The 144,179-nt window shown below is 47.2% G+C and overlaps 1 protein-coding gene and 1 long non-coding RNA gene across 2 annotated transcripts; one reads left to right on the top strand and one right to left on the bottom strand.

Moving 5' to 3' along the window:
* The first annotated feature begins 13,773 nt into the window (after positions 1–13,773).
* LOC144141250 (LIM/homeobox protein Lhx9-like) lies at positions 13,774–89,729 on the top strand. The gene is made up of 5 exons (XM_077672819.1): positions 13,774–14,104; positions 66,367–66,680; positions 83,674–84,068; positions 84,593–84,804; positions 85,232–89,729. Exons 2-5 carry the CDS (start codon positions 66,454–66,456, stop codon positions 85,442–85,444), a joined length of 1,047 nt encoding a protein of 348 aa, XP_077528945.1. The 5' UTR covers positions 13,774–14,104; positions 66,367–66,453; the 3' UTR covers positions 85,445–89,729.
* Positions 89,730–105,730: 16,001 nt separating this feature from the next.
* LOC144167917 (uncharacterized) lies at positions 105,731–108,582 on the bottom strand. The gene is made up of 4 exons (XR_013322147.1): positions 108,406–108,582; positions 107,283–107,364; positions 106,724–106,810; positions 105,731–106,136 (listed from the first exon to the last, which is right to left on the bottom strand). It is a non-coding gene; the product is annotated as an uncharacterized LOC144167917 (long non-coding RNA).
* Between the last annotated feature and the right edge of the window lie 35,597 nt (positions 108,583–144,179).

Consider the following 144,179-nt stretch of genomic DNA (forward strand, 5'->3'; position numbering starts at 1 on the left):
TGCACAGTATGAACCAACTTGGCCAGCATTTTGCACTCTTGAATTTATACCCTTCAAGACTATGACCCCTCAGGTCTAGAAAAAGTCTAGTTGGCGATATTTCTATGTCTTAAATTTTTGCTTTTCCGAAATATTTCTGAATAAAAAGACTCTTCATCATCATCATAACTGATGGAAGCTGACCCCCCTCTCAGAAAAAACCTGGATCCGCCCCTGGGCGTAACAACAGCGTTCGGCAGGACGTTCCACTCTTCAGTGCCGGTCTTAGTGGTGGGCGACCAGGCCGGTCGGACAGGGCGCCGGCGAAAGGGGGGCGCCGACCTGCACTGCCCCCTCCCCTCTCCCTCCCAGTTCTCTTTCCCGGCTCCGTCTTCCATCAAAAGAAGAGACTTCGGTAATGCAGTTTGAAGAGCGGTTGAAAACGTGTATGCCCAAATAATCCCAAATTATCAAGCCTGTACCAAGAAACATGGACCCACAATTTCACAGCCAAAACGAGGGTGCGAAGGCGGAATTGCCTTTCCGACAAACCACCGGAGGAGGCTTCGGGAGGCCGTGTTCCGGCAACTAAATCAAGTGTAACTTTTGCCTTCCGACATTATGCTGAAGCCAGAACAAAACTTATGCTGAAAGGGCGAAGCTTGTTGCAAAATTATCAGCCAGAAAAGTAAGCTATACTTCAGGGGGAAAAAAAAGTGTCGCACGAAACTGCATTGACCTTATTTTTGAGTAAAGAACGTTTTTTTTTAATTGTTACTGTGTTCATGGCTATGCAAAAACTTTCGTACAATGGACTAGCTACCACGGAAAGAGAGGTTGCATTTCCGGTGTCTGACATTAGTTTAAAACCCCGGTTTGGTTTTATTTCAATAGACATAAAGACTGTAAACCTTTATTTATCGAGCACAGGCTCATGTTATGGGCTTCACCACGTGGAAGGCATGCATTTCTGGGATTCTTTGACTGTGACTGACATCTCCTGCCTCCCGCGTTGAAAACAAACTTAAGAAAAACTTTATTACGGCAACCCGTGGCTACGGCTGTCTTCCCTTGGGCACATTTATAAGCAGGGCTGTTCGTTACAGAAAAGAAAGACAGAAATGCTGAAATTACTGATGCGTGTTGAAAGTATTAAACAGAAACAGAAGTGACTGAAGAATGTCCTTTAAAGTACAAGAGAAATCCCGGTTTTCGTATTAGTTTAACAAACCTGACCTATCGTTGCAAACTTCGCACAGTCTACAACGTTGCAAGAGGAGGTTGTGCTCGTATTTACCGCAATCAGCCAGGGACTGCAATCAGCCACTAGACTTTTGCCCCCATGCGTGAGGAAAAGTGATGTGCCAAACGTTCTTAACCACAGACCACAGCCGAGACACTTCTATACAGCACCTAATAAGCTCATGATTATAAAAATAATATAGGGGCATTTTCTATGTAAAGGTCAAAAGATGCCCCTACTCCACTGTTATCAACTTAAAAGTTGAAACTTTGTCCTTCTGCCAATATGTTACCTGAGGTGTCTACCTGGAGCTAGCACACTCGCTGTTTTAGTTCTTTAGTACTAAGACCCCCACTTCGGCATTTTGCCGATGTTTCCTTGTCTGTCTTGTTCTCTGAACAGCACGCTTAACCAATGAAGAGGCGCGCGTACGTGATACCGTGGAAAAATCCGTAATTTTAGGGGCGTATTCTACGTTTCTACGTTTCTACGTTTCTACGATCTACGATCTACGATTCTACGTATTATCAGCTGCATTAAAACGACTGTTTTTTCTTCGTAGGAGTCTAGGGTCCCCGCCACATGAAACAAAACTTCTCGCCTACAAAACCCTCGTCAGACCCGTCTTAGAATATGCAAAAGTCACGTGGTTTCCCTCTACAAACAATTTCATAAATGCCCTAGAACGAATATAACGAAAAGCGATAAGATTTGTCTATAACAACTACAGAATAACAGACTCACCCAGAGAACTTAAAAAAAAAGCATGTCTCTTAACAATAAAAAATCGCTCTAAACTTGCACGTCAAAAATTGCTGTATCAATTAGTTCACAAACCGTTGAACATAGACAGTTCAATATGTCGTACACTTAAATGAGGCCAACACGACAAAAGCATTCACAGACACTGAATCAATATCAGTGCCGGACTGACTGTCTCAAATATTCCGTTTTTCCACTAGCAATTAGAGAGTGGAATAGTTAGACCATGAGTATAACAAACAGTCAATCATCGGAAACCTTTTCATCCCTGCTCGAATGTTATTCATTGTCTTTGGAATGACGAACTGAGTTCTTTGTCCACTGTTTGAAGTGCTCACTATTCTTCTTTCAGTACTAATTGGTATTGATGTCCTATGGTATTGATGTAGTTATAATTGGTATGGTACTGGTGTAGTCATAAAATGTATTGCTGTCAGTTTTGTCTCACGCGTTAATGTAATACTTCAGTTGTGACGTGGGTACAGTTGTATAAATCTTGTCATTTCACAATGTATGTGCCCTTCCTGCAATAATCCCTTATTGGGATTGGCAGTATGTGTATATTGGCAGTAACTGAATAAATAAAAACAAAAAAGGGACACTTTATCGGTCCCTTCAGTACGGAGATCTTATTCCTGCTCCTCCTATTTGAGAGTAGCTATAACACTATTTGTTTCGCCCATCGTATTCGTGCCTCGAACACTGATTGATTGCTTATAAAGGCTTGAAATCTGACAGCCGACAGGGGGTTTAAAATCAGACGGACAAAATTAGACAACATAGGGCTAGCGCTTAGCTAGTGCCCGCTATAGCTTCTTGATGAGTAACTGTAGTTGTCTGGAATTTTGTTAATACAACTAACCTTTTTTTTTACTGTCAAGCATCCTTTAGTTCGTGCATTTTTAGCAGAATTATCTGCTTGAAATGTACATGGTCCGTGAACTGAACGGACCTTAAGCGGCGTCATGCATGAGAACCTAATCTTTGTTCGCGCATTGATTCGCGGTCCCCGTTGCAGGCTTCTGCCACTGAAATACATAGCTCGCGTGAATAAACTGTGAAACACCGTTTTGTTTAGCCTCCTAAAAAACGGAAAGAATCACTCGTAAAAAAGGTAATGAGAAAAAAATCTACCATCCCTTTCCAAAGAAAGTTGAAAGAAGCGCGAAAGCGACGATTTTTTTGCGCACTATGTAAACGCATCTACGAATGATCTAAATGTATACGATACGTGATTTATGAGATAAAGGTACATTATAGCACTTTTTATTCACGATGAATGCACATATTGTCTTACCCTGAACCATTCCTTTTTCAAGATTTTCCACTGACCTCTTTACACCATAGAAGCCAGGCTTCACGCACGTACAGTAGTGTTAGCGGGTAATTGTCATGTAATTTGTTTCGGGATACTTTCGATAACACAAGAGTTAGAGCCGTTTTCTGTACTCTTACTCCCTCCGTCCGCAGAAAGGCATGCATCACTGCAGGACAGGCAATGTGGAGAAGCCAGCTTACAAAACCCAAGCTTACACCGGTATTTTAAAAGTAGGCTTCACCTTTATACACGAGTGCATTGCTAGAGAGACTACTTTATAAGCAATTTAAGCCGCCTGGTATCAAAGTATGAAGGCCCTACGACCTTTTCTTATTTTTTCATGAGAGCTTTTCGGTCGAACAACAGGTCTATGGGGAAATGAATTAGTTTTTTTTACAGTACGCCATCGGTCCCACTAAGAAAGTTTTCGCTTTAAAAAAAATTCAATGTCCTTCCGCTCTGTGAAGGACTGCACAAAATAAAACAGGTTTTTTTTTTTTTTCAATTTGCGCTTATGCGTACTTCCAAGTTAATTACGAGAATTAAACTTGCACGGACTGGAGTTTTATTCCAGCTGACAAACAAGGCCCGCCCATTTCTCTCCCGAAGAAGCCTCTGTATTTACAGAAGACAGGAATACACAGTATCTACAACTTAACTGTAAAGTATGGAATTTTGTAATTGGAGAATAATGGCAGAGGCCTTTGTCCTGCAGTGGGCGCAGATAGGCTGGTGATGATGATGATGATTATGGAATTTTGCAAGGTAAATAAAATTTCGCGTAATGATAGAGCCCTCTTAGCGGCTAATTGTCTTTTAATTGATTTCGGGATAGTTTAAATGAAACAGGAGGTCTAGCCGTTTTCTGTAGTCATACTCCCTCAGTAGGCGGACATGCTGCACAGTGCAACAAACCTTAATGTGGGAAAGCCAGCTTACAATTACAGGCCAATTAAAGTCGTCTTCACCTCTTTAAGCAAAACTGCACTGCTGGGAAGGCATTATTTCATGTGCAATGAAAGCAGTGTTAAATCAAAATATGAAAGAGTTTGGGCGTTTTTCTGGTATAGTGTATGATTTTTTCCTTACACTGAAGGTGTGGCGCAGTTTTGCGATTCCAGTAATTTGAGTGGGAGCCTCAAAATGGCCGTACGCTCACGTGGTATACTTATTTACGTCGCTCTGTAGTCGGAGACGGTCTGCTGGGTTCTAGCCACAGGCAGTTTCGCTTTAAAAATGAGTTTGACGGGGAAAGGGGAGCGGGGGAGGGGGGAGCTGGCAGCAGTTCGCACAGGGCACCGAATGCGGTTAGGCCGGCCCTTCCACTCTGCATTAATATTTGGAAGGAAATACGCTCGGAATGCGGGTGGGTGGGACAACTATACAATTTTTAGCTGATATCCTTTCGTTTGGGTATATATGTGCTGGACTGAAGGTATACTGATGTCGATCCGCTGCTACCTCCTCACATACAACCTGCTTTTGGAACAAACACCCAAAAGAGGTGTGCCGGAGTTTGAGAGTGTCCCATGAGACAGAGCGTTTTAAACTTTTAACGCCAATATCACAACTGTGTGCGTTGTAACAAAGTGCACAGCGTGATTTTTTAATTGCCTCTAATTTATTCGTAAACATTTTTTTTTGTTTGAGATAGAAATCAAGGCGGCACACTAAAAAAATTAGCGTACGCGCGCAGCACGCTCGTTTCCAGGAGGCTTGGAGTGTTCTCCCCTCACAAGAATACACCTCATCCCAATGGGACACCCCAAAAGTAGTAGCTCTCGCAGGTTTTTTATCTGCACTGCGTCTCAAAGCAGCCTGCGTGCCATGAGGACTGTCGGCAGGTATTTTGTGGAAATTAGAGCAGAAACTTCGAGCGTGGAAACTTCGAGAAAGATCGGGTTCCTGCACCTTGGGGGAGGGAGTGTGGTGGTCGTGGTCCCAAGGATCATGGTATGCGAGTCCGCGTGCTTCCTGGTCAGCAGCCTCGATCCTTTCCAGTCCCTCGCGTCAGGGTGTCCATGTAATTTGAACTTCGTTCATGATGGATGGGAGAATCTTGCCGAACGTTTAGGTATTCTGTCTGTAATGATGTTCCAAATGCCGCGATGAGTCTTTAATGATGTTTGTACTTCTATTGTAAGTTTTGCTAGTTGGATGGCCAAAAGGACGGGTCCTATTTCCGCTTGTTCCGTTCCTGCACGTGTGTGTGTGTGTGTGTGTGTGTGTGCGTGTGTGCGCGCGTGCGTGTGTGTGTGCGTGTGTGTGTGTGTGTGTGTGTGTGTGTGTGTGCGTGCGTGCGTGCGTGCGTGCGTGTGTGTGTGTGTGTGTGTGTGTGTGCTTGCGTGCGTGCGTGCGTGCGTGTGTGCGTGCGTGTGTGCGTGCGTGCGCCGGCGTGTGTGTGGACGGTCATGCAGCCACGAAGGTTGTCATGGTAGCCTATGCGACGATTGTTGGCTCAATACTTTCGCACATTTGCTTTGGTAATTTAGTCGAAGGAATTTGTTCCTGGCTTCTCGCCTGTCCTTCTGAAGGATTTGGCGCGATGATTTCGGTTGGGAAGGGTTTTTACGGGTTGTCGCTTGTCCAGTGGCATGTCTATCATGGCGTCCAGTTTCTTCTCCGTGGGGGGGAGCCCATCCCGATTTTTTTTTAGCAGCCGCTTTCTTTGCCCTTGGAGAGTGGCAGAGTGGCTTCCCTGATGTCTTCAGAGGTGTTATAACTACCCAATTTGAGGACCGTTTCGCCGACCGTGAAAATTGGGAGGTCGAGGGTTGCCTTATATTTGTCCTGATGAACGCGTATATTTGGTGTTCTTCGGTGAGGGTAAGTTTGTAGTACGGCAGGCTGTACGATAATCAGTGCATGCATGAGTATTGTTCTTTCCTCTTTCACTCGTGCTGCTTCCCCGGTAAGGCGTTTAACAGAGTCGCCCAATTTGTTAAACATTTTCTGTATTTTGGCGACTGTGAGAACGGTTGTGCCACTTCTTAGTAGGGCCATGCCGAGGAGTCTTGCATGAGTATTTTCGGTAATGGCATCCTGAAATATTTTTGGGTGTTTTTTTTAAATCTTGGCCGCGTGGTGACACCACTCGCTTGCCCCACACACACTGAGGTTGGGACTGAACCACGGCCAGTCCGAAAAGTAAATTTGTAATGAGTGTAATTAGGTGCTAGAAACTTCGTTTATTTTTTTACTAGCAGACATTTTAGTTCATTTCGTCTCGTAATTTAGACCCTCCTTGGTTTTTGAGAGACTGGCGATAATCATCCACCCCCCTCTTTAGTTAGATGACACAATGGTTCTGGCATCAGTTGCGATGGGAGAGCCGGTTTGGTGTGATGGCGTCAGTTCTGGGCCCGGTCGGCGACGGGCTGGTGAGTATTTTACCACACACATAACGTAAAACGAACTTCACTGCGCAGGCGCAGCGCCTGCTTTATTCACGTATCTTTGTTTTATATCAGCCGTACCATGGAGTTTCTTAGTAAGTATACTAGAGAGGAAACTGCGCCTGGTAATCCATGTCGTCGTGGGGGTTTAGGGGAAGACCCCCCTTTTTGGCTTGGGCTTGGCATGACAATTGGATTCTTAAGCGGTTTTGGGAATTTGCTTTCTTCACTATGCATTAACACGTCTACGAGCTATGAGGAAGCCGAAATCCTTCCTGTTCTGTGGTAGCCGTGTTCGGTGAAACAGCCGGCAGTGCGTGATCGCACCTGACGTTGGTTATACCGAGTCAGTATATTATGGTCATGCCGCAGTTGAAAGACGTATGACCGAGCGGGTAATATGCCGCCGCGAAATTTGTAGCCGACGAAAAAAATAAACAAAAGGTACTTCGACGAAGACAAGATACGACATACACGTGCGCCTGAATACGGCCGTCCAATCTTGTCATCGCCCGCGACTGTTTAACGCCACGTTTTCTTTTTTCTTGTCAACCTGCAGCTGACGGTCGGTGCACCGGTTCACCACGAAGGTGACGTTTTCATAGGTACGCTGCAAAAACTTTCCGAAATTTTCAAACAACCCATTATTGGAAATAATAGTAAAGTTCATAAAATAAGAGTCTATAATGAGTTTCCTCCCCAAATATTAACATTGTTCGAACTACCACCGTGGCCTGCAAAACAGCAGGAACAAACGTTCCGGCAAAAATACGCTTTACCTCCGTTTTTCTTAGTTTTAAAAAGTCAGTAGTATTAACTCTATGTTTTAAAACAGCCTGTTTCATTTTCCCCTTACATAATTGCACGCTATTTTTCGCGTTTTTGTGGAACTTTGTTGAAATTTGCGGTCACTAAAACGTTTCAATCCAAGCCAATTATGAAATTTAGGCGAGCGCATTATCTAATGGCGGCCCATGACGACACAGACGGCCTTGATGTGAGCCGCATAGACGCTAGCGCCAGATTCCTCTCTAGTGTATATTGTAAGAAACTGTATGGGCCGTACTATCAATGTCCTTCCTTGCACATATCAGTTCGTACTGCGCGTATTCCAGATTCAGGTGAGCCTTCGCATCTTCCTGCCTCAGTCGTAGCTCCCGGTTGGTAGCGATGACGTACTTCCACGGACACTTGATGACCATGGCTGATAGCGGACAGGCACAGGGAAATCGAAAAATGATCCTAATAACGCTATCCCGTTAATATATGCCGAAGCTTACGCTAGTGATGCAAGGCCGGAGAAACTGCAGAGCTGGCAGCCGCTCTCGCCGCTGTACACGAGCCTTTACACCATGTGTTGCTCAGTGACGCCATGGCTCGACGGGCACCCGTGAGGCTCCGCGGCTCGAGCCATGTCCATAGGCTAGCGAAGTGAGCGCGAAGCTGTGCGCAGTTGCGCCACGGGTTGCTAGGCAACGCGAGGTGACGTCATCTCTCCGCCAGGTTTTTTGACGCGACGGACGCATACCGCTCGGTTTAAACAGCTCTGTCGTTAAAACAAAGCCCGGAGGAAACAAACTCAAGAAAGACGAACAACAATACACAAATCTAGAAACAGTCGAACCTCGTTAATTCGAATTCGAATAATACGAACGAATGGATAGTTTGCACTGCTTCCGGCAAAATGACGTGTATTTAATCGGAGAGAACTCTGGATAATTCGAACCCGAAATACGTGCCACGGCTAACTGGAACAATATTTCCCGTCCACCCAGACTACTTTTGGTGAAATTCGAAGCTGAAAGACAAAGTTCAACGTGTCAGCCTCCGCAGCTTCCCAGACCCGTAACGGCGTGCTTGCTCCGTGTACACGGAAGCAGCTGGCATAAACCACGCGACCTTCGCCCTACGAATCGTAGCCCGGAAGTGCGTGCCTGCTTCTTCGGGTTCGCATGTCGGACTGACCATTGCGTATTCCGTACTTCCGCAGCACGTAATTACTGAAAGTGCACTCCGAGGACGGGCAATACTGTCTACTTTATCCCACATGCGTTTCTAATACTGGCAGCGAGCGCTGTAACGCCAATCAAAAGGACCCCCGCCAGTTCGAACTCCGGGTAACTCGAAAATTTTATATCCCCTGAAAGTTCGAATTAACGAGGTTAGGCTGTATCAACATCGTGAGGTGTTATGGTTCATGGTTTGTAAGCGGTAGCTTGGAGACAGGATGCCATGAGGAAAAGCCCAAGCGCTTTGAATGGCCAACGCAGTGAGGGTCCCGTACGTTGATACAGAGACCCAAGTTCCGTGCACAGAGCCCTTCAAGCAAACCGGGGATTTCGGATGCGCTCTCACAGGCGCCAACACGTGTGGACATGTCACTCGACCTGCACATCGAAGCCGGCGACAATGGGAGCCGGCGTGTCAAAAAGCTGCTGTTAGGGACGGCGCGCTCCGTCACGTGGGCTTAAGTTTAATTCCCAAAGTCGCCAGCTTCGCTTCGCTCGCATTGGGGCCTTCAACTGCTTGCTTAAAACGTAGAGGTCATACAAAAAAAAAAAGCCCATTGTACCAATCACTACCTATAATACCGGCCAGCAACGAGAATTTGCGGTTAAGTCTGGAACCTTTGCTTAGTAGGCAAACGTCAACGTGCACAAGTAAACGACACTGATATACTCGCCTGCTAGACTGACATTCTTTATTTTCGAGCATTTTCGTTTATTTAAATATACGGAAACTTTGTCCACTTTCGCTTCACACCGAGGAGCTTTTCTTTTGGACGTGAAGCGCGCCTATACACGTCCAAATTTCGCAGGGAAGGCTCGAATTTGTATAAACATGGGGCGGTTTTGCGCGCGGAAGCGCCGTCATTCTTGCGGGAAAACAATGTTTTTCCAGCGAAGAGAGAACTAATCAACAGCAACCTTTTCGGCGGCTGCGGCATTTTCACCATAACTGAAGCGCTACGTTTGTAGGAGTTTCGTCGTGGTGGCTTGCAAGCCCAACAATGGCTAACTTGGTTATGGCCGCCGTCCACGGTCAATGCTTGCGGTGAGGACCACAGTTATCTTCGATATATTTTTTTGAGTCAATGCGCCCGTACCGAAGCCATCGGAACCTGGGGAAAACAAACTGCCTTTACCGTGTGCTTTCCGGGCTTGCCAACTGTATGCAACAAATACCATCGCGTACGATATGATGCTATATGAAGGTATAATGCGAACGTATGGCAGGATCTTTCGGCATATTCTTTCGTGAAAGCGTCTTTTTTTTTTTTTTTTCGCTAGGTTTGTTGCCGCACCTACAGCCTAAAGGCCCAACCACGCACGCGTAAAACCGACGTACTCGCGCAACTACGTAAACCTGCGTAAGCGCGTAAGGAACCGGCGTACCCCGGCGTATAAATGCATTGCCAAGTCAGAGCCCACCAGACATCGACGCAAACGTTCGGGCGCACGGTGTTGACGTAGACTTCTGGCGGTGATGTTACCTGGCGGTAAGGTCGCATAACAAGACAGTATACAAATAAGCTAACTTTACTATTAATTATGCGACAAAACGAAGTAACTTGTAAAATACGGAGCAAACACCCGGACAAAACACGCGAAGCAAGGAGCAACTATGGGAGCAAGGCAGTTTACGCCACGGCAGTTTACGACAGTTTACGGCAGCCTGCCAAGTATGCATACTAATCGTTAACGGTTTTTAATGTCCCAAGAACTGTTTTAGTGGTTTCTGTATTAAATATGCGTACTTTTGTGATAATAGGCATTATTTGTTTTATTTGAGTTAAAATGTAGTTGAACTGGCCATGGTCGCCACAAAGCTGAGTCCAGGGTAGTCGAGCCACACTGCGCAGCGCATTGGTTTATGCGCGCGTCGCGGCGATATGTGGTTACTTGCCCTCCCCGACGTCGTCGGTCGGCATAAAGGCAGCGGCGTATGTCGCCGCAGGCATACGTCGTTGCGCGAGTACGCCGATTTTACGCGTGCATGTGGTTGGCCCTTAAGTCGACTGTAAACTACAACCTATCAGACTTACTCCAGCTACTTTCCAAGAATCACTGTTTATGCTACTGCTACAATGCGCCTCCACGTAAGCTGAAGGCCAACCGAGACCACGCGGGAAATTTTTAACACGCGCTCTTTTTTTTTTTTTTTTTTGTAGTTGTTCTACTCGTGCTATGCGTCGTAAGCCAATGGGAATTGACCGCGCGCCGAGTGTTTCTTCCAACTTTCCCTTGCTCTTTTGATGCACTACATGTCACTGCTGCTTCTTCCTGTTCGTTTTTTTCTGTTCCTTGTTATAGAACAGAACGCGCTGAATATTCTTGGGGGTTTTTATTCTTTCGGTCCTACGCGCGCTATCAAACTCGTGGAACGCCCATAGAACGCGCTAGCGGAGGGTTAACAGCTGCGGACAGTTTTTTGCGGACATTAGCGAGTTTTAGCTGACCGTTTTTCACGGTCCGCTCCGCTCCTATAGAAAGCGGGAGCGCCATTGCGCATGCGCAGAGCGCTTGGCCACGAACGGCCGGTTGCGCTAAGCGGGCCGCTGATACCGGAGCGGGCCGTCGAAAACGATCAGCTAAAACTCTCTATTATCCGTGTCGGTGCGGGTTTGGTGGGCGCCGTTTGGGTGCGTCATTTCCCCATCCTATAGCCAAGTAACAATTTCGCGTTAAAAAACTCTTGTTTGAGCACACCGTCGATCCCACAAAAGGTGTGCACTTCCCTCAATTAATCGGCAAAGACCGACTACAACGAACTGAGAGAAAGACAAAACAACAACGATGGCAGGCCGAGCAAACGCGTGCACAGCGGAGAAATGAGGAATAAATGCAGCGCCAGCCGGTGCAGTGGCGTCGGAAAGAGCTAAAAAAAAAAAAAAAACCAAGAAATAAGAAATTCGGCCAGCGGAATCGGCGTGCCGCGGAAAGATCGCTATGTACAGAGCCGGTCATGGGAGACGTGTATGTGCTAAACATGTCATCTGCCTTTGCAGAGCCCAGTCGCACACTCTCATGTAAAGGCGTCCCGGTAAAAGCAATTCAGTCATACACCAATAAAGCGCCTGCGCGAAGTTCGCTGTGGAACGTATAATAAACGACAACAGTTGGCTCAGGCTCACTGCCGGTCTTGCCTGTGCGGTATATGTGCCAGCGGCGTTGTTCGCAAGGGCAATGAGGTGACGCATGGTTGATGACCACGCGGCTGTCTCCCTTGGTTGAGCGACTCAGTCACGCTGCAGCGCGGTAGCGAACCTTCTGTGCCTGTATCGCATCAGCAGTTCGCACGGGAGGAGGCGAAAGTGATGCATGATAAGCTTGACGACGGAAATTGCTCCCCGCTTCGACAGCGTATGTGCAGTTCCCCGTTTTTCTGAATGAGTGAGCCGCGCGTATACCGGCAATAGACATCATTGCAACAATATACGGGAAAAAAGTGTGAAGAGATCTTTGCGATGGTGTCTGAAGAAATTCGTTCTATACGTTAACTCCCTCACGTAACAATCAGCACCCTAAGTGAGCGCTAATTTGTCTCCTTTCAAACAACGGCGTATTTACGACCCGTGTAATATTTCCGTGTGCGTAACCACGAACCACTGCTCGGCATGTTGGAAGAACATCGGCATATTGGCTTCCCCACCGTTGTTCAACGCGAACCGAATGTCGTCTTCAAACTGACGTGAAGTATCTTTCTAAGGTAACACGTCAGATAAAATTTGGTTGGGCTAGACACAATAACGGAGGAAGGGATGGTGAATACAAATCTCTGAGCTTACTATAACGGGGATCAACAGGCCATAGGAATCCGCTGCTGCCTTTCATTTTCACGGCCGCCTGGTGCGGCCGTAGATCTAATCTACTTCGGTCTCTTCGTAGATGCTGTCGTCGAGCAACAGCTGCGACAAAGCGCGTGCTTTGCAGGTATTTCTGCTTTCAGAAGCAGTTACGACATCCTATCGCTTCCTTTGTTGTATTAGTCTAGTTTTATCAAAAAACGTTGAGAGTAATTGCAAACGCGAATAATGGGCGAACAACAGAAACTCCGAGTGCCACGATTGCTCCTTTTGGTCGACGTCCCGTGATGAATTTTACCTTTAAAAAGGTGTTAAAAGAAGCTGACGTTGTATAGTCGAAGAAAAAGAAGATTCAGTTGGCCCGGTTGCCAAGAGAGGCTTCCATTATAATACAGGACGGACGGATTACATATGGTAACAAACACCTGCAGATTACCGTTGATTGCTTGTTTGCATTTCGTAGATAGATGAAGCTAATAGGTTCTTTAGCCCGCCGCAGGCGTGTACGTATATATGCAAGAAGAACCAAATGGTGATTTGGTTATTATATTCTATAAAAGAATTGTCGGCATCTTTGCGCATTCTTACTGAAAATGTACCAAGCAAAAGGGCCCTTGCTTTCCTTACAGTCTTTACCCCCGAGTGTGAAGTAATCCACCAAACCTGCTATACAATTGACCATAGTCTCGTTATCATCATCTCGAAACATGAAAGTCCCCTCCGTGTTGCAGAAATTACAAGCGACAAAAATAGCTCATTCCGCTTTCATGCTTCCATTCGTTAAAAACTGACGCGCCCCGCGCCAGAAAAAATCCAATGCTGAGCCAGGCGTGCCATCATCAGACCCAACAACGTGCACCACAACGAAGTGATCGCTCGTTTCGAACAGGTGCACAGTGCAAAGGGAAGTGCCGAACGGCAGAAGGTATTACACAGGCAAACATGCCACCGAAGGAGGCTAACACCAAACGCCGGGCGCAAAACCGCGCACAAACACACCGGAAAGGAGGCAACTGTCCGCACGCGCAAAACTACATCCGACAAGGTGGCATGTATATGCCCTGGATCGCCCGCTGTTTCGAGTGGGGGGTGATGTTGGCCCCCTTGGTGCTTGAAGGGGGGCTACAAGTAAGAGGCAGCATGAGCGGTGGCGGGGTGGGGGGGACCAACGTGAGAGCGGCGGCGGCGGCAGCAGCAGCAGCAGCAGCGCGGCCGCGCCAAGTGGGCGGGGGCCCTCCGGCGAGGGTCCCTCCTTCGCGGCTCCCTCAGCCCACCGGTAGGCGGTGTCTGGGCCGAGCGCGCCGACGGGATTTTATTCGCGACCGGGGCGCTGCCGCGGCCGCTTCTCCCGACTCGCGCGCGGCCGCCCGTCTGCTGCTGCCGACGACCGGCGCTCTCGCTCAGCGCTCTCCTCTGCCATCCCGCCGTCATCGATCGGCTGCTCTCCGTCGTCCGGACTTTCGCCCAACAGCCGGTGTCACCGTGTTGCGCTGTGCGTGAGGCAAGGACAAGCGCCACCCCGCCGCCGAACCCCGCACCCTGCCGCCGCTCTGGTCACCGCCAGGGTGGAAGCGCTGGATACTCCGCTACGCCGCGCCAAGGTGGGCACCTCGGATGCTGTGTTGGGCTAGCGGGGAACGAACGAGCCACGGGAGGAACGTGGACGCGGGCGCTCACTGACGATCTCCGTCCGCGGGCGCTTGCATATCACTTATATTCCTTCGTTCCCCGAGTCTCGTTCCTTTTTTTCTTCTTCGTCGTCATATAAGGGCGCGCGCAAGGGATCGTGGAATGAGATGTGTACAAGCGCTCACTAACCGCGTGGTTAGAGAGCGCTTGTCTTTCTCAGCTGGTCTTTCGCAGTTGACGTTGGAATGCTCGCCGTAGTAAACGACTTCATCTCGCATTCTGGCGCATGTGTACACACTCCCGCATCTGCTGCTGTGAATTGGATAGGCTGCGGAATTGAGTTCGTATGCGGTTATGTTCCGTGCAAATGTCCTCGATGTCGCTTCGTGTCCCTATAGTATGCGCGCGTGCGGCTAAAATGCTGGGAGCGTGAGGAAAAAAAAAAAACGCACTTTACGCTACGTGAAACGTCATAAGGCATGAGAGAAAACGACAAACGAAAAAAGTTCGTTGGCGGGACTGAGAAGGTTTTAGCAGCTAGTTCCAACCATGCAGCCGCGGAGGGAGCGTTACGCTATCGCCAGCTAGGATATTGACAGCTAACGAGCGAGCGAAAAGTTACGGCGAGCTGTGTTTTTATTTTCGCACTTGCTGATGACAAATTGTCGTGCTCCCCCAATTTACTGAGAACAAACGCAGCTTACATACAAAACTCTTTCCCATTGATTGTTCTGGGCTAGTTTTGAGGCTGTCACACGCTTTTGGTATGGTTCGTACTCACAGCCCAATTATTACTACCTATTACTAATTATTAGTGTATTACTCCCAGTCCAATGCGCGCAGACTGGTGCCCCCTTCAACTCACGCTCTTTGTGAAGTCCACAAACGGGATGAAATTTGTAAGTGCACAACAACGCTGATCTGTATAGAAACAGGGAAGCGACCGCAACAACTTTTCGTACACGCACCACAGATGCGTCAGTACTGCCTGGGAACGCCAAGTTGTCGGGGAGCGGGGCGTGTCAACGCCAAGAACGACCTTGGCCGGCTTCTCTGTTTTGGTGTTTTGGCCATCAGCCCCTTTGGGGGCTGTCACTGCCCACGGGAAGCGTGAGCAAATGACCTCGAGGAGCTGTACCTGACCTCACTCTCAAATAGCCGCGGCTAAACCTCACAACTGAGGTTGGGCCCGGCGAGCGCCCCTCAAACTAGAGTAATCATGTGGCTCTTAATCTTAAAGGGGCTCTGCAACACTTTCAATAAACGTTTTCACCCTTTCGGCTGGAAGTATTGTGGAAGCCATTGCTGTCGCTAGAACGGGGTTGCACTGCGTGATCTGCTGGTCACAGCAGATCCGCCTTCCGTTTCTGCTTTGCTTTTTTGGCGGTTTTTTTAAGTGGCTCCCGAATGGATTTATTGCTGCAACTGAAATGAAGCTGGCCAATAGCCGCTACACGCTCTAATGACGTCATTCGAGCCGTCGAAGAACGTCAAGACCGGGAGAGAGAGAGAAATCTTTTAAGCGAGTTTCCAAGTTATCTGATGGGCATAGAGTAGTAATTTTTAACTGAGGCACTTTGGGACCCCCTAATCTAAGTAATGGGTGGTCAGATGGCTGCGTTGTCGAAATTTGGCTATTACAATTGCACAGATATCCTACAGATCACTATAAATTTCCGTCGACTTGAGCAAAGTTGTATTTTGTATTAATGACCGCTTTAAGAACCCCGCAGCATAACGGCCACAAGAAAATTCGTAAAGTTCGTAAAAGCTTGCTTTCTCGTTTGTGCTTGGGAGCGTTCCCAGTGACGATCACCTCATAGCGTTATAAGCGGAGAATAGCTCGAGCTGGACGAGCGACCACAGCCGCTGGGGCCCCAGAACAACTGCAGTTTCGGTAACTGGTGAAAGGTTGGTATCAGATGGGGTCGTGAACGGTTATGCAACTGGCAGTTATCGCAGCTGGTTTTCAATACGGTCGCAAATGATGTTTCAGATGTTTGAGCCCTATAAACTGGCGGAGAAAAAAGAAATTATTAAAAACACTGGTCCCACTGTGGCCGAAGAAATAATCAACAACTTAGTTACTGCCATTGCTCTGGCGCAGCTTCGCAACGAAAGAAAAGTCTATGGCAGGCGAGTGGCCTTAATTATTTATCTCTAGTAGAGTAAACTTCAATGCGGAGGGCCCGTGTGACTTACGCAACAATCCTTTCTCCCCTGCTGTCCCAGCCGTATAAAGTGTAAACACGCCTTTCACGCATTGGCCGCATTGTGCTGGTCCGACGTAGGGGCCTTCGCTTCAAGCGACGTCGTGCGCATGTGCTACTACGGGGTGGGGAGGGGGTGTTGGAAGGTCAGCAGGACTAGTCTTTCTCAATGGTCGGCTATTTCTCTCCCTGCGTCTGATGCGATGATGACACGAAAGAGTCAGCGATTTAGTAAGCCCGATAAGCGTCTATGAAATTCAATTGCAGTGAAACGTATCGCGCGGGTAACGAGTAACTTTGGAGCCTTGAGGGGAAAGCACATCATTGCAGTTCTCGAACGGGGAAGACCTCCGCGTAAGGCATGCACAAGAGGTCATTCCTTGCTGACGAGAGAGGGGGAAGTTCAAAGGGTATGTATAGGACACGTCCGCGTTGATGCGCAGAGACGGCCACTATCCTAATCAGACAAGCAGGAGCAACGCGAACCCTTGTATTGGAATATAGCATTCTTCAGAATATCCCGAGATGTCCTAGCTGCGTCCCCAATGTGAATGCTTATGGAAGCCTTGTTTTGCTATACTAATCCTCAAGTCAAAGGTCTGCCTGTGTATTTGTGACCGCTTATCACAAATACTCTGGAATACGCCATAAAAGCTACTGTTTGCATCAAAAGCGAAACACACGCACACGCGCACCACTCACTCACTCACTCACTCACTCACTCACTCACTCACTCACTCACTCACTCACTCACTCACTCACTCACTCACTCACTCACTCACTCACTCACTCACTCACTCACTCACTCACTAATCCCAGCAAAAGAAACAGGAATGTTACATGCACCTTGCCTGGTGTTCATGACTGCTGCCTTAAAAAGGCTCCAGCTGCGGTGATTCGTCTTGTGCCCAGCGGCAAGTCGCTTCTCCCACACGGCAAGTCGCTTCTATTGCCATGCTCAGTGGGTTGGACTGTTGGCCCCGACCAACAGGCAACCAAGGTTAGTAAAGAGATGATGAAGTTCCGCGACTGAAACGGATGTGATGCTGCGGTGATGAAAATGGCTTTGCTGGTCATATCGGTCACTGTGTTAGTATCAATGGTAAGAGTGGGATGGGGATGTGTACAGTGCGCTTCATCTTCATATCGGCAAGCTGCCTCTTTTCCAGGACGTATCTAGTTCGTTGGCTTATTAGGCTTCCGTCGCCTCCCCAGTCTTTTTGCATCATCCCACCTTCGGGTCGAAATAACAACGTTCATTAGTGTCGCCCGGAGGCATGCGCAGGCCAACATTCGCCAAACACAGTTTCGTTTTGTTGAATATTGAATAGTAATTCAGCCCCCCCGGGGGAAAAAATTCGGGCCACATTTATGATCTTTCACACCTATAAATAATTTTTGTTTGTGTCATCGTGCCTCGTAAGATTAAGCCGGAACAACCTGACTGTGCATTTACATCCTTAAATTCGCGTCTGTTTCTCCCTTATAGCAACCTTTTAGTAACCGCAGTGACCACGGCCGGACTTTGCCTTTTCTGGTTGTCTTGAATTTCCTATGTTTAAGGAAACGAATGGGCCCGCGATTTAGCGTTGCAGACACTCTTCCTTTGCCAGCGTGTTTTATAGTTCTTCTCGGGCGAGTGAATGAACGCGATACGAAATGGCTCGCTCAAAGACTGCTATAACTGCAATCGGTACCGTGGTTTATACTCATGGGACCGGGCAACTGCGACGGGGGTAGCTGCACCGCTATTTCCCATGCATGATCGCGGTACAGGACTGAACACCACTGCACGCCCAGTCACATCTGCGTCACGGAAACACAGTGCCGTACGTGGGCCGTTAACCAACAGAAACCTAAACTTTAACGAGAGGTAGTAGAAAAGCCTGGCTGGTGACGTGGAACACTGCGCGGCGAAGGCAGGCCCGTTACACAGCGTTCATTACAATTGCACAGATATCCTACAGATCACTATAAATTTCTGCGCCCAAATTATTATTTAGCAAATAACTCGCCGTATCCAAAATACTGCATTTTAAAGGCTATTCTTTACCTTCCTGAGCGGCAGGCGCGGTTTTCCATGGGTTCAAAGGGTTCAAATGAACCGGGTCCTCCGGGGCTTGTCCTCCCTCCCCAAGAACTGGAAAAAATGGCAGACTTTGTAGTTTTGCTGGAAAAGTTTAAGCCTCCTGCTGGTTTCCCCTGATTGAAACAGATCTCATGTATTTCAATAATAAACGCTTCGAATAGGCTGTTGGCTGCTTAATGTGCAAAATCCTGAATGCAGCTTAGAGTACTTCAGTCTGAGGTAAAAACGTGCACTGGCTGAAAACCATGCACATCCCAGAACGAGGGAGCTGATCCAGCTGATGGCCAAAGAGCAGCCGGGCTGGGATTTGAGCAGCAACGGCCCAACAGTTTGGGAACACGCAATGCAAAGACGTATAGAGAGCGGCTTCTGTTTGACATCACGTTTAATGCGGTGAAAAAAAAAGCGGGAATAAGCGACGCAGACGTTTCTATGCTTTACTATGCTTTCATGATAGCGTGAACAACGCCCAATGAAATATTTATATGGTACGGAACTCTCCGATTATGGAAGAACTCCAAATGAGTGATGGTTTGATTATTCGCTCCCGACGTCGTCGTTCTGTGTTATCATACTTACGGGTTGTACGGAGACTTAAGAGACCATCGTTTGGTAAAAGGTTACGCACAGGAAATATCTACAATAGATATATGCGGTGCGGGGCTCAGTTGGAAGAGCACCGCACACGTTATATATATATGCGGGGTTCGTGGCATCGATTCCCGCTTCCGATCACGGATTTTTTCTCGATTTTGATTTATGTATCCCAGTGTCTAGAGTTACGCACGATGTAACCCAAAATCGAAAACTAAAGTTACTTCCGACGGAACTTTAAGTCAGTTACGCCCGACGTAACCCAAAGTTGAAAACTAAAGTTACGTCCGACGGAACCCAGAATTGAAAGCTAAAGTTACATCCGGCGGAACTTCAAGCCAGTGTCTTGAGTTACGCGCATCTTAACCTGTAAATGATAGAAGTTACGTCCGACGTAAGTGAAAATTAAAGAAAGGTACGTCGGACATTCACAAGGGCTTTACGTCGGACGTACCCCATGCCCAGCGGCTAAAGAAAGGCACGGCGGACTTAGCCGGTGGATGACTGTACAGACCCGTCAGATGCGCGCGCAGGTGTATCCTGAGGTTGTGCTATGTGGTTCCCTCTGTAAATGCAAATCCGGTGCCACGTGTGATCTTAAACGATTTGCATCGGGCGAGATCACCGCCGGGATATTGGTCGCTCGAGTGTTCGTGTTGTTAAGCCTCTGTTCAAGATGCGATCCCGTCTGGCTTCGTGTCGACAATTTACCGCCTCGCGCTCGTGAACAGAAATCCTAGGTTCGAATCCCCCAGCTCCAGAACTTTCTTTCCTCTCTCTCTTTTTTTTTTGAGACAATCACCATTTCTATGCATGTCTGCATAATGTTTAGAAGATGGACGGCAGTGGTACGTATTGCGCTGCTTTTATTACACGAAGCACTGCAACGATCACTCCATTTTTGGAAGCTGATGTGGAGCGGTACCATTTAGCTTACGGTCCATGCAGCGTAAAAAAAAAACACGGTATAAATTTCGGGAACTTAGGACAGGCTCACCCTAAACTCGTTACGAAAGAGGAACGAAAGTTAAATTTGTTACAGTGCACACAGAGTGAATGTTTCACAGTTGTGGGTGGTAGATGAAACACTGTTTCGGCTGGTCAAGGAAGGACAGACCTGATTAAGGTCAAAGAAGAACAGACTTGACTTGACATAGATCACAAGCTACAGATGGGTCCTCCTTTTTTCGCGCCGCGTGCGGAGGATTACGAGTGGCGGCTGGCACCTAGGAATGTTAATCTTATAAAAATGATATAAAAATGCATAGCGGTGGTTATTGTCTCAAAAAAAAAAAAAAGGAAAGGAAACCAGGGGGATTCGACCTTGTTCACGAGCGCGAGGCGGTTCCTCGCCGCCACGAAGCCAAGCGGGTTCGCATCAACAGACGCCCAACAATACGAACAATCGAGCTACCAAGGAAACCACATAGCACAACCTCAGGATACACCTGCGGGTGTGTCGGACGGGCCTGCACTGTCAGTCCACCGTACCTTCCTTTAGCCTCTGGCCATCGTGTATGTCCGACGTAAAGTCCCTTCAACGGAGGACGGACTTCATATTGACGTGCCGTAAGATTTTCGGGGTTGGCGTATGTCCGACGTATCTTTAACCGCTGGGGTCGAGATACGTCCGGCGTACCTTTAATTTTCATTTCCGTCGTACGTAACTTCAATATCATTTACAGGTTAAGCCGGTCGTAACTCTAGACACTGCGTTTCATTCCTTTAATTACCTCATTCGGTGCTATAAAGCACCGTCAAGTAGCCACCAAACTCAACCTCCAGTTCGTCTAGTCAGTTCTCGAAACCTCTCACTCACTCACTCACTCACTCACTCACTCACTCACTCACTCACTCACTCACTCACTCACTCACTCACTCACTCACTCACTCACTCACTCACTCACTCACTCACTCACTCACTCACTCACTCACTCACTTATGCTAAACTTCAATATAGGCACGCTTAGGCGCACATGATATCGAGGTCAGCTTTTTGATCTAGAAGCCTTGTGATGTTGCTACCTATCTACATTTATGTTTACAGAGCCAAGAGGACCTTCGAGGCGTGAAAGTTTTGAGAATTCAATGAAGTATATCAGCGCGGGTAACATGCGAAGAACGGGCTGCTGGCAGTATCTTTTCATGACAAAGTGCTAATGAAGACCATCTTAAAAACATCTGAAGACCGAAGGCATTCCAATGAAGATTATTTAAGGCGCAGTTCCCACATCTCATAGATTCAACGATGATCGATATGTTCTTTCTTGGAGGAGTAATCTCGAGTTTCGAAAGGGCGCGTATTAAGCTTGGGGTTATCCCTAATAAATACTTCTTTTCCTTCTAGTTTATGCCCTCCACTTACTTCAATCAATAGGCTAAGAACGTCACTGTTCAAAGTAGAGTTTTAGACCCTCTAAGTTCGCGGTAAGCATTAGAAAGGTTCAGGCCGATCAAGAGCCCAACACAGGAAGCAGAAGTACTGCGTTGTCTGGAGATACCATCTCTAACGCACAAAACCTTTGGTAAACTCGGCTTTTGCCGACCAGACGACGTAATACAAATGAAACACCCGCAATGCGTGCAAGTGGTCACATCTACGTGCACATAATCTCTTTGGTGGTTTAAAATAACAAAAGAAAGGAAGTGATATGACAGATGTTAGTCAGGATTGAGGCGCCCGCGTTTCCCTTCCGGGCTGCACAGCCGCCGGATGGGCATTGCACCGGGTTGAACCTCGAGCGCGACACTGTCTTCGGCACGCAAGCAGCTGCGGCACGCAGTGGCGGCATTCGTTCGTGTGCGGAGGCGGCTGCGTACAGCGGCTCATACGGCTTGGAAATGCCGTGGTATTTAACGGCGGACAAAACGTTCAGCCGCAAATAAAGCGAACGAGACGGGTGGCCCCAGTAACATGTAGTCGTGCGTTTTGATGCGCCGCAGCGTTACTCTGTCCAGAAATGTTCTAAAATTGTGTTTCCAAGCAGCACCGAGAGGTGGCGTCATTAATTCAAAAATCGCGCCATCGGTGGCCACTGGCCTTTTCGTGTCATCGTTAAGGTATGTACATCATAACGCCTCGCTTTCGGTCAATGAACGAGGCGTTGCTTCGGGTTTTATTTTTCTCGTCCGCGTCTTGCAGGCCCTACTTGCGTTTTTATAATAAAGCCTTAGAAAGAGAATCTGAGGACGCCATGCCACTGAGATGGGGGAATCCGAGCAAACTTAAATACCTCCCGTTCACCATCCCTCGCCTGTGACATAGCACACATCACGGATCGGAAACATAATTATTTAGCATTTGGCATATTAACACTAATCACCTGGCAAGGTTCGGAAGACAACCAATCAACTCAACTAAACACGCCAAGTGCATCTGTGTTCATTTTCTACTGAAGGAAGGCAAAACAAAAACTGTTTTGCATTTTTCTACACGTGACTGTTCCCTAGCTTTTCTAATATTAGGGAGTTTTAGCTGACCGTCTTTCACGGTCCGCCCCTCTCCGATAGCAAGCGGAAGCGCCATAGCGCATGCGTGGCGCGCTTGGCCGCGAACGGCATTGGCTCCGGTTGCGCTGAGCGGGTCAGCTAAAACTCTCTATTATTACATAGACGGGACGACAACGAGGCTTCCAAAATTTGTTCCCAGTGTTTTGTCAGTATTATATCTCGTTCGCATTGTTATTTTCAATGGGTAACATTATGCGCGTTAACTTTTATTTCATGTCGGGACGGGGTTAAGGGTATGAGGTGCTGAGCGCAAACTGCGGTTGGCCTCATCGAGAGTATACATAAACCGGGCGCATTACATGTAGCAATACAGACAGCGCGGTTAGTTAGGAAACGGAAGTAATACAATGCATCCAAATGAAATTAGATCTATTCGGAAGTATTCCAACCTATTCATTGTCCGTGAAATAAACTGCTGTTCTTCTCTGCTTGCTCACACAAACGCACTTCTTCCGCTTCACTAATATTAAAATAATGTAGGTACGTTCGTCGAGAACAATAGAAGAGCAGGTTAAGATTCTTACTCAATGACCTTGCAGCCGCTGTCGGAAAAAAGTGGGGTGAATTCAGAGAAATCGATCAGGCTGGCATGAATTACACCCGAATGCCGAATCAATGTGTCGCAGCAGCTCCTGCGTGGCTTTCACAACGCACTCGGTCGCCTACAGAGCAGCGCTACAGCTCTATGCTAGCGCGTCACCGGAAAAAGCGCAGCAGCGCTCTGACATTAGCAACCCTTTTCTGTTCGCGCGCAATGAGGGAACGCTGCCCGATCGAGCAACCCGGCATTAAGTGAGCAGTGCTGACAACGTACGCACATTTTAAGCAAGCGTGTCTACGGCATTCATTAGGTTGCCGACAGAAGGTTTTGTCATATCGTTTTTGGGCACGACAGGAGTAATGAATGGCTTACGATATTACACGGCGACATGAATGAATATTTGCAAGAGGAAAAAAATAAAAACCCTGGAAAGCGGCGGAGCACTCTCGCTTTTCGCTATTCTCATTTGAAGTTCCCTTAAACGCTGATTGTAGACATTTTTTTTTACCATGAAGTCCCGAGAAAATAACTCACTGAGTTTAATACGCATGTTTTCTTTTTTCAATTTTGCGCAATTGAAAAATACTTAAAAATTGAAAAATATACAAAATATTTTGCAGTTCTCAATAAACTATCACAACCGGTTTTCAGTTATAGCACTAAAAGTGCCAAACTCTGTGTATCCCAACGGCGCTCTGTATACAACATTCAACTATTCTCTGCTTAAGAAAATGACTGCAAAAATATTACAAGCGCAAGTCTTAATTCTCAGTCAGGTTTTCGTATAGATAGAAAAAAGCTCTTGCTGCTATTCCAGCCACCCATGACTTGTGTGTTCCGAACACCGAAGCGAAGACTCAGAATTTAGCTCGTGCTCTCTTTTACTTCTGTTTCCGCTTCCACGCAACGGCTAGCGCACAATTTCTTTATTGCGTAAGTTTTCCTTTTGCACGAGTCTTAACACAGTATATATTGACTGCGGCATTATTTGGTCTCTTGTTGCACGAGCCTCTTCCGTAAACTGCAAAGCTAGCTTTTGTGCATTATTTCACCCTGTATCGTGCGCTCAAAATGGTGTACGTGTCGTAACTTGTGCGTTATTGTTGTGCGCTATTCCTAAATGGTGCGAATGCCCTCTGCACCCGTTTTCGCAAGTCATCCGGTCGGTATACCATTAGAGGGGAAACATAAAGGGCTACCGTGGTCGCACTGCACTCCGTATCTTTATAGCACTGTATTTTACAGGTGGTACTTCGCGTGCAAGAAGTGTTTGTCTTAAATACTAATATAGCGAGATGATTTCGTAGAAATATCCGCGCGTTTTGTGTAATTATTGGTCAAAACGGTTCTGCCCGCAGCGTTACGTCTGACGTCTTCTATCACTATGTAACCCTGTAGAAGAACCTCTTAAAGGTGATTGTGAACACAAAGCGGGTATTTATGTCTACTGGTATACCTGTGTGAGTCAACTTTCAAACACTCAAAGGGTTTCAAGCAGTTGACCACGAAAGTAACGCGATGTCTCGAGAAGATCGACGCCAGGTAAATGTCTAAGGTGGAACTTCTTATGCGGGAGGTCTATGACTTGAACCCGATGAGTCCAAATTAACCACGTATAAGGGCCACGTCCATAGTCTTGTTATCCCTAATACCTCCTTGAATTACTTCAAGTAAACCCCGGGGTAGGTTATAGTGAAGTATATTTCCCTTACTGTCTTTTTAGATGTTTTTTTTTTTTTTTTTGCTTCCCTGTTGTGTGTTCAAATCGGCAGCGGGAATTTCTACTGCCACACATTGGTGTTTAGCCTTTCTTGTGGCAGCACCAAAGTAAACGACACTCACGAAAGGAGCCAATCACGTCTGCTTATATCGTTCCGAGAGTCTGCGAAGTTGCGTGCATTGGTATACTGACCGAGGTGGAAGTTACAGGAGGAGAAGTCAGCGAACCCAAAGTTACAGAGTAAAATATGCGCATTGGGAAAAGACGAGTCCAATCTAACGGCAAGACAGGGAGGAAGTTCGGTATCGACACCGTGTAAACAAACGACGGATCCTCAGCTACTTACGTGGGCAGTGTCGTCGTAACCGGATGGCATCGCTCAGCACTGGTACTTACTTGCCCAGCATGCCAGTTCCTTCTCCTTGCTGAGCAGTCCATTGTGCAGCGGTCAGTGGCGTCCAGGGGGACTTGTGCAGTGTCCTCCTAGGAGAAGCCAGGTGGTTGTATCAAACGTTGAATCTTAAATGCCTTTGCATTTGTGTGTGCAATCAACGTAGAAACGCGCCTGTCCATTTGTAACGCTGGATGTGTCCACGTTCGACGCACGCGAAAATGATATCAATGAAATGCCATGGGGACTTCATGCATTCATATTGGGCCACATATATTGCCCTAAAAGGTCTCTTTCAGCAATACACTTGTGTATTGTAGTGAAGCCGTCTCTAAAGAGGTTGGGTGTTTAGCGCGTGATATAAATACATTGGGCGTTATAGAGATATTTTATTAAATAAACTCAAACGCATTCATACATTTTGATATCAGACGGCTTAGCAAATGTGATTACGCATTTATATCCAACAATGCGCCCTAGAGAGCTTCTGTAAATTTCTGTTGCCGTTGGCGACGTATGACCAGTGTGCCCTTTGACCACCGGTGTTAGACATCGCCGAATTCGCTTATACATGCTTCCCTAGTTTGCTATAGCTGGTTGGACGCGAGGCCTACGCTTTGTCCCCCTGCCACCTGCTAAAGTTATTCTAGTAAACATATTTGTTCGCAAAACTCCAACAGATTGGCTTAACGCGAGCCTATATAGATCCTATAGCGTTTTCTAATGTCCGCGTGTTAGTCTTGCTTAACGCCGACGAAGAAGATTTCTTGATGTGTCGGCCTTTTCTGCCATTTTCACGTGTATTCTCTTGTTGACTACGCACATCTCTTCTTGCTTGTCTTAAACAGCTCAATCCAGGCTAGAGCTGAGATTTATTCAACTTCTCATTGTCTTCCACGTATGCCTGTCATGCCTGTTATCTGCTTTGTTTGGCACCTTAAGTGACGAGCGTGGCTTTCCTTTACTCCACCGTGTACCGGGGCAAAATGAAGTAACCACTTTTCCTTAAAAAATCTGCCAACTAGCGCTTCCGTTCCTTCCGCACATGTAGCTGTTGCTCTTGTTCACCTGCTATTAATATTGTTAGTATTATTGTGATTGCTATTCTTATCGTCATAATTTGGTGATTGCAACACCACGGGTTTGGCAACAACTGGGTGGTAGGAAAAGTGATGTCGCCATCACTGGGCAAGAGAAACTATTCTGCAGGAACCTACGAACCCGTAGATAGAGAGAGAGAGAGAGAGAGAGAGAGAGAGAGAGAGAGAGAGAGAGAGAGAGAGAGAGAGAGAGAGAGAGAGAGAGAGAGAGAGAGAGAGAGAGAGAGAGAATACTTCAACGGGATTGAAGAGATCAGGCCCACACAACGCTGGGCTTTCTACTTCAGTTGTTAGTCGAAAGTACACTTGAGGATCAAACGCGAAATACGAAAAGAGGGCAAAAACAGGAGCATCAGGAAACGAAAAAAAAAATCCCGGGCCATCTCCACTAACGTGAAATCTGGGGAGGGGCGAGGCATGCAGTGTATAAGTGTATTCTTGGTGCCTTGGCGTTCTTGCCACGGGAGATGAAACTTTGGGGGGGGGGGGGGGGGGGGGGGGGGCAGAGGTATGCAGCTTTGCTGTAAAAGTGTCTTGTCTTTGAAGCCCGAGGCTCTCTAGCGCGAGGCGTAAACGAGTATCCCGGTGTTTTTTTTAAACGTGTTACGAAGCGCTCCAGCGCGAGGCGTAAACGAGTGTCCAGGTGTTTTAGTACCGTGACTACATGAAGCGACGATTACGACGACGACGTGAGATGCCAACAGCCACAGCCCCTAAAAGTTGGGACAGGTGGCACGAACACGCTAGCAGCCCCTTAAGGAGCAGCGGAGAGGCAGCTGCGTTCCCTTAAGGAGCAGCGGAGAGGCAGCTGCGTTAGGCATCATGCAAGCTACAGGCTGGCATAACATTCTTTCCGAGATATTTTATGACTTAGTTGGAAGCCAACGGCCTCGCTTTACTTTTCGTGATATAGTCATTATAATGCTTTCTGAGACATCCCGAGAGGCCAAATATCAGCTCGACGCGCTGAGCTGTCGTATGCTCTTTGCAGAAACGCATCAATTCTTGTCACGCCGCGAGCCGCTTTGACGCCATGACGATTCGGAGCAGAGTGCGTCTTCTACTGATCTTTTAGACCGCCGGGAGCGGTTTATACAACACAAGTGTGCTTTTGAACGTCACCTTATGGTGCCGTGAATACAAAGTGGTTTGGGTCATTAAAAAAACTACTTCGGGCCGATAACAATGATACCTCTTTTATGGAAAACTGCAAACAAATAACAAAGATATTATGAAAACAGGAGAGGCAGTGGCGGCTCTCCTGCCACTTTCCGGCGACGTCTCCAGGTCGTTAGAGAATCTTGTTTCTGCGATGATGGGCGCCGATATAAGCCACCGCAAAGAAACATAACTGGACGATTGTAGCGGGGCCTCTAGTCATGTTTGATCGTATCACTTGAATGCTAACGTGAAGTTAACGCGCTGACACACTGATAACTGAGCGTTAGTGCTAGCCTAGCTGTTTTGCGCCAGTCCTGTGACCTGTCCGTTATCGGTTACTGTAGCGTAAAATTTGACAATTTTTAAATATTTCCGGCGTTCCTCCGTTTATGAAACCGTCTTTTCTGGCTGGAATGGAGCTAAGTGAGTTCGAGAAGGTTAGTTCTTTCCACTTGAGCAAAGTTGTATTTTGTATTAATGACCGCTTTAAGAACCCCGCAGCATAACGGCCACAAGAAAATTCGTAAAGTTCGTAAAAGCTTGCTTTCTCATTTGTGGTTGGGAGCGTTCCCAGTGACGATCACCTCATAGCGTTATAAGCGGAGAATAGCTCGAGCTGGACGAGCGACCACAGCCGCTGGGGCCCCAGAACAACTGCAGTTTCGGTAACTGGTGAAAGGTTGGTATCAGATGGGGTCGTGAACGGTTATGCAACTGGCAGTTATCGCAGCTGGTTTTCAATACGGTCGCAAATGATGTTTCAGATGTTTGAGCCCTATAAACTGGCGGAGAAAAAAGAAATTATTAAAAACACTGGTCCCACTGTGGCCGAAGAAATAATCAACAACTTAGTTACTGCCATTGCTCTGGCGCAGCTTCGCAACGAAAGAAAAGTCTATGGCAGGCGAGTGGCCTTAATTATTTATCTCTAGTAGAGTAAACTTCAATGCGGAGGGCCCGTGTGACTTACGCAACAATCCTTTCTCCCCTGCTGTCCCAGCCGTATAAAGTGTAAACACGCCTTTCACGCATTGGCCGCATTGTGCTGGTCCGACGTAGGGGCCTTCGCTTCAAGCGACGTCGTGCGCATGTGCTACTACGGGGTGGGGAGGGGGTGTTGGAAGGTCAGCAGGACTAGTCTTTCTCAATGGTCGGCTATTTCTCTCCCTGCGTCTGATGCGATGATGACACGAAAGAGTCAGCGATTTAGTAAGCCCGATAAGCGTCTATGAAATTTAATTGCAGTGAAACGTATCGCGCGGGTAACGAGTAACTTTGGAGCCTTGAGGGGAAAGCACATCATTGCAGTTCTTGAACGGGGAAGACCTCCGCGTAAGGCATGCACAAGAGGTCATTCCTTGCTGACGGGAGAGGGGGAAGTTCAAAGGGTATGTATAGGACACGTCCGCGTTGATGCGCAGAGACGGCCACTATCCTAATCAGACAAGCAGGAGCAACGCGAACCCTTGTATTGGAATATAGCATTCTTCAGAATATCCCGAGATGTCCTAGCTGCGTCCCCAATGTGAATGCTTATGGAAGCCTTGTTTTGCTATACTAATCCTCAAGTCAAAGGTCTGCCTGTGTATTTGTGACCGCTTATCACAAATACTCTGGAATACGCCATAAAAGCTACTGTTTGCATCAAAAGCGAAACACACGCACACGCGCACCACTCACTCACTCACTCACTCACTCACTCACTCACTCACTCACTCACTCACTCACTCACTCACTCACTCACTCACTCACTCACTCACTCACTCACTCACTCACTCACTCACTCACTCACTCACTCACTCACTCACTCACTCACTCACTCACTCACTCACTCACTCACTCACTCACTCACTCACTCACTCTCACTCACTCACTCACTCACTCACTCACTCACTCACTCACTCACTCACTCACTCACTCACTCACTCACTCACTCACTCACTCACTCACTCACTCACTCACTCACTAATCCCAGCAAAAGAAACAGGAATGTTACATGCACCTTGCCTGGTGTTCATGACTGCTGCCTTAAAAAGGCTCCAGCTGCGGTGATTCGTCTTGTGCCCAGCGGCAAGTCGCTTCTCCCACACGGCAAGTCGCTTCTATTGCCATGCTCAGTGGGTTGGACTGTTGGCCCCGACCAAGAGGCAACCAAGGTTAGTAAAGAGATGATGAAGTTCCGCGACTGAAACGGATGTGATGCTGCGGTGATGAAAATGGCTTTGCTGGTCATAGCGGTCACTGTGTTAGTATCAATGGTAAGAGTGGGATGGGGATGTGTACAGTGCGCTTCATCTTCATATCGGCAAGCTGCCTCTTTTCCAGGACGTATCTAGTTCGTTGGCTTATTAGGCTTCCGTCGCCTCCCCAGTCTTTTTGCATCATCCCACCTTCGGGTCGAAATAACAACGTTCATTAGTGTCGCCCGGAGGCATGCGCAGGCCAACATTCGCCAAACACAGTTTCGTTTTGTTGAATATTGAATAGTAATTCAGCCCCCCCCCCCCGGGGGGAAAATTCGGGCTACATTTATGATCTTTCACACCTATAAATAATTTTTGTTTGTGTCATCGTGTCTCGTAAGATTAAGCCGGAACAACTTGACTGTGCATTTACATCCTTCAATTCGCGTCTGTTTCTCCCTTATAGCAACCTTTTAGTAACCGCAGTGACCACGGCCGGAGTTTGCCTTTTCTGGTTGTCTTGAATTTCCTATGTTTAAGGAAACGAATGGGCCCGCGATTTAGCGTTGCAGACACTCTTCCTTTGCCAGCGTGTTTTATAGTTCTTCTCGGGCGAGTGAATGAACGCGATACGAAATGGCTCACTCAAAGACTGCTATAACTGCAATCGGTACCGTGGTTTATACTCATGGGACCGGGCAACTGCGACGGGGGTAGCTGCACCGCTATTTCCCATGCATGATCGCGGTACAGGACTGAACACCACTGCACGCCCAGTCACATCTGCGTCACGGAAACAAAGTGCCGTACGTGGGCCGTTAACCAACAGAAACCTAAACTTCAACGAGAGGTAGTAGAAAAGCCTGGCTTGTGACGTGGAACACTGCGCGGCGAAGGCAGGCCCGTTACACAGCGTTCATCGGTCATGCGCTGCTCGAGCGATGGCGTGGCGGACGTGTGAACACAACTCGGGTGCTCGCGCTTCATTGCTTTTGACGGCAGTCAGCGTCCATAAATCACGGAGTATACGAGCGAAGCATGTTTTTTTTTTTTTTTTTTCTGCGCCGCTTAGGCTTCTGCAGTGAGCCCGAGGGCGCTACATTGTTTTTAGACCCACCCGGCCGTGTGCGGCGGAAAGCTACCGTGCTGGTGATAAGGTGCCACCTGGGGGCTCCAAAGCGCTGAGGGAGAGCCGCTTTGGATGAACTCCGCTCATGGGGAACTATTGCGAGCAGTGTAGACCCATCGCGTAGACGCAAGCCGCAGTTTCTGCTCCTTTCTCTGGTCGTCGTTTCGAATATTTCGAAGCGTGGCAGGTATTAGGTGAGATCTTTAAATTCTCACCGCCGGCATTTCTAATGCGCAACTCGCAGTTTCCTCATCATTTCTGCCGTTATGTATGCATGGTATACAGCACGTGCGCAGACAAATGGGTTGTATTTACTTGAGAAAATTATTAATCGCGATTATAACAAGTGGTGCACAATTAAACAGCGCAGAAGTTTCAAGGTACTTAAGGGGTCAGTCGACTCCTTTACGCATGGCCGTCGAAGGCGCCCTGAACACCTGCCAGTTACGAGTTGTACGATTATCTACGCATACTTGAGTGTATAAATGTAAGGCGTAAACACAGCGGAGTGGTCTGAAGCACTCTCATTGCGCGGGCAGGTGTCCGGGAGCTTTGCGAGCACCTAAACACCTACCTGGACTAGCCGGCAGTACACATTTGCTCTCAGCTTCTTCTAGCTGCTACTTCTCTTTTCTGCATTGGAAAACGACGAAAGGAACAGAAGGGAAGGTCGATAATAATAGATGCAGTTGCGTGATCGGTATCTTTGACGCGCACAGTGATTTAGAGGCCGTGCACGTCATTTGTCATGCTCACGAAGCCCCGTTTTGGGAACTGGAGGGAGACGACTCAGAATTATTCGGAAATCGAAAATATTTTCTCATCTTGCTGCCTGGTATTTAATGAGATATATTGGTCTATATAGAACTTCGCTGAGCGATCTTACATGAAAACATTTTCCACGACTCACAAGGCTAAAAACGCCCTTTTATACGTTTTTAATGGCAAGATGGCGCCATCTGAAGTAGTCGATGAAACTAAGTGAGGTAATATAGGATATGGTACGCTCTCTATCACGATCTCCTGATACACTTTCAACTAGAGCTCTCAGCAAGTTGGTAGAGTTGGTAGAGCGACTGCTCCGTTTAAGCGATGGTCCGGGGTTCGAATCCTAAACCAGGACGAATTTTTCTTCAACTGGGAAGTTTATGAGGAAGGTGTATAGCTTTACTTTGTAGCCGTATGGCTGCATTGAGGTGGATGTCAAATTTTCCTTCGCAGACACTTACTCCACTTTGGGGATTCCCCTAAATCAGGTCTATAAATACACAGAAAGGGCCTGAGAACACCGGTGCCCCGGAAGCTGAATTGGTAAAGCATGGGACACGAAATACGAAGGTTGCAGGTTCGAGTTCCTTGGTGGCTCTCCCTAGAAATCTGTCCTGTCTGTTCGTAAATTGTACCACCCAATGCTTTCAATAGGCATACGTGGGCCATGTGGGACATTTATTGAAACGCGCACGTTGCATGCACATAACTTTATAAGAAGTATGCGCTGCTTCTTTCACAGTGTAACGGCAGTATGGCACACATATGTGGCAGGAAAACACAAAGCTCTACAAACAAATGTCCACTGTCTATGTTATTCGTGAGGGTTGACGGACACTTCGCGTGCAATGTACATCGAAGCTGTATGTGATGAGCTCGGCAGGCTTTGTTATGTCCGTCCGTCGACAAACAAATTCAAGGCCATCGCGCCCTCACCGGGATCCACATGCCACCTCGTATGTAAATGCCCCGCCACCCACACCCTGCATCACCTTCCCCAGGGCAGGCTGGACAGCTCGCGGCTTGAGGACCAGGAATCCCTGGTCAATCGGGCCCGAGCAGCCATTGGTTCTTCGGGGCATTGTAGCGAAGCAGACTCAATTTTATTGCGGTGTATAACAAGACAGGCACGGCGCTAGAACAAACGCGGGCACCCAAAATGAGGGTTGAGAAGAGATAGCATTTGAAAAAGCAGCAGCGATAACCTGAGCGCCTGTAATGCGCGAAGGCGCCATATGCGTCGCTCACCGCGTTTTCTGCCACCGCCTTTGCGAACTGCGTGAACACACAGCAGCAGCAGTGGCGCGTGAGCTCTTCGCATCTTGCGACCTCAGTTCGGGTAACACCGAATCTCGCTTTCCCCAAAACATTTTGCTGACGCTATGCGAACGCACCGTTAGTAGGTTTCGTTTTCACTTGTTAATCAAGTTCGAATTTAACTTTGGGGGCTTTTGGAGGGGAGCTACACCCCAGCGGCGAGGTACGTTGCTGTGGAATGCTACGGATTGATTTAGACCACATGGGGACCTTTAACGTGTGCCGAAATCTCGACACACGGGTGTTCTTGCTTTTCTCCGCCATCAGAAAAACAGCGGCCACGGCCGAAACCTAACTCGTGTCCTTGGGCTCAGAAATAGTGTCTTAACCTATGAGCCACCGCGGTGGGTTTCAATCAATTTGAAAGCCGATCTCAAGGTAGTTAGCCGAGGATGGAAGCTCGAAGGTTGATTAACTAAAAAAATAAATCTGTACTAGGGGTGGCGTGTTCCTCACAAATCCATGGGAGATACCATAAAGTGGAGATTAACCAGTAAAGCCTGTACACATACCTAAGCGGCGAAGTTGTACTAGTTAATGCGTAAATTGACTAATTCACAACAATTGGAATTCTCTACCGTTCACGGAAGCAGCCATACGGAATAGTGTCATCGAATTATACGGCAATCGTGATCAGACGATTAACCCCCCGCCGTCGCTTTCTATAGAAAGCGACGGCGGGGCGTATATAGTAATGAGCGTATATAGTAATAGCTTGCGTATACGCAAGCTATTACTATATACGCTCATTTCTCTACGTACGGTGCCTATCGCAATGCTTGCTTCACGGCTTATGATGGCTTATGATACCTATCGCAGTAGGTCAAATAGGACCAAGAAAAATAAACGTAAAACTAACGCAAGCATGTGGGATGGCGCGCAACTTCATTTTCCCAAAGAACAAGAACGTCTAATTCAGTAGGTTTGATTACGTACTTTTATTTTTGCTTTGCGTTCCGGAGCTTATTAATGACGTTTCTTTTTTCGGCCTATGCAAAGTCACCGCCATGAGGCACGGGCGACAAGACGTACGTTACGTACGTTCTGCTTATGGAGATGGAAACAAAACAAAAACGAAGCCTGTGTGTGCGAGAATGCCGTTCCGGTTAAAAATATTAAGGTTAAATGTACTGAGTCTTAATTAATTCTTAGCCCACCGCCACAATATCGCGGTGCGTTTAATCATACACAGGTGTAGCTCCGGAACGTAAGGCCAAAGTATGAACTTCTGACGTTTCGCTGCTTACACAAATATTTTTTCTAGGACAAACATTTTCGTTTCTTCTGAAGCGGTTTTCTCTTTAGTGATTATTCTGCCGCGGCTGCTCCTACATCGCACAATGCGTAGGTTGACAATACAGCCGACAGCCCTTAGGTTCGGGGGCCGAACAGCTCGCGCCTGGCTTGATAAAGACGGATGAGCACAAAAGCCTTGTTATTTCGGCGAAAGAAACGCTAAGCATTGAAACATCAGCTTCCAAGGAAGTCGGCGCTGAATAGCATAAATAGATACAAGAAAGATGCGCGTTTAATTTTGAAATATTAAAGTGCGAGCCTTAGAGAAAAAAGAATGCCGTGAGAGGCAAAATAACTATAGTCGAAATTCTCGTGGTGGGAAGGTCAACAATCCTCCTTCCCCAAATAAAAAAAAGGGGGGGGGGGGGTGGCAAGCTTTTACATTTTGCTTTCCACGTTATCGGAAAAAAATAATACGAAAACAAAAGAGAGAAAAATCATTACCCGCTCTACTCCAACGTTACGTCATCAACCTGCTGGGGCACTTCGACTATCGATGTGAGAGGAGGAAACGGACCAGCTCGTATGGTGACATCCAGCTTCAGCTGACGGCACGCGCGGAGATGGGGGTAAAATACATCGGCGCATTCCAACAGTTAAGGTTGTCGGAGCAACTCTGGGTGCAAGTACTCCTGAACTGCTCGCAATGCTCTCCGTCATCTGTACATTATGAGCACCCTTAGCTTACGCGCCAGCACTTCATCCACATCTCTGTAGATACTCATCATCACCATTGATTTGATTTGTTGACGTTTAACGCTCCGACGCTAGGCAGGCGATGGGGCGCGCCGTAGAGGAGGGATCCGGATTAATTTTGATTACCTGGTGTTCTTTAACGTGCTCCTAAATCTCGAACACACGGGCGTTTTCGCTTTTCGTCTCCATCAGACAAGCGCCCGCTGCGGCAAGGAATCGCACCCGCGTCCTTGGGCTCAGCAGCACCACGCCTTAGCCACTGAGCCACCGCAGCGGGTACTCTTCATCACGATGTGTACCCGATAGTTCTTCGCTCGAGCGTCCGAATAAACGATCGCTGTGTGCATCAACCTCTCGAGTGAATCTTGTAATCTCTCTCTAAACATACATACATACATACCTACATACATACATACATACATACATACATACATACATACATACATACATACATACATACATACATACATACATACATACATACATACGAACGTACGTACGTACGTACATATCATAACTATCGGCCTCGGAGTTGCCGTGGTCTGTCCTAGAAGGAATCCGGCATTCGTTTTTCACATATATATTCCTATGACAGAGATACCCGCTGCGAGTCAGATTCGAAAAGTCCCCCACTTCTGCCCCCCCCCCCCCCCCCCCATCTTACCTGCACGCATTGAAGTAACACACACAATAAGTTTTCGTACGGTGGGCTTTGAACGTTAAGCCTTTAAGAGCCGGCAATCATTGTCGTTGACCGATCTCAAAACTTGAGTAGAAAGAGAAGTTAAGGACATCTATACATGGGAAAGGGGGTTGGGGGAGGCAGGGTTGGTATTGTGCTTCGCAGAACACGCAAACGGTGGAAAGCTAAGTTAGAGTTATAGGTGAAACTCACACATCAGAAGTTCTTTAAGCACTGCACACCTGTATTAACCCCCGCGAAGTCCTACAATGCACCGAGTAGATTTTTTCAGGGGTCTTCCCATTGCGAAAGCATCATCATCATCGTACTACTACTACTAATACTACTACTATTACTACTCAGGTCCACTGCAGGACGAAGGCCTCTCCCATTTGGCCTCCAACCGCTCCTGTCCTGCCCTGCTCGAGTCCCCCGTTTACCCCCGAAGTTCCGTATTTCATCCCTCCATCGGATTAATAGCCTCCCCCTTCTTCTAGACCCGTCTCTTGGCATCCACTCTGCTACCTTAGTTGTCCACCGGTTGTCGGTTCGTCTAACTACGTGGCCAGCCCAAGTCCATTTCTTTTTCTTTATTTGAACGATGATATCTTCTCTAGTTTGTTCTCTGATTTGCGGGATCTCTGTTGTGGCGCTGGGGCTGCTTCGCCGGGTTAAACTTCAAATATTGGTCATTTACACAACGGACGCTTATATGCGTGCGCCACGAGACAATCGTGGTATTATGGTATTGCGGGTGGTGGCCGCCGTATACCATGCTTGTGCATGTTTAGCGACAGGGTAGGTATATAGTGCTGGAAACGGCCGCAACTAATTCTTTATCGCACTATCAGTCAGGGAGGTGATATCACTGTAGTACCAATGGCGATTTCATACCAAATGCGGCCACCCGCATTTCAGCTAGCCGGAGCTGGACCCCCGAAATGATGCATATCTTGTGTTGAAATACACGTATCGTAAAACAAATTCGACTGTCCTTTTGCGCTAACGCTACACACAGCAAGCATGTAATCTTGGAATGTATATCTATGATGCAAGATTTCACACCTTGGTGCAGAATACTTTGTTCACAGTGGAGTTACGAAAAAAGTTTAAAATGTGCCATTCGCTTACGAACTTCATATATGTAGCACATTATCTATGGTCCCGAAAACGGCGTTAGTCACATTCTAGTACATGTATCTTCAAGCACATTATGCACCTCTGTCCGCTTTCGCGTCTCTCTGACTGTTTCTAAATTCCAACAAGTGTTATTAATTGCTGGGAGCCTCAGGTTCAAAGCAAAGTCGTGTCAGCATCAAGGGTTTTTGGCTAATGGTTGTAAGACGATTAGACAACCACATTTAAGAAAATCACTTATGGCTGGTTTTTCAACTATAGAATGCTATGACTGTACGAAGTTTGATTGCGGTAATTACATCAACGTCTACTAGATACTAGCTTTGTGTAGATGTACGGATTTATCTGCGGGTGCATGGAATAGTGTTGGCAACGGTATCACGTGACACTGGCCTCTCCGAAACCGGGAATAGCGAGATAACGAAAAGGAGCATTTTTTTGTTACGGACAGGACAGGACCCTTATAAAATTACCGCTTGTAATTTTAGAAAGGTCCCGTATGGAAGCAGTATCGTCAGCGATCCCCTTTGCCAGCACATTCATGGGCGAACAGCGCACAATATCTGCAAAGTGTCCTCCACAATTTCTCTGCATAAGCAAGGGACAGGCAATTATATATAGCCATATAATGAGGTAGAAATCGCGTTTTCATGTGCGGATCGCATTAATTCCAGTTATCCGCGGGTATTTCAGTGACTTAACAGCTATTTCTGCGAAGCCGCTCATTCGCGACAAGAAATAACAAGTTAAAAATATTATCTTCCCCATTACACGAGGCATAAGAATCAGAACATCGGAAACTGCACCACCCAACGTATTCGTATCTTGCGTCATCTCCGCACTTTTGGTACCTCCTGAAGTAATGGGGCGCCTTGAAGACGGGCACACTTTCCCGCCGAAACGAATGTCCCTGAATCTGGGCCCACGTCACTATTTCATGGTTGAACATGCCCTCGTAATTCGTCGCCGTCTTAATTTCCTTTTGGGAGAGTGGAAACACAGTGCATGGCTTGTGATCGCTGAAATACCTATAACCCTCGTAGTAAAGTTTGGCTTCTGTGACTTCAGAAGGGGACGAAGCGTATCTTCCAATCGTATACACTTGCTAGTCGGGCTGTCAGTGTCATCCAGATTAGTTCCAGCTTTCGGGGGGAAGTAACGCGCGAAACTGGCTTAAAGTTTCGGAAACAGCATTAGGGCAGGGCACAGAAGGCAGAGACGAGGCTGCAGGGCTTAGAATGATACCGGCTTTTTCTCATAATATGCACCATGCGTTTTCACAAGTTTGCTGCATTGGAGGTGCACCCCACGAACCAGATCGCTTCCTTAATTTTTTTAAACGAAAGACATCGAAGTGATCGCTTCTGCAAGGGCCACAACTGTGGGTGAGGGCCGCAGTGCCTTCGGGCTGAACACAACACCCCGTCAGGACAAGGGACCTCGCCGGCGTATAGACTGCGTTTGTTATCTGCCATTTCTCCGCATTTTTATAAGCCAGACAAAACTGCAGTGCAATACCTGCGGCAACCAAACACCGTTGTCTTTTCATTCAGTCAGCAAGACTGCTAAGCGGGGAGGTGGGGACGGAGGCATTAGGATTTCCGCGGGAGAGAAACTGTGAATGGAACGGAGGAAAGGGAAGACATGCCCAAACGGAGAGTTTCCGATACAAAAGACTGGCATGAAAACTGTTTATCTGTTTCTTCCACCGTTTTTTTTTTCTCGCTTCCTGCAGCCAGAGTAAGGTGGAAGGTATTACACCTGGTTCAGCGCCAAGACGACGCCTCAGGAACGGCGTGTAACCGCAGCCTGACTGTGCCGCCGTTGTGTGTCGGCGCTTGCACCTTTGGAGTTCTGCTGTTCTATGAAAGTAGGGCTGAAGACCCAATCGCGCGGCGAACCATTCCCTGCCGGCGTAAACGGCAACATGCGGGGCCTTCGAGACGCCCTAAAGCTCTGACCGGCATACCCGGTAGCTATTAGAAGACCACAAGAAACGATACGGTCCGCATCTGGGCCGCCGTCGTTTGCACTGTGCGCTGCACAGCAGACAGGCGACCCTTTTCCCGTAGCATCTTGGTCCCCAGGCAGCTACGGCTGCTGTCTAGGCGCAGAAAGATTGCCATTCGTACTGAATAGAGGAAGGAGGGGGTGGGTAGATTGGGATGGAGTACCTTTACTGAAGGAACCCTCGCTTACGCTCACTGCCATGGAATTATTTGGACGGTTGAGGATTTAAGAGACAATCGAACATCGAAACCCTGCCCCCCTTCCCCCCCCCCCCCACACACACACACACAAATTACACTCTAAGATGTCCCCGGAGGGCGTATTCACCACAGTGCTCCAGAATGACCAATGAAAGTGGCCTAGTGTGTAAATTCGACGAATAACGGTGGATCATTTAATTCGAGTGAAAAGGGGCATCTGCGTAAGTTATCTGATGGGCATAGTAAATTTTGAGCGAGTTTTTAAGTTATCTGATGGGCATACTAAATTTTGACTAAGGTACTTTGTGACCTAAGTTCTGGATGTGTTGGTTGACTACGTTTCAAAGCGTTTAGGATTTAGAGAAACATTAAAAAGGTGTTGCAGGGTCCCTTTAAGTCAGAGCGTATGCTTGAAGTCATCTTTCAGAGACATTTCATTGTTATGAAGCATGGATTGGTCAATGGAGTGCATTGTAAAGTGGCTGATACACGTGGTTGCCTCAGAGTGTGTACATATATGAGTGAGGGCTCTATTGGTCCGGACATGAATAAAATTTCGAAAGCCAAAATAAACAAAAATACCAAATTTGCTGCGAAATTTCTGGCTGTGACAGGAAATTTGATTTAATAAAAGAGAAACGAAATAACAAAACTACCGTGGGTATCAACATCATTACATAGTTGTATACGCCTCGAAGTCTGAGCCAATTTACGGGTGAGAATTTAATCGTCCGAATAGAAGCACGTCAAACGCTTTCTAAACGCGTTAACATGTTTCCCTGGTGGAAAAATAGAGCAGAAAATATGAGGCCAACATAGTTATTTTTTGCCACGCTATGTGATCTTTACAAATGTACACAATATACCCTAAATAACACCAGACAATCGGTACACATCACTTTGTTTTGGAACTACAGAACGCCGCGCACATTCTCGGGAAGTGGCGCGGAAGTCATTTTCCTCTCGAAACACTTGTCGCCGCAAATTTCATCTCTCCGGCATCGGAGGCCCCATAAAATAATGGATTTGTAACAGAAAGCACCGCCGTCGTGTTTTGACAGATTCAAATGTGAAACCTTTCAAAATATCGCAGCAAGGGCTGTTTCCGCAAGCCGCGGCGCGCATTTGCCCGAATGTCATATAGGACGCCACATAAATGCGAAGCGTTTCCTTTGCCATTTCCCCTCGATTTCGCTTGTTGTCACGCCGTGATCGCGTCATTTGGCTTCTTCGGGAATAACGAATCCCGAGTCACGTTTTCAACTGAGGGGAGCATGCTTCCGTGGAGCCGAATTTCTTCAAATATGGTAGCATACGCATTGCGAGTTTCAAGGAATGCAAATTTATTCACATCTTGTTCTATATTTGTCGCTCGGGCTTTACGTATACAGGACTTAATCTGCGCGTGCACTTGCATTGCGCCTCATTTTTTCAGCATAGGACCTCCTAAAGGCCTAGTTCCAGCAGAAATCTGTTAGAACATCCGTACGTTCGTACGTGTGTCACAGCATCCACATCATCGCCGTCATCGCCCTCAGGATCATCTCTGAGCGTTAAAATACAGCCCCTCTCTCTCTCCCCTTGCAAACACACACACACATTCGCGCGGCTGTGAAGAAAGTCCCAAAACCCTCATCTTTAAAAGTTGAACTTTCATAAAGAACAGACTTTTCTTGCGCAGCAGGACCGTCTCAATTTTCCCCGCTATGATTAAAAACAAATCAATACAAAAGTCGGGCGAGCATGGAATCTTTTTCTGGCTGCCTTAAAGTGCGGCCATTGTTTCGTTATTTATTTCTAGTCCCAGTGTGCCTTAAGTAGCCCTGAGAAGCACCTGAGGAAGTTAACTTCTTGTGTAGACTGAAAGATGACAATTTTCGAAGCACTCTCAGCTTTGGTTCGAACGGCCAACGATGCCTTGTTTGCTGAGGGAGGAGCCATTATAGCTGGCATTTCTCTCTCTCTCCCGTTTCTCTTCCATTTTCTTTCGCGACGTTAAAGACCACGTCACAAAGCACCCCGGGTGCGCCGACGCCTTATTCTCGACTTGCTTGATCGTTGTCGTCTTCTTCGAGGCTCGTTGTGATTGGCTTTAACTTTTGTAACATAGTTTTAAATGCATTCAGAAAGGTATTCGTGACGCCATCTTGATTTGCTGCGCCTGGGTGCCGCCAAGTATACTGGTGGCGCCAGACTGGACGGCCATCTAGCGCTGTCCCTATGCTGTTCCGTGAAGTGCTTCCGCCTTGGCGAAGGCGTAGAAAATACTTACGCACTTGGCCGCCTATAAAGACGATGGCGGCGTAGCCGATCGTTCTAGCAATATTCGATTTGTGCACTGAAAGTGGCGTAGTGTCTCGCGTTCGCCCGCATGCACATTACATGGCTGCGCTTGTACCGCAAAGCGAAACATTTCAATTAAATATAACGGGAAACAAGGCCTATACCGCTTATAGGTGTGATTTTGTGGTGTTGGCTAGCTAAAGTTCGCCTCCTTTAAAAAGCTTGAGCTCAGCAAAAGTGCCCGCGTACACTTGTTTTGAATTTACACTTTTCCTGTTCTACGCCTTTGGCTCAAGAAAACGTGTAGTCAAACCCCACCAGTACCGTTTCAGCATTCAGCTGTTTGTGAAGTCATAAATCGTAATGCGTGCGAGACATTATATCGAGTAGCGATACCTGTTTTCGCGCTTTTGGCATTTTCTGTGGCAGATTCTGCGGGTGGTATATCTGAACTCAGATTACTCTTATCTACTGCTATAGGTCGGCTCGCTTTACACTGAGGTGTGTCTTTATTCTGCGTTGTGGCGACGGTCTATATCACTTCTTATTCTCTCTCACTGGACATTCGCCCTCTGTCCGAACAAAAGATTTTGGGCACGTGGGCTGACAACAGGAAGCAAAGCCTAGCCGTTAAAGCCCTGCTTACATTTTTCGGTGACTCCTCTTTGGATTCTCGCCTCTAGGTTGCAAAAAAATTGAACAGACTGCGAAATAATGTCTGAGCAGTTTTTTTTTTTTTCATGGATGATAGTCATGTGCTGAAATGTGAACTGTAGTCATCTGATTCAGCGCCCCGTTGTACGTGAGACGTTTATTGGTTTTACTGCTTGTACATAGTTAATTTGTCGCTTTCATTGTCATTTCCCATACCTTCCATATTCATTCCTTTCTCTTTCTGTCCCCAGTACCCTCCCCCCAGAGGGAAGTAGCAGGGCCAAGATCAATTTCTCAGGCCGACCTTTTCTCCTTTTCAATAAACATTTACTCTCTCTCTCTCTATCTCTCTCTTATGTGTATATATAGGATAGAGAGAGCAAGGCAAAGCGCAAGAGAAATAAATTTTGGAAACGGTAGCGACCTCAGTCCGGTGCCAAAGTTTCGGCAAGCAGACTTCTATTTGTTGGGGCCCGACGCAGACCATTCTGCTTGCAGTTTGTCTCAAGGCAGCCGATTGCCATAAGAGAAAACGAAATTGATTGTTTTTTTTTTTTTTTTTTTTTTTTTTTTTTTAGCATGTGATGTCCTCAGATTTTGAGCCGAACTGGAAACCCGGATACCGGGGCTCGCTTTCGAATGCTTCCCAACGCGGCGTGGACACCGATATCTGACGAGAATAGACATCGCTGTATCGTCCGCGAACGCGAGCGTGTCCATGCATTTTGGCGACGCGCGCGGACTCTCGTAAAAGCCAAGCGACGCAGACGCGTCAAAACGACGAACGCAGCATGTATAATTTTACACTCCTCTCGGGCGTCGGAAGCAAGCGTTGAAATATTGGCACCGTTTGCTATCTGTAGTCATTTACTTCATTAATATACCCTCTGTATTTAGGTGAGATTAATTTTGAAGCGGTGAAAGTGACAACAAACTTGAGCCATCTCGCACATGATTAATGGTTGGCCCTGAATGTTCTAGTCATCTTAGTCATTAGTATACCTCAGATCCAGTCTTATTTACACAATCAGCAAAATAGATGTCAACCACAAACATATATGCTCTGATCTTACCCATGTTAGGCCTTCATTAATAAAGAAGTTGGAAAAATTATCTAACCACGCCATAGGGAGGGCGAGAAAGAAGGCCTGCAACACGCCCGAAATGACAATGCGTTGACAGCACGCTCAATAACGATCGCTACGAAGCAGTGAGTGGAGTCTGCAATATACATTTTGAATTTGGGATTTACGCGCTGAAACTTTAGGCTAGACTTTAATGTGTTTCGTTTGTTAGTACCCGGCTGTTGTGTGCGCTGATTAATTCAGACCACCTAGGTGTCGTTAACGTGCGGCACAATCTCGGCACACGGGGGGTGGATGGGGGGGTTGTTTTTCGCCACCTTCAGAAAAATGACCTCCGTGGTCGTAATCAGCCTGCACACCCAAAAAGCAAACACTCTGGCGCACTTGTCAAGAAAAAAAAAAAAAGGTCGGAGCCAATGCCCCCGAGTGGGACCAGGGCAGAAATATCGAACGATGTATGCATCAACGGCCCGTATCTAAGACACACTCTTGGGCAGCTTGCACACTCCGCCGGCAACACAGTCGACAGAGAAGCATCGCAGAAACGCGTTAGGTAGCGCAAAACTAGAATAATGTGCGTCAGGCTCGTCTCCACGGTGGTTTCAGCAGTGCAAACGGTGAAAGCGAATAGGCATATGAAGTTGTGGTTCCATGGCTCACGCCAGTGGGTGGCGCGAGGCTGACGGCGAGGCAAGGCGAGGCGAGGCAACAAATGATTTGGTGGTTGTTTTTTTTTTTTCTGTTTGTGACAACGCTCGTGTGAACTTTGCCTCCATCTGTGTAACACGATTTCAGAAGTATAAATTGTCTAACGTTTATTGAGCGCGCCCACATTCAAATAAAAAAGTAACGGACACCACAGGATGAGCTGCCTTCCGCAGAAAGGTGCATACACTCCTTCTGAGCAACGATAGCGGCTCCGTCTAGCGCAAGGGAAGTGCCATAGATTGGAATGTGATTAAGAGTAGTTGTTTAGAAGCGCCTTTATTATTCCATATTTTAGCTTCCGGTGGACGTTACGTGGGAGAAGGCAGGGTCTGTGGAGCACTGGGTTGATTTACGGCGGGAAAGAAAAGCGCCTTGCCCTTGAATACATTATCCGCATTTCAGATACCGATACTGCAGGTAGCTTGAAGAAGTAAGTTCGAAAAAAATACCGATATGACGTTCTCGCTGTACATGGCTCATTTTCTTCAAAAAGGCATCGCGCATACATATTTCCCTCGAAAGCAGGAGCGGTGCGGGCGCAAGATTCCTGTCTCGGCAGACAGGAGCGCAGAAGACGAATTACTTTTCCGTTTAATGGTTTCGGCGGCGGGTAGTGGGAATCGTATTGTTTGTCAGCTCAGTGGGGGCAAAAATTGATGCGATTCTCTGCCGCCGCCGTAAGAGCTCCCGCTGGCGAGTTTTCAAACGTCACGAGCGCGAAGCAACAAGTAATATACAAGTTTCTTGGGAAAGAGCGGGGAGGAATATATGGCCGCGGCGTTGCGAAACAAAGTCAGTGCTCCGCTTGCCGGATGAGTCGGCAGGCCAGCATAGCTGTCTTCCTTTGGAACACGTGACCCGCAGTAGCTGTTGGACGACATCACCGTCACTCCCAGCATCGTCTTCGTCTGGGTGATGAATAATTGACCGTAGGAACCTCGCCTCTACGGGAATACTTGTGTTATCTTCGGCTTCACTGCGGATGCTGAAGTTGTTGTACATTCGGCCTCAACGACTACATACAGTACAAGCAGGACCCCTATCTTAACAACCCGTTGGTGAAACATTCCCGGTATGGACTATTTTTGGATGTTTCGAAACGCGTGCATTGTTAGCGGCAAAGAACGTGTATGCGTGCGGTGGTACACATACACGTTCGTGCCTGTAAATATGTGTGTAGATGAGACGTGTACATGCGCATAAACGCTTCACGAATGCACGTCACACCTACGTAAACAATGGGGATGTGTAAGCATGGCATTAAAAAAAATGACTTCTGTGCGCGGAATACTCGGCTTTTGAAGTCCTTGGTGTGGTTTCTGCGTGTTGGGTAGAAAAAAAGAAAAGAAAGGTTAGTCTACTGTATACTCGAGCCCGTTATACGTCGGTGCCTTTAGAGGCCAAGTTGAGCGGTGTGCGTGGGCCGCAGTTTGAGCCGCCAGAGTGACCAACATTTATCAGGGCCGTGCATTCTCCCTTCGGTTATCCTGTTTGTTCTCCCTATTTCTCATCAGATAACTAGACGGGGAGGTGGAGTTGGTGCCTCACGCAGATGTACACATGTTCGCTCACGTATAAATAAGCGTTTAGAATAGATCAGTTATGGAGTTATACTCATAGTAAACAGCACCAGGCGGACAGTTATTAAGTACTTGTATGTACACCCTTATAATTAAAAAAATCCCACCCAAGCAACTTTGCCGTCAATGAGCACGTACAAGACGTGACCGAGCGTAGTCTTCGTCGGCCACGCTGTCGGCGACATGAGTGAACACAGCCGGTATGTTATCACGAAACAAAAAAGTAGTGATTGTTAACATTAGTTGTAATTTCCTGCTCATGGTTCGCATTCTGCGCTCTCTGTGCGGAAGGGGCGGAAGCAGACAGTAACTATTGGTCGGGGTGTAGAGAGGTTCAGTGTTTTACTATAGCTGCAGTTGAAAATGAGCAACTATGCATGTAACGTCACACAGATAAAAAGAAGAATTACTGTTGGCTGTTTCCTGACACAGTCGACTAGTCTAGTCCATGGAATCAGGTGACGAATCAACGTACCGAGCGAGAAAAACTGTAAAAGTGTGAACGTAAGTTTTAGCGCTGTTAAACAAAAATTTCACATCCGCCGGAATTAAAGCAATCGTCTGGTATTGCATGGCAAGCGGCACTGCTGTTATTTTTGCGATACGTTTCTTTTGTTAGGCTTTGTTTTTACAGCGAAGCTCTACTATATAGCTACACGCCGACGGTGGCCGATGTCCGCCCGTTTACGCGTCGCGCGGACACGAAAAGAATTTCGACTCTAGTTTCTCGTGAACGCTCTATAGCTCTAAATTTAATCTAGGTGCCTTGAAAAAATCATACTCAAATCTACCGCTAAGACTACTCTATCATTAAGGCGAGTTTCATTTACTGGTCGTAATTAGTTCGCAGTGAAGTTCAAAATATTGTGGAATTCCCGTTTGCTCTCAATACATGGGCTTTTACGAGAGTAAAACTGACAGCCCCATGTTTGTCCCCTAAAATAAAACTCTAGTCCTTCCGATTTTCATTGAGCTAAATAAATAGGAATTACGTTCATCGCAAATTACCAGCAGCCGCGTTTTGTTTCGTACATAAATGCGTCGATTGAGGTAAGACACACCACAGCTTCGCTGCTCATCCTTCTCTGCAGAGTGTGAGGGCTGATGATTTTTTTTTTTTGCTATTGCGCGTGCACTCGTACACTCGTTGGACTGGTCGCGCGCGTATTGCGCTGTATCGACTAATTCCGTTACAGACGCCAGCAGCCCCACAGCGTCTAAGCGAAATTCGTCTAAGGCCGGGATCACACTGTTGTCGCAACTGTCGTAATATCTTTAAATAATGATGTCATTTGACGTCTCAGCCAACCGAACTGCATGAAACGCCGTTTTCTTACGTCCATAGCGCACGATACGGCTGTTACGTCGGTAGTCTGAACATAGCATAATGCTATGTTCAAACTACCGATACAGTACGGCTACCGATACAATACGGCTACCGATACGGTACGGTACCGATAGGACTACCGATATGGTACTACCGACACGATACGGCTGTTACGTCGGTAGTCTGAACATAGCATAATGCTATGTTCAGACTACCGACGTAACAGCCGTATAGTGCGCTATGGACGTAAGAAAACGGCGTTTCACGCAGTAGGTTGGCTGAGACGTCAAATGACGTCATTATTTAAAGATATTACGACAGTTGCGACAACAGTGTGATCCCGGCCTAACACGCGCGGGCGCGCACGCACACGCACACACATGCCCACACGCACGCACATACGCACGTGCACACACGCATATACACACATGTACACGTAGGCACACACGCACGCACACACATACACGCATGCACACACATTCGCGCAAACACACACATGCACACGCAATTTTGGGGATTATATTAGCCCCACACTGGTTTTTAAGAAACTTATATCCCTTGAGATAGAGAGTCCACCGTTCGATCACCATTAGTAGCATTTTTTATTTATTATGAAGCTTAGCGGTTGTGCACGCCCTGACCTCTAACGTTAACGTGCCTACCGATTTAGAGACCTCCTGCTGACTGTTTGCAATGGGGAACATGACTGGCCTTGCAGTTATCATCTTCTAACGACGACCAGTAGTGCCACAAACCCGCATTGTATAGACCCCACCCCATACATTCATAACAGGGAATGAGGTGGCGCATGCCACTTCCAGCGACCTCACCCCCCGGGCATTCCCGAAAGGTGAATAGGACGACCATTTAGCGGCCCTCCGGTCCTGCACCCGATCTCACAAAACTACTCCGACATCCTCCACCCCTACAGAGCTTGCCGACGCACGCATTTGGTGAGGGCTCCAGACCGATATTTACTATGACTATTATAGTTCACTGTACTATAACCACACCTCCCTCCATTGCATTTACGCTCCCTCAACTTCCCATGCTACCCCGGCACACCAAATATGACTCATTTAGTTTGGCTGTGCCCTACCAACCCTCCTTCGCCGCACCCACACACCTTTGAGCAGTGAAAAAAGAGCTTGCTGCGCAGTGGCCAGACCGCGGATTGGGTGCTTCTGGTGACACGTGCCCGGACCGAAGCAGCACAGCGTGGATTACCGGACTGGTATGTCCACCCACCACACACGGTCTCCTCAATGAAATAATAAACACGTTTTCGAATCCAGTCTAATGAGAAACCGAAATGTGGTAACTCCGTGCATTTACCGTGAACGTCATCGCGTTTAGAAACAGCCGATGTTTGCCCGGCTTCTCGCATTATTCACTACCTGTTCACAGTGTGGCGAACAGAAGCTTAAGTATGGCTAATTACTGCGTCGGTGTCTACCTGTTCCGCGGCGACGCAAGTGAACAAATCGCTGGCGCACGTATTTTACACGTAATTGCTTAGCGGAACACATGGAAACAAACAAACAAACAAACAAAAAATCACGCCATATCCACGGAATGAATGATGATAAGTGGGGCGAAGCTCGAGAGGGGGAGATCATCGGTAACCGTAACTCTCCCGTGAAAGTTCGCCCATTACATCATTAAGAAAGACGCAAGACTGTGTGCGTACATTGTACAAATCAACTTTTATTTTCGGAGTCAATGCTCCCAGGCCCAGACCTGGTGAAAGACCCCGTGCCATCGAGGACTACCCCGCACCTCCACCACAATTTGTCACGTAGGATGGGACACAACGGTAAAGAAATAACTTTTATTTAGGGCGAACTTGTGCCAGAACAAGACGAGAGGAAACGAGCAGAGGTCCTTGCGTCTCGTTCGATCTCCGAGAACGACTGCCTGCGTTCGTGGCGTGATCTCTTGCGTGATCTCCCCTTCGCAGTGCACGTGCGCTAGCGCCTCCGTTGGCGAACACAGACAAGCTCGCGCTCCCAGTGCCGAGTTTGCGCTGCCGGTTGCAGCCGGTTCTTGCGCGTGCAACGCGGCCCACTTTGCGACATCTCCGAAAGCATGCGGCGGTCACGTACCACGAGACACAAGGGATGGACAGACCCATGACTTAAGGAGCTTCGCCCCTAAAAGACTGACGATTACGATACTCCCTAACGCGAAATTTGTGCGCAGCGCGAACTGCAGTCTTCTCGGTCAAGGCGCATAGCTGATGCGTCTCAGGAAGTGATCGTGTGAACACCGAACGCACGGCGGCACGCACTGCTCCGTCGTTATCTCGCAGCGCGTCGGCGCAACCGAGCATGTTTTGTAAATCGTGTTTGAACCTCCCGCGCAAATGTCACGTGGTTCGGATGACGACGCAACGAGGACGACGACGAAGGACCCGAAGGACTGATGAACGGGCAGCACGCATAACTTGAAAGAACAAGACGCTTGCTTTCATGGATGCCTGGTTTTGCGTTTCCTTTCTCGGGCGCCACTAGAAGCAGAGATCGGTTTTCACCCTGCGTGTCCGGCTTCGATTCCGAGTCAAGAGGTCCAATGAGTCAAGAGGTCCAACGCGTCAAAAGGTCCAATATTGGACCTTTTGACGCGTTGGACCTGTTGTCTCTTTGGACCTCTTGGCTCACCGTGGACCTCTTGACGCGGCTGAGGCGAGTCAAAAGGTCCAACGAGTCGAGAGGTCCAAGCTTTAACAAATCACCGCAAGCTGCCAACCGCACTACGTGAACGTTTGTTGGCACTGCAGGTGCTATAAAGGATGCTACGCTTGCATCCATGCTCGTACAATTGTTCAAGCACAATGTACGAATATTTATTAGGCGCCAAGCAGAGCGCGGTAGACGCAACCATGCACAGCGTTTTGTTATTCCCACTTACGCAATTGTGTTGGGTTAAGTGCGAATAATGCGAGTAAATAATAATTTTGTGGGCTGTCTTTACAAGGAAAGCTCCAACGGCGTTTATGCAGGTTACAGGTAATAATAAAAATACCGAAACTAAATATCAAACGCTGACGCCTCTACGGCAGAGCCTGTTACATCAGCTGTGCTGTGCTTTCAGCGCGCTGTCGGAAACGACGATGCCGCAGTAACGAGTGCATTTATTTATTAGAAATACCTACATCGTCCATTGCTGTGGGGGTTTGAGAAAGAAAAAAACCAGCAAATTCAAAATAGCAATCACACATAATGCTAAAAAAGAGAACGAAGCACAAACAACCCAAGAAAGTACGAAATGCAACTGGAATGCAGCATTTATTAAAAGAAACTAGCACGTTAATCAAAGAACAATGACGTTCTCCTGTTTGTTCTTCGCTTTATTTTCTTCTCGTGCATGCGCATAGGAATGTTATGTGGCGGTACGGCGGCTTTCTTCAAACGCGGTTTCAGAGCCTGCAGACCATCTATTAATAAACGACACACCCAACATGCACGAAAGACACACCTACAATAACGAGAGAGTGAACTAAACTTACGGATTTTGCTCCAGAAGAAGTCAGCTTTCGTGAAGTGACTACAGCAAACCCAATGTGTTGCTGACACATTTTCCAATGGGAAGTTACTAGATGGAAGCTGAATTATTTTACTTACAGGGACGAAGAAACGCGTAATCTGTGCTACGGGTTGAAAGAATATTAATTCGGTTTGGGGACTACAGCATTCGGCAACCTTTGAGAGGGGCCCCGATCGCTAGTCACGTTAAAAAAAAAAAAAAAAACAGAACACACTAGATCCAAGTACTGGTCCGAGTTACGCAAGGAAGTATTGGTGATTAAGAGTACTGAGATACTAAACTGGAAGGATGAATGTAAAATTCTGAAGCGATAATTTCTATAGAATTAGTATAATATGTGTCATAGAACGCATATGCTGGAACAAAGACCCTAAATTCTAAAATACCAAAATATGTCACTCAAGCAGTTAGTAACCGTTACCAGGAACCGTTATACTCTAGTTACACTGCGGACGTAACCGCAGTTAAGCTTAACCGTGGTTACTTAACTTTAACCGCGGTTATCACAAACTGCGGTTTTGGCTGTTACACGCGCAATTCCCAAGTGTGGTGACCACGGTCACTTAGTTGTGAACGTAACAAAAATAAATGACCACGCTTTCAACTTCACGATAAAAAACAAAAGAGAAGCAGTGTAGACAAAAGGAAATATCTTTAAAGCAGTCGCTTCAGAGCCAAACGCAATGGAGTCGCGCGCGGCGAGGAGAGGGGCTTCCCCAAAAGCTCGCAACCGGCTTGGTTTGCTCAGGTCTGCTCGGTGTTGTGAACTTTAGGCTTAGCATCGCGGTGGTTATTTGACCGCCGCTTTCTCTACAACTGCGAATTACAATATATAGCACAACTTTTCACCGCACTAATTTCCACTTTCTCGCTTGTGGAAGTTCTTTTCCGCGATCAGGTTGATTTAGAAAAGCGGCGATAAGCTGTTGCTGCCGTGGTATGGGCCGGTTCGAGCCGCTTGCAGTTCCGTGCGGGCAGGCGCGCCGGTGTGTTCGCAGGCACGGCCGACGTGCGCGCCGATCGTTTCCGAGCGCTGAAAACGCTTCACGATTGCCTGGTTTATGCTTTTTTTGTTGGCGGACGACGCTCGGAATTCACAAATTTAGAACGGCTTTTGTCGTAGTTGATCGGTTGGATAGGGAAACGAGCCGCTGCTGACGGGCAGTCGCGCTGCTTGCGAGAGCGACGCAAAGAACGAAAGCGCCTCTTGGGCACAGCTTTGGGGTGCCCGCTATTTGAGAACCTTCGTCTCCTCCGAACGCCAGGTGATTTTTTTTTTTCCGCCTTCGCTGATGCGCCGCCACTTGCGTCCGAACTGACTTGCGCGATTTTGAGCACTGCGGCTGCGGAAACTGCGGTTAGCGTGAACTGAGGTGGCCAAGCTCAGTTTGCATTAACCATGGTTAGCGGGGTAACCGCAGTTTCGTCTGCCGTGTAACGCAGCAAACTGCGGTTTTGTCTAACCGCGGTTCGCTTGACCGCTGTTAACTGCGCCCGTGTAAGTAGGGTATTATTAGCAGTCTCTCTGTCTACTTTTCGCCAACAACCATATAGCAGTCGTATAGTAAAGTATCATCAAAATAGCTAGAACAATCAGTAACCATCACAAGCACCCATTTGTCGCAATCTAAACCCGCAACACTTAAACCAGATATTACTAGGACATTTTATTGGATCCAGCGATTTTATAAAGTGAGCTGAAGGAGGCTCATTGGACCTCTTGACGCGTTGGACCTCTTGACGCGTTGGACCTTTCGACGCGTTGGACCTCTTGACGCGTTGTACCTCTTGACCCAAATTGGACCTTTTGACTCGTTGTACCTCTTGACTCGGCTGTCACGTGACTATTGGACCTCTTGTCTCGTTGGACCTCTTGACTCATTGGACCTCTTGACCAGAAGCGCGTGTCCGGCGCGGGCACGGCAACTCCCTACCCTCCCCTAACATTTTCCGAGGAGCGTCTCTCGCAACTCGGCAAACGGCCCTCAGAAAGTCGTGATAGTCTCCTCTTCCGTTTTCTTTCAGTGGTCTTTCTTCCCATCGTTCGCTCGGTTACAACGCCGCCATGAAACCACAGTAGCGGCAGCCGAAGTGCTTGCGCACTGAAATTAAGATATTGTTTATTTCATTTCTTTAAGATCAGCATCTAACAAGGTTGCTGGCAGTTCGATTCATGAAGAATGCAGGATTGTTTATGCGAATTCCATTTCAGTATCGATATAATGTCCAGGGAAACAAAGGTGATTGCCCTAAAAAAAAAAAAAGTTTCCTTGGGCAACAATCATTCCATATACTATGTTGCAGGTCGGAAAGGCATGTTGAGAGGGCAGATCTCAGATTTACGGTATAGTTTTTAACAGAACTAATGAGCCAAACATTTGCCCGCCAAATGCAGCGTAGGGGCCGCTAGAAAGAAAAATTCAAAACTAAATTCTCGCTGAGAACGGAGACAAGCCCCATAACATTCTGGTTGTGTCAAAGCCCCTCCTTCGGGGGAAGAACAATCCAAGCTCATCAGGCGCTTCTCAGAACTGAACACTAAAGTGCTTGAATTCAACACGGGTCGTGGTTTAAGTTCACATCTGACGTTGGCATACTCGGAAGACAAACAATGGAATGGAGGTGGCAGAGTTGGTTGGTTTTTATCTCCGGAAGAACCGTGTCACAAGGAAGACAGAAATGCCTGACCATAAATAAAATAAAAACTTGTCACACGGTCAAGTGCAGCGAAGGAAGTGAACGGGGCGGGGGTTGGGAGTCAGGAGAGGTGAGGTGAAATGGGACACCGCACTTCAAGTAAAGCAGTTTCGTACTGGTTTAAATGGTAGCAATAAGAACGCAACTTTGCTTCAACGTTTCGGACGGGGACCGTCCTTTCTCAAATGGTCGGTTAGAAGGACGGTACCCGTTCGAAACGTTGCAGTAAGGTTCCTAAGTTTTAATTTTTTATTACTATTCTTCTCACCATTTAAGCCATGAGTAGCCAGAGTATCTAACTTTACATATATATATATATATATTGTTGAGATCAACAAGATATATATATATATATATATATATATATATATATATATATATATATATATATATATATATATATATATATATATATATATATATACATATACATACGAATTGCAAGCATGCTTTCCGGACTGGACAACCAGAGTGTAACTGTGGGGCCTGACAATTAATATGCAGACAACTAAAGTAATGATCAATAACCTCGGGACAGCACAGCGGTTTGAGATAGGTAGCGAGGCAGTGGAAGCGGTAAGCGAATATATCTACCTAGGCTAAGTTGTGACCCCGGATCCCAACTATGAGGCAGAGATAATTTTAAGAATAAGAATGGGGTGGAGTGCATACGGCAGGCATTCTCAGATAATGATTGGCAGCCTACCATTGCCCCTGAAGAAGAAAGTGTACGATAGCTGCATCTTACCAGTGCTCCCCTACGGGGCAGAAACTTGGAGGCTCACTAAGAGGGTTCAACTTCAATTGAGGACGACTCAGCGAGCAGTGGAAGGGAAGATGATAGATGTAACATTAAGGGACAAGAAGAGAGCGGAGTGGGTCAGGGAACAAACGCGTGTTAAGGACATATTAGGAGAAATTAAGAAGAAGAAATGTACGTGGGCAGGGCATGTAATGCGAAGGCAAGATAACCGTTGGTGATTAAGGGTAACAAAGTGGATCCCTATTGATCGATTGATTGTAGGGTTTAACGCGCCGACGCAACGCAGGCGATGAGGCGCGCCGTAGTGGAGGGCTCCGGATTAATTTTGACCACCTTTAACGTGCACAAAAATCTCGTATACACGGGCGTTTTTGCTTCTCGCCTCCATCAGAAAAGCGGCCGTCGCGGCCGGGAATCGAACCCGCGACCTCGTGCTCAGCAACGCAAAGCCTTAGCCACTGAGCCACCGCCGAGTGGATCCCTAGAGAAGGCTAGCTTTTCAGGGGGCGGCAGAAAGTTAGGTGGGCAGATGGGATCAACAAAAACAAATTTGCGGGGAAAGATTGGTCGCGGTTAGCACAAACCTGATATATATATATATATATATATATATATATATATATATATATATATATACATATATATATATATATATTTATATATATACATATATATATATATATATATATATATATATATATATATATATATATATATATATATATATATATATATATATATATATATATATATATACATATATATATATATATATATATATATACTTATATGTGTGTGTGTCTGTGTGTAAACGTACGGAAAGTACGTAGTATAATTAATTTCCCCTGCAGGCGCACAAACGCTTCAGCGCAAAGTTCTTTTTTCGGGCAAAAAATGGCTCCTGGCATGAATTGCGTAAACTGCACCTACGCTGCTGTATCTTGGAGGAGTGCAAGTGAAGAGTGGTGGTCGAGATCCAAACGGCCACTATGCATTCGTGATACTCCCCGAACGGACGCCAAGTGCCCCAAAGGCATCACACGTGGGCAGCGTTAAAGGTATAACGAAGACAGAATACAAGATTGCTTTATTTCAAAGAAATAGCCTTTGATTACTCACTCATCTGCATTTCGCCCCCGAATTTTTTTACTAAGAATAGATGGGAAACATTGAAAAAAAAAAAAAAACAAATTTCGCGCTACAGGCCGTCAGCAGTGACGTAATGAGGGCAATAGTGGACCACCTCGATTTACCAGTCCTGGATAGTCCGCGGGCAGTTCGAGGACTGCCTTCGGAGCGGACGTCTGGTAGAAATACATGGGAAACTCCAGCGCTGGATCGCCTCCTGGGAAGTCAGCGGACGATCCGGGACTGATAATCTAGGAGGCTCACTAAAAGATGGATACATACGGCAGCGAAGCGATACAATCAAACGGGACTATAGAGGTACCACTACAATCGCACAATCATATTTCTTGGGGTGGCTTCGGTTGGCGGCCGCCATTCGCACAGACGAGTCCCTGGGACGCCACAGTTTCTGGACGAGAAGGTGGCCGGCATGTCGCCACTTCTTTATCTGTTTTCCTTACTAGCTAGGATAATTTTTTTTTAAGTTTTCGTTAAAATTGGCATCAGTGTTGGTAGTACGAACAATCTTTTGAATGAACCAAACTTTCATTTTGTCTTCACGGTCTCTTTTGGGGCGGGCATGCACTCAGTTGGGGGGTTACATCCTGTCCCCCGGAGATCATCACTCTGCGGCGGACAGCCGCGTTACGCTTGAACGTCTTTCTCCCGGACAGCAATAGAAGCACGACTCGAGGAACGGCGGATACTGTCATTGCGCAGTATATAATTTACCATTTGCGTTTTTTTGCCGGGAAGAACAACACTAGGGGTGAAATTTTTTAATTCTAGCGCGGAAAATACTGCGACCATGGGAGCCTTTTGTAGGGAACGACAAACACTATTGATTCGGCGCTGGGCGCTGCAATGCCCAAGAAAAGTCATAAAACGCGCCAGCAGAACTAGCCCATTCGTTTTTACGGTTACCGCCCTCCACTTCGTCTATTGCGTTCGCCGAACGAACACTGACATCTGTAGGTGCTCGCGTGAGAGAAAGTCAGGCTCCCGCGAAGAGAAAAAGAAAAGAAAACGTTATAACGCGGTTACTGAGCGGTAGGACACGTCCAAGCTGGGGGGTATGATATGATTGCCGCCACAGCTCCCTCCCATCTGTTTCCTGCAGCCGAGGCAATATTAGATATTGGCAGCTCAGATTTTGCATCGGTATCCCATTCCAATAAGTGACGCAAAAGGAACAAGGTAAGAGCACTGCAGTCTGAATGGGTAACCAAATTGAGGCTGCTGTGCCCGGAAATAAATTCCTGAAGTGACACTCGAGGCAGCTTCGTGCGTTGAAAAGTGACACCACTGCAGGGTATCTCGTTAGATCTATCAGCCGCAGTGGTTTCTAAATTAGGCGCACAGCCTGGGTTTTTGCGCTCTTTGCCATTATCGAATACCGACACACGTTCATGAGCTTATCGTCGGTTCTTCCACAGCACCTGCCGACGACGCGAACAAAGGATTTTGCCTCATTAGGTTGTCTCGTAAATGTATTTCTTGAGCGCATCAACGACCTGAGTGCGAAATGGAGCGTCATGGAATTGTGTTGCTTTCTCTCCAGGTGATCAAAGGTGTACACATATACGAGTTCAGATAAAGGCGTTTGTTCAAAGAAACACGTTTGATGCATTACCTCTTTCACGACTCACAATTCAGCGAATTACTCTTTTGAGACAGGCTCAGAACAGCGGTAAGGAAATTCCGCAAAGTTTATGTGTAATACCGAGTTTCAAGCGTGCCTTTCTGTTTATAAATACGTAAAGCAACGAAAAAAAAAACAAGCCGTTGTCTTCGCCCGCATATGAAAGTTGTCAGCAGCTTGATACAACTGAAGTTTAAATTACATTTCTAAGGTACGCGTGGGCGGCTGCAACTGGCTGGTGCATAACATAAGAACACCCCGCACGGCAAATGCCGCGTTTTCTATATTTCTAAGGAGGTCATTCGTGAGGAGTGATGGTCTGTGTGTGGAGCGCGTTTTTTTTTTACGCATTTAGAGAAGGCATTCTCGCAGTGCTTGCCTTTCCGCCACCTGCACACCTACGTGCGAATAGAAGGAATACTTGCGGCGGGTTGCACAGTACTATCGTATACTTTGCCTAGACAACAGCCATCGCGAATATGTCTCTCAGTACTTTTTGGGAATGAGTAGCCTTGAATTCGGCAAGCCATGTCTCGCAAACACACCTTCTCTTGGCAACCTAATCTCAGAAAATGCCCGCAGTTTGCGTACCCATGGACATGCATGATCAGCTCCTTCCAACTCAAAAGAACTGGAACGTGAACGTTTCAGTGAGTCGCACCAAGGTGTTATTTTTTAACAGAATGTTAAAAATATCAGTGCTGAGAGTAACCGGCGAAGACAATAAGAACAGGGGAAAGTAACTGCTGAAGACATGCCCAGCATTTAATGGCTCGATGGCAAACAAAGTATTCGCCGCGAGCGATCTTTCAGTTGCCTCGTTTTAATAACCCCCAGGACCTCTCAGCATTTCTTACAGGTTCTGAATGCGCTTGGTTCTTAAGGGTTCTGACATAAGCGCCCAAGGCTCGGCTTCAGTAAAGTTTAGTCAGGTAATGAATCCCAGATGTGAGTTTGCTAGACCCTCTCCCTAAAGCATGGCTGCCACTCCGGTGTCTTCAACAGCCGACGTGGCCGAGGGGCCCTCTCTCTTACGTATGATGGAAGACCTCGGTTCAAGTATACTGTTAGATTGGCGCATCGGAAACGCTCCGAGAATGCGTGCGTGCTACCATGCGACGCGACGGCGCTGCCGCGTACACAATCTCAGTTTCAATCAAGGTGCTAAAACTATAATTCTGTGGTATAGAGTGGCGCGTCAACAATGAATTTAAATTTAATTATGCAGTTGTTCGTACTATTTCAAACGTATCGCAATATTGGTTATTAGGTGAGCTCTGAGAACGCACTTCTGTTTACTGTTTGCCGTGAATATTTCTTAAATTAGCGGTGAAAGTACAGTTAATGCACCTGCACTTGTCTTTGCTAGAAGACCGGTTAGAAAAAAGATCAATTCTACACTCTGGTTAGATGAGTCGAGGTGATAGGTGGCAGCACTCCGCTTGACCATGGTTCATCAAACTACAGTTTTTAACAGTAAGTGCCAGCAGCATGTACAAACCAATGAGTGCCCGAAGTATTTGGCGGTAGGAAAAGCGTTGTAAAGTGTGTGTTCACTGCCAAATAAACTCAGCTTACCGAATAAGACGCCGAATAAACTCCGCTTGGTACAGCGAGAGGACGACGTTGTCAGTCAACTTCACCTCAGTTCTCATGGCAAACTGGCTGTGTTTCGCGTCCTGATTATACGCGGTCGCCATATGTTTTCTAACGCAAGTAGCTGTGAAAAGAAAGACGGGCAGCATGCTTTCAAAAATAAACCCAGGCTTTTCAGATGGTACATGCACGCTCGTGCGTCATGTATAATGCGAGTCCACGCATAACTCTTCGCGTCGATGACTCAGTGCTCGTTTTATTTGTCGTTGCAATTGCCTATACGGTGTACGCCAGACGGAACTAAAGTTTCACATGGTCCAACAGTGCATCCATTGTCACTGTCACCCGGCGATGCGTGCTTCCGACTTTCATTTTCAGCGTGTTTAGTCGATCGTGACGTTCGTTTTAATAATACTTACAGCCACGGGAATTGTCGTGCAGCTGACGACTCCAGGGGGCAGGCACAGTTGCCATATTTATCATTTCTTATCGGTGATGGTTTGAAGAGTTCAGAGCAGAAATGGTGGTGGCATGTTGTCGACCTGTTCCTTCAGGCGGTTTGAGAAGCTGGCCGTCAGAATTTGTGCCGGTGTTTAGGTACCAAAACCCCCCTTGCTATATACGCGCGTGGATTAGTGACGTTGACGTAACTGCGTCATCTGCGGCCGCTTCATGTACCGGCCGTTTTTTTCGTTAACCCGGTTAAACTATACGGTCGTAAATAGCAGCCCTAGAATAATTATAACGGCTTCGGCTTGACGATGGCTTTAGTTTCGTCCCAGCATACATGTTTGGCTCGGTCTTTGAACGGTTCTCCTCATGCAGTACACATGTAAAGAAAAGAATATGACTTCAAAGAGCCAACTGTGCTGCAAGTATTACCGGTTATTGCTAGCAAAACTCAACAAATATAAAGACCTAAAAAAAGATGCAGACAGCGTTCAAGATATTCACCTTTGTTTGCTCCCATATTCCAAAACTGACACCAACTCAGTGCCTACATCATTATTTCCTCCACCAAGTAAAGAGTCGTTTAGACGCCTGAACCTATCGGCCACAACTGGCACTGGCACAACTGGCACCCCGCTATGGGTGCCTGACTCGGGACTCGAGAGCGTGGATATCGAGAGCGTGCATCCCTCACTCGAGACACTTTGTTACTTGCTCGCTGCTTTTCAATACAACCCGCGATCTACCAAAAGGGAGTCAGCGTCCCGCATTCCGGCTGATCGCTATCGGTGCTCCGTGCGCTCGCCAACCCCGTGGCGACACCGGAGAAAGTGCACTCTCTTTTTTTGCACTCGCCGCCACAGCCGCTCGCATCTTGCAGGAGCCGCGACTCGCGGGCATGTCCGTGCAAAACAGAAGCGAATGCCACTTGTCGCTTAACCGTGCGCGCGTCGCGAGCATTTATCTTGAGCTCGCAGCGGGCCGACAGGTTTTCTTCTGTTCGAGGCTCCCGCCCTTTCCCGAGCCTCCGCTTCCAGCCTCCTTCCGCTCGTTGGCTTCCTCGCCTCCTCGTCCTCTCTGCCTTCTCTCGATTGCACGCCGCTCGTCGTCGTTTGTTAAAAGGTTGTCAGCGTCGTCGTGTCTCGTATTGGAGTCGGGAAAAATAAAGAGCCGCCGGGTGCGCGCGCCATAAAGATAATGCATCGTTTTTCCCGCTGTCACTAATGCTGTCAACTAAACGCGAGGTCTTCAGACAAAACGGACAGCGCCTCCTAATATGCCTTAGTGTAGATCATTGGTTCTTTCGTTTTTATTCTTTTTGATCGTTACTTCGGAGCCGGCTTATGAACACACGCGGACGCGCGCGCGCATGCACAAGAAAGTTTCGCACACGGCGCGGTCACCGTTTGACGTGGGTGGCGAGAGATGACGATGAACTCTGTGAACTTTCAGTTGTCCCGAAATTTTACTGAGAACCCATTCCTGCTTTCCGCAATTTGATTTGGCTTCATTGTTTAGTTTAGTGTGTACCTGAAGTGCTATCACCCTCATGCTGGACTTTTTTTAAGGGGACCATTATATGAGTAGAATTCCGTGCATTTTTCGTGTGTGTGAGCCAAAACGCCTTGCCGAAAAGCCAACTTTATCGTGTATTATCAGCATAAAACGGCTGTAACTCTCATTTTATGTAAACTTCCCCAACAATATATATATATATATATATATATATGTATGTATATATATATATATATATATATATATATATATATATATATATATTTATATATATATATATATATATATATATATATATATAGTGAGGAAATGAGGGGCTCGTTGAGGAAAATACAGAAAGATAGGGCAGCAGTCTACAACGCCAAAGCAGTGTTGTACACGTTCCTCTAAAATAGGAATGAAAGCTCGTTCCTCGTTCCTCCCCAATTTTGAAACGAGTTCCCGTTACACGTTCCTTTATTGCGAAAGGAACGCGTTCCAGTTCCTCTTCGAAAATTGGAACGTGTCGTTACATTAACGTTACAATTAGGTTTTTAAATTAAAATATAGTGTCGGATTGTCCTGGCGCAAAATTAGGTGAGAAATTTAAAACTCACATCGAACTACCTATATTATACGAATATTAACACCACCGGCAGCAGATTATCTGGAGATAAAAATGATCAAAAGAAACGCGCCATGGCGGATTTTTTCAAGGAGCACCGGACAAACTCCAGACGGGTCGAGGACATTTTGCAGGATGTATCGGTGTGGAAATTTTGGTGTACGGACATTTCGGTGTACGGACATGTCAGTGTACGGATGTTTCGGTGCACGGACGTTTCTGTGTACGGACATTTCGGTGCGCACACTTTTCGGCGACCAAATTATTCGGTGCTTGCCCGTTTGCGACAGCCGTTATATTTTTATTTCCGCTTAACGGGGGTCATGGACAACAATCTGGAGCAGTTGAATTTATTTTTTGATTGATGCCATGTTTGGTGTTTGCCAGGTATTTTTAGAAATTCTGCATTTATATATTTTTGTTCAATACCTCTTCTGGGGACAACTGTTATGCAGCTGATTTAATTTTTCAGCACACGTATTTTACGACAGGTTGTTAATTTACAGTCGCTTTTTTAGCTAAGACAATAAACCGGTGTTTACGATGGTCCAACGCCTTTTTCGTATTTTTTAAAAATTACACACCCTCAAATTTTATGAATTACATGCACACTCTCAATATCCAAAACATATCAAACATTAGGACCCCCAGAATGCAGAAAATCTTGTGAAGAGTATTACGTAGGCTGGGCTGCCTTGCTAAAATGAATTTGCGAACACTGGTATAGGATATTGTTGTGGAGGAAGAACGGGCCTTTTTGAAAACAGCAGCTTCAATATCTCCTAAATGTTGATTAAGCGCGTGCGGGTTGTGCATACAAATACGACCCATTCTCTTCGGGAAAACCACCCTCCATTTTATGTTTACATGCTTACATTCACCGCATTTTAATTCTTTGTCCTAGCACACCCCCCCCCCCCCACACACACACACACATACTCCCGCCTTTACGCTTGAATATCGACCAGATTTATTTTTCAGTCCTATTATTTTCAGCTTCCCCTGAAAATCTTACAGGCCTGGCGGAGTTCACGGTCTCCGAAGCGTCAGCGCAAAGATACAGGCAATAGCTTTACATTCACCATGAGCTCACAAAACCTCTATAATGTGCAACAAAAAGCCACCCGAAAAGCCGCTGAGGACACAATGGCCACTTCCGTTGGGCCCCGTCTCCCCCCTCGAGGAACAAACTTGCTGGCTACACCCTTCCGCGCATCCCGGTCATACCGACGACGGCGCCCCCTCTGCAGGAATCGCTCTTTCTTCGCCTTCAGTCGCCTCATTGGAAATTAACTCTTCCAGTCGCGCATATCATGGACACCCCAGGCATACATCGCTTTCTTCCATTATAAGGAGAAAAAAAATGAATAGGCTGGTGTGATGAAAGCAGTAACACTCGTCGTCAAGTTTTCGAAGTGACACCCCTCTCTTTCTACCAAGGGGGCTGGTAGCCGGCGGGGCTCAGCCTTCCCCTCCCCAAAGTAACGTCACCGTAAGTGCGATCGTTGGTTGGTTTTATACCCCTGTCACACGGGCACTTTCAATCGCGATTGAGGCGATCCGGATTGAGCTCAATCCGGATCGGGCGCATGCTACACTGCAGTTTCAATCGCGATCGAGCTCGATCCCGCTCGAACTCAATCCTCGTTTCTCAAGCGCGATCGAGGCTTCCAAGCGCGATCGAACGAAAGCGGCGATACTCTCGTCACCGCTCAGTAATGACACAGAAGGTGAAAACTTCAACTAACGCTACAAACTGTGTCAAATAACTTCACCCGAATAAGCGTGAGGTAACATTTACACAGTTACGTATACCTACGACCGCGAGAATTTACCAGACGCCGGCCGCAAGTACAATGTTAGCGCCATCTAGCGTACACAAGTGCAACCGGTGCAACTTTTCGATCGCGATTGAAACGGGACGTGAAGCAGCGGCAGTGCGTCGAGCGCGCTCGAAAACTCGATCGCGATTCACTTCAATCGCGATTGAAAGTGCCCGTGTGACAGGGGTATTAAGTAGAGCCGACACCGAATGCAACGAAGACGAAATTGATTGAGAAAATAATTAAAACAGAATGCACATGCGCCTAATCGACCTCGTTTTTCTGGGTTTTTTTTTAGCGGAAGTTTTGCTTTGGGGGCGGGGGAGGAATGGACTAAAAGCAGCAGCGTCTTGCATCGTTGGGGGAAGTGAAAGCAAAGTGCTTTGGTAACACTTAAAGTATTAGGGTTGTTCACTTGAATGTTAAAATAAAGAAAAGGGTTGAATGGCTGCGGATTAACCAGGTTGATTTTTACCATCTACTACAGAAATTGGGTTTTACGTGGCAATGTTCCGCCAGGGTTTAGCGTTCGTTTCCATGCACGGCGGCGCAAGCACAAGTATCGAACGTAAAATCATATCAAGTCACAAAATTACAATATTAAAGCTAAAATGTTCAAAGAATGCCTGAGACATCCTGTGACTCAAAATGTCCGCACCGAAACGTCCTTCACCGCAATGTCGAACACCAAAATGTCCGGATCCCGTCTTAGACAATCTTTCCCCGCCAGGGAACAATTCTATCGGCCACACGCGCATCCTGTTCTCCCTAGACAAACGATGGGTGAAAAGAATTCTCGAGGCTACGTTATTCACCCGTCGAACGCCGCGTAAGTTCAACCAGCATGACAGCAAGCACAAGCTGCGGCCTGCTGCGTGGTTATTCTTCTGCCTTTGACCTTCGAAGAAGCACGTACGGCTGAAGAGAAACGCAGTAGCGACTTGTAGACTTTTGTACTCTAGCCTTGGCATCAAAAACAGCCAAATCCTAACGATGTAACGGTAGGAACGCCGTTCCTTCAAAAAACTAACGAGTTACCGTTACAGTTCCACCAACCCTTAATGGAACGGTGGCGTTCCTCCGTTCCTCCAAAAAGGAACTAGTTCCAGGAACGCCGTTCCTTGTAACGCCGTTCCGTACAACACTGCGCCAAAGGAGGCATAGGGGTGTGGTTAGGCTCTTTTCTTTTTCACCACGGTTAATGAAGTAAACATTTTTTTAATATACAGAAGAAAGAAAGAAAGAAAAACACGCGCCCAGAGTGGGGACCGAACCCACGCCTTTCTATTACATGTCGAATGCCTTACCAATTCGGCTATCTGGGCGACTGTGTTCTCCTTCACTTTCTGGGCTATTTATATTTACTAGAAGTGTATCTGACGCTTGAGGGTGGTAGCCAGCGCCACTCTGACTACACTCTAGTGTAGTCAGAGTGGCGCTCTAGTAAACATAAATAGCCCAGAAAGTGAAGGAGAACACAGTCGCCCAGATAGCCGAATTGGTAAGGCATTCGACATGTAATCGAAAGGCGTGGGTTCGGTCCCCACTCTGGGCGCGTGTTTTTCTTTCTTTCTTTCTTCTGTATATTAAAAAAATGTTTACTTCATTAACCGTGGTGAAAAAGAAAAGAGCCTAACCACACCCCTATGCCTCCTTTGGCGTTGTAGACTGCTGCCCTATCTTTCTGTATTTTCCTCAACGAGCCCCTCATTTCCTCACTATATTATTCTGCGAAAGCCTAGCGAGGGTCTCGGTTCTGGCAGCCTTGATGCCTAGGTAGCATAAGAGGGCTTCCCGCCAGTTACCCGCTCATGACAGGCTGTAGACGCTCGAGTCACGCCCCGGGGGTTGAAAAGAAGGTCCCCTTCTCCCCGTGTAGTCAGAGTGGCGCTGGCTACCACCCTCAAGCGTCAGATACACTTCTAGTAAATATAAATAGCCCAGAAAGGGAAGGAGAACACAGTCGCCCAGATAGCCGAATTGGTAAGGCATTCGACATGTAATCGAAAGGCGTGGGTTCGGTCCCCACTCTGGGCGCGTGTTTTTCTTTCTTTCTTTCTTCTGTATATTAAAAAAATGTTTACTTCATTAACCGTGGTGAAAAAGAAAAGAGCCTAACCACACCCCTATGCCTCCTTTGGCGTTGTAGACTGCCGCCCTATCTTTCTGTATATATATATATATATATATATATATATATATATATATATATATATATATATATATATATATATATATATATAAGAATTGGTCGCTGAGCTGGCTCTATCATTACACCGAGGTCTATTTACTTATAATTAGTTCACAGTGAGTGTTTTCGTACCTTTGTTCAAAATTCTGTCACCTAAGTGTCATGTGCAAAACAGCTTCGCTGGGCACACGGCCAGTTTCATTTTTCGCCCCATCAGAATAATTGCGGTCACGTCCGGTATCGAACCTGCGTCCTTGGGCTCCCCAGAGCAACGCTTTAGCTGCTGGGCGTACAAGGGGGATGTCAAATAATTCCCCGCGTGCTACGCGTGCGCGTGTGTGCAAGCGTGCGCCGTTTGAGCGTGTCCAAATTTTTGTGTATCAGCCATGAGCCGTCGCTGATAACGAGTTATAATGGAGGGCTTTGTATTCAAGTACTGTAGCCTGTTTTGAAGCCAAGTCCGAGGTAGAAGAAAAGAAAAACTCCCACCTGAACCCCTGTGTAGATGCGACACATAGGGGGTTCCGTTGTTTCCGTTAGATTGGTTCTCCCATCGCGTGAAACGTGCCGTGAACCCCCCGCCGCGGCTATGACGCAACGTGTCGTGGCTATGGCACAACACAATCCAACACAATCCACTTATTTCTAATCCAAATCCAAGCCAAGCCAACCCAATCCAATCCAAGGCAATCCAATCGAATCCAATCCAATGCCCCTCGCGAGAGAGTGTTCGCTATCGGAGAGGAGAGGGGGTGAGCGGCGGAGAGCGCAGCTGGCGCGGCGAGGAGAATGGGGGAGGGGCGGACAACGCCGACGACAACGACGAAGCCGGAGGGACAAGGCGAGTGAATCAGATGCTCTGCATCTAAAAACTGTTTATGACTTCCACATTTCGGGCGGCTCTAAACAGGAACACCGAAATGCATGCCGTTGCTGCTGCAGACCCCTGCCCGCGCTCACTTGCAACATGAAATATACTCGCACGGGGGACTGACCAAAAATGTAACCCCGATACCTTACTAATATCGCCATGAAGTAAAAGATGACGCAGCTGTCTCGAAAAAAAAACAAGTTTTTTGGAGCGAACTTGCACTCCCCTAACAACTAAAAAAATACACAGGCGGTGAAGCAGCAGTCAACAAAGTGACGTGCGCAGGCGAGGGCCGGTGAATAGTATGCCGCGGCGTCTGCTGTGCGGTCATTTATCTTTCGGTGCGGGTGTTTCTCGAACCGTCGAATTACAGCGCCTGTGTCGTCTATTCTCTTCTTTGTGTGTTGTTTCCGTTCTCGCTGACCACCATGAATACATGGAGAGCCCTGTAGATCAAAGAAGGCTATTCCAGGCTAGTGAACCTAGGGCGAAATATTCTCCCTATCAAATGGAATAACCCGTGCGGCGTAAGAAAGAAAGAATGAAACACGCGCTTCACTTGGACCACAGATAACACAGTTCGGCGCGGCCGGGCGGTGAAAACAAAACATAAATAAACAAATCCAAAGCATGATTCGCAGTAATATGCCTGAAGAGAGATGTGCGTTAGGACAATACCCATGTATTGACGTAAGACACGCGTCCGCGCTCCTTTTTTTCTTCTGTCTCGTTTTAGAACTAGAGATTTTGGAGGTACCGATCGTATCACCTAAGAGTGATCGCCTGCGAATTCCGCCGCTATACTTTTACGTTATATGTCCTCTCAGCCTGAGACGACGATCGCAACAGCAGCAAAATATGTTCTTTGATACAGCCCGTGTGTTTGATTAATGGCACCCGGTTATGCTGTGAGTTGCGCATTGTTTGTCTTCCTTCCTCTGTATGTGCAGTTAGCGCAAATATCGTAATTCATAATGCACCAACTAGCCCAACAACACATTTTACTGAAAGTTTGCTGTTCTCCGCTCTCTGTGCAGAGGCGAGCATCCCCTGGTGTCCGGCGGCGGCGGCTGCCTGCCGGGAGGAGCGGCCGGTGCCGTGCCGAAACGTCGTAGCGCCGAGGGATGCCCGTGATCAGCCCGGGTCCCGACGAAGCGACGGCTGCCCAGGCACCCGCCAAACTGTGCGCGGGCTGCGGAGCGCCCATCGCCGACCGCTTCTACCTGCTCGCCGTCGAGCGGCAGTGGCACACGCGCTGCCTGCGCTGCTGCCACTGCAAGCAGCAGCTCGACTCCGAGCTCACCTGCTTCGCCAGGGATGGCAACATCTACTGCAAGGAGGACTACTACAGGCACGTGCACGCCTCCCACTAACCACGCTGGGCGCGAAGCGAGAGCCGGGCCGAGCCGCTTCCGGCCACTCGCTTCGCCCATCGCCCGGGGAATGGGACAGGAAAAAACTCGCTAAAAGTTGGTGTTTTAGAGCTTACGGCGCAGCTATATCGTCTCTCCGTCTATTCCACTGTTTTCATGCTGCCGAGATACGGATGTTAGTCTTTCGAACACTGCACGTAATAGGCGCACACCGTGACTTCGGTCTCTGCCAAGGGCCATTAGACTACCGGCAACACTGCTGAGTGTATTGCGTAGAACGTAGTTTATATTATGAATAAATTGGGAGTCTTGGGCGAGGTTCGTTCGTGCTCGCGTAGATGGTTTGTTTGCCTTGTTCGGTGGTCGACGGGCACTCGCTGTACGTTCGCCTCTTTGTAGCACCATTTTACGGCGAAAGCCTTAGATGTCTCGTCAAACGCGAAAAGTGACCGTAGTTGTCGTCGGTGACAACACGAATAGCATCGGAATGGCCGCCGCCGTAAAGAGAAAATAAGGTATGACAAAAACATTTGGGTTCGCGTGGGATTTGAACCCCGGTCGCCGCCGCATGAGGCAAGTGCGCTAACCACAGCGCAAACCCGGAACCGTCCCAGAATGGAACAAGAATTAGCCATGTGCGTGCCCCGTGGCAGGTGAACGCGACGGCGCGTGCGCACAACAGGTGCACGCGAAGGATAGCTCACTGCGGGGAAGCTGCTGCGTGAACTGCGGTCATCCTGCCTGTAATTTGCGCCAAAAGGCGGTGAAGCGGGATCGAAGAAGGATATGCAAACGGAACGCAGCTTTGAGGAATTCATTGATAATCGCTGGATTTCCCCTTCAATTCCCGTAAGCATACTTAAGTGCCCTGCCGAATCGATTCTTCCAAAGATGCGAGTTCGAGGAAAGACAGTTCCCGATACACCATTTCGCTCAAAAGGGCCTTCTGCGTCGAGACATTACGGAATGCAATGTTTTCAACTAACATTGCGTGAAGTGCAGACCACATTTTGCGAGCTAAATCGTATACGCTGAGGCTCATAATTGGCCTACTTTGCTTCTCTAGTCGCAAGGACTGATAATTAATGTGCGGTGAAGTGAAGCAGACACTGGCGAGTTTTTAAGAGTGCAGCTCCGCACTCGCGGTTGTACATGCTTTGAATTACACCGCCGCGGGCGGGTCGCCATACGAGGCGCCAGAACAGCGTGTGAGGAGAATAGTTTACTGGTGGTTGCATCGCACTCACACTCTCGGAACCTTGCGAATCTACGTTGTCAAAACCGGTTCATCAGTACCAGGCAGCGCCTACTGCGACGCAGTAAACCCGCGGAAGTACTCCACCACAGCACTCCTATAGGTAACCAGTCGTTGCGGTAAAAGAAGTAAGGTAGGCCAATGGCGACGCCCCACATTCGATTTTAATCGAAAAATATTTTGTCCACGTTGGCATCGACAAATCACGCACAACGTTTTGCTTTGCTCGGTTTTGCAGCGAAGGTCAAACGTTTCAGCGGCATTGCTCTGACAGCCGTGGTTATCACCTCACCTTCCGCCCTGTTGGTTAAACACGTGCGCTGTGGTCAAGCGGAAAGCGGAACCGCTCATTCTTTTTAAGGAGTAGATACTAGTAGCGACTGAGACAAACGGCGTATGCGTAATATTTGCGGCATGCTCAGGGCGCACTAATTAAACAACGTTACAACTATGACATATTGAAGTTGAGGGGTCTCGAGAGTTCACTGAAAGTAACCGTACCGCCTATGTTGTTTAATCCTGCATGCCGTGATCCATTCTACGGCGCAGTAGTTGAGAGGACGCTAGTTTTCGTTTAGCGTGTTTCTGGAACATAGGCAGCCCGGTTCTACCTCGGCAGAATGCTGGGTGGTCATATTTTATGGTCTAATCAAACGGGCTGTCGGGTATGTTGCTTCGTGACAACAAATATAAAAGGCCGATATAAAACCAAGGACGAAGGATACAGACGGACAGGCATTATCCCGTCTGTTTCTATCGTCCTTCGTACCGCAACTCTCTTATTTCCGTACATTCCACTCTATGCAGTCATCGAAAGCCACGCTGGCTTAGAAATAGTTAGTTTTTTTGCGCACATATTCAAAATCGCGGGTATGTGAAGATGAAGACGCCGCGCGTATAACGACTGCTTCGTAGCAACACACGTGGCTGTAGAAAGCTGTACGTGTCGGATGTAAAGAAGCGTCGCACGCCCACGTTGTACGCTTCGTATCGTCAGACGTGTCGGAACACAAAAGCTGCGCGGGACAGCTGCGAACACGCGCCGCCAACAGGCGGCCGAGGCTTGCCGCCGGGTTGGCAGCACAAATTCCTCGCCATCGAAAAGCTGTGACTGCCGCATGCCGCGCGATTTTCGCCTTTGCGCACGTTTTAAATTCGGCGCCAGCGTTCTCCCCTAGTTTGCCAACAATGGCGTCGCCTTCGAGCGAATTTTAATCTGCCGTTTGCAGGTTACGTGAGTTATACTATTGTGGAGCATCTCAAGTAGGGCGAAAACCTTAGATGTCTCATCAAATTAAAAAAGTGACCGTCTTCGTCGTCGGCGTCAGCACGAGTGGTACCAAAATGTAAAGAGAAAATAAGATGTAAAGCAAATTCAGTGATCCTTGCACTTACGCGCAAGACTTGAATGGCGAAGCTGTTGTAGGTGAGCACTCCCGGGCACCCGCCGCGGTGGCTCAGTGGCTAAGGCGTTGCGCTGCTGAGCACGAGGTCGCGGGTTCGATTCCCGGCCGCGGCGGCCGCTTTTCTGATGGAGGCGAAAAGCAAAAACGCCCGTGTGTACGAGATTTCGGCGCACGTTAAAGATCCCCAGGTGGTCGAAATTAATCCGGAGCCCTCCACTACGGCGCGCCTCATTGCCTGTGTTGCGTCGGCGCGTTAAACCCCACAATCAGAATCAGAGCACTCCCGGGCACGCAGTTAAGTTTCAGCATCATTGTTTGTTGCATAGTTGCGGTGCCAGTAATCGTCGTCATATGCATGGAAGAGGTGGTCATCCTCTACGCGGCGAGGGGGGGATGCAAAGTCATCCTCAGCATTGTAGAATTCCACCATCTCTTCGTCATCGATTCAAGGCAGAGGTGGCGGGATCTGCAAGTCGTCTCGGGAAGGAGTGGCACACTCGTAGCCATGTCTAATGGCTTCTAGAGAATGCGGCGGCCACGGTGACCTGTCCAACGCAGGGTGTCTTTTCATCTCGAGCATTAGTGCTGGAGTTTCTTTTTTTTTTTTAGAACATTCATAAGAAGAGGCGAAACTAAACACTAGTGCTCCTAGCGCCGCCAGTTTGGGCCGTCAGGCGTTGCGCGCTCCCACAGTTTTAAGAGCGAAGCTGTCAAGCAAATCGTTAGTGTATGGTGTCCGCCGTTAAAAATAGCAAGGAAGTGCCGAGCGCGCGCCCATTAGCGCGTTCGTCGCGGCGACCGCCCGGAATTAAAAAAAAAACAAGAAAATGCCGAGCGCTCGTGTGTGCGTGGCTCGCGGAGACCGCCCAGAGTCCTCGGTGCACGTTTGTCAAGCCAAGCATTGGCCAAGATTGGCAAAAAAAAAAAAAAAAAACAAAAAAACAAAACAAAAAAACACACACACACACTCTAGCATTCGCTCTAATCGTGGGAACACTTGCTCGGAACGAGAAAGGCACGGCATAGCGTACGCCCCTCCAAGGTGACCTCGAATGATTATCACTTCAAAAAAAAAAAAAAAAAAAAAAGAAATGAAGGAAGCTCACATTTATAGCACCAATGAGGGAGTAAAGGCCGTTGCGGCAGCGAAGGAGGGGCAAATCGGCTGCAATCGTGGACCTAAATCGTCGTGATGGTCGTTGAGGTTGCGTACAGCTTCGCTACCTTCAAGTCTTACGCGTTAGTGCGCGATTCCTTCATTTTTTTTTTTTTTTTGCTCATTGTTGCCGCTTCCCCAGTCTCGTGGGTGTGAAACGTCAATTACACATCTTACGAAGCTGCCAAAAACACATTTTGCGAACCTGTCAAATAATGGACTACACTGCAAAGGATCAAAGAATGGTTCAGGGGCAGTCACTTGATTGTGCAGTCGCAATAATCCAATTATCAAATCGTAAGAGGTAGTCAAGGTCATCCCGTTCCTCACTCACTACATTACGCCAGTCTACTTGAGGAGGAGAGCCCCGACACATTTCTCGGAGAGAGGAGACGGCTTGGTATCACGCGCTCCTGATTAACGCGCACGAATGAATTGAGAAGCAGGTGCATTTTCCTTCCTCTTAGTTGTGGATTAATAATAGGGTTCTTTTTTTCCTTTTCACTACGACTTTTATAGGAGGTATTCTGTCTACTTGACAGATACGAAAGATAACCAGCCAAGCTACCGTGGTATAAACAGGTCGCTGCAAAACGCAATTATTTGTTTTGCTGTGTCGAAGAAGAAAAAAAAAAGGGGGGGGGAGGGGGGGGGGAGAGTAATTGGAGCGGGCGGGTCTTAAATGTAGGGAAACTAGTTTTCCATTGCTAAGCATTCTAAGGAATTTGATCCTTTCGTGTACAGGGATGAGTGGACGAACCCCAAACAGCCAGTTTTGCTGACCGAGTGCTCACGCGAAGGCCTCTGTAGCAGGAGGGTAGGCTACGCGATCGGCCCGAAACATTTTCTTCGCGCTGTAGTATACTGTGTCATGGTCTATAAACAGATGCCGCACTAGAAGTGCACCCCTCGCGAACGACGAAGGCCAGCTGCTGGCGTCGCATGCGCCCTGCGCACGTCATGCGCACGTCCCAACTGTCAAGTATAACCTGCACGTACGCACGTACGTCAGTTCGGTGTTTTTCCTTGTTTTTACGTTCTCAAGTCTGCTGACAGCTCGCATGTGCGCAGCCATGTTCCGGCACTGCGCTTGGCTCGCCACGTCGTCGCTAAAGTAGGAAAACATTCGACAATGGCAAAATCAGTGCTGGTCGTGTCGACTGGACGTGTTCCTTGTTCGCCTTTGTGGATGCCGCTACCCGCGGAACGCGGGAGTGACTATTGGGTGGGCAGCGGAATAATGCTGGAACTTTTTAAAAAGGCCAAGAGCCCCTCGTATGCCGTCATGACTTGTTGGTTATGAGAGAAAACAAGTAAGATGAGCCACTGGACACACATGTTGCGTTTGCCATAGAGAAGAAAAACAATACAGATGCCACTGCGTTTGTTGTCCACAATCAATGAAGGGTTTCCAATAAAAGTTTGTGTGTGTGTTTCGGTCGGGGCGGTCGCTGAGAAGGGATTCGTAATATCCAATCTATAGACGAACTTTACTGAGTACTAGAGGCTCAGTGAATAAACACGGATAGGGGGTACCGCTACCTTTTATTAGCGGGATACATTAGCACAGGCATCAATTCAGCAGAAAATGGAGGAAGCGCAGCAGCCTTTGTAGCTCAGTTAGTAAAACCATTGGGAACGTCAAGCGAAAGTCGTTGGTTCGTATCCCAGCAAGGGGGGGGGGGGGGGGGGGAGGGAGGGGGGTATATGTTCCTTTCTTCTTTCTCACTAGCATTGCAAAATGCCGGTTTTCGCACGGAAAGTAGGCAAACTGCTTCAACTATTACTTCATTGGGGTTATTGCTATATAAGTACTCATTTACAGCACCAACGCACTTGCACCAACCACTTACTAAAAAGTGAGTGGCTTTTAATGCTCACGCATGTCATGTTTATATATGCGAGCGTTAACTAAATATAAATCGTTGTACTCGGTTGAATTCAAGTTATTGACTTAATGAGAAACCATAAAGCCCGTTAGACCTTAGAACGGGCACCGCCAATCGTCATGAAACCTCAAATTTTCGAATGCACGCATACCTAAGAGAGAGAGACAGAGAGAGAAAGCTTTAATGAATACTGAAGAGGTTAGTTGTCAGCCAAAAGCTTGCGACAGTATCCAAAGCGATGTTTTAAGAAAAGTGTTTCCGTCAAGAGGACGAATGCGCGATAAACTTCCGAAGTCGGGAATAAGACCCGAGATTACAAAAAAAAAAATGTTTTGCGTAGTGAATTTTATTGTGTCTATGAATGAACTTCTGCCAATAAAACCAGCCAACCACACCACAAAAAAAGTGAGAGAAGAATACACCTTCAGAATTTCGCCTAGAATCGAAGGCTTGCGTAGATCAAATCCTCAAAGGGAAAGGTTTTAACGATGCACTCTGAGGCAGATGAAACAGATACACCTGTGGCATAGACGCTCCTGCTACCATGGCATAACTCCAGACGACTTATCTCGGCGGACCAGAGAGCTCGCTGTGTAACGTTTGTGACATGAGGTTGAACACTGCGCATCGGTGGGCAACGCACGACAACCATAATGAAAAAATCAAGTTCACACGTAGCCATGTACACACACACACACACACACACACACACACACACACACACACACACACACACACACACACACACACACACACACACACACACACACACACACACACACACACACACACACACACACACACACACACACACACACAAGCAGAAACACAGCTGCACAGGTGGCCGTTTTCCGAGAGATAAAAGCGAACATATGACGCTTATCTAAACCGGTGTCAAAGTTCGGAGCAGTTCTTATGCGCCCCGGTGTTGTTTTGTTTTTCCTTCTTTCTTACTGGTGTATGTCACGTATTTGAAGCAAACGTTAAAATAGCCTGCTTTTCGCTCTTTTAATTACAGCAACGCTTGCCACACTGTGAGCGAACATTACAGATGTATGAATAAGCTTAGTTCACGAGCGAATCGCTCTGCTCATTCCATGGAATCTGCGCTTGTATTACGTTGTTGCAGTCGTTCATGTACACTCGCTCCACTTGTCTTTTTATCGCAGTTTATTTCTATCGCTTCAATCTCTCCCTTTTGTTGGTGCAGCTAGCCTGGCTCAATTAAGATTAGCCTTCTATAACTTCCACCACCCCATTTCATGATCTGCTGTCGTTTCTCTCCCTTAACGATAATATGAAGTTGATAAATTTGGTTAGCTTCACATCGCAATATTTTTTAACTCCTGTCATTGTACACTAATTCTTCGCCCACTTCGGAGAGAGTGAGAAAAAACGGCTGTTTACGGCGCGCTGTAGTGATGGGCTCCGGATTAATTTTGCACACCTGAGGATAAATCTCGAACACACGGACGTTTTAGCTTTTCGCCTCCATCAGAAAAGCGGCCACCGCGATGAAAGTCAGTCACAGATTGTGTAAACAAGGACACAAAAAAGTGGTCGCTTACAGCACGACAAGCTCATGTACTTACATGTATACGAAACACAATCCGGGAGTCATTAAATATATCAAGGTAATCAGAGTACTGAATGCACATCCAGTGTAATTGGAACATAGGACACAAGACGCGTGTAGATATTGCATATTATAAAAAAGTATTGTGCTTTTTGGCTGACCATTGCGGCACGTGGAGTGGAATCTGTCGAAGGAGCTCAGCACACCACACTCTACAGTGAACGATTTTGAAGAGGTATATAAAATCAGCCACATTACGCCTAAAGCTTAAGGCTGGTTGCGTCAGCACGGAAGCTGAGCCAGGGGAACAGTTATGGTTAGGGGGGAAGCGATGGGGAAAAATAGATATAAACTTTCTTTGGGCACTTTCAGTAAGCTTAGAGTGTATTTTGCACGGGCTACTCCAAACTGCAGAGGCACACTCAAGCTGCGAGCGACAGATAGCCAAGTGTAGCTTGGGAAGAAAACCAGGCTCTTTGAACTCATTTGACAGGCGAGATACGATGACAAGGAATCGAAGAGCCCGACGAGTAATTACCGTGATATGGGGGAGAAGCTCTGCTTACTGTCGAAATTGACACCTAGGTCATTAACCTCCTCCACGTGGGGTAGTACTGTCCCATTAATGTTATAGAAGAACAAGATCGGGTCAGTTTTTCTGAAGTATGTCATTGACTTAGTTTTAGATGTAATTTTGAAGAGTTTTCCGTGAGCACGAGTACGAGGAAGACATTAGCGCTCTCTGGAGAGCGGTACAGCTGGCTGTGTTTGAAACAAATTTGAGTATTTTGACATCATCGGCATATAAGAGAAAATGACAAGCAATAAATACAGGTGAAACATCATTTACGAAGATGGAAAAGGGGATTGGCCCGAGTACAGAGTCCTGGGGTACACCACTGGTGGCCTCGTATAAAAGGCAAGACTGTTCATTTATACGGACAAAACACGACCTATCACTTAAATAATTATATCAGAGGAATTTCAGACTGGAGGTACATCAAGTTGAGACAGTTTTGTAAATAACAGTTCATGGCACGCGACATCCAGAGCTTTCTCATATCGAAGTAAACGACATCCAGTTCGATCGCCCAGCGAGAAAGCTGTGCTGCTGAGTAACTAGTACTGATTTTATATTGAATCCGAGTGGTCTCAAAAAAGCTTAGAAGCAGAGCGTAGACAGAAATTGGTCAAAAATTTGTAGTGTCTCATTCTGAGCCTGGCTCAAAATTAGACGCAATCAATCAATCAATCAATCAATCAATCAATCAATCAATCAATCAATCAATCAATCAATCAATCAATCAATCAATCAACCTTTATTAAAGTGCCCAGGAACATCCGAAGCCTTCGTGCTGGCGCACTGAGAGGGAAAAAAAGGCCGCATTGAAATAGATCAGCGGCTGACACATAAACAGCCAGTTAAAAAGGTGGGTGAGTGAAGAACAATAAAAAACTTGAAATACTACAGAGAATAAAATTAAAAGTGGTATCCAAACTACATTACACGACTAACAGAGACTGTAAATTACGGTACATTGCGAACACACATCGTACAATGACCATAGCAATAGGATGAAGCATCAATTACACAAAAATGTATGAAACAAAGTACAGGAAATATTTGTAACTATTCACAGAAAGTGATAAGGTATAGAAACATTTGTTACTGTGGCCTACCCGGGCCCTTCAAATGTGCGATGTATTAAGAGTTGACTACAGAAGTGTGTCATAGTACAACAACAATTACGCCCGCAGCACCAACATCATATACGAACAAATGAGAACAAACTCTGTGAAAACAATGCACACATTAGGAAAATAACTGAAGAACACGAGTACTGTGTAAATGAAGTTAGCGCGCCATGGCTAATAATAATAATAATAATAATAATAATAATAATAATAATAATAATAATAATAATAATAATAATAATAATAATAATAATAATAATAATCTCAATAGTTGAATGCATACTTTCAGCTTGAGGCGTCGGTCTCACAGCATTGGGAAGAAGCAAAAGTGCGTCGTCATTCCGCGTGCCCTTCAACAGTGGACGGCGCACGTATGTCTTAGCTTAGAGAGGGCACGCGCTGCTATCAGCCCCGAGCCAGCCCAGGCGCCCAGCCGAAGCGGAGGACAGCAGAGGGGAGGTCGGCATCCCGCGTGCTGGCGCCCCGCTGCACGCACGGGAGCCGCCGACTCCGGGCGGCCAACAGCGCACATCATCTTCTCGCTGACCACCAACAAAGTGTTCGCTTCCTGGAACTCGTATAATCGGACGGGGTCCCCCGCGCGGCACTTCTTTCCGCGCCAGCATAACGAAGACATCAGGGCTGCTCGTAAACGCGGCCCAAGTCAGCCCGTGGGAACCTGCGAGGGAAGCAGCGCGACCCTGGGTGCGTGGAGGGCTCTTTGTGTGCTGCGCCCATCATGGGCATGCCCGCTTTACGACCCTTCATCATGGGGGCCTCGCGCCTCTCGCGCCAACCCTGTTTACGGCGTCGCCGCGCGGCGCGGGAGACGCGTCTTTGTTCACTTCACCTGTTCGCGCTGACGAAGTCATCTGTGCTGCCTCTCTACTTGTGCGTACCCGAGGGCTCCAAAGCGCGGGCCCTGTCCCTTTCTTTGCACGACGCACGCGCCCCGGGGCCTCATTTGTGCAAGTTGCTCTTCGGAGCAGGCCCTCCGTAGTTGAACGAGGCTACACACTAAGGGTGTTCACTAAAGGGATGAGAGCAGGACCCCGTGCTCCCGCTGACTTTATCGACGCGACACCCTGGAAGGGTCCGTCGTTTTCGGTGTTTTCAACATCCTATGCCACCCGCGGGCCCCACGTGGTGCCAGGCCAGGGACATTAGCGGCGCCCTTTGGTGAGGTGCGTGTGCGGGTCATCAGCTCGGTGCACGCCAGTGTGCGTGGGAGGCGAGCTCACGCATGCTAACGAGGCGTTATGCAGCTCCTTTTCCTTTTCGAAGGTGCCCCCAAGTCCTGTACGGTGTTCCCTATTCTTACCTTGAGCCCCAAGAACGAGGCATTAATATAGACGCGGGACAATGTATTCCGGTCTGCCGAAATTCTGCTTGCGCAAAAAGTCACCCACTGTGAATCCCTCTAACCACCATGTCAATGCCACTTGTGAGTACCACCTGTACCCTGTTGCGACGAAAGCCACGTGGGCGTCGGCATCGTGAATTATTGCCCGTGTGTAAAAAAAGACAAACGGGGCAGCAAGAGTCTTCTAAATCCGCCCGCCAAGTCGTGTACAGGTCGAAGTCACGCGGCAGCGAGCGCAGCCATGACCAGCCAGTGAGGCGTTGTGCGGATGCGTTGGTATAAGTTGGCGTAACGTGGGTTGCGCAACCAGGTTCCGCGAGGGCAGTTGTTGCAGCGGTGAAGGGAAAGAAGCCATGAGCGTACAGCGCCGTGAAGCGAGGTGTACAGGTCCGTCACCTTGGCCCAGAGACCACGGGACCTATTGTACTCGAGAGGGGCGCGCGCGGCTTGCCTCTCGGTAACGGATCATTGCTGCACGTGTGCCGCTGTCGGCGCCTCGCCAGCAGCGCACCCCAGCGACGGCGGCGGCTAAGACAGTTCGGGGACAAGAGGCTCGCCGAGTCCAGGCGCTCTCCGGGCCACGGGGAGGATGCTCTCCGAGCCAAGCTTTTGTGTCTCCCAATGCACTGTCATCCATCTGTGCGGATGGGATCCCCTTCCTTCTCTCTGATGGCGCCCTTCTTTTGAACTGTCTAATGACGGCGAGCTGAGCAGCGGGCCTTCTTGGCGCCCTCTTGCCTCGACGCGCTTTCGGGTCACCTCTTCGTTCAGGCTCTCCGACGCCGCCGTTCACTGCCTCACCCCAGGGCGACGTCTCTTTGGGAAGCCGAGCGCCTTCGCTTCGTACACTCTTGTGTTATCCTGATGACGCCTCACTTTGGGGAAGAAAAAGAAAACAGGAGACGGGCAGGCCCCCACGGCGTCAGCGTCTTTTATTTCTTCTCGCCGGCGTGTGCGCGTTGCTTTTGCGCTGCGGGTACCCTCTTGCGGTCGCAGCTCGCTCGCCGTCTCCCGTCTCCCACAGGGGTTTCACTGTCGCCGAAGACAATGGCGCAGTAGAAGCTCACTTGTCGACGAAGATCGAAGCGACGTCTTCTTATCTCGGGCGCGCGGGTGCGTGTTTTGTGCCGTTTGTCTTGAAGTTCGCCTCTCTCTTAGTGGTAATACATATAGACACGCTACACCAGGGGTGTTGGGGAGTGCATCTTTGTGAAGATATTCACAAAGCCTCGGTCCATTGGGCGCTAGAGTAGACCTTCTTAGCGCCACGGCTGACGGTCGATGGCGATGGAAGGACTAAAACGAAAATGCACACACTCAACACGCTACAGTGTATATGTGCGTCTCCACTCTTGTGAGTTTATATACCTATAGCTGAGACGTTTAAGCGTCGCGGCGGTGTTTCATTTCTGCCTTCTTTACTCGCACCCTCAAAGAAAAAGGGGAGTGAATATCTTAAGTTGGAATGTGTAGACGCGTGCACATGCTTTAGTGGGGGAGATTTTCACTAGCCTTGACAGCGGCGCGCTGTGTTGGCGTGATAAGAATAAAATAGCTGTTAAAAAAAGGTAGCTATACTTTTAAAAAATCAACAAGTGCTAAAGTAGTAGAACTGCAAAGAAAAAAAAAGTTTCGAGTGGCATCAAAGCATGAAATAACATTTTCTGAAAGTGCTTGGAGTTGGATAACGCGGAAGGCATGATCACAAGGGTCCTGTTATGCGAATCGTGGGAATTGTTTTCCTGTGCCTTCGGCGAAGCTAGCGAACAATTGATTACTAGATGCCCATCTGCAGTGACCTTTGTTACGGACGGTTGCTACAAGCGGCCTCCGAATCTTGTTATTCCAGGTAATCAAGCGCCCCGCGCATACAATTCTCAGCGTCTACGTCCACGCTACAGGACTGTCTTGATATGTGTTTGGCCATTCGTCGTTTAGGACTACAGTTTTGAAAGACCAAAGTATTCCGGGGGCCGTAAAGGTGAACGTTGAAAATTTGGTCTCTAGGTCACCGAATCTTATGCAAAGAAAAAAATTGGCCGCGTATCTGCTCACTTTGCCGCAAATGTCATCGAAAGACGATAGTCCTCTGCCACCCCTGCCACGTAAATGCCTCTCTTCTCTCCCCCGCCCACCTATCACGCTCTTCCCTTCCCGAATCGCTCCTCCCACGATAAACACGGTGGAGATTTGTTCAAGTCAATTCAATTTTCCCGCATTCCACTGCTGACGCGCCAGCTACTGGAGCCTATCGTTACTGTTGGACATCTTGGAATTCCGCCACAAGTTCTAGGTTCGAGCGCGAGCGCTTTTTGTATTTTTGTGTCAAAACTGTTTTCAACGCGTATTTTTTATTACCTACTGCAAAAATCAAGCCGACACGTATATCCCTAACTAAACGAACATTACTAATACCATTTACGTATTTATGTCTTGCCTCAAATGTGCCTAACGTTTTCTTTTTTCTGAACAATGTTGGCAAGTATGAAGTGTGTTTACAGGTTTAGTGGTTCGGAAAAGTTTTGTTTTTATAAACTTCTCGTTCAAGAATTCTGTCAAGTATTGACCGGGTGGCTGAATCGAGGGACAGACAGAAAGGCGGACAGACCAAAATTTTCCGGTTTCAGTAGCTTGAGCAAGACTAGCATGCTTTAAAAGAAATCGAACAGGCAGACAAGAAATTTCAGCAAGGGGGCGGTAACCGAAGTCGCGTGTTGCCGTAGAAATCGGCACACTGAGCCACGCATGGCCGAGGACTGTAAGACTTTTAAAAGAACAAGTGCTTCTGTTTAAAGTCATCTTGTAGCACTTGCTGGCGCTACCCGGGCCGGTGCTATATGTATACTACCGCCGAGAACCATTAGATGCGCAGCGGCAGTGGACGGGAACTTGCCGAGCAATAAAAATGTGCTTCTTTGACACGCAATCGCTTTTTATAAAAAACAATTTCTCCTGACACTCGTGCCACAGTGAAGCGGACGTGCAGTGCTGCCGCACTCAGAGGGCAGCAACTAAATCTGCATTATTGGATACGGCGCGAAATACGATGTCGACAACCGATTTAAGAAATCGGGCCGCCACGCGGCGAGGGCACCAGAACGTTGTCGTATTTCTGCGTCATTTATAGCAAGGATGGCCGAAAATGTTGCTTAGTTGTACTTATTTCCGTGAATTCGAGTTGAGCCATTTCAATCGCCTGTTCCGCAGTATTATTAGAGGGTCTTTTTTTTTTCGGTTTTTGAAATTTCGAGAAATGTGTCACGTGACAGATCCTGCTCTGGTTTAACCACTGTATCACAACTTCAAACCTTTGCGCTTTTATATAAGCACAAGTTCATCTTAAACTTTCTGTCCCGATAGCTCTAATTATGTATTCTTTTACACTCATAACTCCTTGGCTAGTTGCAGTATGCGTACCTGACTGGAGGGAACATCTCTCGTTTTTCTCGCTTCTTCCTCTGTCTCCTAGTGTTTTCGAACGAAGAAGTGAATGTCCATGATCTTAGAACCGAACAATTCGTTCACCTCCTGATTTCCTTACCTCCAGTCGGGCTGTCACGAAATGCTTCCTTATAATTTCACCCGTTCGTTAGTACCTTTAAATAACAGCCGATATACTGGTATCCATGAAAAAATACCGTCAACACATTCGGTTGAATTTCGAAATATCGCCAAACCATGCAGCCAACAACGAAATTTCGGCTAATGACGGCGTCGAGCATATATACGATTAGACTCGAGATTTTGGTAGACGCCGTGGCATCACGCAATACAAAAGCACGGCGTTCTGTATTGCGCAGAGCCACGCCGCATGGCCACATTTTTGGTTCAGTAGGTATATGGACATTGCTGCAATCGTCGAATTTGCTTTGCTGGAGGCATAGACTGGTTAATTGAGTGCATTCTGAGCTGAACCACGGGACTACTTTGGAGTGTGGCTTCCGTGAAACAAACTAGTCCCTTTCCCACTTCCCGCTCTAACTTAGCTTTCTGCACGCAGTCATAGGCAGAGAAGAACGGTGGAAAGATGGAACAGAACAAAAGATGTTCTGCGAAAACAGCTATAAATCGCCGGCCATGAATGGCTCACACTTCACCACTTCACCCGCTGCATATGTGTCACAAGTATATATTGTAGCGGGTTGTTGTTACTACGAAACTTTATTGCGTTTATTTTTTCTTGCTCATCGCTTCTCTGAGAAATATCAGGTTAAATGTTAAAAGTAAAGACACAGAAGTAAAATTTGGTGGGCTGCGGAATCACAAAAGTATCAGTTGTACTGATAATAGCAATATTTTATTTTAGAGTTGTATAGCAACTATGATAGCAATGGCTTACTTTCTGTGGTAAGCGTTCAAGACTGAAGAGCAGACACATGCCGGTGAACACATCTTTTGGTTGAAACAAAAAGTATTTTGCAAAATGCAGCTTTAGAATTCCAGTTATTCGCTGCACAGATGCTAAATTCTTCAGCAATTAAGGGATTGATGTAAAAAAACACACACAAAAAAAACACTGGCTTTATAGCAGCAGTGTAGCCGTTGCGGGAGGGAAAGTTTTTAGGGTTGTTCAGAACTCTCCCCTTCCTCCTGCCCATAACGCTGAAGGAGCGAAATTTTTATGGGAGTGCACACACCACAGTTTCGTATCCTATCGCATCTCAGTTTATTACCATTATTATCGGGTATGAGGTGCATGATGAAAATGTTTCCTACCCCTCTAGATCATGCGCGCTTCCACCGTAGAGGCAACTCACGTTGGACGTTATGTAGATTAGCTGTATTGTGAAACGTAATACTTTTTCTATCGATCGCCTTGCCTGCGCATAATTCATGCATGCCAGTAATTGAACACCGTGGAGACCCACGCGATCCTCTTCTTTGCTCTTCGAGTACCCTGCACCTCTCTCCCACAGTACCGACCTATTTCAAGCGGTTCGCATTTGAGCATCACGCAGTTGCGTTTGAGGTCCTCAAGGAAGCATTAGTAAGTAATTGGTGGCTGTTTTATTCCATACGTCACTGCAGCTTCCTGATTGGGCGAGAGGGCGACGCCGCTGGCAGCCCAAGTATATAACACATATAAATACTACGATCTCAGGCATTAAAATTACGCCTCCTAGAGCCATACACTTCGTATACGGCGCGCCCGTATTTTCTCCGATAGACAGAGGTGGGAGTGCAGGCACGCAATACACGCGAATAAAAAACGCAATGGAGAGGCTAAAGGGTGGTGTCGCCTTGAGCAGACATCCGCAGTGGCCGAACACTATCGTTCCGGCGCAGTTAGGAGGGTCAGAAAGCGCTGCAGAGCAGCAAACAGAGAAGAGACCGTAGCGATAGAAGCGATGAAAAAAAGCTTAATTGGCCGCGCGTACACGCCGCCCCGCCAAAGAGACAGGATACGCGCAGCGCAGTCGAAAGCTGCGTAGAGTTCGGCTCCCGGACTTCCGTCTCCGCTGTTCGCAATTGAGCCGGAGGCGCTTTCCTACTAGGAGAGATAGCAACTTCCGGTTTAGGAAAAGCCGACTATACGCACGCGCCCCGCCGCCGCGACGTTGTCTGAGCATTGATCTGGAGAAGCCGACGGTGGCTCGGCTGCTTGGTCGTGGCCAAAGATGGGGGCTTCGCCGGCGACGGGGTCATTAGGCGTGGGCAGGAGGGTGAAAGGCGCCGGAACACCCAAGTTCGACCACCTCCTTCGGTCCTCCTTATCGTTGGCTAGCACAACACGCGCACAAATTGGAACTGCTCTCGTGTTGAACTTCCTTGCTGTCACTGTTATTACTGTGTTGCTATCATATGCTTATATTATTATTTATTTTATTTAAGTTACTTGTAGTCTTTTAGTGTGACCGTGCCAGGCGCTTGTCGCTCCAGAAATAAATGCTTTCCTGGACATATAGACGTACATTTGATCTGTTTGTGTGAGTAGCGTTCAAGTACAATCAGCCATGCTCAAATACAGTGTAGTAGTTACAAATTTGATCATCAAGTCTGAATATGCACTGATTGAAGCCATCACGATTTCATGTGGCCGCCCTCCGGCATGCGTCGATGTAGATGAGTCTAAGGTGACACCTGAAGCGTGTTTGGCGTTTGTCAGACGGCAGTTACATTTTCGTAAATCTGTCAAAACATTGCCAATGAATCCAGGGATTTATACACCCCCCCAACATCCCCTAACACCCCCCTCCTGAAGGATTTCAACACTCCCCCAAAAAAGCTTCCACAACCCCAAGCACCCTGACAAGGGATTTATACACACACCCCCAACCGCCCGCCCGGGACGATTTTGACACCCCCCCCCCCCCAAAAAAAAAAAGAAAAAAATCGTAATTCTGTATAAACTGCTGAATGAATCCATTTTTTCATCGCTTATGAGGGGCCGTTTCACGTCAATTTAGGAACGCGTGAAACAAAGTGTTGTCCTCTCTCACGCGTTCATACCGAAATTTCCAGCACCCATACAGCTGTTCAAGGCAGTCAATAGCTTCGACGTTTATTGGGCCATATAGGTCGGTCTAACAGCAAAGAACTGCTCTGACCATGCGCGGTAGCCAGTGCGTCCTCTTAGCACTGTGGAAGTCGAGAAGAGTACTAAAAGGGATGTGGCCGCGCTTCGCCGCAGGTTGTTCGCCGTGAAGCGGTGTGCACGCTGCCAGCAGGGCATCTTCGCGTCGGAGCTGGTGATGCGTGCCCGGGACCTGGTGTACCACCTGCACTGCTTCACGTGCGCCTGGTGCAACGCGGCCTTGGCCCAGGGCGACCACTTCGGGTTGCGCGACAACCTCGTCTACTGCCGCACCCACTTCGAGCTGCTGGCCGAGGGCTGCCAGCCGGGGCTGCCACCGCCGCCGCCACCGCTGCTGCCGGACGATGACGGCAGCGGCGCGGCCGGAGCCTGCAGCCCGCCGCTCACGCAGGGACAGCCCTACGCGCCGCCCCAGGGGCCCTACGGCGTCCGCAAGGGGCGACCGCGGAAGCGAAAGCCCGGAGACCTTCCAGAGGGCCCGCCGCACTTAGGTACGCAGTCTGCGCTCTATACTGCACGAGCCCGGCAGAAACATCCTGCTCGAGAGAGAAATGTCGATAGGCGTGAGAAGAAGCTATGGTCATGGCCAGGCCCGGTTTTTATATACGCAGTGTTGCACTTGCAGGCACAAGACAGACTAGAAGTTGGCCTCTATTTTTGTGCTCTTCTAAGGCGGTTTGTTTTACTCCTGGAATTGGAGAAAGCACAAACTGACACGTCCTCTCACAATTGTACGATTAATATCAGTTGTCTGCAGGATTAACGTAACCGTGCGCACAAAACCGCACTAACAGAGGTACTTACAATATCGGACGTCTCTATATGCCCGTCAGGACATGACTGACAACATAGACGCTACAGAAATGGCAGATTTCTGTTGTGTACTCATGCATCCGATGACGCACTTAATTGGCGTTGAACATGCGTTTCTATGTGTGCAGTGGAATCACACCAACCACTAAATGTCAACCAAGAGCTCCCTTTGCCTGAACCGTTTTCTTCTTACGTTCCGCAGGACTCCAGGATCTGACCGGCTTGGACAGCAATGGCTCGTCAATGCTACAGCAACAACAGCAGCAGCAGCAACGAACCAAACGCATGCGCACATCATTTAAGCACCATCAACTGAGGACCATGAAGTCATACTTCGCCATCAATCAGAATCCAGACGCCAAGGACCTTAAGCAGCTCGCCCAGAAGACGGGGCTCTCCAAGAGAGTTCTCCAGGCAAGGGACTTTCTTTTTGTGTAGCGAACGTGTATATGACTATAAAGTATATACTATGGAAATAATAGCGCTAAACCATTTCTCACGGAGACACTTCTAGTAAAGCCAGACCTCATCATCCTGCCCTGAAGTCTGAAAATCGCGGTCGGTGCGTGTCAGGAGTGCCTAATTTCGCACAGTTCTACGCGTCGAACGATTATTAACTATAGACACGTGAATTTGTCGTAGTTTCTTTGTCATAGTAGGGTGTTTGATATATCAACGCACGTATCGGGAACATTTTCCGCACCAGTGAGCATTAACCAACAGCGGCAAAATTCCCCTAACCCCCACAGTGCTCATCTGGTCCTTGTTCAGTCATGTGACATGTGTATACAAAGTCGGACTTAAAGCTCTAACCTACATTTTTGCTGTTTTCTCAACGCAGGTCTGGTTCCAGAACGCCCGGGCAAAGTGGCGGCGTAACAATCTACGTCAGCAAGAGCAACCTACGACGTCGCTTCCTGCCAGCAGTCCAGGAGGCACAAGCTCATTTTCGGAACCAAGTCCCGGAGCACCCCTGGATTACAGCAGCGCTCAGACGACCCTCGTGGTGACAGCGTCACAAGAGTCACTGGGGTCCTTCCAGGAGCTCTTTTGATGGCCCCGGGGCTAAGGCACTTATTTATTGACTGCATTTGTCCTCATCATCACATCATCACCTCGAACCACGCGCCTCGGCGACAGCGGTGCAGAGACTGGCTTCACCTAGACACATTCGCAAAGTACTGCTTCAAAGGTCACACCGAGGGACCTTGTAACAAGCGACACAGCCGGGGCTGCGCACCAACCACCTTTCACTTGGACACCCTTTCTCACGTGCGTGTGTTCGGCGGAAGCATCGCTGGCGTCTACGACATGGAACGCTATCCTTCGGACTTGGGCGGTTGTTTGCAGCGACACGTGCAAACACTACTGTGTGCGAATCTAGTTTGAACGCGAAAAAAGATGTCGGGCATGTATAGCATACCGCTTGAAAGTCGCTGCAGCTTCCTGCTTTGACAGTCGTTTGTGATGTGTACAAGTATACCCCTTTTGTAAAATGTGTTTCTTTAATTTTGCTCAAGCACACCCGGCAAAGTATGTGCATCTGCAAGAGATGTGTCATGCAGCGCGACGTTCCGCACAAAACTTTCGTGTGCTTACACAAGAGAGCGCCGAAGTTTCTCCTTTATGTTTGCTGACCACTGGGGCAGGTTATTTTAGTTCACATAGGAGTAGGCAGGAGACGAATTCAGAATTCAAAAGGTGAGCCGACTCATGTCATGCTTGTAGTTATTCTGCTCATTTATCGCAAGGCGACCAGAAAACATGCCCTCCCCTTTGCCTTCCCTCCAGGTCGGGCCCGATTTTTCACTTGGTGATTTCGAGAGCCATGCTAATCGTCGCAGTATTCGCACCTGTTCCTTGCTAGCAAGAAAGTGCAGCCATGAGCAGGTTTTTCTGATGTTGGCATTTCAGGAAAACCAAGAATGCAACACGAAGGTTCTCACAAGGGTGTTGATGGAACAAGTGTTCGAACTGTTGGCACATTTGCAGTGCAGGCGGGTCGTAGCAAACAAAAAATACATTTTTTTTTGTTCTTTTCGAAGCAAAATTTTTTTACGTAGTCATGGGGTCTAAAGACTTTACTGAATACGCGTATAGATATAACACCTCTGACATAAATTCGCGTACTACAGGCGGACAACGGTTCGTTCCAAATCAACTGCCTCCCCCCCAATACCGCTCAACCTCCCTTCCGAACGCAAAATAGTTATCAAGGGTTGTTAAGAGGATACACTTGATGGTCGTTCAGTATGGTTGCGCGGTCAGTCTTGCACGTTGTTCCTCGAATATCCCAACGATATCGTACGGGGCCGGAAATAGGGTGCGGCTCGGATAACGGGCGGCTACACGTGTAAAGGAAAGGTGTGGATGACGTTAGCAATGCGGCGAAGGTACGGGCTCAGCCACACACACACACGAGTGTGAACGGGTACGTTTTTACAAACATCACTATTGGTATGGTGAGGGAGGACGAGCAAGAAGGAGTTGTTAACCCCAGCTATAGATGCTGTACAGCCATCATTACACTGCCGCTTACAGCGCTTTTATGTGGACTATCGAGTAACATCGTGTCACGGCGTGCACGAAAGCGAGCAACAGCGACTTGATAACAAGGCCTTCTGACGTTCCATCACCCACCAAGGTATCGGCTGCTTAAGATCCACTAGAATGACATTTCGCTTAGTTTCGCCAAGAGGAAAGCAAAAATGAGCTAGATTCATCAAAGCAACCAACGACCAATTTACAGTCAGACGGCTGGGGCGGATTTTTGTTGTATGTGGTAAGACCTTGTTATAGAGTCGGCGTTGCACTGAACGCGAGTTAATTCCCCGAAGTCAGTCACCCCGATAAAGAGCTGGCTCTGATTTCCCAGCTGTTTCGTCTGTATACTGTGGTATCTAGATGTGCGCCCAAATTAACGGCGGTATATAACGACATTGGAAACGTTATGTATATAACATTTCAAAAAAAAAAAAAAAAAGAAACCTACGGTGTAAGCTTACGCTACTAAAAACTTTGGCGAGGAGACAAGCTGTATCTGAAAGCGCCCTGATCCCTCCTGAATACGCCGAACGTACTGTTCGTGGCAACATACGCTCGTCTGTCTATACTTTAGGCTCCTTCCTCACTCTATCTTTTACTCTTAGCGGAGCCGGCTCCTACCTAGATAAACCAGTCAAGGTGTTGTGTTGTACATTATCTCGGACGACTGTAACATTCATACCTCCATACCAAAGAGCCGGCCGGAACATGGTTTTTTTCCGGCTTGCACTTGATTCATTGTAGATAACTCCCCCGCTACTCAGTTTCATCTTGATAAGTTTCCCATTTTGCGCGGTGATGTGGTGGCTGCTCCTGAAAGGTCAATGTGTATGCAGGGTGTGAAGTGTTAAGGATAAAGAATTAAAAAAAAAGCTGGTGCGAAAGTGTAGGGGCTCGACTACGTTGTTACGGTTCAGGCATTCAAAAAAGCTTGCCGAGTGTGCAAGCTAAAAATGAGAAAATAGGACATGGTGCGCATTGCATACTGATCAATCATGGCCCACCGTTTCATCACAGAATAGCAAATGAATTGGCAAATCATAGGCGTCTGTAATGGTCATCCAGCTCCTCTGCAACATCCCACCTCCGCACCTCTCGGGAGAAGGAATGAAAACTCTTCCTCTCAACTGCTGTTGACTGAGGAGCATGAGGGGTGGTCTGGGCAGGAGGAAAGACCTGTCCAGTCGATATCAATGGCGGTCACGAAATATTCACCTATCACTTGTGTTCAATCCATGGACACAAGGCGGATAAATTGGACGGGACCTGCTTCGGAGAAGAAATTGACTTATTCTTCAACCTCGGATGACTGGCTGCCATCATCTTGTGGCCAATGCGCCTAAGAGATTTTACGTGAAGGTTGTGGAGGGGACTTATGACGACGAACTCCACTGACGAGGATGGTAAAAAAATCCCGGCAAAGGTATTTTACAGCTTCGTTGTAAATCACATGTAATAAAATAGGGCATCACGGGCCGCATCTGCTAGCTTCAATTTTCTGCAGCGGATGCCTGCTAGCTTTACACGAGTCTTATATCTGGCGGATCACGCGGCTTCCTTTCCTGATTTTGAAATTGACCCCAACAATAGCTCCTTGAAAGTGACACCTTTCGAAATATTTGGACAGTTGAGCACCGAAGCTGCCTCGTGATGTCCGCCGAAGGTAACAACGTGAACAAAAAAGCACTTTTTTAGGGAATATTCGGAGTTCTTCGTGAAAGATGACATCAGACCTGTATAAGTTGCAGTGTTACGTGGTCGTTACTGTGAATATATGGCTTTCTCGCTTGCGTTGTTCCGGTGTTTTCGATTGAAAATTTGTTCAGCAAATGCATTTTTTGTTTACAAAAAGTATGTTCATGCACTCTGCGGTTTGGTTAGCTTGAGCAATTTAAAATTCAGCGCGTGAAACGTTTTCATAGCAGACCCCGTTCACCAGATCTCTATAGTTAATTACCTTGACATAACTTCATTACGGCACAATTGGGTGATAAGCCGTCGTAAATGGCCGATTTGACTGGCAGCACGTTGATTTTCCTGATTCTTCGAATTACCTTAGCGAGTTGAGAATTAGTCACACCATCGGAGCACCGTTACCCATTGCAAACCAAACCCGGTTCGTAAAATGCGCCTGAAAGTACGTTTCTATGTCATATGAGTAAGAAAACGCACAAAATTATCGAGGGAAAAAAGCATTGGCTCCTTCTCTGTATATTTAAACATGCTTGAAATTTAAGGTGCCAAACCTCCGTACATGCCAAAAACATATCATTGCTGGGCCCAGCTTAGCTCGCACTAATAATCATGCAGTTCAACAGGCAGTACGTCCTTTTCTGTTTTCCAAGCCTGCGTTAGCTACATAACAAATTTATGCTGACGATTGACTCAGAATACTTCGCGCCACCAAACATTGTTCTTCTGTTTGTTCCCGATCTTGTCTTTGTGCTAAAACATTGCGTCAGAAGCAAGCGTGTGAGTGTGTGTGTGTAAGTGTATAAGCGGCAGAGAGAGAGAGAGAGGGGGCGCACGTTCGTGTGCGTGCGTGTATTTTAGCGCAGCGGCCTGCAGCGTGGCGTTGAAGCCGTAAGGCGGTTCCTTGGTACAGCATGTGTTCTTGAAGTAAAAAGAAAAGAGTGTCCTTCTTCATCTTGTCATGCGACTGCCACCAAGGGGTCATAATTTTCTGCCACACTTCGGCTGCCATTGTCAGTGTACATATTGTCATTATAACATGGGCTCCCAGAATCCTTCATCTCCAAGAGACGCGGAAATAAATGCCAGACTGGCGTAACTAAATGCGTCTCTGAATGTTCGTTGTCTACGCGCCACTGGAACTTTCCTCTGCCGGTTTAGTGCAGAAGCAATGTTTCCAGCTGTCACTAACGCACGTTCTGTCTTAAAAGGTGGGAGAGGGGGCAGTGCTAACACAAACACGCACGCATACATACATACATACATACATACATACATACATACATACATACATACATACATACATACATACATACATACATACATACATACATACATACACGCATACATACATACATACATGCATACATACATACATACATACATACCTAAATGATTAGGCAAGTTTTCACTATGCCACACAATAATTCATTTTGTATCGGCGCGCCATAAGGCAGGGATATGATTGATTGATTGATTGATTGATTGATTGATTGATTGATTGATTGATTGATTGATTGACTGATTGATTGTAGTGTTTAACGCGCCGGCGCAACGCAGTCTATGAGGCGCGCCGTAGTGGATGGCTCCGGATTAATTTTTACCACCTGGGGATCTTGAAAGAGACCCTGAAACACTTTCGATGAGCGCTTCCACTCTTTCCTTCGTGTCTGAACCACTGCGAAAGCTATAGTTATCGCCAGCACGGAGCGGCACTGCGTGATTTGCTCGCCGCACCAGATACGCCTTCCGTTTCTTTTTTTTTTGTTTTTGTGGCTTTATTTTTAAGCTTCTATCGAAAAGCGTTCATTGCTGCAACTGAAGGAAAACCGGCCAACAGCCGCTACATGGCCTTAGTGACGTAATTCGAGCCTTCAAAGAACGTCAAGACCGGGAAAGAGAGAGAAATCTTTCGAACGAGTTTACAAGTTATCTGATGGGCATAGAGCAGCAATTTTTGGTTGAGCTACTTTGCGACCCCCTAATCTAAGTACTGGGCGTGTTGGGTGACTACGTTGTGCAAGCATTTAAGATTTTAGGAAAAGTTGAAAAAAAAAAAGTGCTGCAGGTTCGCTTTAACATGCGCCGAAATCTCGAACACACAGGCGTTATTACGTTTCGCCTCCATCAGAAAAGCGGCCGCTGTGGCCGGGAATCCAACCCGCGTCCTCGTGCTCAGCAGCACAACGCCTTAGCCACTGAGCTACTGCGGCGGGTATGGCATGGAAACGGAACCACAAGTTGTTTGCAGATCGACACATTTATGAGATAAAGCACTAAACTATACAGCCCACTCGTCTGCCTTAGTGTATGGGCATGCATGTCTGCAGACCACTACAGCACAATTTGAGAGCATTTTCAGGCCGATTTTGGGGTCATCATTTCCCTGGAGAAAGACACTTTACGTCTATCCTTGTCATGAATTCAAATACTGGGCAGTTTCCCCGTTACAAAGCTACTTGGGAATTATAAGCCGCTCTGTGAGGCATATCTGGTATGATTTTGACCACACACGTTTAAACCGCAAAGCATGCGCCTTTACTTTTTTCGCCTACATCAAGGAAAACAGCCCGCGAAACCAGCCATCAATCCGCTACCTCGTGCTCGCAAGCACAATTCAGCCACATCAATATCTGGGCCGCAGAATATGTATACGGGGTCGACGCAAGCCTAGGGACCAGTGGATTGTGCGAAAAGAGGTGTCTCATCTCCTACTCGGATTCTTGCAGTCCACAGGACTAAGTGAGGTGTGGTGACATTGTGTGTCTGTTATTTTAGGACTAAGTGAGGTGTGATGACTTTGAGAGTTTTCATATGGTATTGGGGACGATTAGGTGGAGTGATTGCCGGCAGCTATGCAAGGCTAAGTCTGCCTTATTCAACAATATTTACTACTACTACTACTACCAAGAGCTCGTGCAAGCTACTGGGTAGCTGTTTCGATTCGACAGCATCTCTGGGGAGGAATGTTTTAAAATTGCCGTGCAACCAGTTTTCAAGGTTGGCTTCGCGAAGTAGCGTGAGAGGGAGCTGTTCGATCCTAAAATGAAGCGATGTCTGCCGCTCGCGTGGCATTCGCACACTCACTTAGTGTTGCGATTCGGCCCTGGGTTAAACAGCGGTTGTACAGTAAGATTAGGTACCTTTCATCTGGCACTAAAACTGCGTAGTCCTAAAGCTACTGTGTGCATGGGATGAACATCTACAAATGCAATAAGTTAGTTTAGGCCCAAGGGATTTATAGCAGGAAGTTTTTTACCAGACTATTCGGCCACATTAGCGTTGCCTCAGTTGGTGAAACAAGGATACCTACCAACGGCAGGAAGTAGTCTGGAAGTAGTCAGGAAGTGGTCCGTTGTCTGGCCGCCCTTGTTTCCGCTGTCCGTGTTCGTATGCGCCATAAATTTTTCAAGATTCCTAATACAGGTTGCCCAGGAATCCGTATTCGTGTACTTTGGGAACTTTTTTGAATGCTTGACATTTCTTGAGCCTAACCCCGGTTAGCAATCACCAGATGGATGTTTGGTGTCCGGTTGGGTATCGCTGGACAGGACAGGACGTAAGCCTGAGTGAAGGTGAAAAAAGTGCTGGCGATGAATATCACAGGCGCAAAGGAGCTGGAGCCTTGCGGAAAGAGAGACGGGCTAAGAATAAATGTAAATGATTTTGTGCTGAAGATACCGGCGGGATAAGAGACACATCGTAGCAGAGGGATATAGATGGATTTCGACCGTTATGGTTCTTTAACGTTTGCACACCAAAATATCGTACACAGAAGAGTTCTCCTTTTTCTCCTCTATCACAAGAAGTGCCCCGGGTGTAAACAGAAACTGTAAACCTGGACAGGCGCTCTGTTTCTTGAGCCCAACGCCTTAGCATCCGCAAGGGAGGAGGGAAAAGAAAGGGCGTGGTTGGCGGCAAGGTTGCTTTTCTTTGGCTGGCATTCTTAAGCAAGAGGCATAGTGCGGAACGACTACATGCTGGAAGAGAGCGATGGGCACGCGACGTGAAGAAGCTAGCGCGCGTGCATCAGGGTGCCAGAGGGGGCCCAATAGCTAGGGTGACCAGATTTCCCAGGGCACAGGGAGGCATAGACCAGCAGAAGGAGGCAGGAGAGGGAGAGAGAGAGAGAGCAACAGATAAATCCTTCTACTGCATTTTCCAGCATGCCGATGTACTAACGAGGCTGTCGTAGAGCATCGTTAGCAGCAACCATTACAGTGTACATATAAAAGCACTTGCAATCTTTTACGGCAAAGCTCTTTACGCCTAAGGGCAGGCAAACCACTCCTGACTGCGGACACTTACGCTAGCAGCGCAGTCAATGCAAACAACACATCCGCTGCCAGTCTTTCACGGCTTCCTGCACCCGTTGTTCTGCCCTAGTTTCCCAACAGCACTGAAGTTTGTGCTGGTGCTGTGCGGGTAAAGTCAAAAACGTTATGCAGGCAATACTCCTCGATTGCTCACAGAAATAAGATGTCAACAACTAAATCAGATGCCTCGCGGGTGAGTGAGGTACACTGGAGCAGTTTAATTCGCATCCTGGATTGACGATGCGCATTTCCAGAATACGCTTAAATTGATTTGTTTCTGTTCGACGAATCCCGGCTGAATGTGAGGAAGGAAGGGCTGTTCAGCAGCGCTCTACCTCTTCCGGTGACAGCAATTGCAGTTGATTGCCTCCCAATGTATACGAGCGCGAAAGGCTTCCTGACGAGCGGCGACGTTCTGTCGTTCGATGGAAACGCGGGGCCATGTTTCATTGTGAGACTGGCGAACACACTAAATTTTTGTAAGACCCTCATCACTTAAAAAAGGTGCAGATGAGTGGAATAAGGCCGTTTAGAAGTCATTACGCCCTTTTTCATAGGCTACAAGAGCCTAATTTGTAGCTTTAAACCCTTTCTGTGTGGCAACAAGGGTGTTGACCGACAGCAACACCCTCGGTTTTATGAAGGCGATTGAAAGGGTGTAGAATAGGTGTTAAGTTGGAAACAAACAAACAAACAAAAAAAAACCAGCGTAACTGGGGGGTCGACCTAGCTTCTTCCTATGTTGCTAAGTTTTGGTAGGTTTTGCTAGGCTTTGCTAAATTTTGTTTGGTTTTGCGATCTTCTTGCTAGGCTAGGCTAAGTTCTGCGGGGTGAGGCCAAGTTTAGCGGGATTTTATAAGGCTGTTCGAATGTGCCATTCCCACTGACAGAGGATTGAAGAGGAAAACAAGCTAGGTCGACCCCGAGTTCCGCTGCTTCTCCAGCCCTGCACCACCAGCGCAAACTGCGCAATTTTTTTTTTTTTTGCGTTTTAGTAGCCCAGAAAGACTATACCACTTTTGAAATGGTATAGTAAGAGGTGCGCACACGCATGCGCCCCTTGTGCTCACACTCGAGCAGGCGCGAAAGCAGGCTTCACTGATGTAATTCCTTATCTGTTGTTGGTGCACCCTTTACAGGCGGCGCCTTTTTTTCTTGGCATTTTTTCTAACGCCACCGAACCAAACTCATGCTTAAAAATCTCTGCTGGTAATAAACTATGCCAATTCTTGTTGTTTTAAGCACTACGAGGCACAAAACATTCCCCTCCCCGCTCGCAGAAAATGTTCAAGTCCCCCCTGTTAACGGATAGAAAATACCTCCAAAGTTGGAGGTCTTTTACACCTTTTTTCTTGAAGTTCGAGGTGGCGTTTTGCTCAGTTTCCAACACCCTAATTTGTATCTTTACACCCATGTAGCAAAGAGAGTGTTGAAATAATGAACACCCTTCTTTTATGGGTGTTGGAAGTGTGTGGAATAAGTGTTTGGTATTTAATAAAATTTTATGCACTTAGCAACCACCTCGCGATCAAAACGTTTTTACAAGTTTTTGAAACAGCAGAACAGCCGTGTAAAATCCGGCTAAACTTGGACTCACTTCTCAGCACTTAGCCTAGCCCAGCAAGAACATTGCAAAAAAAAAAATCAAACAAAACTTAGCAAAGCCTAACAAAGCCGAGCAAAACTTACCAGCACCGGAAGATGCTAGGTCGACCCCAAGCTCCGCAGTTTTTTTTTGTGACTGAACACCTATTTCACACAATTTCAACACCCTACAGAAAACCGAGGGTGATTCAATCGGTCAACACCGTTTTTCCGACAAAAAAAGGGTGTAAAGGTAAAAATTAGGGTGTTGGAACCTAAGAAAAAGTACGTGATGACTTCCCAACACCCTTATTCCACTTATGCTACACCTTTTTAGGCGATAAGGGTGTAAAAAGGTTTAGTGAGGAAGCTTAAGCTTCCCTAGGTGTTTTTCTTCTCAGCCTCTGAAACAAGCCAAGCTATGACTTCGCTTTGAACTTCCACTCGATAGGAAACTTCAAGGATATCGTGTGCTGAGTACATGACGCAACCCTAAGCAAGAAATGTATAAATCATTCGGGTGTTCCTTAACCCGAAAAATCCGGAGGACTCCATTCATTACAGTTTAGGAAGACGAATATTGTTTTACTGTGCACGGAATTGGTGGAGTGAAAGTGAGATAAGTTTACGAAACGCGTGGTTTTCCTTCGACAATATGGAACCTCGATTCCTCACTGCCGCCTGCCCCCTCCGTTCTCACGATCTTGCGGAGGCAAAAACCAAAACGGGTGTAAGAAACTCATTCACTCATCTGCTTCCTCGTTTGCTGTTGAATAATTTTCGATACTCTAATGGCAGCTCGCAAAGCGCCAAGTTCCCTGTGGGAGCGCTCCATTCAAGCGCAAAAGTGTAGGCGAAAAAACAACACACACACAGCAGTGACAGCCAAGACAGGAAATCGACAATGAAACAGACTCCTTCCCTTTCTTCTTGCTGCTTATGTTTTTCTCGCGTTCGTGTCTGTAGTGGCACCTCTTCCGGAAGGACAGTGGCAAGCGTGCGGTGCACACGCAGCGCTGTTTCCGGCGCTCGTCTCGGGCTCCATCGGAAATCCTCCCACGCGAGGCAGTGGACGTGAAAAGCTGGGAACCGCCGACGCGTCGTCTTCCTTGTCACCCGCGAATCAAGCGTGCGAGTCACGCTCGCCGTACGACGCTCTCCCTTCTCCTCCGACCGGACAACGGTGCGCCGCTGCGGCTTTCACATTCAGCCCTTTACAGGGTGGCCTCCCGACTGCCGTTTCTGCGCAGAATGGGCGTCATTTGTCACATTGTCCTGCCCCAGCGCCACTTGATTTTTGAATATAAACTAGCCTCGACAAGCGTACACAGAATTTGCTTTTCTGGCTGGGTCAAGTAAACGGTTATTGGCGAAGTACAGAAAGTAACGACAAGATGATGAACTGAAATAAGTTATCCAAGCTTGACTTGGACGCTGTCTGTCACGTAATAATACCATTACGATATATTGAAGGCATTCGTTATTCTAAGATAACGGCATTTTATTTTTTTAAGTACTGAAATTGGTATTCATTATGGATGCCCCCCATACCGTGGTTTGCCATCGAATGCAGTCTTTCAATTCGAGCGATGTGGCATCTTATTTTCGGAAAAATGTCTGCAGAAGTTGCGACGTATTGGTTTGGTTTTTCTTATCGATAAACAGGTGAAACATGCAGGATGTTATGCTTTTAGGAAGTTGAAAAAGAAGGAACATTGCGGCGGGTCAGAGGGGATGATTGGTACAATGTAAACAAAACCGCTATATATATATATATATATATATATATATATATATATATATATATATATATATATATATATATATATATATATATATACAGTGTGTTGCGACGATAACTGGAACACTTTAAAAATTTTTCCTGAGCGATCCGCCGCTCTGTTCACGCTCAAACTTCACACAAAGGTGGCATTTTGTGGTCTATTTTGTTTGACACCGGGAACAACAACGGTAGTTACCTGTTTATTCTGAAAATAAATAAAAACGATTTTCGCCTATGGGAAAATGGCGGCGATTTGGACGTGCGAGCCCGAAAACCGGGTTTTCTGATCGTCTGTTAGCTCATTTCTAGGTGCATTTTCTGATCGTCTGCTGCACCATTTGGCTCCGTACGTGAATCCCAAACATGCGTTTCACTCTGCAGGTGGTTCCGCCGTTCCAACATCAACTTTCGCTGGCTCGCACGTCCAAATCAGCGCCCATTTTCCCATAGGCGAAAATTGTTTTTATTTATTTTCAGAATAAACAGGTAAGTACCGTTGTTGTTCCCGGTGTCAAACAAAATAGACCACAAAATGCGACCTTTGTGTGAAGTTTGAGCGCGAACAGAGCGGCGGATCGCTCAGGAAAAATTTTTAAAGTGTTCCAGTTATCGTCGCAACACCCTGTATATATATATATATATATATATATATATATATATATATATATATATATATATATATATATATATATATAGTTTGCTTAAAATATAACGATTGTTCTGATACAATCAACAAGGTGAAAGATGCGGTGATAAATTTTTCCAATGATTTAAACCGCGTGATTTTTACTACGCTCTGTCCCGAGAAAGGCGGTGTCAGTTCGGTGTAAGAATAACAATATTGAGGCAAGAAAACGCAGCCGTGGATGGACAATTAGAACGTGGGGAGCGACCCAGTCCGCAGAATAAGCAGGAGGGGTAGATGAAACGTCGTAGCCCCAAGCTGTGTTCTTGGTAGCATAAATAACTCATGCAGCGCTCCCAGTTTTCTACCCACATTGGAGACTAAGATGCAGCCCCAACGTCCGATTCTCTATGCATAGTCCGTCCGACAGCTGAGGAGGTAAGGGTGTTTTCAAGAGAACACTGTGCCAAGTATAGCCCGTATGTCGTGATCTGCCATTCGTTGAGCTTGCAGCCCGCCTACTGGAGGCTGCCCGGACATAGCTTTCTTGGCATCCCTTCAACGTTTCTCTTTGAGTGGTCTTGCAGCTGTGCTTACAGGAAAACACAGGTAAGCACGTTTTCGCCATGAAACAACATTAGGAAAACTCTAACTATAACAACAAGTGAGGTTATAGGCCGAGGCAAGCAGCGGAGTATGCTATCGCCACACTAAAAATACAACAGGAGACATCGGGCAATGTATATACAGAGAGGGTCGAAAGAAAAAGAAAAAAAAAGCCAACAACGTAGGTTCGACCACAATGGGGTGCTGCGCATTCAACGTCTGGCGAGTTATTGTTTGTTAAAATTATCGGCTAACTCAAATAAATTGGTTGCTTGGCCAATATATCACTTCATTGAAAGTTGAATTATTAGCATATTATTTTATTTGTTACTTTAATAACTCCTGGAAAAGTACTTTATGTTGGTACTTAAAGTATGTGCAAGTCACCTGGTTGAGTGATGACCATACCGGTGTGTGGTGAATTACAGCGCAAGTTGGGCTTATTATGAGTTGAATAAAGTTTATTTATTAAAGGTTCACTGCAACACCTTTTTGCCCCTTTTTTCAACATCTGAAATTGTTTTATGATTGGTACCCGCCGCGGTTGCTCAGTGGCTAAGGTGCTGTGTTGTTGAGCCCAAGGACGCGGGTTAAATTGCGGCCACGTGGCTGCTTTTCGGTTGGAGGCGAAAAGCTAAAGCACCCGTGTGTGGAGATTTGAGCTCACGCTAAGGAGACCCAGGTGGTCAAAATTAATCCGGTGCCTTCACTACGGTGCGTCTCACAGCGCAAGTGCAGATACGGCGTGTTAAACGCTCAAAATTTTGAATTTCTTTGTTTTATAATTGAGTCAATAAGCACACCGATCCCTTAGATTCGGTGGCTACCCGATCCAGATATCACTGCGAAAGGCTCATTACATAACTTCGAAGCCCGCTGAAAAAAATATCTCTTTATTCCTCAAAGAGTGGGATAGTTGCGTGCTTCTGTGACGTTATACCAGCAATATTCCCGCTATTGGCCGGCTTCCTTTAAATTGCAAGAATAAACGCATTCGATAGCCACTTTATAAAGAAAACCGCATCAAGAGCAAAATGGAGACAAGAAAGGGTAAACTGCTCGTTCGAGCAGGTCACAATATGCCGCTTAGTGCCGGAGGTAGCTATATTAGTGTTTCCAGGTAGGAAAGGAAGAGTGAATACATTTATCGGCACCGTGGCGGTGTACCTGGAGGTGACCACTTGAAAGCTATTACTAAGTTTTATATATTTGATTAGCTCTTGTGACAGGCATTGACTAAAGCCCCTTTGCAGGTAGGAACGTATGCAATTACTGGGGCACACCTTACTGGGCCATGCATCAAGCGATATATGCGAACGCCCTCATAGATAGATCCCACATTCAGCAATACCGGGTGTTACAGCTGATGCTGTCAAATAGCTTTTCTCACCGGATGTTTTACGGGAGAGCTTTGAGGCTCAAGTGTATAAAATGTCACTCATGCTTCTTAATGAGGTTCCCATGGCAATTAGGTGTTGTAAGATGGAGCAGTCGTCATCAGGGAAAAGGCCAGGGGCTCGGTGGAGTCACCCCGTTGAGACAAACGGCGTGGCCATGCGTCGAGAACTTCGCGCCATTTCGAATCTCAGCAGCTACTTTAAGATAACTTGTAGCAAAAGCTACTTTTAAAGCAACGCCTGCAAACTAAAACGACACAAATAATAATGTAACCTACACAGGCGACTGTAGCCGACACAGCACCGTACTTCAATAACGCATACATTACCGCAGATGGCTACCGCAAGGGCCCTGCGAGAGCGCTTCAAGGTCAATGGCTGTTAAAGTGTTCGTTAGGAGCGAAGGAGGCTGGGGAAATCTTCAACGGCAGGCGTTGCGTCAAAAGAGGAAGTTTTGTAATTGATGGTATTTTGACCGAAAGTGGTTTCCAGTTATGACGCCCCATTCTCTTCAGGTGACCACATCCCCCCACAACGTCACTGCTCGGCAGTGCTTTGAAGCATCAGTGCGTGCGTGACCGAAGGGAGATTGGGACGATAAACGATGTCCAACTGAAATCGTCGTGGTTACATCATCGACTATCCAATCAAACCTCACAGATAGTCACGAGAGGGGTTGCGACGTTTTTTTTTTAATTCGCGCTGCTGCTATTACAAGACGGCTTTGGTATGAAAGTTCTAGTAATTTTCTGAGAGTTCGGGTGTAGTGTGCTTCCATAAATAGAATTAAATTTTGTAGGGATAATTAAAAACAAAAACCTCAAAAAACGAACGTCCAGTGCAGGACGCCCATGCGCAGTTTTGTACACGAACGCACGTCAACATGTTGACGTGCGATCACGAATTTAACTATGGAGCTCTTTCAACGCATGACATTTCAGTAAGTTTAGACAGTAATCGAAGCAGAGATAATCGAGTACAGCCTAAGTTACAACGAAGAGGAAGTTTTATAGAAGAAATTGGCGAGCACCCGACATTTGACTTCGGGGCACGTAAATTGCTTTTGGATCTGTATACTGGTAGGGAGCTTGTGAAGTGTCATTTCACGTGGTATATTGTTCCAATGCATATTTGGATGCTGACCACCTCTGGGCACTGATTGTCTTTCTTTTTCTTGCTTTACTTTTTTCTTTTTTTTTTTGTGCTGGAGACACAAAAAGATCACGCACCCCTTTATCAAACGACGACGGTGGTTGAACACGAAGCTTTCTCGTGACGAATTGTTTGATTGTCCTCTAATTTTTCCAAACCACTCTGCCCATTCCGAAATGGAGCAATCGGATAGACGCCGGCTTCATAACGCGAGGTACCAAGGTTCGATTCCGGGCACGGGAAGCATTTTTTTTTTCCCATTCACTTTGGCGTTTTCGCGTTACAGACTCCATCAGTGAGAACACTTCGGCTTCGCTTTGACAAAATAGCACAAAATCCTTCCCGAGCTCGAGGCCTATATGACCGCCCTATAGCGTGGTAGTTTAGAAATCGGAACAATCAAGCTGAAGGGGAGACTGATGCTACGATGAAATTTGTTTCGGGAGGGTATTCCAAATTCCGTTCCAGGCTGCGGGTGGGTCTGAATAAATGAATTACTAAAATATTTATTGAGAACAACAACCAGCCCCGTGCACCAATTCCGGGATCCCCTGGCTACTTCTGGCTGCGTGGCCCCTTTTCACCAGGTCAAGCTGGAACGTAGGGTCCGTGCTGGTCAACCGCGCCGTCCACTGTTGTATGGAGGGGTCGGGGATTGGTTGCAGAGCCGGTGTTCTGTGGCACTTCCGCACCTGATGGTATAGGGTTCCGGGCGCTGGGCAGTAACTGCACGTGGCTTGACAGTCTATTGGATAAAGGTGTGCTAATCCCTAGGAATAAGACTGGTTGGTGCGCCAAATAAAAATACAAGCGAAAAATAGACGCGAGTTCGCTCTGGTTACACCGATAATAGAGCGAAGGCCGGAAACAAGTTAATTGAACAGAATGACACTGCAAAAAGCTCGCTCAATTCTGGTGTATTTACATTGGTGCGTGCTGGTATCTGCGGGGCTTTTCAGAAGAGTTTGTCAGCAGGGAATATTCGTTCGAATGGATATTACTTTACAGGCGCACACAAAAAGACATATTGAGCTACGCAGTTCAGGCACCCACTCGTCTTCTCCAGTGACCCAAATAGGGCGTTGTACGTGAGAAGGGGGCATGGCTCTGCGTATGGCATAACAACACGACCGAGTGACAACAAAAGTGTCACCATTCGCATTGCAAAAGGGCTGAAGTTTATAACGGTCGTTATGCTGCCAATCTAAATGTAGAAGGTTTCCACAATATCACTTGTACTACGACGAGTTAACGGAAACTCTGCCATGAGGAAAAGCTGCTGAACCTTTCCTCATTTCGACTGTACACAGATTCATCAGCTAGACGACCATCGCATTGTCGGTTAGGAAGTTCCTACGTAGCACCAATGACATTTTTGTTGACGCATTGGGGGTTGTTTTCCCCTGTGTACATCCACGCGCCCACGTGGGTACAGCTGTCGATTTCTGTAACCAGAAAAAGTTTGTTTGGTGCATGGACTTTTTAGTTTTTGTATGTGTACAGTTCAACGCCCCTGTATGTGCTGCGCGATCCTGCGGAATAAATCATTCAATCGTCAGTCAGACCACGCCCTGCCACCTCTCGTTTCTTGTCCCTTGGCACTGTTTGAAAACATAGCAATAATCACGCCGCTGCAGGGCTGAGACCTGCGAAGCGAACATCATCAGCAAATACTAGACCCGGCGGTCCCACGTTCACGCTAATTTTTACCACCACTCACTCCTACATATGACACCGACACAGACGAAGGTTCATTACACCGACAGAGCTCCGAAAAGCACCTTCATTTTGGTGCCTCCCGCGGCGGCGGCCGCCAAGAGCAGAAGCCGTTGTAACGCGCCACCCCCGTGCCATTCCCATCTTCGCTGGGTGTCGCGCGAAGAGAAAAAGAAAAAAGGCCGCAGCTGCCAGTCCTTGTTAACTTAAAAGCCCATTGAGTCGAACGACTTTGGACGCGAAGAAGAAGGGTCTGCGCGGCCAACGACGGCGGCGCTTTGGGGCGCCTAAGAAGAAAGCTCGCCGGCTTGTCACTCGGCCGCCGCGGAAGACCACGCGCGCGACCGGGCGAATGCGACTCCTGGAAGCGCGCGTTTGTACCTGCCGCCCACAAAGACGGAGGGAGCTCTGAGATCCCAGCTCGAGATTACGCGCCCAAGTGCAGCAGCCACTTTCTCGAGAGGCGGCTTCTGGCGCGTTCGCAGTCGAAACGTTCGGAGCGGAGGTACCCCTCTTGGCCCCTCATCACTTGCATGATTTACGGCGTTTGGCTGTAACGTATACGCGCCTTTAAATACTTCCCAAAGGATCAGGTAACCTCCGCTTGCTACTTCCTTTCTCCCATTTTTTTTCGTATATTCAGTGCATTGTTGCTGTGTGGACCCGGATATACTGATGAGTGATGACTCCGAAATCATGCAAAGAGTGTCAGTGTGTGGCTGCGGCCTGAAAGGAGTCACCGCGTGAAGTTTGCGTGAACTGGACCTATTGGTGGGCAGGTAGGACGTACTACGTAGGAAAGCATGTTCAAATTTAATTGCAGTTCTGGGAGCATGAGGGCAGCTTCCAGGGGAAGTTGGTCAATCATGGTGACATTAAACATCGTTAAGCACGAGGACGAGAGAAGAGCAGACAACGCCGGGACTGAGTGCTTGGTCGATAACGTGTTTGGATCCAAGGCTCCTCTTTGGACACGTGACTGCCTTGGCTGTTGCACAACGCGCATCAGGCCCTATTACTTTTGCTCCGCTGATCTGTCTTCCAGGACATGGTTGCAAGCGTTCGGAGAGACTGTGGATGCAGTGGATATTGATTACGAGTGTGTGGAAATAAATGGACCTCCACTCCGCATTGTCCGCTTTGTACAAGCATGCGCGCGACAACCCGATCGAAAGGGGGCCCTTAATGGTTGTTGCTTTCAAGAGGACGGCCCGCTCCTTTGCCACTCCGCCCCCACCGCCGTACAGAGGATGAGCGCGTTCGTGAAACGTCAGGCAGAAGGAGCCCGCGACCAGCACGCGAGGAGCACGCCGCCGGAAGCTCGGGTCGTGCTGCTTAATTATAAAATCAGCCCCGCGGCGGACAATGCGACCGGAGGCGCGACAAGAGGAGCTCGCGACGGGGCGATAAGGCGCGACCTTGAGCCAGCTTTCTTCTCCCTGCCCCGGAGCGCGAGTTGACACGGACCGCGGAGGACTCCATTGAGTCGTGAAAAGGAGCCGCTTGAAACAATGCCCAGTGCGCGCTGACCCTGAACGCGTGGCTGGCGCGATGTTCCACTCCATCTGCGCCACCGTGGACGCAGGACCACTTTCGCCCGCCAGCAACACGCACGCACCGCTTCCTTCCACAAACAGCGCCGGAGGGGCCTCGGGCGCGCGCGCGCCGTTCCCACAGGACCGGAAGCCGCGCGTGGTCCCAAGGAGTGAGATTCGGCGGCGGCGATGATGTGCGCCCGCGGCACCACCTTCGCCCGACTCGGGCCTCTGTGAAGACAAGACCGGAAGCCGTGGCTCTGAAGCCCGCGTGACGTCGAAAATCGACGCGACACAGGAAGCTACTTGATGTAGGGGACGCTACCGTGAAGATGGATTTCGACTGTGTCGTTTTGCGTGCTTTGCAACGTAGCCGAAAACAGATGCAAGAAAGTGGATACTTCGAAAGTAGCCGACACTTTCGGGGGGGGGGGGGGGGAAGGGGGGGGGGACTGTGCAGCCCACGCTAGGACACATACCTCGGCAAAGTTGGACCGGCTCCCTCAAACTAGCTCACAAATTTATTTTTGAAATCACCTCTCACTCAAACTCAGACTCATTGCTCACTCATATACGCTCACTGAAACTCATACTCACAGCGAGCGCAAAACTGAGAGCTCACTCTGGCCCAGAACTCACTCCGGCTCAGAACTCAAATGGACGCAGAACTCAAATGAAATCAAAACTCAAAATGTACTCAGAACTCACTCGGGCTTGGAACGCAAACTGGACTCAGAACTGGGACTAAGATGGACTCAGAATTTATATGGAGTCAGAGTTTGGAAAATTCACGCGACTTCACGAAACGTACGGGCGCAAACTCCTGTGCTCAAATTCTCGCGTTTGGTAAAAAAGACGTGATCTTGTAACTCCAGTGAGGTCGTAAATAATTTCTGCTGTATATTTAAAATAGCTATATAGTCAAATCTGGATACACCGAATCACGCGGGATCACCGATAATCGTTCCTTATTTTGAAATATCGTTGTTATGAAAAACTGGCGGTTATAAGCCAGTGCTCAAACCTACACTCTAAGCTGGGTAACCCTTAATAGAGGTATACATTTTCGAATTTTTGTAACCTATAATTTATAAGGTACAAATGTAACCTATATCTTCGTAACCTTTATATACGTATACACGTAAGGGTTACGCAGTTATGGGTTACTTTGCAGCTTTCAGCATGTATACCTTTATATAAGTTACATCTACCGCCGTCCAAGGCCACACAAATTGGAAGGTGTGATGTTGCGCGCCAGGTGCGCTTTCGCCGGCGCCGCTGTGGCGACACCCCCAAGGCGCCTTTCCCGCGTGGTCAACAAACATTGCGTTAGTGGAAGATATGTGCGACCATGCTGTCCATTGCGCCGTCTAAACTTTTGCGTCGGGTGTCTTCTCTTCGTCCCTTGAATAAACTGCCGGCCACACGGCTGGGGCTAAAAGAGAAATTACATTTATAAATCCTAAAACAGCAGTGCCAAAAAGCTTGAAAATGTTCTCTTAATATATATGCATTGCATTACCTGTTCGATAATCGTTACCCAGGTTGTCACCCAAAAATCTTCGTGGGTATTGGCAACGCTTAAGTCCTGTAAACAGGCATAACTAAATTTGATGTTTGCATCAGCTTTGTGCCGTTTAAGAAACCGGTATCAAACATGCATGATAGGTCTTTTGCTAAATTGAGCTTTAGTTAAACAACATTAGGCTTTAGTGAAACCAAGCTTGAGTGGAAAGATACACTTGATAGCATACTTTAAAAGGACGCCAAAGTTATGATAACATAGCCTTAAGCCGAAAATTCTTGTCTGACAACCTAGGCCATGATTATCAAAAGAGAATTGCAGTACATACACACATATTTGCGCATTTAACAGGAGCACATTTCCAGAAGTTTCGCATCGGTAGTTTTGAACATTCACATTTATTATTATGAAACACCTGTGGGCTATTTATTAAAAAGCAAAGCTGCGAACCACCCCAACGTTATTATCGTTCCTTAATGAGTATTGGACGAGTGCGGATTCCTGGGCGAATTGGTGTTTCCTATATTGCTTTAGACTTCCAGGTAAAATTCGGTTTATTCATATATCCTTATTAAACCTATTTAATAAATGTTGCGTCAACAGCTCCACAAACATGGCAAAATATACCAATTCTTTACCTCAATATTTGCACGGATGTATGCAAAGCATTCCGAATTGTTTGGATACTGCCATTGAACAATTTCAGACGAATTCGAGTTTGAGCTACATTTATAAGAGGTTCTCAGGGGTGCACTTTCCCAGTACAGTGTTGTTGTCATGGTTCCCCACAGAAAAAACGCAGAATGTGGGAAAGTAGAAAGAACATTTATTACAAATTTACTTTTTCATACAAAGCAGTGTTTATGGCTATGTTCCCTACATTTTCCGTTTCACTCAGTCTAATATTACACTTGGAATTCACTCGTCTTTACGAATCCATCTTTACACTTCCCTCTTAGGTTCCTCTTTACAGTTCCACCTGAGTTGTGATTCCCACGCCAAGTTATCGTTTTTTATGCAGCACTAACACGTTTCTAGGCCGATTGCAATCTGTCTTTTGGACAAACTTTAAATGGTATCTATAATTTCCTGCACGAAAAAAGGCGCTTGGAAAAATTCAGAGATAAGCTTCGCAATTTACAAAGTACACAAGCAGGCACAAAATCAGGGCACGCTGAAGATTTCCCGCGGTCATCTTGTTCCCTGCTGCCGCAGATGGGGGTATATATGTGAGGGGCCGTCACTTGGATTTCCCCACCTTGAAGAGCCATCTACAGAAAATATCAGAAAAAGAACAAAATCCAGTGCAACCATAAGCCCCTCACACCAAACCACAGGCATGTGAAGTACGAAAAATATATTGCACGAAAATGAAGACGGAGACCAGAGAATGGTATGAAAGGCCACACCAGAGGAGTGATTTACGGCCTTTCCTAATAATTGCACATAATTTCAGTAATCGTTACACAGAGCAATTTGGCAGCATTGTTCAGAAAAACGCGAAGCCACTATAGTCATACCAGCCAACCTTCCCGAATTTTAATCGTGCCGTGTTCCAGTTTATCTCGCGAAATGTTTCTGCATGCTCACCCAGAACAGGCAGAAACTTTGGGCTACGAGATAAACTGACATACATTTGCAAAAGAGAAAACAAAAACGTTTCCGCGCCTTCATGTGGAATCACTAGTACACGCAACAGAGCGAACGTCGCACTAAACCCAGGAAACGTGCTTTCACGATGCTGACGCCACCTGCGTCACATTTTTGGCTGTACTTAAACATCCTCCTCCCCCCCCCCCCCCTGTTCTTATCGGTGGTTTCTTCCTCGGCTATCAGTAAAAAGGAATCGCCAACTTACATTTTTTCTTCGTCCAGATGTGTTGTGGGAGAGGATACATCTAGAACTTGCACCGATCTTCAAGTGGCATTCCCAGGAGGTCTGTACCTGTAATGACTCGAAGGGTTATTTGGGTTAAAATGTAATAGGCTTTAGAGCTGGGCAGTTGGTATACATTCATAATGAAAGAACACTTCAAACTTGACAAGACGAAAAAAAGAACACAGCACAAGCACTCACTAACAACTGGAGATTTCTTACAGAGCTATTTTAGAAAAAGAGTTCTTCTTGTTGGCTCTGCAAAACTACGCATCTTATAGAATAGCTAGAGTTGCTGAAAAACGACAAAGCTCCATGCTGAGGAAATCGTTATGCGAATTCATAACGTTCATGTAGTAACGAACTGATAGAAAGAGTCACTAAACATGAGGCAAAATAAGATACGAAATATAACATCATAACACTTGAAGAAAGGCCTCGCATTTTGACAAGTGAATCATACTTTTGTCTGTGCAGGCCTGGGTGCCATCTTTACAAAGAATATTTGAATGAATGTGTTTTAGTTATTGCATTTTCATACCGTTGTTTCCGCTGAAATCAGACTTCATTTCAACTTGTGTCATACGCAGGGGAGTCCTGGTTGTCAGCTCAAGGAACACTGCCTGCAAGAAAAAGCAGTAGTGCTGATAAGTCATAGCATAGGTAGCCAGATGCAACCACACTTTTTGAACAGCCAGGATCCGATGGGGGTGCAGAACCCATTTTTACACCTGCACCTGTCACTGTGTAATTCGTCACAATTTCTGTATCATCAAAAAACAACAATCAAGCAGCCTGCATGCTGGCTCATACATACCACCATTCTGTAAAGTCGCTTTACTGCACTACACTAGGATCGCGCGAGACAATCATTTGCCCTGCAATACCACGCGAATAAATAAAGGACTGATTTGTGCGAATGAGAATAATAAACCACTTAACATGGTGGACATGGCCCGCTGTCTCAAAATGTCTAACACCAAATTTACCCACTCAAGGAAAAGAATGAAAAAAATGAGGAGTGTTGTACATACGAAAACGTTTTATTGTGCCGTAAGGCAAACTTTCACAAAAAAGAGGCTTGTGCTGGACGAAAGTGAGTTAAGAAATTTCGGGCAGCATTAAGTGGACTACTTTTCTGTAGCACACACCTTGTGTTTATCCGGATATATTACTACAAGACCAATAAACTAGACACCATTCCGAATATATGCAGCGAGAAAAATGAACATTTCCCGACGGCTGAAACAAAATGATAATACCCAGAGAATAGCGCGATAATATAAGACTTTAATGGGAAAAAATTCAATTATTCAAACAGAGCTACCTGACAATTACATGGGCCAATAACTCGTCAAGTGCGCCCGATGCAGCGAACAGCGTAAACAAAACGCTCAACACATGACGAAGGCGCGCAAACAGAGCAGAAAGCAGGTCACAGGCGCCGTTATCTGTGCTTTCCCGATCGTCCGCTCTAGTCTGACGCAACGAACGCAAGCCCGTGAGTTCATTCAATTGCCGTCGCGGACAACAGAAAACGTCCAGCGAAGCAACCAGTCAGGTAACGAAAATCCCTCTCGAATGCTGCAATTTCAAATTGAAAAGTCCCCAGCGAAAAGATACATCCAATGAAAGCACGGAAACCGTTAAGGGAATATACTCACCGAGTTCGCTTTCACTGGCGCCGGGGCATTGGTCCAACATGCGAACTTGATGCTGGTCGTAGAAGAACGGGCCGTGAAGCGCTGCCAGTCACAAATGGGCTCGCCGCAGCCTCCGCGACTCACGCCGACAAATGAGTCTTGTAACAGCAACCCTCGCTTCATCGTAAGGGTATCACAGCGGTTAAAAGGCTCGAGTGGCGCGAAAACGCGGCCACCGGGCCTGCCGGCGCCGCCATTTCTCTATATCCCGTCATGCAACGGAGAAATCAACGGCCGCCGGGAGAGAAGGCGCGACGAGCATCTCTTAGAGGTTACAGGGCGTTTTATAGGTTACAACGTAGAGGTTACATGTCAGATTTTGTTGATGTAACCTATAAATCAATATTGTAACCTATAAATCGCTTTTAACCTCACGCTTGTAACCCTTAGAACGGACTGGGATAAAGAAAACATCAAAATGAATCCATTGTAACCTTTATTTTATAGGTTACTTCCGTTTAGAAGTTACATTATGGGTTACCAGGATTAGAGTGTAGGAATGAAAATGACAGACGTGAGCAGTAGGCGCGTGTGCAGACAGGCAAACTCTCAAATAAAAGCGTTGCGCTCACCTCAAAGCTACTTCATTTGAAGAAAACAGTTATTTTCTTTTCGCGCGTGCAGCATGCACGGCTTATTAGGAACGCTATATACACATTCCACCTTGCACAATACCTCATCGGGTACGCCACTGCACGGAGCTATGAAAGTGCGGAATTTGTTAATGTGCACGAAAACAACTGTGCCTTCTGTGAATTGGACCCCAAGACTAGAACTGTGTGCATTGTGTGAATTGTGACCTTTCGCTTTCTCCTCCCCCTTTCCATCCTCACTTCCCCTCAGGGCCTTATGGCCTCTCGTCTTTAATAAAGTGTTTCACTCACTCATCAATGTTCGCCACGATCTCATTTTCTTCTGACCAGCCGTGGTGGCTCAGTGGCTAAGGCGTTGCGCTGCTGAGCTCGAGGACGCGGATTCGATTCCCGGCCGCGGCGGCTGCTTTTCTGATGGAGGCGAAAAGCAAAAACGCCCGTGTGTACGAAATTTCGGCGCACGTTAAAGATCCCCAGGTGGTCCAAATTAATCCGGAGCGCTCCACTACGGCGCGCCTCATCGCCTGCGTTGCGTCGGTGCGTTCAACCCTAAAATCAATCAATCAATCAATCAATCAATCAATCAATCAATCAATCAATCAATCAATCAATCAATCAATCAATCAATCAATCAATCAATCAATCAATCAATCAATCAATCAATCAATCAATCAATCAATCAATTTCTTCTGTGTTCGGTGAACCACAGTCGTCTTCCTTCGCGTCGTCATCGTCACTAAAGATGATGACTGCTCTCGCTTCTTCTTTGCTTTGTCGCTAGCTGCATTCATCTTTTTCATTCAGCTGCATTCATTATTCTTGCACTCCATCAATTATAGCGCTAACTGAAACGTGGTTAAACGAGGACGTTCCCGATAGCAGTATTTTTCTCACCTGGGCTGACTATAGGTTCTTCCGTTAGTATAGAAAACAGAAAAAAAGGTGACCTTCTAGCTATAAGACATGACGTGCTTCCAGTGCCTGTGTATGTTATTTATTTTTTGGAATGTGTATGGGTTTCCGTAAAGTGTAGTGTTCGGGATCTAACAGTTGGAGTTTTTTACCGGCCTCCCGATTCGAATACTGATTTTTCAAGTGAATTCACCCGTGTGCTGAACTTAATCTGCTCCCGTTTTCCTAATTCTCTACTCTTAATTCTTGGCGATTTCATCTTTCCTAATATTTCCTGGTCCCCTTAATCCGTTACGGTTGGGCAAACTGAAGCGCCTAACTATGTTCAGTCTTGTATCGATTTTTAACTGGTTCATCTAGTTAGTCGACCAACACGCTGTTCGTACACATCGGCTAACATTCTCGACTTAGTTTTCACCGACGATCCAGATATTTTGTCTGACATCCCGCATCTCGATGGGCTATCGGACTACGACGTCCTTACCGGTATTCTTCATATTTCTCCTATCAAGCGCAAAACTACTAAGAAACAAATAAGATGTTACAATAAGGCTGACTACACAAGCATTAACAATGAACTGCTGTCATTCGCAGACAATTTCTTTGAACTACATGGATCGCGTTCAGTTGAAGATAATTGGGTCATTTTCAAAAACGCACTTACTAATTAAATCAACAGATTCATTCCAACCATCACCATAAAAACAGAAAACACCGCTCCTTGGTATAACCAGCGACTTCGACGCCTAAATAACAAAAAGAAACATCTTTATCGCCGCAAAAAGGATCCCTTTTCCGATAGCTGGCTGCGTTACAAAACATGCGATAAAGAATATCAGTCACTGCTTGCATCAACTCGCCGTCATTTTTTCATACATGACTTATCATCTATGTTAAAAAATAACCCTCGGAAATTTTGGCGTGTTATCAACTCTCCTAGCCATGCTGATATCGTCCTGACTAACAGTAATAATGATGCCATTCCCATGTCTCAGTGTGCACAGGTTTTTAACGACGCATTCAAGTATTCACGTGTGAAGACACCACATCATGCCCTAAAGTTAACTCCATTCCAGGCATCAGCGTGCCAGAAATAAGAGTCAGTGAAGTGGGAATATTTTCATTGCTTAATAGACTTAAAATTTCTACTGCTTCGGATAATGTAGGCTTCAATAACAAAATACTCAAACATTTATCAGCTAGCATTTATCCCATACTGTGTGCTCTTTTTTCCGAATCCTTATCATCAGGTTGCATCCCCCATGACTGGCGAATTGCAAAAGTAATTCCAATCTTCAAATCTGGTGAACGCTCTTCACCCCAAACTATCATCCCATTTCGTTAACCAGTAACATTTGTAAACTCATCGAACATATAAACACACACAAATTATCAACTACTTGGGTGATCATAACATTATACGTAAGTACCAACATGGATTTCGCAGAGGATATTCTTGTGACACACAGCTGGCAGGTTTCATTCATGACATTCATTCATCTCTCGACGATGGATCCCAAGTTGACGCCATTTTTCTTGACTTTTTAAAAGCTCTCGAGCGTGTTCGTCATCACAGGCTCCTGACAAAACCTTCTAGGCTTAACATTCACTCTAACATTTTATCATGGGTAAAATATTTTCTTTCATCGCGCCTACAGTTCACGTCTGCTAACACTTGTACCTCTTCTTTCAGACCTGTTACTTCCGGAGTACTTCAGGGCAGCGTACTAGGACCACTACTGATTTTAATCTATTTAAAGACTTACCATCCTGTGTTTCTTCCCGAATAAGAATTTTTGCTGATGACTGTGTGATTTACCGAATAATTCCTTGCGATAATGACAGTGAAGCTTTGCAAACTGATCTTAACGCTATGAATGCATGGTGCTCATCTTGTCTAATGACCCTAAACCCTTCTAAAACTAAGTATATGTCCTTCACTAATCGCGCCTCCCGCTTTCCTACCTCCTACGTGCTCAATAACCGCAACATTGATCTCGTCTCCACTTTTAAATATCTGGGAATTCAACTCCAACCCGATCTGTCATGCCATTATCACATCAAACACACCATGGCTTCCGCTAAACGCTCTTTCGGTTTTCTAAAGCCTAACCTTAAACATGCTCCTTCTGACATTCACAAACGTGCCTTTACTACACTAATACATTATAAAATTGAATATGCATCACCCATTTGGGATCCCCATCCGGCATACATTGTAACTGATATTAAATCTCTGCAAAACCGGGCTGCTCGCTTCATATATTCTGACTACTCACCTCATTCTAGCGTCACAGCACTAAAACGTCGCGCCGAACTACCTGATCTAGCCCATCGCCGCCAACTTTGCCGCCTATCACTGTTCCATAAGCTCTATCACAACGCTTCACTTCACGATGATTTCTTCGAGCCACCTCCCGTCATTTTCCCTCGCCGAGACCACTCTAACAAAGTTAAACGCGTAGATTGCCACTCATCTGCTTTTGCCCGGTCTTTCATTCCACGTACGATAGTCGAATGGAATAATCTACCATCTCATATCGCTTCTCAAAAAGATCACAGGAAATTCCAGGAACTAATTCAAGAGCTAACCTAACACTTGCCTCTCCTTTTTGGGTTTTTCTTCTCGGTCCTTCAAAACGTGCACTGAACATTTTTGTTTTTGCTCTGTATTTTCTTTTTTGTTGTTGTTGTGCTGATAGGTTGTACATCGGGTCGTGCTTGAATTTGAACCATCTGTATTACATTCCTGTCTTTTCCGTTGCTATGATGTTTTGATTATTTTGAGTTATCACTTTTTTCAGGTTTACAATGTGTATTTATTTGCGTTTACAGTTTGAACACTCCTGCTCCTTTTTGTTTGATATTTTTTCCCCTTTTACTGCGGTAATACAATATGTGTGCTATGTAACACAGCTATGTAATACCCTCTCAAGGGGGCCTTTAGGGGTATTGTGAATAAATAAATAAATATCGCACAAACTTTGCAGCAATATCACCCACAACAAAGAAATACCTGCCCGCACACGTTATTAGCGTGAAGAACGAACAATTTGTAGAGCAATTTGTAGTTTTTAAAAATCATTCCTCTCCCAGGGTTGCTGTTGACTCTGGCGTCCCCTAAGGGTCGGTTCTGGGTCCCCTTCTATTTATTTTGTATAATAACGACATAGCAAATGACATCCCTGTAAATATTAGGCTCTATGAAGACGATTGCGTTATTTACTCTGAAATAGAATCCCCAAAGGACCACGTTTTGTTAAACGAGTCGTTAAACAAGGTTGTTTTCTGGTGCGAGGCTTGGCAAATGTCAATCAGTTTTGATAAAACGGTGTACATGTTCATTTCTCATAAGAAAAACCAATTAAATTTTCAATACTTTACAAACAATGCCATTCTTTCCAAGGTTCAATCCTACAAATATCTTGGGTTATGGATAACAAACGATCTTAACTGGACAAAACACATTGACATAGTAACTTCCAAGGCTAATCAGAAACTCTACTTTCTACGAAGGACTTTGAAACTTTCACCTCCATCCATCCGTATTCTTGCTTACAAATCGATAGTCCTACCCTTACTTGATTATGCAGCGGTGATCTGGGATCCATTTACTCAAATTAACATTCATAAAGTAGAAAAAATACAAAGAAGAGCAGTTCGCTTCATATATAACAGTTATGGACGAACCTCGGTAACTGAACTGTTAGTCAGAGCTAACTTACCCTCAATTTCAGAAACAAACCGCATATCCCGATTAAAATATTTATATCAATTAGTTAATGGGCATTACACGATAGATATTGAAAAAATTATTTCATTTTCTTCAGGTTACGCCACTAGACAATGCCATGTTCGTACAATAACTCCGTTCCGTACCCGCAATAATTGCTTCAAATATTCTTTTTTCCCTAGAATGGTGCAGGATTGGAATAGTTTAAATAACCATCAAGTTACAAAATAATCTCTAGCATCCTTTGCTCCTGGTCTAGAAAAGCAGAGAAAATAATTTTACTTCTGTGCTAGCTTTGTTTTCTTTTCATAAAATGGGACTGTTGTTTCATCTGTACTATTTTGTTACGTTTGATTACGTTTGTAAAACGCAAGTGATTTCTTTGTTTGACTTGTGTTATATGGCTTCCTACTATGTGAAATGTGAGTGACTGTTCCATTTGTGTGCCTGGTGTTATATGCTAATATTTCCGTCTTTTGTACCCACCTGCGAAAATCCCTCTAGGGGATTGCAGTACCCATAAATAAATAAATAAATAAATAAAACGACCGACCGGGCCCCATCACCCAACACGAGAGACAAAAGAGGCGAACGTGGCTACGCCTGCAACGGCCGGGCTGGAGGAGCGGCGGTCGCGCACTTTCATATGAAGGTGCGGGCTCGCCACTCCTCCAGTCCGGCCGTGCGCCTGCTAGGCTAGTGCATATTAAACCGCAGTTTTGAGGTGGAGCTAGCTGTTGGCAGTAGACATGGTTAAAATGATAGCTACTGTGCTCAGGGAATACACAGAGAAACGGCGGTTTCTGTTTCACGCGAGAGTTGGGAAGCTGTTACTTCTAGCCGAATTCGTAATACTGATGTTCCTCGATTATAATGGGGAAAATAAATTACGTGCGTTATTCTGAAATATGCGCTATACTGAAATGCGTAGTTCGGAAATATTTTTATATTGAAAATATACGCAATCTAACGGGTATTATTAAAATATTCGTAAATTTTAGAAATTCGTTAATGTAGGGTTCGTAGTAACGAGATTTGACTGTACTTGCTAGACCATCATGACTAGCACCGCCTACAAACAAATATAAGTTTGTATCGGATATCAAACCCTGCATATAGGCTGCGTATACATGACAAAGAGGAGTCAAGCAGTCCGCTTACAACGGTTAGTTAGCCGTGTAGCCCTATGCTGGCCCAGAGTGTTCAACACCTTATGGCACAAATTTCTCAAAGATTCTGATTGAATGGGTTCCGCGTGACTTACTGGCAGCCCACTGCAAGGCGGACGTAGCAGCCCGGCAAGCAGCCTCCATTCCATCACCGACTTCCCCGTTAGAGCTGGATGAGGCGACTGTCCTGCTTAATAGAAAGGAACACCTCCGGCGCCGCACACGTGCTCTCATTCCACCGTGTGCTGCCACCCTTCCTTCGGGTCTTGCAGCTGCCGAGGAGGTTTCACTTGGGAGAATTAGGGTGGGGGTGGCCTTAACTCCCGCCGTAACGCGCCAATGGCCTCACCGCAGCGATGCAATAGCCGACATACACAACTTGCTGTGGTCTTGCCTCGCCTTGCGTCCGACGAGACTGCGACATGTTGCGGCGACGGGCCTCCGCGTAGGCGACGCATCCGCATACAATTCATGGATACATGGGTCCCATCATCGTTCCCTCCCAAACTTTATCCGTGAAGCGAACATTTTAATTTTCAACTAATCACTTTGCCTCATCATCAACTCATACACCTTATCTATGTTTCCTGTGCCAAAATAAATGCCGTTAAAAACAATTCAGGCTCGAGCATGCGCTGGGACCCGGGGGAAAAATAGAGGACATTGAGCAAGGTGGCATGCGCTCAGTTCATTTACATCGAAGCTATAGTTAGGGCCCCGTCCATTCATGTTCTGCATCCTAAAAAATGCCTTGTGGCAAAGCCATCTGTTCTCACGAGTCTGTGAAGCTTGAGGCGTTCATGGGAGCGCCTTTGTTTTTGTTTGCACGCTTGCTTCATTACTAGGGGCCCTACCTGGGACTGGTGTCGCTGCTGGAGCCGGTCAACACCGCCACGTGTACAAAAATCTCAAACGTGGACTGAACATGTCATGGCGTACCCACGTGCAACAAGAATGTTACTTCCAGAATTTTATCCCAATCTATGATTAACGATAAATATCTCATGATTATAACCGCGAGCATTTTTTTTTATTTGTCCGACGTGATTCCCCACAACCACACCTTAAATTTTATAGCCCCCCTCCCACCCTAGCGGAGTCATTTTGAAGTTTAACCAAATTTATGACTCGTCATAACTATGTCATGAATTTAACCAAGACGCATTTTTCATTTGTCTTACGTTATTCCCCTCATCAATACCTCTAATTTTACACCCACACGCCCTAGCGGCCTCAATTTGAATTTCAACCCAATCTATGACTCTCCGTGACTATTTCATGGCTAAACAAGAAAACATTTTTGCATTTGCCCCACGTTATTTCCCCCATCGAGACGTTTAATTTGATACCCCACACATTCTAGTCGCATCAATTGGAATGTTAACCCAATAAACGACTAACCTTAAGTATCTCATGATATAAAGATAACGCCTTTTTGTCCCACGTGATTTACGTCATAGAAACCTTCATTTTGATGCACCACAAACCCTAGCGGCGCCATTTTGAATTTTAACTCAATCTATGACCCACCATGACGATTTCATGGTAATAATCACGAAGTCTTTTTGCATTTGCCCCACGTGATTTCCCCCATATCTAGACCTTTAATTTGATTCTCCCACGTCCCTGCGGCATCATTTTGAATTTATCTCAATCTGTGACTCACTGTAACTATCTGATGACTATACTCAGGATTTTTTTTTTATTTATTCCACGTGATTCCCTTCATCGAGACCTTTAATTTGATACCTTACACGCCCTAGCGGCATCAATTTGAATATTCCCTCAATCGATTACTCCCCATGACTATCTCATGATGCGGTAATTTAGGTCTAAACGGGCGTCGCCCGGTTGTTTCAGTTGACCTCTAATTTGAAACAGCGGAGGAAACGGCCGCCGCCATTTCCTTACCCTGGCGCTCACTTAGCATATCACTAACCGTTAACAGAAGCAGCGGAACAACCAGCAAGCGTGCGCCGCCGTGTGCTATCCCACCACCCTGTCCCATCTTCCTACACGCTTGATGAGGAGGAAAAGGCAAGATAAGCATCCTTTCATGACCTCACCAGTCGTTTATCTCCCACCCAGCCGCTTAAATCTGGTAGAGAGGGAATTTCGATCGTCATGAAAATTCCACAAGAAACTTGAAGATCAGGCGTAGCCTCATAAGAAAATGCGCAGCGCGAATGCTGCCGCATCCGCATGTAACCCGAGTGCCGAGCCCAAAGCGACTCATGAAAATGAACAGCCAACTTCCATAGCCGCCTCACAGCTGACACAAACACTTGCCCAACAATCACGCAAGTTACACAACGCAGGTAGCTAACGACGAACGAACGCGCATGGTTAATCTTTGCGGCTGCAGCCCTAGCACAATATTACAGTGCTGGAAACCCTAAATAGACTGCTTGAAAAGAAATCCCGTCCCCATATCGCAAAACAAATTAAGAACTGCATAACTATTGATTGATTGTAGGGTTTAACTCGCCGACCCAACACAGGCGACGAGGCGCGCCGTAGTGGATGGCCCAGGAATAATTTTGACCACATGGGGATCTTTAACGTGCGCCGAAATCTCGTACACACGGGCGTCTTTGCTTTTCGCCTCCACCAGAAAAACGGCCACCGCGGCCGGGAATCAAACCCGCGTCCTCGTGCTCAGCAGCACAGCGCCTTAGCCAAGTATCTGTATAACTACTATCATGAGCCTTGGCAGCGTTACTAAATTTGATTACACTGCCGCACTCGTACATGGTGTCAAGAAAGGCATGCCTTCGCTCACAAACGGCATTCCTGGTCACACAATCATTTGTGTTGTATAGTGAGTACTACTAGAGTCCGTGAATGCTTTTGACGGACTATGGTACTACTGAGTAGTAGTGACCCCTTTCACGTGGAATAAACAAGATGAGCAGTTAGCTATGGTCTTTATAATACTCTGATTGGCTCATTCGAACTGATGAATTTACTTCGGCTTTAATATGAAATCTTATGTCAACAACCATGGCTTACATTCACGCCGGAGCAAATTCCCTGAGGTCCATACCTGCACGAATGCCGGCTCAGCTCTCCCAGTCTCACACGGACTTAGCGTCACACAGTCTCAAGCGCACACATGCAGTCTCACTTGGACTCAGACTAACTCGGGCTCAAACTCAATCGGGATCACGCGGAATCACGCGGGCTGAAACTCAGTCGGGCGCAAACTCACTCGGGCTCAAATTCCTAATGCCTCACTCCTCGCGCTCGTACAGACTCAAACTCACGAGTCAGTTTGAGCCAAAATGAGTCTGAGTATGTCTGAGTGCGTGAGTCTGGGGGCAAGCGCGTGTTCAGAACATATTACTAGAAATTAAGGATAATAAATGGGCGTGTGCAGGGCGTTTAATGCGAAGGCAAGATAACCGTCGGGCATTAAGGGTAACAGAGTGGATCCCTAGAGAAGGCAAGCGTGTCAGGGGGCGACAGAAAGCTACATGAGCAGATGAGATCAAGAAGTTTGTGAGGATAAATTGGTCGCAGTTAGCACAGGACTGGGATAATTGGAGATCCATGGGAGAGTAGCAAAGCTCGTGGCCATCCTGAAGCCTGGAAAATCACCCACGAGGTATGATTCTTTCAGACCGATAGCTTTGCTAAGCTGTGTCGGTAAAATTATGGAAAAAATGATACACAGGAGAATGACCTGGTTCCTTGAAAGCAAAAAACTTTATCCACCTGAGATGAACGGTTTTCGCGAGAATAGAGCTGCCATCGACAACGTAATTTCCCTGGTTTCGTCTCTAGAAGACGAATTACATAACGGATACATCCCCATTGCAGTATTCTTGGACATAAAATCGGCATTCGATTCCGTTTTCCATGATGCAATCCTAACATCTCTTGCTGCTCTTGGCTTCGGGGGAAAACTTTATGCGTGGATAACAAACTACCTACAGGGGCGAGAACTCTTCATGTGCACTCCAGAAGGCCCAACGTCCTACTACGCCATACAAAAAGGAGTGCCTCAAGGGGCCGTTTTGAGCCCTCTCCTGTTCAACCTGACACTCATCCACCTAAAGCGAGTCCTCCCGGGTGGCGTACATATCACACTCTATGCGGACGACATCTGCATTTGGAGTGCGGCGCGGTCACGTCGCACCACACAACAAAGACTGCAGAAAGCTCTTGCGAAAATATCAGCATACCTTTCGCCAATAGGACTGCATTTATCCTCTGAGAAAAGTGTTTCGATGGCTTTTACTCGCAAGAACATGAAGCAATATCCATTAGTCCTCGGAGGCCGTACCCTGCAATATGTACGTACTCAAAGATTCCTCGGAATCTTAATAGACCGCAGTATTTCGTGGGCTCCGGAGGTTAAAAGGCTCCGTACGAGAATATCTGCGATGTCAAAGATCGTCGGGTATCTTGCCGGTAGTCGATGGGGCAGTGACTGCCGCTCCATGATACTACTCTGTAAAGCCTATGTCGATGGCATACTGCGCTACAGTCTCCCTGTCCTCCAAAATCTGTCACCAACAAGCAGGAAACAGCTAGACGCGGCAAGAAACAATTGCCTCCGTATCTGCCTCGGACTTCCCAGAGGGTCGTCGTGCTTGGGTACTGTCGCTGAAGCTGGCTGTCTGCCCTTGGACGTGATTCGGCTCCAAGAAACCGTGCGGATACACCTGCGACATCGGATGCACGCCAAAACCCGCACAATAACCCGACTGATAGAAAATGGGAACTCAAGTTTCGGTCAAACATTGAAGTCGTTGCACCTTTCGATTCCCACCCAGGCACCAAATTCAATGCCGTCTCATTTCCCGCCCTGGACCCTATCGCCATTGCATATTAGATGCAACATCCCGGGAATCGACTCTAAAAAGAATATGAATCAAAGCGGCTTGTTACAGTTGACACTCTGCCACATTTGCCGACTATACTCAGGCACAAAACACATTTTTACAGACGGGTCGTGTACGCCTGGCCGCAGTTCCTCCGGGATCTTCATCTCGTCCACTGGACAGACGTTCTCTCATCGTCTCGAGCGGGCAACGTCATCTATGTCAGCCGAGCTTCATGGCATCAAGGAAGCCATCCGGTACATTCTCCGCCAACCGCCGGGGCAATGGACCATCTTCACAGATTCCAAGGCAGCCCTCCAAACTCTACTGCGCAACGACTGCTTCAGCATTCACGAACACGCCTCTCGTGAAATAACTTACTTGCACCACCAGGCCAAAAACACTGGGCACCAAGTGACATTTCAGTGGCTACCAGGCCACTGTGGTGTTCCAGGTAATGAAAAGGCAGATGAAGCAGCTCGCAGGGGCCTTCAAATGCATAATATGAGGAAGGTCTTCTTCACCAAACACGATGCCTCAGCTATGACGAAGGCACTTGTTTTAATGGAGCGGAACCGTCTCTGGTCTCTTCCAGAGCACCACTATCCGTTCTTGCAATACATAGACCCCGAGCTGAGGATTAAGCTGCCAGAGCGACTTCCGCGCCGACTAGAAACTTTGTATCACCGATTACGACTCAATGCAGCGCTGACAAAAACTTACCTGTTTCGACTTGGCGCCACCTCGAATCCTTACTGCGATAACTGCGGATCGCCAGAAACCGTGGAACACGTACTGTTAGAGTGCCCCGCTTACATGCTCGCAAGGTGCCGTTTGGAGCAGAAGATCGAACACCTACGCCCAGGACCAATCAGCCTACAAGTGCTCCTTGGCCCCTGGCACACTCCTTCAGCACAACGCAAAGCACTAAAGGCGTTGTTTGAATACCTGGACGAGATCGGCGTCACTGAACTGATTTAAACTACTGAGAACATGACGTTCGTCGAACTGTTCACACAAACTACATGATGCCCGTTTCTTTTTTTTTTTTTTTACTTCTTCTCTTCTCTTTCTTCTGCCCTGTATCTATAGGGCCTTTTCTACCCTCCCCTACCCATTCCCCCGCCGAGTAGCATGTCGGTGGTACGATTCCGGCAAAACTCTCGGCTTTCTCCTCTAATAAAGAGCTTTCTCTCTCTCTCTCTCCATGGGAGAGGTCTCGGCCCTGCAGCGGGTGTAGAAAGGCTGATGATGAGTCTGAGTGAGTGGACTCATGAGTGAGTCCGCCGACCTCTGAACGAGACAATTTCTGGATGATTGGACGCACCCGCCTGCTAACTACAATCACAGTACTCGGTTTCACCAGTACTTCGTGCTCACTACTTGAATCCACCTATCCGTGTCATTGCTTTGCTGAACCCAAGGTCACGGGCGCGATGCCGGCAGTGGTGGCCGCTTTTTAGATGGAGGTGGAAAGCAAAAATGCCCAAGGGTCGCGGTTTCTGCGCAAGTGGAAGATCCCCGGGTGGTCAAAATTAATTCGGCCCTGCCCTACTGCGCGCCTCGTATCCCAGGTGTATATCCGGCTTGTTTCACCGCCTAGTGCCTATCCAATCATGGGTCTACAGTCATACCAAAAAGGGATCGGCAGTTGTACAACCAAGCATTTAACCAACCCTCAGACATTGATTACCAAATGAGATTTTACAGCGAATCTGTACATCCGTGATTCCTCGGGATTTCGTCGTGTCGGGACAGTCAGTAGAATACGCTGTGCGGAAAAGCCGACTTTCTCGCGAATGCCCTGTAGCTCTCGATATAACCAGAGTCCTTCATTGAAGGACGCTGATATAACATAGTATATGTCGAGAAAAAAAAAAAACATTGTTCAATTGGCCGATTGGAGGACTGCATCATTATGCGGAGCTTCATTTACTTGTAGTTATTCGTACTTTACCGTGACGTTGTAAACAATTGGGAATTTCCGCAGTCTACTGTCAGTACATTGGCTCCGGGGGGGGGGGGGGGGGGGGGGGGGGGGGGGGGAGGAGGGAGGGGTATGGTTGCGAAAAACATAAAAATAAAGCTGCGGTAACTCGTGCTTTATCGGAACTATCCGGAACAAATTATGAGACGGTGGACTGCTGAAACGTCTGCATAACCTCGGGGATATCTGTCTTTGCAGATGGCATGCATTAACTGTCGGCGACAGCTTTAATACAAATAACATTAAGCAGCCGTTCCTTAGCCAAGCAAGCCACCCCACAAGCCGCTGTGTTGTAGACAGCTCGTTTTAATCTTGTCAGCAAGGATAAAACTGTAGTCGTAGCAATTTTCAGTAAAATCAATAATTCAGAAGGATGCTTAATCGAAAATGGGAAACAACCACGTTCTGTTCCTTGCACTCGTTGGGAACACGCTCGCAAAGAAAGTATCGTCACATTGGAATGCAAAGCGCACTTGCCATTTATGCTTCAATACAATATTTGTGGGTATCTTAACAGCTTCGCTATACAACAACGTGAGCAGCGCTGAGAGTCAATCATTTGTCAGTGTAAATGGGCTTTATTGCTGATCAACACATCAGATGTATGATTCGTGTCCTTGACGGGTTAACACCGAGTTCTCGCCTGTATCCTACAAGGTGTATCTTCGCGGCCTGCAGTCGAAAGGCACTGTCGTTGGTCACCATGCCTAAAATTTACAGGCCAATTTCTACAGCCGACCTGTTAAATCTGCTAATATGCATAGAAGGTACTAATACCTTCTACTAATACATACTAATACATAGAAGGTACTAATACATAGACCAATACATACATAATATATACATACTAATACATACACTACCCGCCGCGGTGGCTCAGTGGCTAAGGCGTTGCGCTGCTGAGCACGAGGTCGCGGGTTCGATTCCCGGCCGCGGCGGCCGCTTTTCTGATGGAGGCGAAAAGCAAAAACGCCCGTGTGTACGAGATTTCGGCGCACGTTAAATATCCCCAGGTGGTCAAAATTAATCCGGAGCCCTCCACTACGGCGCGCCTCATCGCCTGCGTTGCGTCGGCGCGTTAAACCCCATAATCAAATCAAAAATCAATACATACACTAATAGAAGGTACTAATACATAGAATGTACTATGCATAGAAGGTTCAATAAATATTTGTAGATATGGTCGAAACATTTGACGATCTTTCACATCCCCTGCTGCTTCTAAAGTGAACCAATATAGGTCTCTAATCACAGTTCTTGCGCCCTCCCCCCAAGACAATGTTGCACCCAATGTTGTAACCGTACTGTGAGTATATATGGTGTTAATCTTACGATATTCAGTAAAGTGGTTAATTATTTTGGGCGTGTTGGTACACAATGTTAAGTGTTTTTTGAACACTTGAAGAAAAAATCTCTGGAGACACACGGTGCGCACACGGTACACACAATGCTAATGCAAACAAATTATTATGCTCTAATTAAGTAATAGTTATGCATAATACCATCAAGTGAAACGAACGACGGGAAATGCCTATGTGGCTAAAAAGTAAATTGACTGCGAAATAAAAGTTAGTAAACATTCCACGATGAGTTTGTTTCTGTCTAAAAGAGGGACACCTGCAAGCTTCTGACCGTTCCAGGAAGAATGTAGCTTTTGTCTACTGAGTTCTTAATTGTCCTGGTGAGCTCAAGTCCGGTGAGCTTTCGTCCGTTCACCAAAGAGCTCTCCTGTGTGACGAAACCAAAATAGTTCTCGGCTGCGTTCTTTCTGTTTCCCAACATTTTATGTAGGTGAGTCGCCACAGAGCGTAGCGATAATGCGATATAAACAGCCGTGACTTAAGCACGATGCGGCTTCGCGGATACGTTAGGTGGTCCTACGTGATTCATATGTTGGTACCAAATGGTCGGCCTGTTGGTATTCGATCCGGCGAATGCTAGGTACCAAAACGAGTTAGCTACCACTGCGGTACTGGAAAAGTGCAGAGAGCGGTGAAAAAAAGTTCTACTGGTGGACTTTATGAGCCCTTGATTCTGCGTACGCTGACTATTAGACGCGATGAGACCTTCCATGTAATTGTCTTAGATAGTAGAAATATCATCGCGCCCTCTGAATCTGAGCCCATCGAGCATTTAGGAGACATATCAGTTCAGTAAGGCTCAGTCACGGTGACAATGATGGTGGTGATGGGGAATAACGGTCAGCGGCAATGGTCCATGTGCTGAAAATATTCCGAGCATCAGTTATATAAGATTCTCGTGTCCACGCACGCAATTGTCCAAGGAGCTACAAACTGTTCATTTATATTACAAGACAAGCCTCTAGTACAGTATCAGCACTCGTCACAAAATGCATCCATCCTCACATGGGACTAGAAATAATTTCAGAAAGCTAGAAATGGCTAGCAGACCATCAGAAGAGGAATTTGGGAAATTCATTCAGCCTGAACTCCGCACATTCGGTGCTTCCCTGTCACTGTAAAGTGTCTCTCTGTAAAACTTTGAAAAGCGTCTTTATGGACTCGTTTCACGACGTATACACTTTCGCCGCAAGTTGGCGAATCCCACCTGATACCAGAGTCGGTTGCAGTTCGCGCTTTCGTGGCTTGGAACAGACTCCACTTATTTGTGCGGGGTTGAGCCGCGGCAGTTTCTCTGAACGCGATGCTGCGATAATGAACCCAGCAATAACGCAGCTCATCAGTGTACTACACTGGAAACCCCTGACTGCTCTTGGTGCAGAACACCGCACTGCGCGTATTCTCGAGTGAATGACGGGTCTCGACTTCCCCGACGTCTGAAGCGACGCCCGCTCAAGTGAAGCGGCGTACGACAGAATAACTCAAGTGCCGCGGCGGTACGTACATTAGCCGCGCACCCATTGGCAATTCATCACCGGCTTACTTTCAGTCAAAGCTTGCGCGGTGCCAGCGACCGCTTTGTCGCGTGCACCCAAATACGAGTAGTCATTTGGGTCCCCTGTCCCCAAGCCGGACCCTCGCCGTAGGCCGAGAGTGTTTGTTCGTTTACCTCTGCCTCCTTGCGCCTACCCAAGTCCTACTTCCCCTCTCTGCAGGTTCGTGGGGTGCGGCAAGCAGCTTTTCGACGAGTCAGTTTTTTGAGCGCGAACGTGCGAATGCTGGAAGCAGCCGTCGCCTCAGCCGAAACAGTCAACGCGTTTTTGTCTTGCATTGTTTGTCAAGTAGCTTTTAGGGCCCTGGTATACGGCGCTGCTTTTGTGTCCTCTCTGTGGCTGTGAGTTGCTCGTATCGGCAGTAGACGTTGCTTCTTCGCCGCTTATGCCCCGAGGCGCTACCTTTTCGAACTGCTCAGCCGTGACCCCTATTGTCCTGGGACGTTTCAGAGCGTGTGACTCAGTGCAGGCGCACGACCCTTGAAAGCCGCTTCTGACACAGACATGTCGGATTTGGCCTACGCAAGTTTCACTAGCAAACAAGTTCCATGGCTTCTTGGTGTGTTTTCTAGTCAGTTTTAACGTCATGTTTGTTCATATACCCCACCCCACCCCGGTTCTCTGGTGCATTCATGTTGTTTCCATTGCATGCGCTGTAAATGATCGGGAGCAGAGATAAGTGTAATCCTCGAAATGTTCAGTTAACTTTGCCCCGAAAAGGAGTCGAGCGCATGAAATGTGACAATTAACATTCCCACTGAGCAAGCCCGGAAGCAAGGAAGCAGTCATGTAAGTAACTAAGACCCCAAGCGACTGACTGGTCTGCTACTTGACGGAGTGTCTTCCCCCATTGACAGGACGCAGAGGAAATAAGCTATAGCAAGCAATAACAAACCCCAACGTAAAAGGTGTCGTAAAAGAAAATGCATTTACCTCCTCTCGATTTTATGTGATTGAATGACCTTCTAGGAAGTTAAATCCAAAATAATTTCATAATTCATTGTGTCTGTAATTTAGGAGCCGTCTGCGAAATGCTCGTTTGGAGGCGCATCACAAGCGACCATGCGATATCGTCGGTTGGCAGCGCAACTGGCAGTGACGTCATTTTAGACAACATTTGAGAGTTAAGCGCTCTTTGCGTATGTTATTTTGTAAAGCTGTAAAACCAATATTTTAAATATAATGCATCGTTTATTGGTTGCCATAAACAGTTTTCTATCCAAGTGACCGGTGGCGCGACGGCTTCAGTTGTCTCTGGTAACCATTGTAGCAGAACTGGGAACTACTTGCTGTTTGCACGGTTTGTACTGAGTTTCCGTGCTGGAGTTCACGTTGTTTTGACGAATTCTCTTCGGAATATTAAACGGAACAAAGCCGCCCGAGCGAGAAAAAAAAAAAAAAGAAGTTGGCCCGCGTGTACTTTGAACTTGTGGCTGCCGGGCCGACCTACACTGAGGCCGACTTACATTTTACCCTCTCGGCAAAAGACGTAAAAACCGCGCGCGAGTGAGAACAGCGGTGTAAAAGTCGCTTCGTGTTTGTAGCCCAGCACACCGGTTTGATTTTATAAATTCTAATCTACCCAGAGCTTTAACCACCAACTAACTATTGAGTGCTTCTACAGCTGGTCAGAAGGGGGGATGTCAAATTTGCGAAACAACGTTAATAGCATTGTTTATTTCAGGAACGTAATCGAACTGCGTGGTGGCGGGACTCCGCTACGCAGAAGTGTAGCTGCTTGTCGCTACTTATTTTAAACCTGAAGAGTAAAAGACGGGTTGGTGCTTATTTCCGACTGCTCGAAGTTAATCGATAAAAGTGTTCATGTAGTAAATTCCCAATTAAGCTTTCTAGATCGTCAGGTCACTAGAAGCTATGCAAGCAGACGTCGGCAAGCTTGAACAATACCGGCTAGCAGAAAAACAGTTTAGACTAGTGCGACACAGCGCAAACAGTTTACAAATACCCCGTTTACTTTTAACATAGTTACTTCTGCCAGCGCCACGCGCGCGTTGTTGACTGATAGTTAGGCCATGTTGATCAGTTGTATCAGAGATCAGAAATCTCCCGTTCAGTTGCGGGTGAATGTCATCATGGAGCCGATGTTGTAGCTGTATCTGACCCTTTACGAGCTCAGTCTACGCCTGCATGTTGTGCAGACAAGGGAGAACTATGATTGGCTTGTTAACATGACGTCGCTTCCCGACTTGAGAAGGAAAGCCTCGGTGAAACCGAAAATGCATGTTTCTACCTATTTGCCGATATCGTGCGCCTGATAAGGTGTCGGCACCCCACGCCAGACAGTTTCGGGCCCTTTTCCCTACCTCTTCCCCCCCCCCCCCCCCCACCTCATCGCATCGCCGATATCATGCAACGAAACAGCTATGCATAGTTTCTTTATATAAAGGTTCCACAGTTCTATATACCCACACAACACATTTTTTTTTTTCAAAACCTCTTCACGGCCCCTTTAAGAGAGAATGTGCTCACAAAGGCGTTCTCGTGGCTCCCAAGCAATGTGATAGCCGAGATGAGCAGCTGATCTCGCGCTTAAGGGCTACGCTTCGGTAAGCACATTGCTGAGGAAACTCCGATGGTCAGCAATGCAGGTGGCCCTGCCACCGACAGTCTTAGCACGAGGCACGCACTTAATAACTCTAAACTGGTCACCATAGCAATACCTAAAGGAAGGCCGCGGCTATACTGCTCACGGGAGGACGCTGGAGCGAACGTCGGAAGCTCTATCGCATTAGTCGATCTACTAAAATCTGGTACAAGCTAAAGTGGGCATGAAGACAAAATAAAAATTTGGTTCACTGAAAAGACAGCTTTGTCCCGATGACAACAGCACGAATCTCACCAAACTTCGAACAAATAATCGAGATATTAAAGAAAACATATGAACCAGTGGCCACGCCACAGGTACTTTCCGGTAATTTCCTGATGACGTCACAGAATCTTGTTTCAGCCACTAGCGGCTACCGGCCTAAGCATGGCTCGCCGAGCAAACCCAAAACATGGCTCGCCGACTGTAGTGGGGCCTCTATAGTTCCGTTTGCTTGCATCCCTTGAGTGATAAGTAGCAGCTAACGTAAAGATAATATGCTTTTAGTGCAGGCCCATATTCCATCACTCCTGCCCAAATTACATAACGGTAGCGGGAAATTTGAAAGTTGTTAAATATTTCTCGCGCTTTTTCGGTTAAAAAACACCTTTCGTAGCTGGAAGGGAGCTGAGTGAGTTACATACCAAAGTTGTATTCTGTCTTCATGGCATCTTACCGCAGATGTGGCGTGTCACTCCAACGCAGCGACGAACACCCTAAAACGACCGAAACCCGCCGTCACCGTTTCCGCTGAAATTAACTTCGCCAAGTAGTTCCGAATCCCTCCCGGGAGAAGAGAAAATTCCCCAGTTGAAACGCCGACTTGAGCCCATGTTTCTTTTTCAGCTTTGAAGGCCTTCCGAGCGACATTTTCGCCGGTGTCTTTCACGCCGAAGTATGCGCCATCACTGGTTGCCGGTTTATGCGTGCACGGTTTGCGGGTAGAAAAATGCGGGCGTGCACGCGCAGCTAGGCTTTATGCCGCTACGATGAAATGCTGGTTGTGCTGGTATTTAGATGTCGAAATTACATGGCTCAGTGCGGTTAGTTGGCTGTCCTCCTGAATCGAGTAGTTCGGATGTGGGTTGATGTGTTACACAGACATCTTACACACACAGTAAGATGCATACGAGAGGGAAGAAAAATGGACAGCCACACGTTTGTACGCGAGAATAGAGCTCGAGGGCTTCCAGGTTTTGAATCGTTATGAGACGGTTGCATGCCGTTCGTTTGGAGGAAGAAGAGCAAGAAGAGCAAGAATTGAAGCGTTGGCCCGAAAACAAGCGCGAATGGGCTCAAAAACAACGGAAAGCTTTCGGCGCCGTCGTTACCACTTCAAGTTTAGCACGGCAAGTAGCGGCGAATCCCTCCCGGATGAACAGGAACTTGCCCGCTTGAAACACCGGCGTGAGCCAATATTACTTCTTCCGAGTTCTTTAAGGGGATATTTTCGATGGCATCTGTCACTTTTAAGTACGCGCACATGGCCGGTTGCCGGTTTATGCGCGCGCAGGTTTATAGTGAAGAATAGTGAGAGGAAGGAGGGGAGGTTTGCGCGCGCAGCTATAGGTTTTATGCCCGTAATGATGGGTGGCTTCCCCGTTGTGCTGATGCGAGGTTTAAACGCGGATGGCCCAACGAGACCTGTCCGGAGTCCTTAGTGGTAGAGCGGATTAGGTTTGTGTGTTAGGCTATGTTCAGACTACCGGCGCAAAAGCCGTATCGTGATCTATGGACGTAAAAAATGGCATGTCACGAAGTTCGCCTGGCTGAGAGGTGAAATGACGTCATTCGTTAAAGTTATCACGACAGTCGCGGCAACAGTCTGAACCCGGCCTTATACAAACAGTAATATGCTTACGACGCGGGAGGGACACAGACAGTTCCATGTGTATCTGCACGAACAAAGCTTGGATCCTTCAGATGTTCATTCCGCTAATTGGTTAGAAACTAAGCTCCATCGCAAATTACGATAAACGTGTTTTGCTTCGTGCACTCCGTGGACTGCGTCCTGCTTTGCAGGACACCAAATCTTCACAGAGTTGAAGGGCACTAATTTTTCTTCTAAATTATAGCTTGACAGTATACATTGCGAAGTAGACACTATTAATGGCTTGATTCTAGTTCAAATTTTAGTTACTACAACTCCCGAGTAATGAACTGACACGAATCTTCAATAACGTAAGAAAACGCAAGTAGAAATCCTTATTTCCAGTTATATGCATATATGCACATATGCATATATGCATATATTTCCGGTCTATATAATCAAACTGCTTGACATGCTCAATTTTTTATAACGTTGGTTTCAGGTTGATTTATGCAATTGTTTATTTATTAGTAATTTGGTAACTACGTACTTCTGCTAAATGCGGCGAATGCGGGGTTAAACCCTTTTAATTCTGAAGGAAGCTTGACGGATAACCGTGTCAGTGAAATAAACTGGCCGCATTGGCGTTGCACATAAGGGAAATGCAAGTGCAACGTTCCATTTTTAAAAAAAGAAATGCGCCAACAACACACGCAACGATAGCCAGCGACTGACGCGGGTTCCGAGTCAAGGACATTTGTATCTGATTGAGAAGAGAAGGTGCTATTGTATTTGGCGGGCGTAACAAGTGCCACTGTTGTCGGCGCGCACTAGTGCATCTACAAAGGCAGCCAGCCGTGCTCAAGTGCCCGAACGTCATCGGGCACACTCCGGATGACTCCCGCTTGTGCGTTCCTAGCCACAGCCTCTACCTCTTCGGCTTTCAACCGACTCTCTTCCTCCTAGTTTTTTTTTTTTTTTCGCAGAAAGAAAAGGAACTGAAGGAGGGGGTGGGCTGAGAGTCGCATTCAATAAGGCACTCAGGCACGGCCCGCTATTATGGGCCCCACTTGCTACCATATACCGTCATTTCCGGCCTTTTAGCAACCATGAAAAACTTTCTATGAAGAATTGCTGTGTAAAATTGGATAATAGCGTAATTTTAACGGAGGTAATGGGTGCGCGCATATACCAGCAAGCGAACACGCATATAGAGGCGCAGCTATACACGCGTTAGATTAGATTGCCGCGTGACCGCAATCTTTTTTTTTTCTTATCTTTTGTCTCCTACTCTTCTTCTACCACCTTCTTCCTTTGTTTCCTTCTCCCCCCTTCCCCGCAGAGTAGCATGTCAGCGAATTCATGCTGGCAAACCTCTCTGCTTTCTCTGTAATAAAGAGTCTCTCTCTCTCTCTCTCTCTCTCTCTCTCTCTCTCTCTCTCTCTCTCGCAATTAATATTCCTTAGGTTCATACCTGACGACCAGCACCGGCTTGGATGCACAGCAACTCGTGGTGTCCAGGGCTGAGAGAGCAAGTTCGCTCCATGGTCTCCTGGACTGAGGAGCCCCTCCCACATCACCAGGCTCACAATAAAGTTTTTCCTCCTCCTCCTCCTCCTCCTCCTCCTGATGGCGCACTAAGTGAACCATTCCCTATCCCCCCAGCCTAACTGCACGTGCCGATTATTTGTTTTGTTACCGGCAGTACATGTTGCTAGTCAAGCGAAGCTCGCATTGGCTGACGTGCGCCATTGGTGGTGGCGCACGCCGAAACGCCTTGCGGCAAAGCCAACTTTATCCACATGCTCGACCTAGTGACGACGAAGATGACTATGGTGATGATGATGATGATGCCCTTGAAGTGTTTGGGCACGTACACACACTGCGGATTGGCTATGAATAAAGTGTTGACTATGCGCCTGTTGAAGTATATAAATAGATTGTTGGAGCTCGCCATTCGCAGCTGGTGCGGGCGCGTGTGGAAAAGTGTCGCGGTATATCACGCCATAATGGGCGCCAAGCAGCATAATCGCTCGCATCACGCCACATCACAGGTGCGGTAGTTCGCTCTCGTCGGGCAGTACACTTTCTAGCGCGGCATGGGTAGGCCGGGCCTGGTTCCCTCCGTGAAGCAGCCGCTAGCCATTAAAGAACGTAAACGTTCCCAATAATCGCAGAATGATCTACAATAACGTATACCGAACATTTGCGTTCGGGTAAAGCTCAGCGAAATGGAAATGTTTCGTTTTGGTATATCGATGGTGTTGCGTTTTTCCTTTCGGTCATTGCGTTTTGATGTTGGCAGAAGTGTTAAAGGTCGTTTTCATTTTGCGCTCATTGCGTTTTGATTTTGTCTATTTTTGGTTTTACTGATGTCAAGCTTCCGTACACCACTGTTTCCGAAGGAAAGGAATTCTATAACTTTTATAACAACGGGGTGTAAAGCGCGGCCGACACAACAAAGCAAACAAGTCCCTTTGGTGTAGATGGATGTATTTATTTGAAGCGGCATTGCAGCATTTTGGCAAGTGTTGACGTCGGCCCCTCCATGGCGAAAAATTGGTCGGGAATAAAAAAAAATAGAGGTACAAAACAAAATGTACACAGGATATGAATAACGAAATAATTATTCCCGCGCATGCCCAACAGAAAACAGCAAGGTAAAAAAAACCATAACTTACACGTCGTTGTGAGGCCGAGATTGAAAGAGCGCAGGTTGTAAAAAGGAACAGACTTAAAGATTGTAAAAGGAACAAAACACAAAAGGAACAACAAGAGAAACCGGATAGTGTAAAAGGCACGTAGATTGAATGTAAGATCAGCTGAGGCATAAAACTAAACAATTTCCTGTATTGATTTGATTGATTATAAGGTTTAATGCGCCGACACTATATAGGCGATGAGACGCGTCGTAGTCAGGGACACCGGATTGTTTTTACCACCTGGTGATCCTTAACGTGCGCCTAAATCTCGAACACACGGGCGTTTTCGCTTTGCGCCTCCATCAGAAAAGCGGCCGCCGCGGCCGGAGGATGTCTATGCGTCACATTGCAAGAAAATCGTGCAAAAAGAGTCGTACCACATGCATAATTAGCAGCGTGGAACTATTCCTGTCGAGCTCATAAATGATGCTGTGATGACTCAGCCCATGGCTGAAGAATATTACTTAACGCAGTTTTTGAGCCGCCGAGGCGATTCGTAGTTGCTCCTTCTGCCTTTGACTGAGCTACGTTTTAATGCGAAAACATCTCCAGCTTTTTTGCTCAAAATTCCGACCTCTCAGTAACCCAGAAAAACCATTTCAGGGAAGTGCTATTTTTGATAAAGCAAGGAGCTGGCTTGTGCATGAACACCCTAAAAATGGTTTCCAGGATTCTGAATACTTTTTGTGTAATTCGCTGTCAAAATTCACTCCCCATGCATTCTATGTAACAGTTTCTATGGCTCTAGAGTTCTGTCACGCAACGTGATAAACTTGAAACTGCGCACAAAGCAAGCTTGCATCCCCAATATAGCTGTGCGAAACAATTTTGCAATCCGCTGAATAACTACACAGTAACCACTGCTGAAAGGACTGGCATGAGCAGGAAAGCTGCACCCGAAATCATGCTCCGCTCGAGGCGAAGTGTCTGGCGTTGTGAGCAGTGGATATCCCCGAAATTCCACGTGCTTTCAAGTAAAACAAAACAAAAAAAAAATGAAGGAAGCTCACACTAATGCGTAAGACTTGAAGGTAGCGAACATGTACGCAACAGCTGCGTTTTTCCTCTTTTTCGCTGCATGGTGTTGTTTAAGCTTCGTCGCTGTACGAGGAAGCACAGCTGAATGTTCGTCTTCTATCGGACGCAGTTCTGTGCCTCACGTGGCCTCGCCCCTTTGTGGCGCGCGCTTATCGCTGCGGCCGCGACCTCCTCACCTTCCTCCGCCACGTCCCATGCACGGGTCCCGCGCACGTCTCCTTTCCCTCCTCGTCTATCTCTCCCCATTATCGGGCCGCTGCTCCATGCTGGACGCTTCCGGAAGGGAGTGTGGTTTGACCTCTAGCGCTCAAGGGCAAAACTGGTCACCCCGCGAAGACTGCCGGAGGTAGCGTAGTGTAGCTTGCGCTACAATATTGGCTGCGTATCTGGTTCGCTTTGCTATAAATCACGTGTGAACACGATAGCATTTATGCATCCTTGCACGTAACCTATTCGCCCTTTCCAGCGAATATAGGTGGCGCGACGGGGTATCCAAAATGGAGGACGGGAAGATGATCGGGACGTCACGCAAGCGCGCGCGTCTGGAGGAAAAAGCCGATCTGGGTCCATTAGTGTGTCTTGAGACCATCTTTTTCCTTGCCGATGAGACACGACGGTGCTTTGTCGAAGGCGAAGCAGTTTATATCGTCAGTCACACAGTGTCTTGCGGCATCAGTATGGCCACCGATCACATGCTGAGCATCGAGGAATTGTGCCTGCAACCGAATGGCGTCACCACCCAACCGCAGTGCGTGAACGTTTGTTGGCACTGCAGGTTCTATAACGAATACTACACTTCCATCCATGCTTGTAAAATTGTTCAAGCACACTTTACGAATACTTATTAGGCGCCAAGCATAGCTCGGTAGACGCAACCGAGCACAGATTTTTGTTATTGCCACTTGCGCAATTGTGTCGGGTTAAGTTAGAATAATGCGAGTAAATTATAATTTTGTGCGCTGTTTTTAGAAAGAAATATCCAACAGCGTTTCTGCAGGTTACAGGTAATAATAAAAATACCGAAACTAAATATCAAACGCTGACGCCTCTACGGCAGGGCCTGTTACATCAGCTGTGCTGTGCTTTCAGCGCGCGGTCGGAAACGACGATGCTGCAGTAACAAGTTTCTTTATTTATTACAAATACCTACATCGCCCATTCCTGTGGGGGGTTTGAGAAAGAAAAAAAAAGCGGCAAGTTCAAAATAGTAATTACACTTAATGCTAAAAAGAGAACGATGCACAAACAACCCAACAAAGCACGAAATGCAACTTGAATGCAGCATTTATTAAAAGAAGCCAGCCCGCTAATAAAAGAAAAATGACGTTCTCCTGTTGGTTCTTGGCTTCACTTTCTTCTCGTGCGTGCGCATAGGAATGTTATGTGGCGGCACGGCGCCTTTCTTCAACCGCGGTTTCAGCGGCTGCAGTTCATCTATTAATAAACGACACACTCAACTTGCACGAAAAACACACCATCAATAACGAGAGAGCGAACTAAACTTACGGATATTGCTCCAGAGGAAATCAGATTTCGTACTGCAAACCCCATTGTGTTGCTGGCACCTTTTCCAATGCGGAGCATATTTATCCAAACCTTTCTGGCTTTTTTATCTCTAGGAAAGTTATGAACGCTGGCTTTTCCCGGCACTGAGTGATTTCTATACTGCGGTACACAGCGCATTCGATTGCTTTTTGGTTTTGCGTTCTCAATCACCACGTTTCCGAACGCTCCGGCTGCCTTCGTCCGGGACGCCCATCATCTACAAACAGCTTCGGAAAAAAGGCGCGCGGTGACACCACCGTTGCTGGAAAGTGCGAATATACCAGTATACAGACTCTGTTCCCTACCCCCCCTTTCTTCCCGCGCCCTCCAATCCTCCTCCTCCGACACCTTTGTGGGCCATCCTTTGGCCCCGAAAATCCCGGATTTTCGACATATGCATGTGCCTTGTGTGCCTATGTGGGTATCGGCCTGGGGCACATTAACCTCAAAATATATCTAGTAGGGCTTTAGCTTTGCCATTTCTGGTCAATGTTCTATGTTGATATGTGTCATGCATGTGTCATTGTTCACGGGCATGTGTATAGAGGAGTAGCTGCACGTATTTCTGGCGTTGCTCTATCGGCAAAAATGACAGATCACAATGAATTTCTCGTTTGCCATCTGGGCCTTGAAGCACAAAAAAATTGTTATGGACGAAACAGTAGTTATAACTTATTATGAGTAAAAACTCCTGGCCGGCTGGTTATGATTTACCCCGCAGAAACAGGTGGGCCAGAGTTCGATCCCCAGAGCTTCTGAACTGCAAAAGCATAATACTGTCAGTGGACCCACGGCGATGGAGACACACCACGAAGTATGCCTTCTATAAAAACTACTGACAACGGTCGCAGTAAAGTACCGCGATTCGAGCCCAAATACCGACACCATTACTCTGAGCCCACATATTCAGCTCACCTTGCAGGTGCGGTAACATACCTAATTAAAATGATATTGCCACAATGTGCTGCACTGCAGAAGACTTTAAAAATAACTCCCACAACGTGTTGGAGTACCAACAATTTGCGGAAAATACGACAGTTGCACATGCGCAGCACAACTATAGTTGTGCTGCGCATTTGCAACTGTCGTATTTTCCAACACTTCACGTAACTCTGATCATACTTGTGGCTAATAAAGCCCAAGCATCGTTTGATTCAAATGTCACAACTTTCTGTACTCAAGAACATTGTCAAGAAGACCCGACATATATTTTCAAGGTGCAGCCTTTAGACTCACCAGGCATGACGAAGTGTTATTATCGCATGCGGCTTAATGTTAAATACAAACGGCACTTCCACTCAAGCTAAATCTGGCCAGTTGGTCAAACCTTTAGGAATATGCAGGCCACTCAGAAGCCCGAGAGGTTCTCTCACAGGGTTTTTGACGTGGTCACTTTTTGAAGTAAAACTGAAGGACGTATTAGGTCCCCAGCTGTGTCCTAACTGTGCTTCACACGCGACGGAAGCTAATTTACATACCTGCGACGTATACGCCTTATCACGCTGGAAAACTTTACACATACAGGTGCACCATCACCACCCGTACTTTTAAAATTAAGTTGTCACTTACCTTTTCGTGAACGTGTGCCGCAGAAAGCTTAGCATCTTTTGTTGGTTAACATCGGCTGTAATATTGAAAATCGTGCCCTCCCTCCCTTCATCCCTCCGTCCTTCTACAAACTTACCTATCAACTGATCCCAATATCTGTAACGAAGCAAGCTCCAGTCCTGCTTTATCTTCCCAAACTCCCCTCACTGTTAGTACATAAAACTTTTTTTAACACGTGGATATATTAGTCGCAGAGTGTAGTAACTTGCCCCCAGACGGAACTGCAAAGAACACAGTATCTGAATACAAAAACATAGTTCCAACTTCTTACTGCCTGTTTGCTCGTATTAGAACAACCATGATTTCTCTCTGGGTATACCTAGGGCGCTTACTTTCACCAATCCTACATTAAAGCTGCGACAGTGAAAGCCGCTTCAATTGTGTATTCCTTACAACTCAGCCAGGCCCAAGCCAGTGGTGTCAACTGGCTTAAGTGGCTTGAATGTGAGGATGGGATTGACGGCACCCAAAGTTGGAGGAATACCGATGGGCGTCACGCAGTGTGAACGGCGACCTTTCACCGCTTGCTCTGTACTCGTGTCATAAAAAAAAATTGCGCCCACCTCCCCGCGAGGGGAACCTTGTGTAGATGCGACGCATCGTGGGGTTCTCTTGGTGTTTCCGTTGGATTGATTCTGAAATCACGTGAAACGTGTCGGGAACGCGTATGATTATTATGTTTTATGATTATTATGTTTTATTGGCCAATCTTGGTCAATCTCTCTAAGTTGTATGCTTGGGGCTTCGCTGTCGCAACGACCTTTACTCCATCATTGTTGCTGTAAGTAGGAGCTTCTTTTCTTATATTGCAAGTGTTAATCATTGCCCCATTATGGGTTGTATCAGTAGCATCTTGACGTAGCTTGAATGAGTCAAGGATATAAGGCGCGTTCGTAGCATTTGATTCTGCCTCGGTTTTGTGGCGCAGTGCGAAGAGCACCATGTACCTCGCGTTCCGCCCACATGGTCGTGAGATCGAAACCGGGCGGCGCTAACTACTTTTTTTATAGTGTAGGGGGAGGGGTGTGGACAGACAACAACGCCGTATGGATGGACAAGGCGAGTGAATGAGATGCAGTCGCATCTAAAATACAAGGGACTTATCTCTATCACTGTATGAATAGAGAACCACCATTTTATGCTTACTTCACCTTTTACAAGGTACTCATCTCTTTTCCTGCATGAATACAGAAGCACCACGTTCTACCCTCGTGCACTTTCCGTGGCCTACGGGCACCGTGTTTAGAGCCTCAAGCTGATCTTCCTTTACTGCTGAGCCATCTGAGCGCCCCTTTCTTCTCAGAGTAAGCCGAGCACCTTGAACAAGAGTTGCAAGTGCACCGGCAGCGGCTTGTCGTCGCATCAGCACCCCGCTGTGAGCTTCGACGGAGGGCAGAGAGGAGGTGTGTGGGGACCGCCGCTGTGTCCACACTGCGCCTGACAGTGGCGCCTCCGAAGCCCCACTGGGTCGAGTGCTCGCTCTCCGGCATCCACGGATCCACACGTAACAGACGACACTCACGAGGAGCAAACCTCCTCAGCGCACGATGACCATCTGCAGGCTGCACGCCAGCCCGAGGCGGCGGGTGATCCCGCAGCGGCAACTGTGAATCCATCTTGCTGCCCCCCTTCCATATATACGGGACTGCTTCTCACGAGCCCGTGGCGCGTCGGTGGTGACTTTTGGGGCGGTGCTGGCGGCGGCGGCGGCGGCGCGACTCGCACGGCCAGTGGTCGAGTGCCACCGGGACTGCGGTAGCCTCGCATGTAGAGAGTCGTGCCGAAGTCTCCCGCCGGGCAGCGCAGCGGGAGATGGACAGCATGATACACGGCTGACCACCGGAGCACTCTGCGACACGGCTGCTTTCTGCCACCACGGGGCTTCATGCGGCAGCCGCCGCGTGTTTATGTATACTGATTGACGAGACGCCTTTGACATGGAACTATTGAGACGTCGCCTGCGCGGGCCGGTGGTTACGCGGAGCTTGGTCGACGCGCGAGCAAGCCATTGTGTTTTCCACCTGATCGCTTTAGTCCGGAAAGCGGAGAGGTGGTGAAGTAAGGGAGCCGGATATAAGTCCCCTTCTAGCTTCGCTGACGCGACATGCGAATTACGGCGGCGTTGATAGCTACAGCTTTTTGAGGCCTTTCTAAGAAAGTAAACAAGCAATGCTTTCGCTGCCTGAAGCATTAAGGTTTCAAAGCTAGCATTTGTTTGCCTTAGATATTTCCGGGCCTTCCCTTTAAGTTACTAATACAATAACCAGTTTGTCCCGTTCCATGTAATCTGATCTGAGGAAGCTTGTGTTGCCGAAAAAAATTAAATTTTGGTCAAAAGGGGTACGTGGAAGGCTGTATCACCGTGAACTCTGGAAATCTGTTGATGAGTTGAAAATTCTTTGCAGCTCATAAGGATTAAAAGAAATCTTTGGCACCGAACTCAAAGAATGTGATTGTTTTGTTGCTATCACCTGCTCTATATCACTGGGCCGCGCATGCCCGTTTGGTGCCCCACCTTCACGGAGTGGAATGGCTGAATTTTTTTAGATTTGAAAGAGATCCTTAACGACTTGAAGATCCTTTTTTTATTGCGATAGTATGCCCTTTGGCATAAATACGATGTCAGAAGTATAGATTAACTCCTGTTTCGCGAAGAAACGCAAAGAGGGAGGGATGGTGGGGTCCCCATATCCACCGGTGAAGGTCAGGTGGTCTAACAGGGTGGAGGCGTGTGCTTCGAAGGTGTCTTGTCCTCGCCGCTTCCAATGAAGGGAGCACGTCCACAGCAAATGTGCAGTGTCCGCATGTTCGTCAGGAGCCGTGCAAAAGGGCAGCTCTGTGCGAACGGGGCATGGTAACGTGGTGGCCACTCCCGGGTAACAACAGGAGAAAGGGCTACACCAACATGAAGTATTCGCAGCAAGACCTCCTCCCAGCGAGCGAGCCTGCTAGGGAGGTCCGTCCCACACGGTGGGATTAGAGCTCGTGTGGCGCGACGGAGATCTTCTTTCCTTTGGAGAAACTGTCCTGGGGTATATAGTGTCAGTACAGGCAACGAATGCAGTGTGGCAGGCACCATCCGCCGCAATGTGAGAGGGAAGAGTATTTCGCCGGACCCACGAGAGCCGCAGAGGGCAGGGGTACGCATCCAGTATGTCATGAATGTCCCTCGAGATAGCCGAGCTGTTATTCACTCGACGTAAATCACATATGGCCGCCGGAGTCTGTATAAATTTGTAAAGTAGTACCTCCAGGAGCTGGATGAAGAGCAGGAGTTAGTGCTTGCAAGCCGTCCCGGATGGCCGTAAGCTCGGCCAGCATAGACGGCAGGGTGCGGCGTGTTTCTTAGAAGCACGTTTGACAGGACTCTGGTTGGGAAGGACATTGTAGTGTTGTGGTCACCACAGTAGCGGTCCTAGGGACTGGTTTTGGGGGGGGGGGGGCGATTTTTTTTTTGAGGGGGGGGGGTGACGGATAAAAAACCGCTCCTCTCCTTGCGCCAATTCTGCGGAAGAGGTGGTAACCATGCAGGTGTGTGCGCGTAATGTGGTGCAACCCGCTTGCGCACGAATCACCGTGATGTGTGTTAGCGACACAGTGGTTTTTGGCGCCCCTTAGGTGGTGCAACGGCTGGCTCAAGCCCGCATTTCTGACGTTCACAACACGTTTGCGGCCTCGCACAAGTGGGATTTAACCTCGCGCAATTGGAAAGCTTAAAAAAATATATAAGAAGCTGAGGACCTCTTTGGGGGGGGGGGGGGGCGATCGCCCCCTTCGCCCCCCCTTGGGAACGCCACTGGGTCACCACGTCGTCCTTGGCCCCAGCGTCCACAAATACCTGCACCCCCTGAGGTTGAGACTCAGCCGCCAGCTCTTGCGCGACCGTGAAAAGCGTGTCAGAATGTCCGTTGGATCGATTGTGCAGTCGCGTTAATGGCCTGTTGTCGGTCACCTGGTGGTATAGCCAAGGTGGCCTGGTAACGACGCAGGCTAGAGATGTGGGTAGTGAACGACCCATGTAGTTTCCTAACGCCGCTGCCTCAGCAACAAAGGTGAGTTTATGCATGCGGGCGGACCGACGCTGATGGACAAGCTCATCCAAGGTGTTAACTTGAGTATCAGCCTGAAGAGCAGGGATCGGTGTTGCAGGTAATTGCGCGCATTGCGGCTCGATTAACTGCCTCAAGTCGAGCCCACTCCGCCTGGTTCAGGTGTTGCAATTGGGCCTGGTACACAAGCCGAGGCTGGAGTACAGACTGCACCAATAGACGGGCCATTTTGGAACAGGAACCACCAGACTTCTGTGATATGCGTCGGATGAGGTGGATCATCTGTTCCGCTTTTTGGCGAGCGGAAAGTAACCACATAGACGCTGACCCAGACGCATTAATTTCTAATCCCAGCACGCAAAGTGAAGTGGCAGTACGTACAGGTCGGCCGCAGAGTTGTAATGCGATTGCAGGCACCTCCAGTCGGCGACGGCACCAAGCCCTGGCCACAGGCTGAATAGCTGTCCTTTCGGCGGAAAGTGTTAAGCCAGCATATTTACATCATTTCTGCGTATCACACAAGGCTTCTTGGAGGCACGCGGTTTGCCGAGTTAGGTCTGAGTGTGCAGTCCACACTGTGATGTCGTCCGCGTGCATAAGAAAGTGCATGTCAGGTATAGAGCCGAGATGCCAGGCAAGCGGTAACATAATATTTTAAAGGAAGGGCGAGATTACCGATCCCTGAGGCACTCCCCGGACAGGCGTAAAGCGACCGTAACTTGTCCCACCAATGCGAACCGAAAAGGATCTTTTTGTGAGGAAGTTCCGGAGGAAAGAGGAAACCTTTTCCGGGAGAAGAAGGCCTTGGAGAATTTCCAAAATGGCTCCGTGGCTAACTTTGTCGTATGCTTTTGTATGTCCATGGTAAGCACTGTGCACACTTTGTGGGATCGGCCGCCTAGTAACACCATTGACGAGAAGTGGTCAAGCCCATCCTCGGTACCCAGACGGGGCCTAAACCCGAACTGCGCCGGGTGATGCCACCGCAAAGTGTCCATCTACCATTGAAGCCAGGTTGCCAGCATGCGCTCCAACAGTTTGCACAGGGGTGCACGTCAAGTCTATTGGACGCAAATTAGGGAGCTGATCGGGTGGATTACCAGGCTTCGGTATCGGGACGATATCAGCGAGGAGCCAAGATTCTGGCGTGTGACCAGACAGCCACACCTCGTTAATGGAGTCAAGGAGATTTCTGAGGGCTGAATCGTCGAGGTTGTTATAAACCTCGTACGTAAGGCCATCTGGCCCTGGAGCGGTCCGATGCTTGGCGTGATCAGTTGCTGCAAGTAATTCGGCTATCGTGAATGGTGATTGAATTCCACGCAAGGCGTCATCCGGGGGGGAGGAGCCGACACTGCGTTCAGTACGAGCGCTTATTCAATGACCACGTCCTTTTAATAGCGTTACCCAGCAAAAACAGCTTGCCCGTGGCCAGCGGTTCTGTGAATGGTTTTCAACTGTCACAGTCGGGTTGGCAGAACTCGCGGAAAAACTCAGTATGGAAAAGCAAAGTTGCCCCTACTTCTTTCGCCTCACCAAGTGCTGCCAGGCTACCTCTCACCTTCGCTCCTTTTCATCGTCTTAGATCTAAATAAATAAATAAATAAATAAATAAATAAATAAATAAATAAATAAATAAATAAATAAATAAATAAGCTCTAAAGATAAAAAAAAAAGGATACGTTCTGTGGTTGCTCAAGGTCTCTGTATGCTTCCGTGGTAGTGATGTGGAGTTCCTCGTGTTCTCTTTATTTTGTGGTTCAGGGTCGTCGGTGTTTTGCATTTGAATGGTACGAGAGGTGTCAGAAAGAATTCCGCCGTCGGGTAACTGAAAGGCACATTATTTCAAGATGTGCCAATGGAATAAAAAAAAATAATAATAAGTGAGACAATAAACAGGACAAGAATATAGAAAAATAGATATGGATCAAAACGCAGTTGCCGGAAATATGAACAATAAATCACCTCCTATAGGTGCACCTGGTAGAAAGGTTCAACACTGCTTGCACTAGTCACAGTGAAAAGGACACAGCGGGATACGGTGTCCACGAGGCGACGTCTGCACTTCCGGAGTCCATACCATCAGCCTTATTCACAGGCCGAGCCGGACACAAAATGCAGAGCCGCAGTACACGCAGGCGAGTACAGCCTCCTTCCAAGCCTGAGAAGAGGCAGTGCCCTGTGCTGCGGCAACTTAACTTGGTCGTGTCGAAAAGCGTGGGAGAAATCAGCTGGCGGCGGAGGAGGCTGAGAGTACAGAGCGATGAGTGCGGCTACCTGGCGGTCGTGAGTGATACCAGGCGCAGGCCGATGACAGAGGCTGCTGAAACGGGACACCGGCGGGGATGCACTGGCATAAACAGCGGGGCCACCCGCTCCTGGTGTACGCTCGTCACGATCACGACGACGGAAGCGCCCAATGGCTCCGAGGCACCAGCCACGTTGGCGGCTTTAGCGGAGAGCGCGCGCCTGCATGCGTTCCGGAAGGACCCCGCGACGCTGTGCAGGGCAGCGCGCCTGCGACTGATCCAAATGGGCGAGGCGGGCTGGCGTCGATGGCGATGATGATGAATCTCAGGAAAGGCAGGAAGAATGAAAAGGCGCTCTTTGCTGATTGGATGCCTTTGTTTATGAACTGAAGTGAATTACTAGGAGGTCCCGATTTAGTACCCAACAATCGGACATCCTGTTGCATATAGATTTCCGGTTATATTATTATTGTAGGAAGCAACCGCTTCTGATTATGACTGTGATTAGAAGATGCTACTCACCTTCCCTATACATGCCGATTGCCATGGGAGAGAAATTTGTGGGGTGGAGGTTGTAAAAAACTTTTAACGACGATAGAGTTTCTAGGGCTACCCGAGCGCGAAAACTTTGGTCTATCTGTCTGTCTGTCCCTCGATTCAACCACTTGACCAAAAATTGAAACAATTCTTCAAGGAGAAGGAGAAGCATATGGGTATGCGAACTATCATGCACCAAGATTTTAAATAACAGTTACCCTAAGAAAACTCAGTGCATAATGTTTGCAGTACAGTGGAGTAGCCACGGGCAGTTTTTTCGGTAATAAGATTTAATTAGGTGATTGCACTTAATTATCTAATTCGAGAAGGACTGTCTCGTTTATTAAAGTGTCAATGAGACAGTTGTAGGTACCTACGAGGGACATGAAACTGCGGTATTTTCAGCGACATACTAATTGCGTACTAATTTTTTACTGATAAAGAAATCCCGCGAAATAAAAAAAGATACCACGTGACGGTGCTTCGTCACGTGGTATTGATGACATACTAATTGCGTACTAATTTTTTACTGATAAAGAAATCCCGCGAAATGACAAAAAAAATACCACGTGAGGGTGCTCCGTCACGTGGTATTTGGTATGTATTCATGCCCATGGTATGTATGCATACATGCGGTGTATGCATACATGGCGTAAAGACAAAGCAGCTGATTGAAAGCGACTGGTTTGCCTGTCATACACCTCAAGAGTCAGCGCATCACCTTGACAAGGGCATCGAAGAAGCAGCAACAGCATCAAGTTTCGTGGTGCGCGTGTGGCAGATAGAGCACAAACTCGGTCGTGATTTCTTCATCCTTTCCGTTATTTCATTCTGAGTAACTTAAAGGGAGCCCGTGCGAGGGCGATGCCTTATAATGCGGGCGGGAACGCCATTGCTGCTTTTTAAAATCGCGGTGCATGGTAATTGGGACACGCTCTACAGGCAATCCTATTCTAAACCACAACCGACTGTTCAAAACTACTAAAACCACAGACATGGATCATACATACTTACGTTTTATAGTGCCGAAGGGACCTTAGTCGTGTTCGGGGCCAGATATTAGTACATAACCGACAGAAGCCATGTTTGTTGAAATAATAATACAGGTTCAGTTGGTATTTACGATAGATAACAAAAGAAACACGCGTTAAAACCGGCAAGATGTGCGTTTTACCAGTAGATGGCTCAGCCCGGAAAAAAATGGATTCAATTGAGATGAATCGGCATTGCATTAAACATGGGAGGAGCGAGAGCGGTGGGGAAGGGCATAAGGTTGGGAAGGGGAGAGACAAGAGCATGTTACGCTGCAGGGGCTGCAGAAGCTTGTCGTCTTTCGACGACACTTGCAGCGGAGGAGGCAGATACGCGGCCATTGTTTTACATATCCTAGAGTGTTCCGAGACATTGTTGAGGGGAACCGGTAACAAAAAGCAATATCTTAATCTCTCAAGTTAA

The sequence above is a fragment of the Haemaphysalis longicornis genome, unplaced genomic scaffold, assembly GCF_048455015.1.
Source record: "Haemaphysalis longicornis isolate Haplotype H1 unplaced genomic scaffold, Haemaphysalis longicornis Haplotype H1 scaffold_1, whole genome shotgun sequence".
NCBI lineage: Eukaryota > Metazoa > Arthropoda > Arachnida > Ixodida > Ixodidae > Haemaphysalis > Haemaphysalis longicornis.

What these genes read in the sequence shown, in the direction of transcription:
- LOC144141250 (XM_077672819.1), top strand. Translation starts at nt 66,454, where the DNA reads ATGCCCGTGATCAGCCCGGGTCCCGACGAAGCGACGGCTGCCCAGGCA. An exon ending in TGCAAGGAGGACTACTACAG is followed by an intron (nt 66,681 to 83,673) that starts GCACGTGCACGC and finishes GCTTCGCCGCAG; the next exon opens with GTTGTTCGCCGTGAAGCGGT. An exon ending in TCTCCAAGAGAGTTCTCCAG is followed by an intron (nt 84,805 to 85,231) that starts GCAAGGGACTTT and finishes TTCTCAACGCAG; the next exon opens with GTCTGGTTCCAGAACGCCCG.